The sequence below is a fragment of the Miniopterus schreibersii genome, assembly GCF_964146895.1.
Source record: "Miniopterus schreibersii genome assembly, chromosome: 2".
In the NCBI taxonomy this organism is placed as follows: domain Eukaryota; kingdom Metazoa; phylum Chordata; class Mammalia; order Chiroptera; family Miniopteridae; genus Miniopterus; species Miniopterus schreibersii.
Genome location: NC_138102.1, coordinates 50,542,146 through 50,664,041, shown reverse-complemented (window position 1 = coordinate 50,664,041; position 121,896 = coordinate 50,542,146). Strand labels below are relative to the sequence as shown.

Below are 121,896 nucleotides of genomic sequence, written 5' to 3'. Positions count from 1 at the left end.
TGCAGTTTTTTGCAAGGGAGTTTTATAAAAGCTCTTGAAATGATCAAAGAAAATCCTTTTGAATTGAAGAAAGAAAACTCTACCACATTAACATTTATGATAAAACATTTGAGGAAACCAAGAAAATAGATTGTTCTAAATCCAAATACTTCCAAAAGCTCTAGAGTAGACACTAAGTGTGATGGTAGTTTAAATTACCAGATTTTTTCTCTTTGAAGAAATTAAAAAAAAATGCTTTGAAATATGAAGTTACTCTTCAAAGTTTAAGTAATCCTACATGCTTATTGATCAAAAATGTCTATCTGTTTTGGGTGAAAAAGTTTAAGATATTGAAATAAGTTTCTGAATTTATTACATTTAAAAATTTTAAAATACCTCCAAAACCATTTGGGGATCTGTTCAGGCCTGACGGGCTGTGAGAGAGGTTATTGGCATTTGAAGAATCCAAATGGCTAGAAATGCAAAATAAAGTGGTGGTGGTTTATGCTCTTTTGTCATCTGAGCAAAAATAAGTATTGAGTGAATAGCCATTGTAATATTGTACCAGCCCTGGCAACTTTGTTGATCTTAGAAAGCTACTGTTTTCTAATCTGTGCTTGGTGACTTTTAAAGTTTCAATAATATTTGCTTGCTAATGAATCAGACTTTGTTCCAGGCATTCCTGACTACTGATTTTGCATTAGTCACTAGTCTTTTTTGTGTATGTGTGTGTTTTTAAATATGTCTTTATTGATTTCTAAGAGAGGAAGGGAGAGGGAGAGAGAGAGAGAGAGAGAGAGAGAGAGAGAGAGAGAAACATCAATGATGAGAGTCATTGATCAGCTGCCTCCTGCACGCCCCCTACTGGGGATGGAGCCTGGAACCCGGGCATGTGCCCTCACCAGGAATTGAACCACGATCTCCTGGATTATACGTCGATGCTCAACTCCTGAGCCACACCGGCCAGGCATAGTCGCTAGTTTTTATTGATAAACCACTAAGACCAGAGCAGGGTATTTTGCTGCCTAAGACCAAAAAAGAGATATTGCAATTTGTGAGCTTGAACACTGAATCCAGATGGCCTGGCTTCAAATCCTGACTCTGCCACTTACTGGCTGGGTAACTTTGAGCAGATTGTTTGACCCCTCTCTGCCTCAGTTTCTTCATTTATAAAATCAGAATAACAATACAAACTACCTCAAAGGGTTGATTGAAGATTAAATGAGTTAATACAAGTAAAGGGCTTAGAATCGTTGCTGGCATTTACTAAGCACCAATAGCTAGTATTAAGATAAATTGTATTTTAATGGGAGTAGTAGATATGTGAGCTATTAATAAAAACAAAATGAACTGACCACAGAGGAAATAATATTAACTAGGAATTAGAGCTGGGTGCTGGGCCCTCGACCTGTCCTTGCTGTAATACATTTGATAGCCGGTCTAATAGTGACTATCACACCTGCCCCAAGCCTCGAAGCTTGGTAAGGAGATCCACATGAACCAATGCAGCTTTCTACATGAAGTCTTCCCCAAATTTTTACCCCAAATTAATTGCTCCTTCTTTGGCACTCCCTATGCCGTTGACTTGTATTTTCTTTTTAACTTATCTTTTTTAAAAAAATTGAATTTTGACATTGTTTAACAAAACCATGCATGTGTCAAGTGCACAACTCTATAACACATCACCTGCAGCGTGCACTCATCACCCAAACTCCAGTCTCTTTTCACCCCCACTTATCTCCCCTTTGTGCTCTTCCACTTCCTCCTACCCCCTTCCCCTCTGGCAATCGCCATACTGCTTGTGTCTGGGTTGTTTTTTTTTTTTTTGTGTGTTTTTTTTGCTTAATCCCATCACCTTTTTCACCCAGTCCCCCCAGCCCCCCCAACCCCATCCCCTCTGACAACTGTCAGTCTGTTCTATGTTATTTTCATAATGACACTTATCTCGCTAAGACTTGTACTGTAGTTAGCCTTTTATGTGCTTCTTGTCTCCAACTAGATAAGGTCTTGGTGGCAGAGACACTGTTTTAGTCACTTTGAAAATAGCATCTAGCACTGTGACTTGAACATAATAGACATATAATAACTGTTTATTATAAAGGGCTCTGACAAGTATAACTTGCCAAATAAACAGGATTATTATTATTATTACTATTATTGTTATTATAACCAGCACTACATGTGACTTTTCAGGGCATAATTACATGGGCTGTTGGCATGAATTAGAGTAGCAGAGTTGGGTGGCGACAGAATGGAGCAAACCACACAAAGATTAGAGGCGTACCCCGGAGATGTTGTGGGTTCAGTTCCAGATCACAGCAATGAAGCGAAATGTAACCTTCTTGCTGGTAGGGTCTTGCCTTCAGCTGTGAAAAAAAGCAACATTTGTGGAGTGCAATAAAGCGAAGCACATGAAATGAGGTATGCCTGTATTTACATAAATTCTGGCTCCATGTATTTTTTTCTCTCTGCAGTATCCCCTTAGATGAAAATACACACATTAGATGCAAATGTTTCTCTAGCTTTTAAATGGGTGAGATGAGAAATAATTATTAGGGTGTCTGCAAAAAGCCTTCTGAGCCTCCCGCGTTGTTACCATTTGATAAATGAGGTTTATGGAAATAATTAGGCTCTTGTCTAAATTTCAGCTAGAACCTGGAGATTTATTTACGTATTCATCTATTCTTTAAAAACCTATTTCAATGTTTCTTTGCTATGTGCTAGACACTGTGCTAGGCACTGCACAAAGACAGTGGGGGCCCACACTAGTTAAGCCTATTCTGTGTGGATAAACGGGAATCTCCATTTAGATGCCGAAGAAAAGCAATCACTAGTCTGGGCTGAATCAACGTGAAAACAGTTGGGGATCTTTGATCTTAGTTTAACAGGTTAGGTGATTTTCTCTTACTGTAATTGGATCTATCAACTGGAATGAATGTAGTGCTCACGTTAAGGTATGTCCACTGCACTGATTGAAAACATATTTCAAACATATGCACTTACTCTTAGAGGAATTGTACTCCAAGACAAAGGTATAAGGAAAGGAGTGGCTAGACCACTAGAAACTGCTGGGAACTGTCATTTTCATGACTGAACTTGGGCGAGTAATCTAACCTTGTTAGGTCATCTGTAAAACTGGGATAATAACCAGCTGTTCCTAGATTCCCTCGAAGAATTAGATTTACACATTCAAGAAGAAACTATGCTGCTTTGCAATTCTGTGGCTGCATCAATTTGATGTCTGTAGGTCTATGAGAGGTATATGTGAAAGCTACAAATCAAAATAAGTTTACTTTCTCTCTAAAAAGAATGTGTGGTATATGGATGTTTCTCATCGACCTATGGTGTTTCAAATGCATCCGTAAAGCATGAAGTTTTTAATGGGAAATGTATTTACATTTTTCCTATCTTCCTTGTAATAGTCTGGAGTCATGTTGCGTATTTCATTAAAAATTAAAAAAAAAAATAAAATTGAGCAACTACGTATGGAATTTCTTTCAAAACACAAAGCCTACAAATTTGCATCAAAATAAAAAATCAAGACTGCTTAATTAAAACCTTGACACCATCAACCTCATTAATTATGTGTTAAAGAGACTGGCATCCTGGGGATACCAACTTAAAATCAGAGTGCATTTTGCGTGTCTCTGGTGTGTGTACATGAGTAATTCACAGAAGGGGTAAAGAAGAGGTGCTTTAACGGGAAGGAAAGAAGTGATTTAAAATTTCCCTGGACATGAATCACTTCGCACTTTTAAAACAGTTAGGAAGAGGGCAAATCTGTCTTTTCAGAAGAAGGAGGCAGAATAGAAATTTAGGCCAGAATGTTTCATCTCCCTTTTATGTCTAAATTTCAATGGATGCTTTCTTGTTAAGAAACAAAGATTTGTTTTATTTTATTTTATAATAAGTTTTACTCAGAAAGCACAGTTCTAGAGCTTGACTACTGTAGGTTGCTTGGATGTATTCTGCAGACCCTATGGGGTGAATGGGGGAGGAACCAACCGGCTGTTTATTCCTCTCCGTTTCCAGAGTGGACACATCTCGCAGCCGAGTGACTGCTTTTCTTTACACCTAAATTCTTGCTGTCTTCACCAGCCGGCGCCCGTTCCCAGTTTCTTTTCTCATGCGGAGCCCAGCAGCTCTTTGTTCTCATTGTGTCCGTCGTCTCCCTTTCTTTGTGTTGCAGGGATACTGCCACCCGCATCTGCCACTGAGCATGCGGAAAAATCCTTCCATAGATTCTTTACTTAGGACTTTTCGGTAGTCTCACTCCACTCCTCCGGGTTTTAGTAATAACCAGAGCATGCAGAAGATAAACCGAAACCGGAAAGGTGGTGGGTGATACAGGTGGTGGCGGTGGCGGGGCGGGAGGGAGTTCGCGTAGTTACCGCGCCGGCTCGTCCGAGGCATTGCAGCTCCCGCCGAGCAGGTTCGGTGCAGCACACCCCTCGACACGAGCTCGAGATACAGGCTGGCACTCAGCGGACACAAGTGCTTCTGAGCAGGGAGGCGCTGAGCCGCGTCTAAAATCAACTGATACAAGGTGTTTGCAGGGCCAGAGCCCTGAGCTACATTGTCGCCGGCACTGGGATGTCAAGTCGCAGAGCCTGAGCCGAGCCCTGCACGAGACAGCAGAGGGGACGGGAGCCAGGTGGGAGGACTTTCCTCGGAATAAAATCGATGACTTCCATCTGGTTGCGTTAAACATGTAAAATACTAAGTCAACAGCAATGGAAGAGAACTTGATTCAGTTCTTCTGCTTAAAAATTCCCCCCCCCATCTTAAAGCAGATTTGCTGATATTTTCCACAAGATGCAAGAAAGAGGTTTGCAGGTGAGATTAGGAGATTGGAGGCAGAGTTCTGAGGTTTTCTGTGTTTCTTTCGTCCCGCAGCGAGTCTGACCTTAACAGCTTGTAAATTACTTAACAGGTGGCGGGAGCGCTACAGCTTTACTCAGGCGTCTCCGTGATGACTCCGTCTGTGTTGTTCGCCGCTTGTGCGGCCACGTCTAAGAACCGTGTCAAGCGCGGAGCTTGGCGCTCAGTCTTTTGTTTAATGAGTATATGAGTATGTATATAGTAGGGAAAACGATCGTTTTACTTTTGAATGAACTGAAGTGAACACTTGGCTGTTCAGCAGCCGGCCACCCTCCCTCCCATAATGAGGGGGTGTCTCCGTTCCCCTGGCCTCCCCTCTCCCACCATCTTGTTCCTGCACCACCAGCTAGCGGGCCGAAGGCATCCAAGTCCTTCTGTTCCCTGCATTTACTTTTTGGTCCTTAGGATAACGTTCCCTTGCCTGTTGGTTTCCCATGGGTTTCAGTAACTAGCGGCTCGCGGACAACGTCAGGTCTAACAGCGCTCTCGGAAGGAAACGAGCCAGCGGGGAGCAGGGCGCCCCCCCCCCCCCAAGGCTCAACCTGCGGCGGCCGCCACTCGGGAAACGCGCCCGCGGCTCGGAGGTGCCAGCGGTTCGCACCCCCGCGGGCGCCGCGGCCGCGCCTCTGGCGGGAAAGTTCGGGCGGGGTCCAATCAGGCACCTGGGATTAGGTGGCGTGGGCGGGGCGCAGGCTCCGCCCCTTTGAAGCCCCGCTCTCCTCGGGCCCCCTCCCACCCAGGCCCCGCCCACCCGGCGCCCGCGCCCCGCCCCGCCCTGGGGCCGCGGCTAAAACCCGGAGCCGCCTCGGCGCCCAGGGGACTGGAGAGGCGCTCTGAGCATGTGCAGAGCTGCTCGGCGGCGGCTGCCTCGGCCGGAGGCTGGGCCCCGGTGCTGATGCGAGCATCCGACGCAGCCTCAGCCCCAGCGAGGTCGGCCCTCCGGGCCCCGGACGCAGGGAAGCAGCTGTAGCCTCCCCGCGGGCAGAGGAGCCGGCACGACGGTCCGCAGCCCCGGGCGACCGCGGCGCCCCCGGGGCCCACGATGATGGCGGAGCAGGTGAAATGCGCCTCGGCGGGGGGCGGCTCCGGCGCGGGCTCCGGGGCGGTGGTGAACGCGGAGCTGGAGGTGAAGAAGCTGCAGGAGCTGGTGCGCAAGCTGGAGAAGCAGAACGAGCAGCTGCGGAGCCGGGCGGCCAGCGCGGCCGCCGCCCCGCACCTGCTGCTGCTGTCGCCGCCGCAGCCCGCCGCGCCGCCCCCCGCCGGGGCCTGCAGCCCGCTGGGTCCGCGGAGCCCCCCGGCCGCCGCCGCCGCCCCGGGGGGCCTGGGGCTCGGGCTGGCGCTGGGCGGCAGCGGCAGCGGCGGCGGCGGCACCAGCCCAGCGTTCCCGGGGACCTTCTGCCTGCCCAGCCCGGCGCCCTCCCTGCTCTGCAGCCTGGCGCAGCCCCCCGAGGCGCCCTTCGTCTACTTCAAGCCGGCCGCGGGCTTCTTCGGCGCGGGCGGCGGCGCGCCGGAGCCGGGGGGCGCGGGAACGCCTCCGGCGGGACCCCCCGCGCCGCCCTCGCCGCCCCCCACGCTGCTGGACGAGGTGGAGCCGCTGGACCTGGAGAGCCTGGCTGCCTGGCGGGACGCGGACGACTGCACCTGGTACTGCCGAGCTCCGCTCCCCGCCCCGGGACCCGGGTCGGGGAGGCCCCGGGGGACGGGGGGGGGGCGTGGGCAGGAAGGGGGCCTCGCGGGGCCCGGGACGTGGTGGCCTGGCAGGTGCCGAGTTGGGCGATGAGCGGAGGCTCCGCGTGAGGGCGGAAACCTGCTCCCAGGAGCTTAGAACGGCCCGGGCGGGGACGACCCGGTCCCCTCCGTCTCCACGCGTCCTGCTCTCCGCTGACTATCGGGTCCCCAGCTCCCTCGTTCGCATTGACTGAAGAGCCCGCGCTGTGTTCTTTGTTACTCAGTCTCGCTTTCCCCCGGTCTCTTTTTGGCGGTGACGGGGGATGGGTAGGGGGTGGCCTCCGCCTGCGACTGTTGCTGCGCTTTCCCCCCAGCGCGCGCCGGCTCCTCCGCGCTGCGCCTCCCGCGGCGACCCGCGCAGCCTGGCGGCGGAGCTCCCCTTGGAGATTCCTTCTTGCGCTTCGGGGTGTGCAGTCCTACGGCCCCATTTCCCTGCGTTTTCATTGATAGCTTCTCATTTCAGACACTGGCTTTTTTTTTTTTTTTTTTAATGTGCTGACCTCACTGGCTTTCCTATCGATAATGTTGTCAGAAATGGGTGCTCTTCAGGGAATGGAGTGGGCAGCTTGAAGGCACTCGATTGCCCAGGAACCAAGGAACTTTCGTTAATTTTTAAAATTAAATTGGTGGTTGGAGAAAAGTGAGATTAGGGGAACTTTTTGTTTTTCAGAAACTTTATCGGAAAATTCGAGGCTGTCAGCATTTATTCGGTTGAAATCTGTTTAGCTCTTTCTACTTTCCATCAACGAGCAACTTTGGAGGGGGTTCTTCTTTTATTACTTATTTTTCATGCTTCTTGCTCGTGGAGTAATAATATGCTTTCTTCGGTCACTGGAGGTGGTGGAATTATGGTCAGGTGAGTAGCAGCTTCAGATAGGTTGGAACTTAGGTTGATGCCAGGGAAATGAACAGCACTGTCCACATAGCAGTGACAAGAATAGTTGTCCCTCTTTCATCTTGGGTTCTTTTATTTAAGACTCTTCCTATTTTTGCAAGCTGGGTTTACCTTACTTCCTTTGTGTTCCTGTTGCATGGTTGCACAGGAGGGAGTGGGAAATGAGAACCTTACTGGTTACCTTCTGGGAACTGGGCTGCTCTTCTTCCCTTACTCTTGAGAGAACTCGGAAAAGCACATTAACTCACTGGTTTGATTCTGAGAATCAAAATGTATGGAGCATATTCATGTATAAGACATCCCTCTTCCTTGTTAGTACTTTACTTTTCGGAGGTGGCTGAAGATGTAAAAATCAAAACAACTTCTTTCTGGAACTTGAAGCCATTCTTTTTAGAATCTGTAGCTTTATTTTTGTGGAGCCCAGGCTGTGTTGTAATCTCAGTTTCAGCCTGACTATGGTACTGGATGGAAAATGCTCTCTTGGTGGTTCTTAGGTCATCACTAACTATAAGCCCACATGCCGCTCTCATATTATTTTAGATAGATTTAGTCTCCATAAGTATAGATTGCTGATAGTATATGCATAGCTAATGTACTTCTAATATTTTCTGTTTTGAACGGACTTCTGCCATGTTTAGTTATCATCTAACTATTGTATTTGATATCGAGTCTTTACTTTTGTAGTTTATTTTTTAATTCATGTGGCATTGAAATAACTTTTTAAAAAATCACCTACTTAGTTCGGATTAGCCTATTAACACTTCAGATGGTTTGAAGTAAATCTAAATTCTAGCAGTTTCTACTAATTTTACTCAGCATATAGGTGAATAAATAAATCATACCTTGACACTTTACAAATGGTTTTACAGACAAATGGTGTAGTATTTATAGAGCACTGTATCTTCCTGAAAACAAACCTGGGAATAGAATCCCAGGTGGAAAAACAGGGAGGGATCATTAATCTTAGTGGGCTGGATGTAAACATCTTTTTTAAGGTCACCCAATTTATAGACTTTCTATCATTAGCATTTTATGCATTGGGATATTTTTGTATTGCAATATTTTGGCCTGTTGATGAGCAGATAATCACCAGATTTAACCCACTTATTAATGCTTGCAGAGCTCTCTGAAGTTCCTTCATCACTGCAAACTGGTCTCATAAACCAGGTACTTTTCGTTGCTATTCCCTGGTATGTTTGCAGGAAGACAACTTATTTTTATTTTTCCTGTTTATTAAGAAACAGCTGTAGTGGATAATATGTACCTGATTGTTTAAAAAATACTTAAAAATAAATTTTACATTTTTATTGTTAAAAAGACAAAACACAGGAGTATAAAGTTGAGCTTTTCCTCTTATCCTCAATTTACTGCCATGACTCAGAGTTAACCCTGTTAACATTCTGTTGATCCTTCAAGATAAAAACATAATTATACAAACCAATATGCAAATATATACACATCATTTTACTTCTATACTTACCTTTTATTGAACTGTCTGGGATACTTTGTGTCCCTGTAACAATCACATTATTGTTAGAGTAAAAATATTAAGGACCAAGTTACTGTTAACTATCACCAACAATTTTTCATATGTTTTTACCATGATTTCATCCTAACGAGTTAAACAAAATTGCTGTTTGATAATTTATTTACAATAGTACTTTCTGCTAAGATGTCCTCTCTTTGGGGGAAAAAAGTTCACAAATGTAGTTTAATCATTGAACATTTTAGAAGTTCTTTCATGTAAATTTATTTTTTCTAATAAAATCTTAATAGTATAACTTCACTGTTTAGTAACAACCTGGACAACACTTGGTTAAGGAAAATGTGTAGAAGGAAAAGAGTGAATTTGTAGAGTCAGTATTTGCTTGATGATACTTCATTGGTTAATGAATGATCTATCAAGTCTCTTAGGTTTTTTCCCAAACAATTATTTAACCTATAAGTATCTTCTGTCTATAACAAAACAAAACAAAATTTTAATGTAAGAAGAATGATGTGTTTTGCTTTTCATTTTGATGAAAAGCTTTGAAACAAAATAGTCTTATTTCTTCAAATGTTTTATCTCAGTTGTATTTAAAGTATTTAATTTTGCCATAATATTACCTGGTTATCTTAGCACAGTGCTGCTAGAATTAAATGTCTCAGAAAATTCAAGTTAATTGCGGTTCCAGAACCTTAATTCTTAGATCCAGTTGTTATAGTCCTGCAGTATTTCAGCTTTCTTTTTTCACTGTTAAGAGACGGAAGTTCTTAAGTGAAATGACTTATGTAAGCTCCTCCAGTTTCAGAAAGAATTAAGACCAAAATCCAGATTGTTTACACAGATTCAGAAGTGTTTACACCATTGATATTTCCCTTCAGCTTTGATGGGACCCATTAGTGGGCTATAAAATCAGTTTAGTGGATTGATCAGCTTTTTTTTTTTTTTTTTTTTTAAATGAAGTGCAGTAGAATATAAAATCAGAGTGCTTTATATCTTACAATACAAACTTGTCTTGGGTAAACTTATTTTAGTTTTACATGTGTGTGACCTGGGTTGAAATAGTAAATGTATTTGTGCACTATAGTCAGCATTAGAAAAACTCCAGTTTATACTGTTTGAAAACAAAATGGGCTTGGGGAAAACAGGTTGGAAAGCACAGCTGCCTCAAGATAGTGTAGCACTGGGGAACATCAGGTCTTGCATGCCTCAACCAGGAAGACAAGTCTATATTCAGAAAATGCCAGGATAAAAAAAACATACCAGCTAGTATATAAAATACAGTCATATAAGGAGACCTTTATTTTAATGGAGTGGCAGTTAGCAGAATATTGAGACTTGTGTAAAGGGATGTGGCAGGGATTTTAAACTTGTCCAAATGGAAAGGACAGGAGGAAAGTTCATAATTGTATAAGGAAAAATTGTGATGTATACAAATTAAAGAAAATTTAATGAATGAATATTCATCTTCCATGTGTAACACCAAGACCCCAGACAGCTGGCTAAAATCCTTGCCAATTCTTCATCAAAGCTGTTGAACACCTTGTACTATACATATGGTACAGCTAAATTAGACCACCTAAACTGTTTTTTTGCATAATTGATTTTCAGTGAAAAGACCAGAGGGTGCTTCACTTTCTGACAATGCTAATTGAAAACAGCAGTGTTTTTTTTCTAGGCACCAAAGGAGTTTGACTGAAGTATGTGCTGATGTGTCTTTAAAATGAGTACCTTTGAAGCACTGCAGGGAGGCACTGAAATGGAAGTTTAGACCTAACTGTGGAGGGAGAGGGGGGAGTCTGCTATAGGATAGTTCAATAACTAAAATTTGGATTTCATATATTCTTCTAATAGCTTAGCGGTGGTTTCTTTGGCAATGGCTGACCAGTTTGACCCTTGCCAGGTGCTTCTTAATTGAACACTTTAATTTGACTAGAGACTGGTTGATTTTGCTTATTAGTGCTGATGTTTTAACTTTCCTTAAAATAAAACATGTGGTGATTGAAGTATCTTAAAATTACTTTGAAAATTGCTACATATTACATTTTAGTGACAGGTGTGTGTGTTATAATTATAGATATAGATAGACATTGCTGAATGATTTGTTTTTGTATTATCTGTAGAAGGATGACTTTAGACCCAAACATTTACTTGAGGATAATTGAGATCTTCTTCTGGACAGTTGTAATACTTCATTGGGAGCATTCAGTGCAGTTATGGTGGACTTTGTATTGCTTCTGACCTCTCAGTGTTAGCACATGCATCACATCAAGGGGCTCAGAATAGGAAATACATCGGGAAGAGGAGACTCTATGAGAAGGATATGTTTCTAGTCGTGTTTTTGGAAGTTACTGAAGAAAAGTTAAAATGATAGTGTGATGTTTCAGATATTCTTGCCAGACTCAAATACACCATCAAGTAAACTCTAGAAGCTGAAAGAGTAGTTTGTAAGTCACTGGGAAGGTGTTGTATTAATGATGGCAAAGTAGGATATTGCAAAAGTTGCTGGAATTGTAATGACAATGAATAAGGTAATTTTTAAAATGACTTTTAAGAAGATTAGAACCATTTAGGAGAAGAAATACAGGTTTTTTCTTTGCTTATCCAATTTTAGAGATACGTTGTATTCAGGGAGTTTGTAGCTACATGATCTCTCTAACTGCCCTTTTTCTTCTTTATTTAAGTTCAGCTGTAGGCCTTAGCCATAGAAATAGTAGGCTCAAGGCTGCCTGGGGTACACTGTTTGGAGACTGACTCTGAAAATAATCACTTTTCTTAATATCATATATGCATAGTGCTTCAAATGTTTTATCAAAGTAATACAATAAATAGGATGTACGTAGTTCGAAGCTCATCTGTAGCAAGGCTTGTTACAGAAAGCGGCAGTCCTCTGCTCTCTCCTACCTCTGAGCCCTCCACATAGGCATTGCTTTATGCTCCTCTACCTGTTTCTTTTGTTCTTTATTTCTCAGTAGTCTTTAAGCAATATGAACATAGACATTTGTAGACTTGTTTTGGAAGGTGAAGACTAAGCTCTCTTCCCCTCAACCCCAAACCACATATCTCCTTTCCTTCCTCATGTTTTTCATAATTTTTGTATTAAATCATTATAATGCTTGTATTATGATTATAACTGTTATTAGCTGAACCCTGTATGTTACATCTATTTTCTCTAATCCCTTTGTTCCTCCAAGAGTTAATAATGGCCTCTCTTTTCCCCCTTAACTTTCTTTCATCTGTTATTACTGATTATTTATTGAAACACTACTGGAGTCATGAAATTCCTCAATAAGGCCAAACACATTTGATAATCTTTTTTTGTTGCTGCTGTTAATCTTCACTTGAGGATATTTTTTTCCATTGGTTTTTAGAAAGAGTAGGAGGGAGGGAGGGAAAGAAAGAGAAACATCGATGTGAGAGAGACACATCTATTTGTTGCTTCCTGCAAGTGCTCCAGCTGGGGCCGGGGATCGAACCTGCAACCCAGGTACGTGCCCTTGACTTGGAATCAATTTCACAATCCTTCAGGTGCAAGGGTTGGTGCTCTAACCACTGAATCACATGGACCAGGGCTGATAATCTTTTAACCTTTTAAAAAGTATCTTGTAGTGCCATTCCTTCTGGAACTCTTAAGTCCATTGCTCCACTCTTCACTGTTTGCTCCTTAGTCTGGATGCCCTGTGCTATTGTCATGGTAATTCCTTAGGTTTCTTGCCTATGTAGGATATCTTATTTTTAAAATTATTTGTCTTCCAATTTCATTTATTCTTGTAGGTGGGGCACAGCCTTCATTAGCTTTCTGAGAAAGGGCACATGTATGAGAAGTACAATTTGAAATCCTGCAGATTTGAAAATGTCTTTATTCTCTCCTCATAGAAGATTCATAGTTGGGCTGGGTATAAAAGATAAGTCAATCGTTTCCCCCTTATCTTTGAAGGCGTTGTTCCATTTTGTTCTAATTTGTAATATTTTCTAGATATTGAAGTGCACTGTGGTTTGGATATATAATCCTTCCTGACTTTTCTTTAGCTTTCTTTATCCCTTGTGTTCTGCAATGTCTTATTGTACCTTGGTATGCCTCTCTGTTCATTTATTGTACTGGACATTTGTGGGTGCCTTCATCCTAGAACTCAATGACCTGACTTTAACCTTTAACTCAGAAAATTTCTGCCTTTTTTTGTTTTTTAACATATCCTTCGTGTGTGTGTGTGTGTGTGTGTGTGTGTGTGTTTCTGTTTGTTTTAGAACTTGTAATCAGATCTAGACCCACCTGGTGCAGCCATTTAATATTCTTATCTCCCATTGTAAATCTGCATCTTTGTTTCGCTTCTGGGAGATTTCTTCAGCTTGATTTTCCAAACTCACTTACTGAATATTTTGTTTCTGCATTTTCCAAAAATGAAGAAACTTTCTTTTTTAATATCCTGTTTTTGTTTTATGAATGCAACATTTTCTCTCAGATAATTTTTTATAATTGCTTGGAGTTTTTGTCTGTTCTCTGCTTTGCTTGTTTCATTTCTTCCCCCTGCCCTCTATTTTTAGTTTCAGGGTTTTATTTAAAAGGAATATTCCAAATATCTGGTATCATCGGTTGTCTGTTAATAGCTAAAGGAAGTATTAAAGTTGATCTAAAATTCTGCATGGGTGGAGTTTTTTGACTGGTACACTTTACTAAGTGATTGTGTGGGTAGCAGTTCAAGTTTCAATTTCTTTGGGTCGTCTCTTGAGTTCGTCTATTTTTCCAGGCCTAAACCTCCTATACCTCCTGGAAGATATAAGTAAGGTGATCAACCATTCTAGGAATGTAAAGGCTGACACGGGGCTAGGGTTCTAACCAGTCAGCAGGTAGACTTTTATTTAGTTTCTCTGGTTCAGTAAGGTTCTTCATTCCTCCTTGAACTAAATTTGGTGTGCCTGAAGTCAGGGCTTCTCTGGATCAGTCTATCCACATAGTAAACCTCTGGTCTTAGGCTGCAATGGGGAAGGGGTGGTGGGACTGGCTGTTATGGGGTAGAGGAGGGCCTGTGGGGTTCCAGTTGTTCCTTATGCAGACTTTCAACTGAATTCCCTGCTTTCAGTCGCATGATCATCCCCATGTTCTATGAACTTCACAGTGGGGGTGAGACATAAGTACCAAATAGCAAGGATGGACATGGAGTATGAAAGAGAGAAGTTCCCATACATAAATACGTCAGAGTGTAACTAAGTAATTAGGTTACTTAGTAATCAATTATGCCTGTGGGAAGTGAGCATTGCTTTTGAATATGCTGTGAGGCTGTGGGGTCAAACGAAAGAACGATATTACATAGGCTCTGAGAGATTGACGGAACCTTCCTGTGAAGTTCCCCTACAAGCAAAAATAAAAAACTCTACCCCCCCAAAATGGTGTGAGTATCTGAAATCCTGAGGCAAGCTGGCTGGTGAAAGCTTACTAGTAGCAGAAGATATGAGCAGGTGTCCCTCATGATGCTAGAGGTAATGGGCAGAAAGTGCTTCAGATGGTAGCTGCAAGTGCAGCTGAGACAGTGACGTGATTTGTATGTGTATGAAACAGTGAGGAAATTTTATTAACTTAAAGTCTAAAGAGAAGGATGTTTCTCACTTGACAGATTTTGTGGCTCATTTGTGTCAGGGCTGTGGCACCTGCTTCTGTCTGATTCACCTGTGTGGTTGATGGCAACTCGAGTCTCAAGTTGTAAGAACATTGAGGGACGGTTCCTGTCTTGTGACTTTTATTTTACAACTTTCTTAAGGTATAAGTGAAATATAAACTGCGTATATTTGAAACGAACCGTGTGATAGGTTTTGACATGTGGACCCACTCATAAAACCATCACCACAATTAAGATAATGGGTCTATCCCGCCTCTTCAAGTTTCCTTGTGGCCCTTTGTATCCCTCTCCTGATCCTGCCTCCAACCCAGGCAACCAGTGATCTGTTTTCTTTCATTCTGGGTTAGTTTGCATTTTCTCTGCTTTTAGTGCAATGAAACCATATAGTATGTACACTTTTTCATGTAGCTGTTTTGGTCTGGCTTCTTACAATCAAGATAATTATTTTGAAATTCATCGGTGTTGTTATGTGAATCAATAGTTCGTTCAATTGTGTGGACATGGACATAACAATGGCTTACCTAGTTATCTTTTACTGAATATTGGGTTATTTTCAATTTTTGGCTATTACAAGTAAGTCTTTGTTATGGACACATGCATTCATGTCTTCAGGCTAACTACTTAATGACTTTCGAATGCTGGAACAGGGAGCAGGTGTATGTTAACTTTCTAAGAAGCTGCCATAACCTTTTCCAAAGTGGTTATGCTGTTTTACGTTTCTACCAGCACTATGTCAGTTCGGTTGGTCCACATCATCACGGGCATTTGCCGTGGCTGGTCTTTTTCATTCTGGCCACTCTGATAGATGTGTAGCAGTATCTCATTGCTGTTTTAGTTTGCATTTCCCTTATGACTAATGATGAGCGTATTTTCTGTATGCTGTTTGTCACCCATAGATTTTCTTTGGTGAAATGTTTGCTCAGTTCTTCTGTCCATTTTTTAAAATTGGGTTGCTTATTATTGAGTTTGCAGAGTTTTTAGATATAATCTACATACAAGTTCTTTTATCAGATATGTGATTTGCAAATATTTTCTTCCAATCTGTGATTCATTGTTCATTCTCTTAATAGTGTCTTTCAAAGAGCAATGTTTTAACTTTGATGTTCAATTGATAATTTTTTTCTTTTATGGATTATGCTTTCAGTATAAGAAACTGTATCTAAGAAATATTTGCCAACCAAAGGATACAAAGACTTTTGCCTGTGGTTTCTTCTAAAAATTTTGTAGTTTCAGGTTTTACATTTTTGCCTGTCATCTGTTTTGTGTTAACTATGGATATTGTGTGAAGTATGGATCAAAGTTTACTTTTTGCAGATGGATATCCATTTGTTCCAGCACCATTTGTTCAAAAGATTATCTTTTCTTCATTGAATTGTCTTTGTAATTTTCCAAGAATCAGTATTCCATATATGTGTAGTTCTGTTTCTGGATCATCTCTTTTTGCCCATTGATATACGTATTTATCTTTGTGCCATATTGAAACACTTTATTACTATAGCTTTGTAATGAGTCTCAGTCAGCAGTAGTTCTCCAACTTCATTGTTTTCTAAAGGTTATTTTGGCTGTTCTAGGATCTTTGCATTTCCATGTAAATTGTAGAATCAGCTGTTACATTTCTGCAAAAACCCTTCTGAAATTGTGTGTATATATATCTTACTGATTTCAGAGAGAGGAAGGGAGAGGGAGAGAGAGAGAGAAACATCAATGATGAGAGAGGCATCCATCAGCTGCCTCCTGCACGCCCCCAGCTAGGGATCGAACCCCCAACCCAGGCATGTGCCCTGACCGGGAATTGAACCACGATCTCCTGGATCATAGGTTGAAGCTCAACTGCTGAGCCACACCAGCTGGACGCCTTCTGAGATTTTGATTGGGATTTTGTCCATTGAGATTATTATATGGTTTTTCTATCTTAGTACATACGGTAAGTTATGCTGATGTTTGAATGGTAAGCTAACCTTTCATTCCTGGGATAAACCCCACTTGGTAACGATGAAGTATACCTTTTATATATGGTTGGACTCAGTTTGCTAAAATATTTAGAATTTTTGCTTCTATGTTTACAAGGGATATTGATCTTTAATTTCCTTCCTTATAAAGTCCGTGTATGGTTTTGGTATCAGTAACCCTGGCATCATAGGATGTGTTAGGATGTGTTTCTTCCTCTTCTGATTTTTTGGGAAGAGTTTTTGAAGAATTGGTATTCTTCTTTAAATATTTGGTAGAATCCAGTGGTGAAAACTTCTGGATCTGGACTTTTCTTTGTGGGTAGTTTATTTTTTTTGTAATTTTCCATCCTTTTAACCTGTGTGTTTATATTTAAAGTGTATATGTTGTAGGCAGCATATAATTGGGTCTTTTGTGACCCCTTTGAAAATGAGGAGAAACTTTTCCACATAACTGTCAGAATATTTCCCCTTAGTTTTTAATTGGTTAGGACTGTGTCTAGGGCTTGTGCCTAAACCGGTCACTGGGCAAACAGGAATAATGGATTACAATAATTGGCTTAGCCCAGTGCATCCATCCTCAGGCGTCGTTCCACACAGCAATATCAGCATCACCTGGGAGCTTGTGAGACATTCAGATTCTTTGACCCCACCCCAAACCGACCGAATCAGGTAGGTTAGACCTGCCTGCAATCAGGTGTTAGCATTTTTTGTTTCAACAAGCCCTTTAAGAGATTTAGATGCACCAATGATTGAGAACAACTGGCCTAGACTAACCTTTACTTGGGGGTCTAGAGAGCTTCCTAGTACTGCACCGTTCAGGCTGGGTCCTTCAGCAGGGAATGGTCAATGGGGTGGGTTTACATAGGTAGGTAATTATCTTGTTCTAATGGACTGAGGTGGGGCCCAGGAATATAAATTTTTACTAATCAATATAATCTTGATGAAGAAAGGACCATGTCCACATTCTCAGGGAATGATGATATATTACAATTACTGTTAAATAAATTAAAACAGTTATTTCAGAATCTTTATCTGTAATAGGAGTTAGCAAATGGTATCCTATGGGTACATTGGGATTGCTGCCTGGTTTGTATGCTGGTCAGCTAGATTTTTATATTAGTATTACTTTTATATTGCCTACAAGAGACTCACTTTATTTTTTTTTAATTTAAATTTTTTATTTTTATGGATAATAAAATAATGCAGATGTCCTTCACTTCTCCCCTCTTTGCCCACCTCCACCCAGACCCTGCTAGCCCCTCCCTGGCCCTTCTTCTCACACTGTCATCTGTGTCCATGGGCTAGGCATATATGTTCTTTAGCTAATCCCCTCACCTTCCTTTATCTGGTTCCTCCCACCCCCCTCCCCTCTGACATTTGTCAGTCTGTTCCATGTATCCATGCCTCTGGTTCTATTTTGTTTGTCAGTTTATTTTGTTCATTAGATTCTACATATTAGTGAGATCATATGGTATTTGTCTTTCCCTGACTGGCTTATTTTGCTTAGCATAATCTCCAGGTCGATCCTTCCTGGATACGAGAAAGGGTACGAGATCCTTCCTCTTTACAGCTGTGTAGTATTCCATGGTGTAAATGTCCCACAGCTTTTTTATCCACTCATCTACTGATGGGCACTTGGGCTGTTTCCAGATCTTGGCTATTGTGAATAACGCTGCTATGAACATAGGGGTGCATAAATTCTTTCTGATTAGTGTTTCAGGATTCTTAGGCTATATTCCTCGAAGTGGGATCACTGTGTCAAAAGCCAGTTCCATTTTTAGTTTTTTTGAAGAAACTCACTACTGTTTTCCATACTGACTGCACCAGTCTACATTCCCACCAGCAGCGTACTAGGGTTCCCTTTTCCTCCACATCCTTGTCAATATTTGTTTGTTACATTATCAAATGATTGAAAAAAATCAGAAGAATACTATTCCATGACATGTGAAAGTTATGGGAAATGCAACTTTTAATGTCTATAGGTAAAGTTTATAGGAACTCACTCATTTATATATCATCTGTGATATTTTGGGGCTGCAATAGTCGAGCTGAGTGTTTGCTACAGACTGTGGCCTATAAAGCCTAAATGCTTACTAGCTGGCCCTTTATAGAAAAAGTTTGCCAACCCCTGACTTAAAAGAATAATTTACCAAAGAATAGTACATTTCCCAACCATCTTGGATAAATGATAAATTAATAGGTGGGAGTCCTGACTATAAGCAGTAAAAGAGTGAGTAACGAAGTATTATTTTAAGAAAGTGCACTCATTAGGATTATGGTAACTTTGTTTGAAAAGTATTACTTTAATGAGATTCGTAATTAGAATACAGCTTTATAAAGTAAGGCCAATTATTAGAGTCAGTGATCATAATTTTCTTTTTTCCTTTTTTTAGTTAACTATTGGTTAATTCTTAAGATAAACCTTTTTATATAACCCTATCACTGAAATTCTAAAATTTACCTTAGCACAGTATATAAATGAGAGGAAATCTTTGTTTTAACTTACAGTGCCTCATTATTTTCAATCCTACCCATTGTTATGTAATGGTATAGATGCTAGAAGTGAACTCTTCCTAAAATGCACCTTTGAAAGCTGCTTGTTTGGCTTTAATGAGAAAGGAGCAATTACCAAATTTAGTATAGACTTCGACTGGAGAAATACCTGATTATTTGAAAGTTGAGAAAATCAACAAACAACTGACATTCACTTTTAAAAAGCGCATAAGATTTGCTTTGTTGACTGTCATGTTTACATACGTTAGCCCAAGTTCATATAAGATTCTGTTGCCAAGAAAGAGATGAACATGTTCATTTCTAGAAATAGAAGTAAGGTAGTCAGATCATCGTGGCATCTGTTCAAGTTTAGTTCAATAACAGATGCCTCCAGTCTCTGACTCTCAGGCATCCTTTCACAGTTTTTTGGAGTCCTTCCCACCAAGTTACGGAAAGTGTCATAGTCTGTTTGGGGATGTTTGCCTGTTAGAAAGTAATTTTGGCATTTGAACTAATCAAATGTGAGTTCTGTTTTGGTAGAAATTGTTAAATACATGTTATTTCCTTTAGAAGACAGGTAATCTCTATATATCTCTATAATACCTATAATGTAGATTTCTCTTTTTAAGGTTATACGTTGGCTCTTCAAAGACATTCTCGTCATCAGAGAAATCCCTGAGCCCTTTGCAGTGGTGTAGACACGTCCTCGATAATCCGACTCCGGAGATGGAAGCAGCAAGGCGCTCCCTGTGCCACAGGCTGGAGCAAGGTAATTGCAAACCTTAGCATTTACATTCACAGACTCTTGCCACTGCCCACGCTGTTTTTTGCTGGTTTTAGATTAGACACTTAAATGGAAAAACGTTACCCTGCAGTGTGGCTATTGCATGCAACTCACTTCACATGTATTATACATCAGGAATTCTTAATATAGAATATATTTTAGTTTCCTCCTTGTTTTTTGCCAGATTTTTAGTTTGTTTTAGTTTGTATTGTAAAGTAGGAATACATAATATTTTTGGTTTTTTTCTTTCTGTTTGTAAATATACTATAAGTGAAATGGGTCAGTCTTAAATTCTCTGGGGATGGTAACAAGGTCGTGTGGCTGAATTCCAAGGTAAAAAAACTGAGGTTCCCATGGGGCCTGAGTACTCACCAGTTTGAGTTCCTTAAATATTTAGTTGGTTGTATAACTGGAAGTCCTAACCTTTATAAACTGGAAAATAATCTTGTATTGTATGTACCATTAGTTAACTTATGGAGCCCAACACAACTTTAAATTTAAAAAAATTAGGACTGTTATAAAAGAAAACATGGCAAAAGGGATGAGTAGTGCTCAGCTTCTTGCTATTTTGATTAAGTAGACTAATTAAAACTGTGATTATTTAGGCTTTTGCTTGTCTCTTAACCTCTTGGTATCTAATTCTTTATCTAGGAACATTATTTCTATTCCTGAATCCAAATGTCACTTGAGTTTGAAAATGCAGAATCCTGCCCCTTCCAGATTAAATAATCAGTGTAGCTGGGATCAGGGCCAAGAGAGTCTGCATAGACAAGTTCGCCGGTGTGGCTCTTGTGGGCACTGAAGTTTGAGAACACTGCCTATGAAGCTCTTCATAGACAGGGATTGTGGATGATTATAAAATATTTGGACACAAGACAAAGTATAATAGGTAACATTTGAGCTTTTAATTCTGTGGCAATCAGTACATTAAATTTTTGGTGTCCTTTATTTTATTCAGTGTCACCACACTCGTCTGAGATAGGTACTACACTCACTTTAGAGGTGAGAAAAAAGTGAAGTTTAGAGAAATTCAGAGGATTATGAGGCCAGAGTGATACCCTGGGGGTAGAGCCAAGAGCCTGGGTCTCCCCAGTGCCAAAGACTGTTGTTCTTAACCGGCATTCTGCAGTGCTTTTTTGGCATAGTCATAGTAAATTTCAAGAGAAATCTGTTAACTACTTGGGGAAGATCAAATTTAAAAAGCATGCTTTATTCACATTTAAACTAAAATGAAATAAGTTATTTAGTATTAGAAAGTTGAAGAGTGGAATTAGGAACAAAGGAGTATTCGGGTTAAAACGATGGCCACAGATGGTTATCTAAGAGAACAGCTATCTCAGAGTCAGGAGACTCTAGTCTTGATTCTGTTCCCTTTTACCTGGATGACCCTAAGCAGCCATTTAATCCCTCTGGACTTTTCTCTTTCAAGGTCGTTTAGACCATTGCTAAGTTTCTTTCTCCTTGTTTCAAGTATATGAGTTTGTCTTAATTTTATTTAAAATAAAATTCAAATGAAATTCAGAAGTAGGGTTCTTTAGCTCAGGGGTCACACATTTTTCTGAAAGGGACTGGGTAATAATATGTTAGGCTTTGCAGGCCGTACAATCTCTGCCATCACCAGAAAGCAGCCATACATGCAGACATTAATGAACATGGTTGTGTTCCAATAAATTTTTATCTGCAGACATTGATTTGAGTTTCATGTGATTTTTTTTTTTTTTTTCCCCCCATGTGTCACAAAATAGTATTCTTTTTATTTGTTTAAAGCACTAAAAATGTAAAAACCCTTTTTAGCTGGTGGGTATTACAAAAATGGTAGGTTGGATTTGGGACACTCAGGCCACAGTTTGCTTACTGCCACTTTAGTTCATTTGCATACAGGGTACATTGACATAGAAGGTGGGTCTAAAAAAAAAATAGCAGAGAGGCTTTTGTTCATTTGACTTAAATAGTCCTAATTGCTGGTGGCTTTTAAGATTTTAGACTAAATGCGTAATTATCTGATTTTCCTTTCATTGACAAGGGGCTAAAGCAGAATTATGAGGTCAGGAGGAAATGAATTGACAAGTGCAATTTTATTCATGATGTAATTTATTTAATATCATATAAGAGAGGTTAAGCAGAGAACTAGCATTTCAAAACCAAAATTAGTCTTTTGCTAAATTTGTATATAAATCTAAATCCTCTTGCTGTGAGAATAGATACTTTTGTTCCAAAGATCCTATCATTCCAATGTGAGATAAGAAGTAACCCAGTAGAATATTCCCTGGATGAATTTTTGTTTTGAAATTTAAATTTTATAAAGCAATATGTCTGTAGTTTAGAAAGTATTAGTCTTATGGGTACTATAAGAAAAATAGCAAATTTCTACTCTATCCCCCCATGCCCATTTTATTACCTAGATATAGTTACTTAACAAAAGCTCCTTATTTTGGTTTTGTTGTTTGCCTCTATTTATAAATTCCATGCCCATCTGGCTGTTGCTTGAGTTGACAATTGGCTTTCTGCTTTGGGTGGTGAAGATTTACTTTTTTTTTAACACTCCGCCCTTATACTTTTTTTTTTTTTTTTTTTACCTCTCCTCCCATGTAGCTTTTTATTAATTTTGGGATACATCAGTTGATTATAATAGACATAGTCATATCTAAGCCACACAGTATTTTATCATCATGTTTCTTTTCTCATCTGACTTTTTGTTTTTCCTATAGTTAATTGTAAAAAGGCACTTACTTGATTTTTTTGGTCTTTGTCATTAACTTATCCCCAGACTCCCCATATGAACCATCCTTTGTATGGTTAGACATATAAAGCCACTAAGGTTGTTTTTTTTTTTTTTAAACTATTCCTCCTGCTTGTGTCCTCTGTTGTCCCACTCCGGACGGAACTGGCTCTCTGCAGGCCTCTGCGTAGCTCTCGCGGTGGATGACTTCTGCTCTCATCCTGGGAATTCTCCTGTCCTCTCTTCAGTGCTGTGCCACTTGTTTCCTTGATGGGGAGACTTCCTTATATTCCCTCTTTTAGTAGAATACATTCTCCTGTTTTGGGGGGAACAGGAGAGGATAGAGGTCACATGGGAGGTAAACTTGGAGAACCTCGTATGTCTGGAAGTGCCTATATTGTACCCTCACTCTTACACTTGATTGTTATTTGGGCTTGGTATGGAATTCTAGGTTGGAAACCCTTTCCAACAGAGTTCAGAAGGAATTATTCTGTTATATTTTAGGTCAGGATTGCTTTTGAGTCCTGTTCCATTCTCGTTTGATTCTTGTGACCTTCCTACTTAAAATACCCCAGGTATTTTAGAATCTTTTTTTCCTGGTATTTGAAATTTCATTTTTGTGCTAGATAGTCAATGGGCAGCTCAACCTGGAAACTTAAGCTTTGCAAAATTTCAAGCATTATTTCTTTGTAATTCTTCCCTCCCCTCCAGTTTTCTTTGTTCTTTCTTTCCAGTTACTCCTTTTAGTCAGATGTCGAATCTCCTGGATTCTTTTTCCCATTTTTTAATGTTCTTTCCTGTTTTGTTTTTTATCCTTGATTTTTAATTTTTTTTTGATGTTCTGCTTTCTTGGAGATTAAAAAAAAAAAAAAGCCATCCTCTAAACTCCTTTGCTGCATATTTATTCAGGACCTTCTATGTGCCAGGCACCATTGTAGTTGATGAGGATACAGCAGTGATCAAAACAGATGTTAAGTCCCTGCCCTCTCTGAGTTTACCTTCTAGTATTATTGACTTTTCACTTACTCCTGTTTTTGTGTAAAGTACCCTTATTTGTGTAAAGTATCTTAAATCTAGCAGCTTTGTTTCAGTTTACGTAATAAAACCTGCCTTTGAGAAAAGCAGGAGAGGGGCGGGGGAGGGAGCCCGAAGTCCTATAGATTTTGGGACAGTCATCCTGTTTTGTCTTCACCATAGAATCCCTACCCTCTGTGGTACCTTGCACCTTCCATTCTAGAGCCCTTCTGGGTCCTTGTTGGCTTACCCCTCACTATGGGCCCTTAAAGCAGTGAGTGCTGAAACCAAAGTCTGTTACTTAATCTTCATCTGTTTTTTTCATTTCCTAATGAAATGACTTTGTCCTGGTTGGTGTGGCTCAGTTGATTGAGCATTGTCCCATGCACCAAAAAGGTGGCAGTTTCGATTCCTGGTCAGAGCACATACCCAGGTTGTGGGTTCAATCCCCAGCTGGGGTGCATACGGGAGGCAACCAATTGATGTTTCTCTCTCCCTCTCCTTGCTTTTTTCTCTGAAAAGAAAATGAGTAAAAACATATTTAAAAAAATTTGAATGAAATGACTTTACTTAGTTTGATAGGTTCTCCTGTCCTATTCAGTCTTCCATCTGCCATTCTAGTGTGGGTTTGTAAGAGAATAACAGGTAGGAATTCATGTTTAGTGCTCCATGTCAAAGAATTCTTACTGGCTCTCACTTAAGGTGGTCCTTTGTCAATGATAGCTAATTAACATCAGAAATTACAGTTTTAACTTAACCTTTATTCATAATATAGCATAAATATTCAATTGAAATAATGTAAACATTCTGTATTTTAGAAATTTCAAGTAACTCTCTGATAAAGCATTTTCTTTTTTATTTAGATTTCATTTCTCTCTTCAACAATCAGCATTTTCAAGGAACAGATATTATTGAGCATCTTCTCTGAGACCAGGACTATTTCCCTTCATTTGAGTATAAATTGCTCACAAGGACAGGGTCTTCGTTTTCTTGATCATACCAGCTAGAAGGGAACCTGACCTATCATATATGCTGTTGCTAAAATAAATGAATTTTTATTTCTTTTTGAACCCAGTGTCACAATGACTACTGTTATACTTTCAGTTTTGGTTTTGACTGTTTTAAGATGGGGTGGAGTCTGCACCACTTTCCTTACTAGCCATCTCTTTCTTCCAGAAGAGAGACTGGCGTCACTGGAACTATCAGCTTGTGGCATTGTTTTCCCATTCACAGGCATGCTTAATTTAAAATAATCCGTTTTTACTTACTTTACTGCATTTTTTTGCAAAATGATCAGTGGTTGTATAAATTCCCATGAATTTAAAGACTGTTTGGTAGGACCATCCACTGCCATGACAAGGAGTAGTTAGGGATTCAGTCTGAAGAAGGTGAAGTCATCCTCTCCATCTCTGTCTCTCTGTACACACACTCTCTCTTTTACCAAAGGGTAGGTAAATCTTCTTTAGTGTTAGCTTGGGGCTTCACATAAGATGCTGCTTCTTAGCATATATTTCAGATATTTGGTTTCTATTTCTTGACCCTGATGTTTTGGGGGAGAAAATTACTCACGAATTAAAGATTAATTCCCTGTAGAACATGTTGAGGGGGCCATAGCTATGAGGAGCCAAAGGGTATCTGGTGGGTGGACCTTATTATAATACCCTCTGGTTCCTTGGTTTTACATCCCATCCCCTTCTTTTCTTTTTAAAAAAATATTTTTATTGATTTTTAGAGAGAGAGGAGGGGAGGTGGAGAGAGAGAGAAACATTGGGGTGAGAGTGGAACATCACATCAAACGGCTGCCTCCTGCACACCCCCTTATGGGCATAGAGCCCGCAACCCAGGCATCGCCCTGACCAGGAAGCCAACCGGCGACTTTTCGGTGCCCTGGCCGACACCCACCCCCTGAGCCACACCAGCCAGGGCAGTCCCATTCTTTTCTTGCTCCCTCTGAACCCTAGGAACTTAGCCTCTGCTGTTTTCTTGCTTGCAAATTAGCTGTCTTTTCTGCTTAAGGAAGATTCTCCAGGAACTCACCTGAGTAAGGGTTTGTCAGGCTCAGTTTCTGCAGGTACCTTAGGCACCATTTCTCCCAGGGTTTTCTCTAATTGTGTAATTGCTGATGAGCTCATTTGGATTGCAACTTCTTGAAGGACCTCTAGGTCTCTTTGCTGCCTATGTTTTTCATTTGGGAAATCTTCGGTAGCTTTCGTGTGGTATCTGACTACTTTGTGACTGTGGATCTGTTTTGGGAGAATGTAAGGGAAGTAGTCAAGGTTTGTCTTGAGGTTGTGAGAACAGGCTTATTAAAATCTTGTCCTTCTGGAAGTTTGTTTTTCTGAAGAAAGTGATGTGTAGTAAGATTTAATTTTATAGGGAGATAGCACGGGTATTATGGCTATTTTAAGATATTATTAAGAGAAGTGCTTTGTCTTAGCTACAGTTTTGCGGATTGGTTAAATGTGTGGGTGTATATAAAGGTATATATATATTCTTACAGATGACTGATATGTATTCAATACCCTTAAGTTCTCATAGGGAAAATTAATTGAATATTAATTAAATTGAAACTTTTATTGTGGATCCCAAACTTATTTTCCCTTTTCCAAACCAGTGTTTTAATGCCAAAATTTCATAATTTATAAAGTCTTATGTATCAAATAGTCAGAATGGTCAGCTTCCTTAAGCTTTCTCTGCCTCTTGTACATTTATATTTTATAGAGTTGTAAGGGATTAAATAAAGATGTTTGTAAGGCAGACATAGTAAAGGCTTAAATTTTAGGTCTCTTTCCTAATATATTTGAACAATGTAAATGGCTTTTTTGGATAATGTAGAGAAAGTAATGTTAGAAGTAAATTAACCAATTGTTGAAAGTTAAATCTTTTGGTACTTCTAAGTCTGCATTCCACTGGTATAAAATTAGATAAGAAAGACTAGAATGATATATTACCCCTTCCCCCCCAAAAAACCACTGAACCCTGATTTGAATATGCAATATTAGACAAAACTCAGTATCTTGCTTGTTTTTTTCTCTTTTGAAAATGGCCCTAACAAAGTTTGTTGTTTTGTTTGGAAGCATCTGAGGATAGGGGCCTATTCCTCCATTTTATTCTAAATTGCCAGTGTTTAATAACTTCTCAAACAAGTTTAAGTTCTGAATGTTTGGTTTTTGTGATTTATTAATTTGACTACATTTAAGTTCCTTAGATGAGCAAAGAAAGTAATTGAACATTTGGTGGTGTAAATGGTATGCGAGTAGCTGAGCCAAGAAAAAAAATCACATGGTGGTGCTCATTCAAATTTTAGTTCTGAGGGTGGAGATTTGAGTCTGATTTGTTCATCACTCTCCCCCTTTCAGTGGCTGGAGTAGTTCCTATCATATTGTAGGTGCTGAATGCTAATTATTGAATGAACGGATATGGCGGAGAGTTTTTGACCTAGTAGTTAGACTTAGTGCCCATAACGCCTCATCTCTACTGAGCTGCGTGATTACGAGCCTGCCACTTGCTTCTTGTGTTTTACTTAGTAAGTGGGGACATGAGTAGACTTCACAGAGCTATTAGAAAGGTTTCAGGAAATGTCAAATGTGAAATTACTTGAAAAAATGTGAAGTGCTATATAAATATAGAGACACATTCCTAATATACAGTTCTTTATTCAGAAACTGAACCAAAATATACAGGGAGTCCTCTTCATTTAGCTATTTATACTTTATAGAAAACTAATAGCATTTTTGTCTTTGGGTGGTGGGTGGTGTCTGTTTTCTGTACCTATAAATAAAAATAGAGTGAGGAATCTCAAATGGAAAATTTTATGAGTGTAGTTTATCTAAGAATAGTAGAAAATTCAAGACAACCTCGTTAATCTATTTCTTCTTAGGTCTATATGTATTTTCTGACATGCTTTTCTATATTCTTCCCCACTTCCTCTACCCCTTTAGAACATAAGTAACAAACACCCGTAGAACTTCCATGAATAGCATTAACTCACTTGATATTGTAAATTGGAATAAGACTAACCTAGAGTCTGCTAAGTCCAGGTCATGAGGCTGGGATGTTAACCAAATAATGATCCAAAAGCTTATCTAAGTAATTTGAAACACCCAATATGTGGCTCAGTTAATTTGGGGCCAGTTAATAAAAGCTTATCTTGCCTTAAGATACTTGAATGTCCATAACTATTGAATCAGGACAGGTCACGTTTGAGAAGTGTGGGTATAGTTTTCACAAAAAGTGTCACCCTGCACAATTACTATCGTGGGTCATGTTTCCCTATGACTGTCTCTCATCTCCTCTGGGATTACGCTAAGCAAGGGTGAATAGATATTACTTCGTTATTGAGTTTTTCTGTTTATCTTCCCATGATACCTGTTCCCATTCTTGTCTCGGTTATTATGATGGGGTATTTCTCTCTAAATTTAGCCAATGAAGAAGAAAGTTGTTGACTAATCCAGTGCTCCGAAGGTGGCCTTTTCATTTGTAAAAGCCACATAGATTAAACTGAGACATTAAGAAGCTTGTTAAGTGTCTGTCTCCTGGAACCTGTCCAGCCTCTCCTTGCGTGGCCCAAGATACTATCTCCATCAGTTCATGTTTCTAGTCTTGAGGTACTCTGTCAAATTTGGAACACAAAATTAAAACTTAGTCTGTGCAGTTCATTTTAGGTAAGCTTTGTAAAGGATTCCCTTTCTCATTGGAAAAGTAATCTGGAACCACACTAAAATTTTTGTGTAGAGACAGGGTCTCTTGACATTTGCTATTATTCCCATGTTCTGGAAATGGAAGACACATTTTCATGGCTGTTAGATTCTGTCACACATTTTCTTTGTTCTTATGTTCAGAATAGCCCCAGTGCATTTGCTTCACTATTGGAAATGTTAGTTAGTGCAGATAGTAACAAATAATTGAGATTGTCCTCCTATGAAATTTGCAGTTTCCGTCTCGTGTTTCTGTGTAGTTTTTGTTTTGCCTTTCTACTGTGATTTGGAAGGTGTTTATTAAAATAAGCAATGACTTGCCTTGGCCGATGTGGCTCAGTTGGTTGGGCATCGTCCCATGCACCAAAAGGTTGGTTCGATTCCTGGTCAGGGCATGTGCCCAGGTTGCTGGCTTGATCCCTGGTTAGAGGGCTTGCAGGAGGCAGCTGATTGATGTTCTGCTCTCACATCAGTGTTTCTCTTTCTCTCTAAAAATCTACAAAAAATCTTTTTTAAAAATGCAATAACTTATGGGAGTACACATAAGAATATATATAATTGATATGCTATTTTGTTATCTGCCTCAATAAGGAAAAAAAAAACAATAGAGAATCTCTCAAAGTAGTTGTTTACTGTTTTCATACTACTCTGATAATTGATCAAATTAGCCTTCATGGCAGTGAATTTATTTTGGTAGCTGTTCATGCCTATTATTTGGGACCCCTACAAAATAAATTAGTTTATGCAAGAATTTGTACTCCTTTTCTGAAACATTGGGCCTTGATCAGAGAGATGATTCGAATGCTACATCATGAAATAAATGCATTGAGTACTTGCTGGTGCAAGCACAGTGCTAGATACTAAGGGTACAGTGGCAAGACAAACTCAATGCCTGGTTTTTGGAGCATACAGTCTAGTACAGGAAACATTATAAATATAGCAGCGCTTGCTCTTTTTTTCTTCATTTCCTTTAAAACAAGTATGATGATGCTAACAGACCCGAGTCTGAGGGGTATGGCCAGGAAATGCTTTCTCAAGGTTATGACATGTTGAGGAGTCATCAAAAGATAAGCAGGCACCTCTATAAGAGGGGCAGGGAGCGGAACAGCTCAGAGCACAGAAACAGCATGTGCAAAGGCCCTGAGCTGGGATGAGACTCATGATGTGAGAGGAACTGGCAGACCATTGTGATGGGAGTTTAATGGAGGGAAATGAAGACGGAGAAAACGAGCTGAGCGGCTCTACATGAAAGTAGAGAAGTACACAGGATTTTCAGGGCAGTTAAGGATTCTGGACTTTACCTTAAGATGGTTGAGAGTCCCCTAAATAGTTTTAAGCAAGGAAGTGACATGATTCTGGATAGGAAAGGTACATGGTATTGTCTGAATTTTATGTGGCTAAACCTTTTTTGAAATCTGCAAAGATGTGGGGAGTGAAATAGTGATTTTAGAATTTTTTTGGAATGTGAGTAAAGTTAGGCTTCAGCATTTTTAAAAGGGGGATTCTTTAATTTAGATAAACTTGGAAATTCTTTGTTTTTATCACTAGTATTCTGAATTTCTTGCATGATTTCATGTGAGAAGTGGTGGTTTAAAATATGGCCAAACTCTGCATGATACTTAATTTACTTTGAAAACATAAGGCTTTGATATTCTCATTTATTTATAATACATTTATTTATAATACATGGAGCTTTAAACTTTTATTTAGTAACAAGTTTCATGTATTTGAGTTTTGGAGCTCTTGTGAGTTTAATTTTTTTCTGCTGTCATAGCTGTAAGATTGTAGTTCAAGGAATGCTGTGTGTGTGTGTGTGTGTGTGTGTGTGTGTGTATAAAAGTATGTCTTTTCAAATTCAGATTTATAGTCATGTGTGCATTCATATGTTTGTGTGTGTATACAGTACATGCTGTGTGGTTGTGTGTGATCTGCCATTTTTATAACATTTTAAGATAAGGAATGTTGGGTCAGTAACAGGCTTTTCTAGCAGTAGGAATTGTTAGCATGTGCTACAGATCATGACTGCAAGTGGCGGGGCTCTCCAGTCTTCAGGATGAAATGAGAGATACCTGTTTTCAAAGAAGGTAGAGAGATCTAAGTGTGGGATTTCTACCACTGCTTGAGAAGCAGTGCTCGAGCTAACTTCAGATGCCCACATTAGACTGAGCAGGGTCTGGGAGAAGTAGTAGATGGATGTCTAAAGCAGCCCAACCCCTAGGGTAAAGCCCTCCCTACTTTATATTCTGGGGATCTTCAGCCACGCTGGTGTTGCATGTCCAGCATCATATGGAAAGTTTGCTGTGGAATAACCCACCCTTTACATTGTGCCCGTTGCCAGTTTTCTAAGTTAGAGGCCCATTGGGGTAATACCTGTATTGGTGCAGAAGAAACTCATGCTAGTTTAACGCTAAGATGAACTTAGTCTTTATTCATAAATATAAACCAGTAACCGGTCTTACTTCCTTTTTGGGAAAACTAACAGCAAGAAAAATTAATCAGAGCCACTGACTTTGTAGGAAATGAGCACCTTAGGAGTGCAGAGTAATTAGTGTGCTCAGATTTAAGACAGTAATACCCTTTTTTAAAAAAAATATGTATCTTTATTGATTTCAGAGACAGGAAAGGAGAGGGAGAGAGAGAGATAAACATCAATGATGAGAGTCATTGATCAGCTGCCTCCTGCACGCCCCCTACTGGGGATTGAGCCCCCAACCCAGGCATGTGCCCTGACTGGGAATCGAACCGCAATAGCCTGGATTGTAGGCCGATGCTCAACCTCTGGGCCATGGCCAGCTGGGTGACAGTAATACACTTTTAAAACAAGAACATATTGCTGGGAAAATAAGCAGTCAAATCATTTTGAAGTCATTTTTAATTTCTAGGAAATATTAAAAGAATGAACAGGACTAAAAACCAACCTGCTCACCTGAATTAGTCAAAGTGATCTCCCAAAAAGAGAGGGGGAAAAAGTAGAGAAGTTAGGGGACATGAGGACAGATGCAGAACCTCTAATTTTAAATAGGTTTAGAAGCAGGAACAGATAATTGAGAGGAAGAAAGTAGCAATAAATAAAATTTCTTTGAGCTGAAGAAAGGCAAGTCCTCAGCATGAACTAGGATAGATGAAGAAAAACCTGCACCTAGACATCCTGGTTGAATTTCAGATTTTCTAAAGTTAAAGAGAAAACCTATTTCTTCCTTTGAACATTTTTAGGATTATCTACATTTTTAGGATAAGAGACCTCAGACATTTCATTAGCAACACTGGATGCTAGACAAAAAATGAATATTTTCTCTGAAAGTTTTGAAAGGAAGTTACTTTCAAACTATAATTCTATACCCAGGCAAAGCATAAATTGTGCAGCAAATGGAAGGGGTTTTTGGTTCTGCAGAGACTTAGAAAATTTTACTTTGTGTACTCTATTGGTGCAGAAGAAACTCATGATGGTGGAAGGGTACAAGGAAAAAGATCCTGAGATCTAGAGAACAGTGGCCACCGAGATGACCTAGGAGGCGCCAAAAGATGAAATAAGGAAAGCGTTGTCTGTAGCCTTGTGATGTTCTCCACCTAGCGGTGAGGGTCTAGTGCCAAACAGTTGCTTTTCTTCCCCTTGGTCCTTTTGCAATATTAAGTTCCTCAGGGAATGATACTTACTACCTCAAAACACTGAAAAGCCACGTTTATGTGGTTCACCATCGAATGATCACTTTACAGCTGTCCTAATCACAACTATAGAATGGACTGAGAATGCAGTAATCCGCGACCATGCGAAAGTAGAACTGTCAGATCTGGAGGTGGAAGGGGCAGGTAAGAGTGTGTGTGTACCAAGTGTCTAACCTTTGCACTGTGGGGAGTCAGCTACCAGCAACGTGGTATTGGTTTTTCTCCTTAAAGTTACACTTCTAGACACTAACTATATAATTGCCCCCCAGTTCTAAGACAAAATTCCTGGAAAGTAAGTCTGGCTGTTTTAGACTTTTATGTATATTTTAATGTTCTTCTATGTGCAGATATTGTAATAAAATCATGAAAGTGGTTAGTTGTAGGGCCCCCCCCCAAAGGCGTCTTTTTGTGTGTGTCAAAACTCTTTAATTTATTTTTACTTTCTACCACCTCTCAAGATTAGTGGATCAGAGGCCTTTTCTGCCACTGTAATATAAGCCTCATACATGCATTGTGTCCCCCACCGCCCAGGAGGTGCTGAATAGAAAGGATTGTCCAAATTTCTCTTCTATTCAGGAACTTCTAGTGCATCCTGATAGCCTACAGGGCTTGGGTTTCCTACCACACTGTGCATGGTCAAGATCAGGAGACTCTTACTGGTTATCTGGTTTATCCTTAATTTTGAGGGGAAGGGAGACCTACTACTATGAGACATGAGATAATCTAGCTTGTTTCTTCATAGAAGTAGATTCTGTAGCATCTTTCTTAACTCATCATTGCACTGTAGAGCCTGGATGTTGTTCTAGCTGGGTGTCACAGCTGGCGCTGTGGCCATAGTCCAATGGAAAGCAGCTGCCTAGAATCTGCATGACAACATCACATCACTGTAAGATAATTAGGTCACTCTTCCCGTGTTCTTTTCAGGGTAAGTTACTACTTTCTCACATACCCCCTTGTCACATTCTGTGACTGTTTTCACTGTCCTTAAATTTGATATAAGCCTTAGCAGTCAGCCTAAGGGGAAAATGGCTTCTGTAAAAGGGAGTGTTTAAACATGCCTTTGAAGTGTAATTACTACTAAAGTTAGATTTTTTTTAAAAAGTCTCCCTTATTAACTGCAGGTGGGAAGTCTGGTGGTGACCTGTGAAGCAGTAGAGATCACTCTGGTCCTGGACGCCACTGTGTTTGGTCCGTGTGTGCTTAAAGCTCTTCTTCAGTTTGACCAGCAACTAAGTGAAAACAAGTGGACAGTCCATAGGGTTTCCCCTTTCCAGCCTGCACTTTTCAGCTTTACTCTTAGACCATGTCCCTGTTGGAGAGGACCCACCAAAGGATCCAGTAGTGGTAGTGAGAGAAGAGCATTCGGCAGGTGGTCTTGGGACTGGTTAAGGTCTGAGAAGTAGAGGAGATTTAATGCTTTAATTATGATGACTACATACTTTAATCAGTAAGATTACTTTAACTGTGAAGACCTAGGAAACATTTGACCTATTAAATTCAGATTAAGAACTATTATAAAACTCTGATCCCTGTGGAATAAATCTTATTAAGCAATACTCTTTGTGGTGAAATTTTGTAATTCTCATTGAATAAATATTTATTAAGCATTTATCTGCCCATTATTGGAAGTATATAATCCCTTAGTTACTTTCAAACTTAGTATGTTTTAAAACTTAATCCTAATGTTTAAAGTGACTTTCTTGATTAGCTGTAGGTATTATTTAAATGGATATGTGAATGCTTTTACTAGATGTTTCTTAAAGGTGGTATGAAGTCATATTTTTGTAAATTATTACACTTTGAAACTGGACATTGAAAAAATATAGAGTAAGTGTTTTGGGGTTATACATGAATATATATCGTGGTTACTAATTTTAAGTCATTACATTTGTCATCATAGGTCGAATGAACTAGAACTGTGGGAAAAGATTCAAATTAACCCATTAGATTTTTCTAGCTATAATTTGAAGATTGAGAGACTCAGGGATTATGACCAATTTACCCTGATTAAATACTCCTCAGTATACCAATTAGGAGCATCGTTTACTAGTTCCTTAGCCCTTCTCTTTATATGAATACACTGGCGAATGCATACCAGTTAAATCTTTACTTTGTGTATGCCTGGGAAAGAACACTATGAACACCTGCTTTAAAGTAGTAGTGGGATGGGCGTCCTAGATCCCATATGCTTATTTATCAGGTCCTGGGGAGCTGTGGAGAAACTAATGCTGCTCAAGTTTACCCAAGAAAAATAGTGGATCAGATAAGCTGCAAGCCATATGCTACCGCTCCAGGGGGCTTGCTCAGGTGGGAGCCGAGTCAGCCGTGCTTGCTTAATGTACACTTGTAGTCTCTCCAGAAAACTTATACCTGTCTGTGCAGAGTTTATAAGAGTGAACCAGGAAAATACTGTCTTGCCTGAGGTCCTTAATTCCCTTGTCGAAGGTTAGCCCAAACATCTGAGTGCATCTATGAGCCAAGCATTTCTGTAGACCTACGTAGGTAAAGATGTCGTAGTGTGCTCACCTAGGAAGTTTATGTTAGAAAGCCTGGCTGTGAAAGTTAAGGTCTTCCCGCCCTGGTGGTTTGTGGGTTTAGGTAAAAATGCTGTGTCTGGGTTAAACTTCCTGCCTGTATAAGGGAGAAAAAGAAGTATTAAAAGATTAGCTGATGTCTCCTGTCCCTTCACTGATCTCTGTAACCATTGTTAGTAAAGGGCCATGTAGTTGAACTCCTCTAATTGCTTGACTTAGAACTGAGGGCTGTCTACCTGTTGTGTAAAGAAAGAACAAAAGGATTGAAAGTTTGTTACTCTCTCCTTGCTTCCTTTCCCCCTACTTTCCAGGACTCTGGTAAAGACGCAAAGATATGACCTTAGGCTGTGGTTTTGAAGAAGCCATATTTCTGAAAAATGTGGCAATTGGGACATTTGTTTCCTCTGAGATAGTCTTTGGATAAATAAGTGACAACAGTTGACCTAATCTGATCAGTTGTTGAAAATCCAAGGTTCAGTTCTTTGCCTCTGAGTTGGTAACATTGCAGGAAAGACTAAGTCTGTGCAATTGTCTAGATAAGATATATGCACCCCTATGTTCATGGAAACATTATTTACAGTAGCCAAGATATGGAAGCAACCTAAGTGTCCATCAGTACACGAGTGGATAAAGGATGTGGTACCTGTGTAACAATGGAATATTACTCGGCCATAAAAAGAATGAAATCTTACCATTTGTGACCACATGGATGGACCTAGAGGGTATTATTCTAAGTAAAATTAAGTCAGTCAGACAAAGGCAAATACCATATGATTTCACTTGTATGTGGAATGTAAAAAAACAAACATAAAACAAATAGATTCATAGATACAGGGAACAAACTTATGGTTGCCAGATGGGAGGGGGTTGAAGGGCTGGGTGAAAGGTGAAAGAATTAAGAAGTACAAATTAGTAGTTATAAAATAGTCATGGGGATATAAAGTATAGCATAGGGAATATAGTCAGTGATATTGTAATAATTATGTATGGTGCCAGGTTGGTAGTTAGACTTATTGGGGGATTCACTTCATATTTTACATAAACGTCTAACCACTATGTTGTATACCTGAAACTAATATTGCAGGTCACCTAGCTTCTAGAACATTTCTTCAGAATTTATAGAATATTTTTGCTACAACTTACTGTAACTTTTCAGTGGTTTTTAAGAACTGCTTCATAGTTTGAGGATGCATGTAGCACATTTTTGTGTAATATTTACTGCAGCCCTGCTTATCACCCTGTGGCAAACATCTTTTTTCAAGTGAGAACACTGCAACACTCCGATGTTAGCCTGTCAGGCTCCAACTCTGAGCACCAGCATATGGCAGGATGGAGACTGGAGCGCTGGTATCTGGATTCTTAGTCCAATGTCCTTTTAGTCTCTTCTTGGTCTTTATTACAATACGTTATGAGAAATTGCAGTGCTGAAGTATGCTATCAGCCATCATTGTGACGTCCCAACACCTGACATGCCCTTGCAATAAAATTCTAATCCTGTGCATGTTTCAGAGTGAATGTTATAAAACTGGCCAGGGGTTGGCAAACTACAACCATATTTGGCCTCTGCCTGTTCTTGTATGGCCCCTTTCACATTAAGTGGTTGAAAATAAAATCAAAAGAATAATATTCATGACTCATCATTTTTATGAAATTCAACTCTCATTATACATAAAGTTTTATTGGAGCATAGCCATGTTCATTCATTTCTGTATTGTCTGCGGTTGCGTTAATGCTGTGATGGCAGAGTTGAGTAGTTGCAACAGCGACGGTACAGCCGACCAGCAAATCTGAAATACTAACTGGCTGCCCCTTTACAGAAAACATTTGCTGACTCTTGTTTTAGCCTGTTGCCCTGATCTTTAATTTTCATTGGCATTGAATACAGCCATCTAACCCCTACAGACCCCTATCTCACTCTTTTGACCAAGATCTCATCTTAGATTTCTAAATTTCCCTAGTGGCAAAATACCTTCAGTCACGATGGTTTTTAAAAAAATTATGACCAAGCTGTTCATTCGCTTTGACATCTCTGTAAACAATACGCCCACCACAGCTCAACAATCTCATAAACTCATAAGACATAAGTTCCCTTTGCAGAATTATAAAACAGACACTTGCTAACATCTTCAAATTTTTTGTTCAGGCTTAGTATCGTTAGAGGCATGCTCTCCAGACTCACCTAGGCAATCACTGCTACTTGTCCCAGTGGTGGCCAGGCCAGTCCTACTCACAGGTTCTTTATTCCAGCCCCTGTCTTCACAGCATACTTACTGCCTGCTAATTTACAGATAAGAGGCCATAAAACCCACCTCCATCTCCTGCATTCTCTGTATCCCTACTGTTTTTGCTTGTTTCAGAGAAGAAATAACCCTCCCTTTCCCAAGGTGTCCCCTCTGCCTTCCCTCTCCCCTCCGCCCCATCGCTCTGTCCCGTTCCTTCTGAGCTCCGGGCCGTACACTTCCCCTTTCCTCATTCTAAAAATATGCAGGCATCCTTTATCCTTAAAACTCTCCCCCCTTCAGTGTCATGCGCCTCAAGCTACAACCCTGTTCTGTTCTTCTAGCCAAATCTCTCTAAAGAGTCATTTCTTTTTCCTCGTGTGTCTGTTTGACCTGCTAACTCTGCTTCCTGCTGTAACTCTGTTGAATCTGCGCTCAACTGCCCCCATCCTATAGGATGTCTCTGCAGTAATTCCCCCTACTGTCACTTTCACATCAAAACTCTTCATTATCTTTTTTCTTATTGGGCTCCACCCACCCTTGGGCCTCCTGAATTCTCTGTCTGTGACCCGGCTCAGTCTTATCTGCTGGTTTTCCCTTCATCCGCGCTTGCAGGTTTCTTCCTTATGGCCCTCCTCTCTCCTTTACTTTCTCCCTGGGTGACTTCATTGATGCCTGTGGCGTCATTTGACATCTTTTTGTTGATGTGCCCTGATCTCCTCTCTAGCCCCCTTCCCTGAACTCTTAACTCCTTGCTGGACACCAGCACATAGGCATGCTTTGTAACTATCTTGATGCAACTATTTTTTTCTTTCATTTAAACATGTTTATCTTATGCTCCTGCTCTGGGTGGATGGCATCAGTGTCTTAGAGACCGTGGTGTTAGCTTTGGAATCCTCCTTTTCTCCGCTCCCTGTATTCATTGGGTCACCAGATGTCTCCACGTTAGCTCAGATGTGGCTTAACATGTTCTCACCCAATGTCCTGCCAACACTTTAGTTCAGTATCTTGTGATGTCCCATCAGCTCTGCTCTGAAGCCTTCTAACTAGTCTCCCAGTCATCAGTCTCTGCCCAATTAGTTTATTGTCTACATGGCTGTTTATGTTGTCTTCATAAAATACTTATCTGGTCAAGCCTTTCTCCGTCTCAAGATCAAAACACAGATTGGATATTAAAGCTTATACTGTAAGTGACAGTACAGAGATTGAGCCTCCCAGGCTCTCCGGCCCTCACCCTCTCACGTGTGCCCTGTGCTCCAGTCCTAACTACCTTTGCTTGTCCCTGACCCGGCACTGCTCTTGCATGCCTCCGTGGCTTCACACGTGTTACTCCTGTCTAGGATGGTGGTGTACCCTGCGGGATAGACTCCTCGGCCTTCAAGAACCATGTTAGACATGTCTTCTGGTGAAGTCTTTGGATTCCCTCAAAATGAATCGTCTTCACTCTGGGAGTACTTCATGGGGCTTTCTCTGCGCTTACCATATGACATCACACATATCTTCCTTGCCTGTCTGCACTAGCTGGTCTTTAGAAATCGGAATGGGAAGAAGGGGAGAAGAGCACCATATTTTACACATCTCAGTTATCTGCAGCACCTGCTACTTTGTAGGCACCTTGGTGGGTGCTTAGTCAGATGAATAGAGAAATGAATTTTAAGGAGCAGGTGGGAGCATAGGGCTAGGCAGGTTTCCCAGAGTGACCGAGGAGCAGGGAAATAACTGTGTGCCGTGTGCATCTATGAAAGGGATTTGGATAACTACTGGAGACTGACTTTAATTTTTTTTGTGTGTTTTGGTATCTGTTGGTAAATGTGGAATGAAGGCATGACTCTGCATGTGTCTGTAAATGATGGGTTTCCAAATCATTCTGGAATACACCGCTCTTTTTTGGCTCTGGTACACACACAAGGTTTTGCTTTTGAAGATTTAAATGATGGTTGGCTAGTTCCTCAACGCACAGCCTGGGGTAGGGAATGGTGAAGGAGAATGTGAATTTGGGTAGCCAAGGGGAGAGACATGAGCAAGGCGATACAAAACTGACTTATTTAGAAACTTCTGTGAAGTTTAGTAAAACAAATCTAAAATTTGCTGTTAATGAGTTTCATCAGGCTTAGAAAGGAAACATTTATAGGGCTGCTTCACACTAATTTTTTCTCACTGCTGGGATCACTCCACCCCTCTGGAGGGGTGACTGCAGATCACCCGCTTTGCGTGAGACAGGTGATAGGATGTGGCAGATCAGAGCGAGCCATAGTCTCTGTGAGCTGCAGCTTTGCCTTTTAGAGTCTTATTCTTAAGTAGAAAGGAGAAAAAGGGTAGAAGTAAAGTAGGGCTTGTTTTCTACAATAACTTCCCTGTGTCTTAGGCTGGTTTGGCTGCTATAACAAAATACCACAGACTGGTTGGCTTATAAACAGCAGAAATTTAGTTTGCAGTTTTGGAGGCTGGAAGTCCGAAATCGGTGCCACCATGGCCTGGTGAGCACCATATTTTACACATCTCAGTTATCTGCAGCACCTGGTACTTTGTAGGCACCTTGGTGGGTGCTTACTCAGATGAATAGAGAAATGAATTTTAAGGAGCAGGTGGGAGTAGACTTCTTGTCATATCCTCACGTGGAGGAAGGGCCTTTTGGTCACTGTGAAGCCTCTTTTATAAGGGCACTAATCCCATTCATGAGGGTTCCACCATCGTCTTTGGGCAATAGGATTTTAACATACAAATTTGGGGTGGGGCTCAAACATTCAAACCTTCCCACCCTGATTAGAAATATGGCTGTAGTGTTTGGAGCCTCAAGAAAGAGTAAGAGTGCTGCCCTCCAGGACGTCCTCACTCAACTCAGACCAACTTGGATGCTACATTATTAACAGGTTTATGGAAATTTCGCTAAACACACTTTCAGCTGTTTTGTGAACAGTTTCTTTGATTGTAAGAAATGTTGACATTTCAAGACTTTGTTGCCTTCCTGCATGGATTACTGCCAACTAGTGTTCTTGGCACAGCCCTTTAACTGTGCAACCCAGCGTAGTAGGCACTAGCTCATCCTAGATGGTGACTCCTGTTTAATCTTGATGCCTCAGTTACACCAATCACAGGTCCTAGCCATTAATAATATAAAATCATTTAGCCAGAATTCAGAAGATTCACACACATAAAGGTCAACAATTTTGTAGTTACTAGAGGTTTTTTCTTCATTGAGCCTCTAGCTGGCCTGAAATGTCTCAACTAACCTTTGCCTTCAAAGATATTAAATTATAGTTATCGTAAGTTTAAGAAATTGGGCAAAATTATTTAGATGTAAAGGTAGGAATTGGTGGAATGGTTTGAAGTAAGAAAATGTTAGTGAAGTTGTTGAGACTTTGACCACAATGAACATTTGTTGATTGCGCACTGTGTGCGCCAGACATTGTGTCTATTAGGTACTGAACTGGCTGTTTCTATAGTGATAAGAGTGAAAATGATTGTTTCCAAAATATGTTAATGTTGCTTTATTTTTAAACTTTTAGCTGATCCAGTACTGACCTTTGGATAAGGTTTTCACTAGATCAGTTATTTTTCCTTCTATGTGAATGATCATATACTGCTTTCTTAAGTTTGATTTTGTTGACCTATGCAACAAGAATTTGAATACTTATTGTATTTACTATGAATCTAGGCAGAGATGATCAAGACATGGTAGGAATCTCGTTGTGGTCTTGGAACTTTTTTTTGTGGCCAAAAGAATAATTTTCAGTGTGGGGAATGAAAGAAATTTAGATTCTTTGTTAAACCTATCATGTCACCTGTCCTTTGTGATTTTTCATCACTTGATATTATCATCACTGGAGTGTCTATCAAATCCATTTTGGAGGGTAATAGCTTGCTTAATGATGTACAAAAATAACTACATAGATATGTTATTTTTCAGGTGAGGCAACTTTGAAGATGTACAATTATAAATTAATGACTTTTAGACACTCTCAAATTATTTTTTGCAGAAAATTGCACAATTTAGTAATTTATAACATTTATCTTAATAGAAAATGCTCATTAGGCAAGGGAGGCAAAGTAGGAAGTTTAACCAATATGAGGATAATTCTTAACCCAGAAGTTTTGGAAACATTCTAGAGGTGGGCATGGGATACACAGCAGTGCTTACCGGTGCTAGTGAGATGATCTGCAGCACCTTTCAGATCTTGTATTTGTTGAAAAGCCACTGTAGTGCTTAAATGGAAGAAAGTAATAGAATTAAAATAATGTATGACTAACACAGCTTTGGTAGTAATGTTCAAAACAGGCGTGGTGAGGGCAGTGCTGTGGCTGGGAGTCCACTGAGAAACCGAGTGTCTTCGGGAAGCTCCGGTAGAACTACAGACAGAAAGCCGTGTTCTGGGCGGTAGATTAACTTCAGGCATTTGGGAAAGAAAACCTTGCCGAGTGTGGTATGAAGTTTAAGCAATGTACCGTTATGTTTGGCCCCAACTCTCTCCTATTCTAGGGGTCACAATTAAATGAAAAGTACATAGTCCATCCACCTCCAAGTGCAAGAAGGCCTTTACAAAGCCAGAACTTTGGGTTAGGAGTCTGGGAAACCATCACAGTTGTTCAGAAGTTTATCACCCGTTTTCCCCTTTAGCAGAGTTGTCTTCCTTCTTAGGGTCATTTTGGTCATCATTGAGCCTCTCAAAAAATTTAACATCCTTACATAAAAAAACCAACCTTTAAATTCATTGATCAGAAAACATAAAATCGCCCTATGAAAAGTTCTTTTTGTTTTATTCTTTGTAAAAATGCTCCCTGTTACAGGTCTTCAGCTACATAGCGAAAGTGAGTGGGATGCCCGGCTCCCGCTCCCTCCTCTCCTCCAGGGCCACCTTGGGCACTAATGTAGCATCCTTGTGTTGTTAGTTTGCCTGCACAATGACCCTCCTCCCTCTTCCTAAAAGCCTCCAAGGCAAAGGACAATGCAGAGCATTCTCCCTGGCAATAGGCACTAATTGTGCCTTCGCTGGGATCTTGCTTCATGGCCAGGATCACTGTCATTGTGCCCAGAGGCTGGGGCACAGTGGTTATTGTGCTGAGCAGTGAATGCTGTTTACTCGGGATGCGACGTTGCCTGCATCTGGGGGTGAGAACACGCAGTCACTGTAATTTGCCTGGCAAATGATCAGACTGGTATAAAATAACAGTATCTGTTAAGCAAGTTAGCAGTCACAAAGCACCATTGATTTCTTTTGACATAGAATTTTTAATGAGAAACTTCTAGTAATAGAGATTGAAGATGTGAGAACAGCTACCAAGTATTTGTTACATATTAACCCCTATTTTTCCGTGCATTTCGGGATCGGGTTACGTATCCAGAAGTTAAGGAGCTGGGGGCCCCCCTGCTCCGCACACCTCTGCTCTGGCTCAGACTGAGAAGAGCGGCTTAACCACAGTTAATTACATGTTGGATAAGTGACATGACATGTCGACTAGGAACTAGGCTTCACGGCAGTGTCCCCTCCATGACACGTATGAATTCTGAAAGCGTAATCATTGCGAATGTAGATGCTTCCTTGCGTACAGTAGTTCTTTCACCTATGTGAGGAAAAGACATTTTGTTTAAATGTAGTTGTTGTAAAGGGATGGTACTTAAACCTCAAGAATCTTGCTGAAATGAAAGGAAACATTTTGCTCTTTTAAATAACCTTGGTGACCTTTTGCAAGGATCTTAAAAATCCCAGTTTTGGAACTGATTATTTTCCTGACAAACCACATCCTGTGGTTTCTATCTTTCCACCCCACTGCCCATTTTTAAACACGTTTCAACTGTTTGCTCATTAGCAGTGCTCATTAAAAGCGATTTGGGAAATGCATTTCAAAGCAACCCTTTTTGTAAGTTTTTCTTCAAGTTTTGTCAAATTTCCAGCAAATATAAACCTATTTATTGCTTAAAGGTGAAGTTAAATATAACCTAATTTATATATTTTATTTATTCTCAACCTGCTGAGTACATGACTAAATGATTGCTTTCTAGGAAAGTGGATTTTGACTAGTGCAGTAACTTGTATCCCTTGAAGGGAGAGGAAGTGATGTTTGGTGTGACTAACTCAGGTTTTGACAGTTTGGGGTCTTTTTCATGATCCTGAGAACTTTGCAGTAGCAAGGGTGTGGTAATTTTGGAGGAGGGAAGTGCATTAATTAGCCAGATGAAATAATGTAAGAATTAGATTACCTGCCCATTGCAGGTAAAATTAGTTTTTGTTCCTTATAGTATTAAAGTAATAATATGTATAATCCCACCTTTAAATGTTATAGGAATAGTTATATTCAATATGGAAATTTGGAAAATATTTCTATAAAAAGAAAGAATCCAGTAGATCACCACTTAGTGTCTATACTTGCTATCAAGAATAGCTGTCAGTGCCCGGCCGGGTGTGACTCAGCGGTTGAGCATTGACCTAGGATCCAGGCGATCAGGGTTCGATTCCCATTCAGGGCACATGCCTGGGTTGTGGGCTAGGCAGCCGATCAATGACTCTCATCACTGATGTTTCTTTCTCTCCCCCCCCTCCTTTCCTCTCTCTGAAATCAATAAAGATATGTTAAAAAAAAAAAAAAAAAAAGAATAGCTGTCAGTGAATTTCGCTGTATATGCCCTTCTGTAACCTTGTATCATTTTGCATAAGTCATGTTTTGGACTCAAGGCCATTCAGAAACACACTAGTCACTTTAAGTTTCTTCCATAATTTAAGAACAGTTTCTATAAAAATTTTTATCAACATTTTCTGAAATTAAATGGGTTGAAAGTAAACCTTAGGAAAAATATAGGACTGTATATAGTTAATATTAAGAACATTTCCCACAGTATCTAAAGAGGATAAGTTCCTTTGAGTTTTTAAAATTTTCATTGTTATACAGGAATGTTGGTTTATTCAAGGTGAGACGTTTACTTTTTCTTAAAGGAGGTATAAATATGACCATAATTCACAAATTGCCTTTTTTTTTAAAACATACTTTTCCCTTAGGTAAGTGGAAGTCAGTTAAGATAGTCATGAAAAGTTGCTTTGTGTTTTCATTTTCTTAACCTCTTTCCTCTCCCTCTGGCCTGCTGGCATATCGCTAACCGCTGCTGTTTGTTTCTGCTTCTGTGACAGCTAGCCGATGGCGGAGTCTCTTCTCTTCAAATGTCTCAATGGCTTTTCCTTATAGTCCTGTTGCAAGACTCAGCCCTTATAGCAATGGCATTAATACTCCCAGCTTCTCTAAAACCTCAAATAAAGCAATACTAACACCTGAAAGAACAGGTAATATTTCAGCTTCTTCAGTAGCTGCTTGCTTTGCCATTTAGTTACCAAACCCAGCTTAAATATCCATCTTTCATTGAAAAGCCTGAGGGTAGGTAGTCTTATCACAGTTTGTGCTGCACACTTACTTTGGGTGCAAAAAAGGCTAATGTTAATTTGTACCTGAGCACCATTAATCTGCTCTCCTTTGGGTGGAAGGCGGTCGGTCTTCCCTAGTTAGCAAAAATATATGTGTATAGTTAAAACGTTGCCAAGTGCTGAATGTGCTTTTAAAGTGAAATGTTAAGTACAATTCAAGTATTTTTAATTATGATTCAAGAATATAAGGATTTTATATTTTGTTCATTTAAATTTTATTTTCCTGGTAGTTTTTTTTGCAGCCCGGGCTACCTGGAAAATAGATGTTGTAGCTTTTTATGAGATGAAGATCTCACCGTTTCCTTATTTGTCTCAGTATTGGCTCAGTTCCATTCCTGCAATTTTCCCCCTTTGGGTCCTCTCTTCCTCCGTTCTCTTATCTCGAGCCACTGCATTTTCACTTTCATGAGTGACTACAAGTCACCTGACTGCTCTACTCTCAATTTCGAAGGTTGTGTAGATGCTTCTGTGTGTATGTATGTTTGCCTTTTATATGTCATATTCTTACTCATTTGTAGCACTATTGATGGTAGCACTGTTTAAAAAATGGACCAGATTAAAATTTAATTTTAAAATATATAATAATTACTGACGAGACAAGTATATCTGCTTATTAATTAAAGTGAATATGGATATGTATTCTTATACAATGCCTTCAGATATATGCAGATTTTAGCATTAATGATTTTCTTTCTTATTGTGGTTAAAAAAACCCCCCACCATAACGAGATCTATCTTCGTTATAGTTTGTGTTGGTCGCTTTTTGGTGACATTATGGAAACAGGACAAAAACTGCTGATTGTTGATAACATGAATTATAAAGCATAAAGATATTAGTTCTCTAGACTAAATAATAAATATATGTCCTTTGTTTTTTAGGTTACACCTCCAGGGGCTCCCCTCTCAGTCCCCAGTCTTCTATAGACAGTGAGCTGAGCACTTCAGAACTGGAAGACGATTCCATCTCCATGGGATATAAGTTACAGGACCTCACTGATGTGCAGATCATGGCTCGTCTGCAAGAAGAAAGTACGTTTTTTAGACCAGAAAAAATTTTAAACTAGAGGCTTCTACTTGAAACATAAGGGTGTGGGGAGTTTTCAGGTATTTCTTCCCAGGTAATGGGCAAACAGATTCTTTCTTGCATTCTGTCCTACTCTGTAGGTGGAGCAGTTAATGCTTCTCACATTCTCATGAGCATCGTGTTAGGACATGTTCTGATCAAAATGCATCAATACAAAGACCATTGCTGGAAATAGTTTGTCAGTTTCTTCAAAACCAAACATGCAGTTTCCACAAGGCCCAGCACGTTTCACTCTTGGGCATTTTTCACAGAGCAGTGAGAATCTGTGTTCATACAAAAACCTATACTGAATGTTCATAGCATTTTATTTGTAATAGTCAAAACACGAAATGAATTCTGATGTCTCAGTAGGGGAGTAAACAAACGGTGGTACCTCCATATCGTGGAGCACCGCTCACCAATAAAAAGGAACGAATCATTGATTCATGTGACGTCTTGGATGAATCTCCGAGGAATTATGCTCAGTGAAAAAAGATCATCCCAAGAGATTGTTTACTATATATTTTCATTTATATAACAGTTTGGAATGACAAAATCTTAGAAATGGGCAGATTAGTGGTTGCTTAGGGTCAGGGATAGGGTGTGGGATCCCAGGAGGGACATGACTGTGATTGTAAAAGGGCAACACAAGGGATTTCTGTGGGTTTTTGGAACTGTTTAGTATTTTCACACGGGGGGGGGGGGGGGAGAGGCACTTAAAACTGTATAAAACTTAATACTAACACATAGACACACACATGAGTGTGTGTCTGGAAACACCTAAGATGGGTTTGTGTCAATTCTGGTTGCATGTTCTATAATTTTGCAAAATGTAACCATTGGGGGAAACTGGGCAAAGCACACAGGGAACTCCCTCTGTATTTCTTAGAACTGCCTGTGAGTCTCTAGTTATCTTGATAAAAATTCAATTAAAATGCATTGATATACTTCTCAGAATAATTATGGAAGAGAAGATAATTGGAAGTGGAACAATTTATTCCTGGTTCTGCAATAAAGTTATAATAAATCTGAGAGTGAACACTTCAAGGATATTTATGGCATAAAAAGGCACAATGTGATGTAGATCACAGAACGGGGCTAGGTCTGTTTTGCAGCTATCTTTTCAGGTCAACATAAGTAGAAACACCAAGTATCATTTATGCCTAACAATTTCCTGCTTTCAGAATTAGTCAAGGCTACTATGAGAGACATGGATTTAATAAGATACATTTTGAGGGCAAAAGTGATTATTTTTGGTCATTATTTAGTAACAGTAAACAGCAACTCTTTCTACATCTATATGGCTAAAAGATTGGATATCAGTTTTCAGAAGTAGTCAGAGAGAGGCTACTTTTAAAAAAATTGTGCAATGAGGTGAATAACTAGAAACTTATAGTTTGACTATTTTTAGACAGTTATCATTTAGGATGACCCAAAACTATTGCAGTATTGATGTGTCAGTATGCTTTGAAAAAGATAATATTAGTAACAAAAAGAACAAAAGAGAGGTGACCTTGTTAGAAAATACTTGCACCACACATGTTGAACTTTGCTTTGACCTTGAGAGTTGGGGTTGGGAGCAAGAGTTCCTACCTGGGCAGAGATCTGATTAATTGTCTAATTCATAGCAAATGATTTATAATGATGATGAATAGTATTTCCTAAGCAGTCTTCCTATGTATCTCTCTCGAGTTCAGAAGGGATCATTTGGGGAAACTGATTGATGAATTATAACAGTATATAATATATTTAATCTTCAGTGCAATTGGGGCAATCTTTTTGTAAAACAGAATGGTTTAATATTAGACACCTGTTTGGTAGGTAAGTGTTTCCACTTTCTTAGGATTTAATAAACTAAGAACAAGATAATGGGTCTCTGTTTGAATCACTGAGCACAAATTTTCCTCTACTATTTGAACTTAATTTTTGCTAGATTGAAAACATCTCTAAGATAATACTATTTCTTGCCCAGCTGGTGTGACTCAGCGGTTGAGCATCGACCTGTGATCCAGGAGATCCTGAGTCGATTCCCGGTCAGGGCACATGCCCAGGTTGTGAGCTCGATCCCCACTAGGAGACGTGCCGGAGGCAGCCGATCGATGATTCTCTCTCATTGTCGATGTTTCTATCTCTCCTTTTCCCTTCTTTTCTCTGAAACCAATAGAAACATTTTTAAAAAAGATAATACCATTTATTATTACTTTGTAGGTCTCAGGCAAGATTATGCTTCCACGTCAGCATCCGTGTCAAGACACAGTTCCAGTGTGTCACTGAGTTCAGGAAAAAAAGGGACATGTAGTGATCAAGAATATGATCGGTTCAGTCTAGAGGATGAAGAAGAATTTGATCACCTGCCGCCACCTCAGCCGCGTCTTCCGAGATGTTCGCCTTTCCAAAGAGGAATTCCCCACTCACAGACTTTCTCCAGCATCCGGGAGTGCAGGCGGAGCCCCAGTTCCCAGTATTTCCCCTCAAATAATTACCAGCAGCCACAGTGCTACTCACCTCAAGCCCAAACTCCAGATCAGCAACCAAATAGGACCAATGGAGGTAAGTTATGGTGCCCTTTTGGTATTTGATGTGCTCAAGAAATGGTGGTCAGCCCGGCCGGGCGTGGCTCCGGGGTTGAGCATCGACCTAGGATCCAGGCGACTGGGGTTCGACTCCCGGTCAGGGCACATGCCCGGGTTGCGGGCTGCAGCCGATCAATGACTCTCTCATCACTGATGTTTCTCTCTCTCCCCCTCCTTTCCTCTCTCTGAAATCAATAAAGATACATTTTTATTTTGTTTTGTTTTTTAAATGGTTTTAAGGTCAATGTAAATAGTCGGTAAACATTTCCCGGATTTATTCAGTACACTCTCAAGAGCCTATCCGTTTGGTCTAAATTTAAATTTATAATCTACCGACTTCTGATTGTATGTCCCAGATTTGTAGACGTAGAGCTTCAAGGACGCCATGTGCTGGAGCTGGCGCAGAATGAGCCATACACAGGGCGGCTTTACGTTGTTGCCAGTTCGCCTGTGGGACGGGCAGGCTGTGCGTCTCCGCAGAGCCGAGGCCGAGCTGCCTCCCCTCGCTTCTCCAGCCTCCAGCCTCTCACTGCCCGCTCCTTAGCACAGTGGGGGTGCTTAGCGTGGACGGTGGGCCGACGGTGCGTGGAGAGGACACTGCCTGTCACGTCAGGTGTAGGGGGAGCTGGGACGTGTCTTTCCCTCGATCCTCACGTCTAGAATTAAGATCCGTGTAACAGCAGGGAAATGGGGGCCAGTGTTTGGGGTGTTAACGGGAAGTCGATCTGCCCTAATGTCAGCAGGGTGGGTTGGAATGTGTGTCTTTCTCTTGTGCATTTGTCTGTCTGTCTCCTCATTTGTCTTCCTTCTCCACTCGTGGGAGTTACACTCCTTGACTTCCAGCAAACTATAGGGAGAGCAGCGGTAACATTCTAAGGCTGGTATGTTTTTGTACTAATGACCAGTCACACGCAAATCCATGTAATACGGAGAAACCAACCAGATTTACACAGGTAACAGCTTTTAAATTACATGGCACCATTTCTCCAAGCAGGAGGAAAAAAGTGCGCTCGAGCAGGTAATTTTATAATATTGCAAAGACAAGTATAAATTATATTTGTGGTCATCTGTTTTTAGTTTCTACCTTTTCTTTCTGTGTACCTGTATCATGAGTGCTAATTGAGAGATGATTTTAAATACTGAAAATTTTAGTCATAATTTCTTTTTGTACCTTTAGATTGCAAATTTAGAAGAAAACAGTGGCAGCTAAAGTATGTCATACTAATTTATAAAGGCTCTTAATATCAGAAGACAACATATGCCATATGCTTAATGAAAGCCATAGCCGTCTTTTTCAGTTGAGGGAGAGGGCACCGAGCACTGCTTCTCCAAAGGTTTGTTGTCAGGTGTCTGAGGACGTCGTAGCCTAGCTGTCAGGCAGGTGCCAGCCTGCATCTTGACTAGTGCTGCCGAATGGGATCATTGTCTCACCTTAGGAAAGGGGTTTTAACTTAGGTGAAACACCGTTATGAACAGGATTAGATTTCCCTGAACCTGTGCTGTGATGATTCCTGTTAGGAAAGTGGAGCCATATCACATCTTAGCGTCCAACTGTGCTGGTTTATGGTTCCTAAAAGGTCTGGTTTCCTACAAAGGAAAATGGGATGCCGTCGTAATTTTCTGCATTAACTTCTGACTGGTTCACCTAGTGGTCGAAAGCACAGGCTCTGAAGTACAACAGACGCTGAGTTCTAGTCCTGCCCACCACTCAAAGCTTTTACAGGTTTCTCCTGGCTCTAACTGATGATTTTCCTGGCTATAAATTGTGAAGAAAATATTTCTTTCTTATATACCACCTGGTATATATATTCTCCCAACCTAAGGGAAATGATGACTGTTACATTGCCAGGAATAAAAGTGCTGAAGAAAGGGAATAAATGTTGTCTCTCCCCCTTCTCATTTCTCTCTCTCTCTCCCCCTCTCGCATTTCTCTCTCCCCAGCCTCTTAAAAAAAAACTTTTATTAACATATGACTCAGATATCAGAGCCTTCCTTTGTTACCATGGAGTATTACTTGAACAGAATTGTGAAATAGGAATGGTAACTTTGAAACTAAGCTATCAAATATTTTTCTAAAGTAATATAGACAGAAAATAATTGTTAAATCATTGATGCATTTTAAAATAATTAAAAGTAAATGCGTGATTTATATTTATTGCTTCTATAGCTCCTATATGGTCTAGGTTCAAAAGAGATGGATCTTAAAAGTTGTTGGAATATTTCTAGGGGTCATATAATTAAAAGAAGCATATTGGGAGTAATTTTCCAGGTATGAAAAATTACTAAGTCTTGCAGAATGTTTACTAATTTTTAGGGCATGGGAGGGGTTATTGGTGGCATGATATAATAATCACTATTAGTCCGAGGATCTCTCTGGACCCTATATTGACTGGAAGGCTAGATCTGTTTGACGGGTAACTGAGTATTTTCTTATTCGCTAAGATTCTTTAGTCTTTATTTCAGAGTGGTGGGTCTTGCTGCTACTTTCCTGTGAGAAAAGTCATTTGAAAGCTTTCGTTGGTCTGTTCCTCCAGTTTCCTGCTGCATCTCAGTCTTTGAGGATAAATTGCTGGTTTCTTGTGAAGATAGAACATTATTTTTAATTCCTTGAATATTATAGTGTAACCTTGCAGGAACCTTATTTCCTTTCATCTGCCGTTTATTTTGATTTTTTTCCCTTTGACTCAAACTGGCCTCACCCAGCACCCTGACTCACCCACCTCCCTCTCCCTTGCTTAATCATTAAGCCTTCAGGACAGTGAGATTCTGGTCAGCATGCAGTAGTCTTCAGAAACAAAGCCTTGGGCCTGTTGACCACAGTTTCCTTCAAACTAGAGGGTAACATCTACGCCTCAGTTGTATTTCAGCTCCAGAAAGACCCCACTGACCACATCCTTGTGAAACCAGATGAAGCAATGCCATGGCTGATATCAGGACCAGATGCAGTGATCCACTACCCCCATCCTAGCACCGATCAATCAGTAGAGACCACGATACTAACTCCATTAGTCACCATGACTAATGATATTTTCCCCTATATAATCCATTTCCTGGCTCCTGGAAGCCATTAGGAGCCTGGTCTTCAAGCATGAGCTACCTATGACTCTGGGCATGGCACGATCTCCTTAATAAATCCTTATTTTTAAAAAATTGAGAGAGGGTGGGGAAGAGGGAAAGAGAGAGAGACAGACATCGATTTGTTGTTCCACTTATTTATGCATTCATTGGCTGATTCTTGTATGTGCCCTGACTGGGTATCAAACCTGCAACCGTGGTGTATGGGGACAGCACTCGAACCAACTGAGCTACCGGGCCAGGGCAAATCCTTACCGTCTTGGCTGCAAACTCCAGTTTGTGTCTTACGGGCTTTGATGCATGCATGCAAGCAGACCCGTTCAGTCCAAGAACAAAAGTAAATGTGGACACTAAAATATTCCAGATTATTTAACAGGAAGAGGTAACCTCATTTCCAGATGGTCCCTCACACAACTTGGAGATCACAGCTTAGCTCCCAGGGGAGTAGTGTTTTACATATTTACACTTAGAAGCCTTTATTTTTAAGAGCGTATTTCAGATTCAAATCTTTGTGAAACTGACTTGATGCTTAAATATGAGCAAAGATAGGTGTTAAAGGTGGATACATCTGGATTAACAGAGATTAGAGGCATAAGGACCAAGTCTAACCTGTGAAACTTGATTGGATTGTGGTTTAGGACGAAGGTTATGAAAGACACTCTTGAGATGTCTGGAAAATTTTCTGTATGGATTATTAAAAGGTATTGTCAATTTGTTTACATTTTGTGACAGTATTGTGATTCTATAGAATTCTTATTAGGAGATACCTAAGATTTCAAATTTAAAAGAAAACAGTTGCAGCTAAATGTCGTAGCGACTGGTTTATTAAAGCTCATAATATTCCATGTGCTTAATGAAAGTCAGTGTCATGAAAACAGGGAGAGGACATTCAGGGTTAAAGTGTCAAGAAGTATGCAGCTTTCATGTTGCTTAACAATAGCAGACACGTATCTACATAGTATACGGAGATAAATGTGGCAAAATGAAAACTAGTATATCTAGGTGGAAAACATACAATGCTTTTGATGCTACTGTACAGCGTTTCTCTATATATGAAAACTTGTATAGTAAAGAGTTTGGAAATTAATAAAAATAGAAACTCAATTCATTTTCTAAATAATAGCACATAATTATTTCCCTGTGCCTCCCTGCTGCTTAAACAGTCAAAGTAATTTAGTCTCGTACTGTACTGATAGAGGCTCCCTTTTTCATGCCAGTCCTTACGACGTTCAGAAGACCTAGATGTGGGCGCTGAGACTGTTCCCCCTCCCTCCTTCTCCCTTCCTCCCTCCCCCCGACCACACGCCTTCTACCATGGGTAATATTTGCTGGATGTATTAAACGCTGCTGCTGGAGGCTAGGAACCTGAATAGGAATGTAGGAATACAAGGCATATGGTTGTTAAAATAGGCCTCAAGGAGACAAGGAAAATGGCCAAGAAATATAATAGTCATTAGCAGTATTTGAGCATTTTTACACTAGAAATACGCACAAGGAAGTGAGGAAATGTGTGAGGGGGAGCTACCTCAGCTAGGCGGTATTTGGAAAATCTTTTCCAATTCTTAAATAATAATTAGTTGGATATAATACTCTTTTTCTGGTCTTCTATTGTAGTGCTCTTTCCAGTTTATTATACTTTTATACTTATGTAAGTATATTCTTGTTTAATTTTCTGTCTTTTCCCTAGACCACCCAAGGAGGCAGAGTTGCTGGGCAGGGGCTGTGGTGAATGGTGTCAGCAGCCTGCCACAAGCAGAGTGCGAAAGGGGGCAAAGAAGAGTTTAGTGTTGCCCTTGAGCACATTCTGGATTACTGTTCATGGGTGTCATTTGTTTTCTGATTTAGCTTGAAAGAAAATGACCACAAACTTGAGTGTCCCGAGTAGTGTTTTTAAGGTATTAATAAAGATAAAAATATCTAATAGAGATGTAGGAAAAACATGAGATAATTGTCTGTGGTTCTCCAGAATTCAACCCCATCTTTCAAAATGGTGTTTTTAAATTATTTAATTTCTTATTTTGGAGAAACTAAATTTAATGATAAATGTATTTTAGTTTTCCTCCTTAGGATCTATATTAGAAAAATAGATTGAGAGACACTGGTCTAGACAATAAAGTCAGTGCAAATTGGGACTGTATCTGTCTAATACACTGTGGTATCCCCAACATCTGGAGTTCCTGGCATGTAGTATATGCACAATAAGTACTTGTTCGTTCGTTCGTTCGTTCATTCATTCATTCAAAGTGGGGAAGGGTGTCCAAGTGGAGGGACCAGCACGCTCACAGGCACAAGAGTGTGTGGAGTGTTTGGGAGCTTCCTTCACCCACTGTGGTTGGACAGTGGGCTGAGACAGGAGTAACAGGAGATAAGGCTGGAGAAATATGTATGTAGAGTTGATACCTTATAGAGTCTCTTCTAGACCGTGCCTAGGAGCTTGGACTTGCAGATGAAGGTGAGGGAGAGGAAGAGGAAGAGGAAGAATGGAAGTGGCCATATGGGAGACAGGTCGGAGGAACAAGACAGGGTCCATGGAAACGAGAGGGTTTTGTGAAAATGTGAGTGATAAGTGCTGGCCCTGGGTGGCTCCGTTGATTGGGCCGTCATCCTGTACACCAAAAGGTTGCTCGGATTTGATTCCTGGTCAGGACACATACCTAGGTTGCGGGTTCGATCCCAGGTGGGGATGGGTACGGGAGGACACCAATGGATGTCCCCCCCCCCCTTTCCATTCTCTCTCAAATCAATATAAATAAATCCTCCGGTGAGGATTTAAAAAAAAAAAGTGAGTGATAAATAATGAGGCCCAAACTAGGTGGCAGTAATGGAAGACTCATTAAATATTTATGAGGCAGAACTATGAGGACTTGGTGGAGAAAGGAGGCCATCTCCAGATTTCTGGATTAAGCGACTCCGAACAGGGCTACAATCAACAGACCTAAGTAATGTAGAAGGACCTGTGTGCGAAACACAGAGAAATAAATCCGGTTTTGTACTTGAGTGGGTTTTGGCTTAGTATTTAAATATAGCCTTTTATCTGAGCTTGAGTGACCTGATATATGTATTTGTGTTTTTTGGGGGGAGGGGAGGAGTCTGTTAATAAAGAGAAGACTATCTTGTAGCATTGCAGTCTTGTGGCTCATCTCAGCAACACTGAAATCTCTGCATGAGCCTCTGCTGCCCCTAAGTGGCAGAAGATGTACTTAGCAAGGAGAAAGAAATGGAAGCCTTTTCTTTTTCAAGCCTCCAAAGGTTTGGTGGCGTATTCATGATAATTAACTTTTCATAAGATATATAGTTATATTGATGTGATCAGTGGATTTCTCAAAATATCTCGTTTGAATTTTAATAATTTCTTCTATTTTATATGCTAGCAAAAGATCCAGTGTTGGTTTTCACCCTTTTAGGTTTTTATTAACATGTAACAATTGCTAGTGTTTTCAGAAAACAAATGGCTTTAAGATTTTGTAACCTCACTTAGATACAATTTTATTCACTTATTGTATATGAACAAATAGGTAATTGATTAATCCCTACCTGTTTTTATAGAACTCATGTTTCTTTTAACAGTCTGTTTGGTTGAACCTTTCTGGAGATATTGTTTTCCTATACAGAAGGTTAATTCCACTAGCTTTTTATAATTTATAATGTACATAATTTTGTTAGAGAAAAATATATATTTGTATTTACTTTTGAAAACTGGTATTTTAGTGGGCATAAAGTTTATTTTTAACTCAGTAAAATTTTTCTCCCTTCTAGACAAGCTCCGAAGAAGTATGCCTAACCTAGCTCGGATGCCAAGTACCACGGCTGTTAGTAGCAATGTTAGTTCTCCAGTCACCGTGCGAAATAGTCAGAGCTTCGACTCAAGCTTGCATGGAGCTGGAAATGGGATTTCAAGAATACAGTCTTGTAGTAAGTAGAACAATTCTTTTTTATAATTTTAAATTAGTTGTAACACCATGAAGCAAAAATCTTTTCCATTTATTTTTTCTCTCTCGGAAACGCTCCAGGAAACTTCTTTTCTTGTGACCTTTCCCCCCATCATTAAAATTGAGTTGTATTTTTATCAGCGCCTGTGTTACCAATTAAAAATTAGTAAATTATATGTAATCCTTTATATCCAAGAGTAGCAGTAGAAGCACTAAATTGTGATTAATTTGCCTTATACAAAATCTGTTTTCTTTATAGGTCTGCCTCTTTCTATTTGATATCTTTTCTCTGAAGAAAGCACGCCTCTTCAGTCCAGCTGTTACTTTGGTGTTTTTCATGTCCACAGCTTTTTTCCCCTCTAAAATGAAGTTCTATTTTAGTGTGTCTAAAGTAGTATTTATCTACTCTATTTCAGCTTACCACAGTCTGACATTCATTTTCTATGTTTTACCCAGCAACAAACAGAGCAGTGAGCATTCAGTCTAGGGTTCATGTTGTCTAGATGGGTAGTTGTGGTTAAGTCTGAGCCTGGCTCCTGGGAAGCGACTTGGCCAGGGTATTGATATGCCCAAACCTGGGAGGCCTGGAGTGTCTTCAGGGTGTGCTGGTCAGGAGTCACCAACCAGGGTGTTTCATAGCCCTTTTCCCTCACATCCAGTTTTGGGGCTCAAGTGGTATTTCCCCAACACATGCTGGTCTTTCATTTCTTTGGATTAATTCCTAAAGACAAAATGACATTTACTGTGCACCAGGAACTGTGCTTAACTGGTTTATAGTCATCATTTTATTTAGTCCTGCCAACTAGATGAGGTAGTTTCTGTTGTTCCCATTTTTGCAGATGAGGTTCAGTAAGTTTTCCCAAGGCCATGCAGGTGAAGGAGCAGAGATGGAAGCAGTGTCGATTACCCCCAAGTTTATGCTTTGACTACTCTATTATTCTGACTCCCACATGCTGTTCTTCTCTCCCCTTCAACTAGTTTGCTCCTCTTTGCCTTTATAATACAGCCCGAATGCCACTCACTTTGAAAAGGTCCCACTGAGGACCCTAATAGACTGTCCCATGTGCCCCCGCAACATATCTAGATTGGAGATGTTTGGTGCTTGCCCCTATTATTTAGTGAGTCGTACTTTACTGTCATTATTTTTATCTTTCATTCTGATCATCACCTCCCTCTGAGCTTGGACTGTAGTTTACCTGATTTTCTGTCCCCAGGGCCTGGTATATAATGAGCTCTTAGTAAATGTTTGAATGAATGAATAAATGAACGATATTGGGTTTTATCTTCTGGCTTGATTTAGTATTTGAACTAATGACTTGTGTGAAGACACTGAAGAGAATCTGTGAAATTTGCTAATGGTGGGAAACAGAAAGGACTGCTAACGAACGTTATGGCAGGAGGTTAGGACCGTGGGCCAGGTAGACCATGATGGTATAAATATACAGCCCTATACTTAAGTGCATCAGTAAATTGTATAAATGTAGAATGGGGAAATATGGTTTGACAGTAGCAAATATGGTAATGAGTAGGAATTCTTGTTAACTCTCACTCAGTGTGGGCTAATGGCACGATTGGAGTGCCAGGAAAATGTATGTAACCCAAAATAGAATAGAATGTGCACCACAAAGAATGGCCAGTTTTGATGGAAGTGATCAAATGAGAAAATGTCAAAAGGATGTAGGAAACCACCTGAAGAAGCTCCCAATGACAGAACCTGGGACAATTGGAGCGTAGAATGACTACATTAAAGGATTATAACCCACAGCTTAAAATAATAACCATGGGTCTATATTTAATTAAATAAATGGAGAATAGGAGAAATTCTTTACAATTCCAATTAATAAAGGTTAAAAAAAAATGAAAATAGGAAAGTCATTGTTTGTAAGCCAAGTATCATAATGAGAGGGGAAAATACCAAAAAGTATTAATATATAATAGGAGGTCAGTCATAAACTTGATTCAGATCTTAGGATTCTGCTCTCGTTTACTTTTATTCCTAAGCATCCAAAGCAAATATTCTTTACACATTCTGAGTTTACAGAATAAAGATTCCTAGTTCTGGACCATTTTACCTCCTGGAAAGAAGGGAGTAGGACAGAAAGGTTGGAAAGGAAGCATGATACAGAAGGAATAACGCTGGGTTGTAGTGTTCGACATTTGAGCTTTGAGCTTAATCAGAAGCTCCTGGGCAAGTTATGTATTCTTTCTGATTCTTGTTTTCACACTTGTAAAATTAGGATTATCTCTATTAATTTAACTAGTTTATATAGTTTCAGATGTATAACATAGTGATTAGACATTTAAATAACTGATGAAGTGATTCCCTCGACAAATCTGGTACCCATCTGACATCACACATAGTTATTACAATATTGACTATATTCCCATGCTGTTTTACATCCCCATGACTATTTTTATAATTGGCCATTGTATTTCTTAATCCCTTCATGTTTGTCACGCATCCCCCACCCCCTCCCATCTTGCCACCATCAATTTGTTCTCTGTATAAGTTGTGTGTTTTTTGATGTTTGATTGTTCATTTATTTTTTTAGATTCCACAAATAAGTGGAATCATGTGGTATTTGTTTTTCCTCTGTCTTACTTCACTTAGCATAATATCCTCTAGGTCCACCCATGTTGTCTCAAATGGCAAGATTTCATTCTTTTTTATGGCTAAGTAATATTCCATTGTATATATGTACCATCTTCTTTATCCACTTGTCTATTGGACGTTCAGGTTGCTTCCATATCTTTGTTGTTGTAAATAATGCCGTAAAGAACAGAGCGGGGCACCTATCTTTTCGAATTAGCGTGTTGGATTTAAAAAAAATAAATACCCAGAAGTGGAATTGCTGGGTCATAAGGTAGTTCTAGGTTTAATTTTTTGAGGAACTTTCGTGCTGTTTTCCATTGTGGCTGCACCAGTTTACAGTCCCACCGACAGTGCATGAGGGCTCCGTTTTCCCCACATTCTCACCAGTACTTGGTTTTCTGATGGTGGCCATTCTGACAGGTGTGAGGTGATATCTCATTGTGGTTTTAATTTGCATCTCCCTGATTATTAGTGAAGTTGAGCATCTTTTCAGATGTCTGTTTGTCATTTGTATGTCCTCTTTGGAGAAATGTCTATTCAGGTCCTCTGCCCAGTTTTAAAATCAGATTGTTCGTTTTTTTGATGTTCAGTTGTATAAGTTCTTTATATATTTTGGATATTTTATCAGATATGTCATTGGTGAATATCTTCTCCTATTCAGTATGTTATCTTTCTGTTTTCTTGGTTTCCTTTGCTGTGCAAAAACTCTTTAGTTTGATGTAGTCCCAGTTACTTATTTGTTTCCCTTGCCTGAGACGACATATAAAATGTGGTACCCGGGTGTGGCTCAGCAGTTGAGCATCGACTTAGGATCCAGGCGATCAGGGTTCAATTCCCGGTCGGGGCACATGCCCGGGTTGCGGGCTCGATCCCCAGTGGGGGGTGTGCAGGAGGCAGCCGATTAATGACTCTCTCATCATTGATGTTTTTCCCTCTCCCTTCCTCTCTCTGAAATCAATAAAGATATATTTAAAAAAAAAAAATGTGAGGGGTGGCGGGCAGGTGTGGGGAAATAAAGGGGACATCTGTAATACTTTCAACAATAAAGATAAATTTTTTAAAAATTGCTAAAAGCAATATCACACAGTTTACTGCCTATGTTTTCTTCTAGGAGTTTTATGGTTTTGAGTCTTCAATCCATTTTGAGTTTATTCTTGTATGTGGTGTAAGAAAGTGATCAGTTTTGTTCTTTTGCATATATCTGTCCGGTTTTTCCAGCACCATTTATTAAAGAGACTGTCCTTATTCCATTGTATATTCTTTCCTCCCGAGGCATGCATTTATTTCTAGGCTTTGTTCTGCTCAACTGATCTATGGATCTTTTTATTCCAGTACTATGCTGTTTTGATTATGATAGCCTTTTAGTGTAGTTTAATATCAGGTAGGGTGATCCCGCCAACTTTATCAAGATTGCTTTAGCTCTTTGGCGTCTTTTGTGGTTCCATTTAAATTTTAGGCTTATTCTAGGTATGTGAAAAATGCCCTTGGTATTTTCATAGGGATTGCATTGAAAATAGATTTCTTTGGGTAGTATGGACATCATAATGATGTTAATTCTTCCTATTCATGAACATGTTATAGCCTTCCATTTATTTGTATCTTCAGTTTCAGTACTGGTTATTATGTATTGGAGAATTAATAGGACTTGTAATGAATAACTTGTAATATTTCAAATGATACCTATTGGGATTTTTTAAATGTTTTTATTGATTTTTATTTTAGAGGAGAGAGAGAGAGAAACATCAATATTGATCACTGCCTCCTGCATTCTCCCTGCTGGGGATCAAGCTCAAAACTCGGCCATTTGCCCTGACAGGGAATCAAACTGGTGACCTCTTGGTGCATGGGTCATTGCTCAACCACTGAGCCACACCAACTGGGCACTGATTGGGATTTCATTGACTCTGTAGATAAATTTCAGTAGAACTGGTATCTTAACAATATTAAGTCTTGTAGGATACCATCATTTATTTCTATTTTCTTTCATGTCTCTTAGCAAAGTCTTGTGGCTTTTTGTATAGAGGTTTTATAAATCTATAGTTAAATTTATTCCTAAGTATTTGATTTTTCAAATTTTTTTCAAATTCTAGTTTCTACTAGTTCGCTGGTATTTAGAAGTACAGTTGCTTTATGCATTTGTTGTTGTATTTGTTGTAGCAAATGACTTTGCTAACTTCATTTATCCTGACAGTTATCAAATTTGAAATATATAATGAATGCATATAAACACCAATACATATTCACAGATGTTCATAAAACTACAAACTAGAAATAACCCAGCTTTCATCATCAGAAAAATAGATTGTAACATTCATGTAATAGACTAGTACAGAGCAATGCAACAGCATGGGTGAATCTCAAAAACATATTGAGTGAGAGAAGCCAGAGACAAAAGAGAACATACTATATAATTCCATTTATGAGGTTCAAAATAGGAAAATCCCATCTGTGGTGACTAAAGTGACAATAATAGTTACCTTTGGGGGGAAGTAGTAAATGGGCATGAGAGCGCCTCTGAGGTGCTGGTAACGTTTTATATCTTGACGTGGTTAGTGGTTACATTAGTGTGTTCACTTTGAAATTTCATTGTACTTAACATTTACGTACTTTATATTTTGTTTTATAAGAGACAGGGACAAATTCATATATTGAATTTAAAAAAAATTAAAACTATTTTTTGAGCTGTTTTAGGTTTACGGAAAAATTGAGCAAGAAGTATAGAGTTCCCACATATCTTCACATGCCCCCTTACCTACCTTGCCAGTTTCCCATTAATATCTTGCATTAGTGTTATGTTTATTACAATAATAAGCCAGTGTATTGAAATATTCATGGTTAGAAGCTACTAAATTGAGGAATTGTAGAATTGGTTGGAAAGGATCTTAGAGATGATTTGTCAACCAACACAGGATTACTGCCCCCAAAACTTGATGGGAACAGAACTACAGCAGAATCTTACAGACCTTTTTTATTGAATTTGACTACTATACACGACATCAGCATTCCTAGATGTAGATTTCACTTACTATGTTCTTGAGCAAAACTAATTTAATATTTTCAAGAGGTATTAAATAAAATTATAGACATTCCCATTTTTATTTCAAAAATATTTATTGTATATTCTATGCTTAACTTCAAAATCAGCTAAACTCTTTTAGAAAACAGAGTCATGTCCCTGTTTAACTGAATGGCAAGTACTAGGCAGCAAGGGCTGGTGCAGTTACAAACAACAGGCAGAGTTGTGTGCATAAGTTTCCGTTAAATTTATGATTCGGTTTTTCCTTGGAGGAAAGGATTGTAAAATTTAAAACTTTCTGCCAAAGAGTTTGTTGTTTCTTAATGTGAAATGATACACAGTGTTGGGCCAGTCCATTGGTGCAGTTTGAGTCTCCCCAGAGAGGCCCCTTCATTTTATAGATTTTGCTGTCATTATCAAAGTAATGATAATCAGCGCCTGCTGCGTGGCTATGACATGCCAGGTGCCACTGTAAGGCTTCATGCAGATTAAGTCATGATGAAAACTAGGAAGAATGCCCGGCTGGAGTGGCTCAGCGGTTGAGCACTGACCTAGGATCTAGGAGATTGCAGTTCGATTCCCGGTCAGGGCACATGTCTGGGTTGTGGGCTCGATCTCCAGTGGGGGGACATGCAGGAGGTAGCCAATCACTGACTCTCTCATCATTGATGTTTCTATCTCCCCCCCCTTCCTCTCTGAAATCAATAAAAATATATTAAAACAAACAAGTATATCTGTAATTAGCTGTACTTTGTACTTACTGATGTCAACTTCTGTCTTCCTTTCTATAATTACAGCTAAATTGTTTTATTTTCATGAAATCATCCCCAAAGTAACCATGTAGAAATCCTAATGTCTTCCAAGCAAGCAAGGAAGAAATTGTCCTGTGAGAACTCAGATTGTTAAAGTAATGGAGGTTCTTAGAATATATTATAATAATATAATTAGACACTCAAAAATGTTGCCAATTGACAGAATAGAAGACTCTCTTGTCAAGAATTAGAATTTTCTGGCCTTTATCTGGTAGCTCAGTTGGTTAGAGCATCATCCGCATACACCAAGGTTGTGGGTTCAATCCCCAGTCAAGGCACATATAAGAATCAACCACTTAAAGCATAAATAAGTGGAACAACAAATCAATGTTTCTCTCACAAAATCAATCAATAAAAATTAGGTTTTCCAATAGTAATAGTCATCTATTCTGTCAATAGGCAACACTGTATAATGAAATACAATTATATATATTATATATTAAAATTTTCATTTTATATATACAAATGTCAGACAACATAGGCTTTTTAAAAAAATATAACATGTCCTAAGTTGGATAGGAAATGGAAATTTTCTCACATGATCACCATTTTCTCTCCTAGTTCCATCACCAGGACAGCTCCAGCACAGAATCCACAGCGTGGGGCATTTCCCTGTGTCTGTCCGACAGCCCCTCAAAGCGACAGCCTACGTGAGCCCGACCGTCCAAGGCAGCAGTAACATGCCTCTCTCCAACGGCTTGCAGCTGTATTCCAACACTGGGATCCCCACGCCAAACAAAGCTCCCGCTTCTGGGATAATGGGCCGCAGTGCACTTCCAAGACCTTCACTGGCAATAAATGGGAGTAACCTGCCTCGAAGCAAAATTGCACAGCCGGTTAGAAGGTAAGAATCTTTGTTCCTTGGTCTACGTGACTTCATTTGCAGTTTGAAATTAGAAACTGCTCCTGGCACCATCTTGCCTTTTCTTTGGTCTCAGCCTAACCCTAATAGTAGGTCACAGTGCCCTCGATGGCCTGACTTGTGTCCGCTTTCTCTGGAAAGTGATGGGTGTGGGTGTCCCTGTGTGGTCAGGTCCCCCTCTCTGATCTCATCTTCTTCCCTCCCCCCTCGTCACTTCACTCCCGGTGCCGTTTGCTTTCGCTTTAATTTACCAGGAAAGCCCCACCTCCAGAACCCTTTTGTTTTCCTTCCCCCAAGTTACTTGCATGGCCTGCAGCCTCCCTCACCCTCCTTCTGCTTCTCCACTTCTCCTGAGAGCAGCTGTCGTCATCTGTTGGACTAGACAGCCTACTTTAGTTCATGGGCTCTGCCTCTCCACCAGAATGCAGGCGTCCTGAAGTGGGGTAGTTGATCTTTGACTCATTGCTCTGTGTCCCTAATGCCAAGAGTTGTGTTCAGCACAGAGTAGGACTGTAAATGTGTTTAGAACCTATAATTTTTCTATCAAAATGAGCTCAACTATGTTAGGCACAGGTGCACACATTCACCTTCCCCTCACATTGACGGTTAAAAAGCATCTTAGTGATACTCAGCTGGGTGTTGGAAAGTTCGCTATGGTCCAGGTGACATTTTTATTTCCCCCTGCAAAGTTCTAGGTTACTCGCAGGGCACATTTTAGATGAGCTTATGGTCATGAGGTACCATGCTTGAACCTAGATATCCTAGAGTGTTTCATGGTTAAAAAAAAAAAAAATCTGTAAAAGTGGGTTGGGGAGAGTTTGGAAGATGAGACAGTGGAGGCAGAAAATATAGACAACTCTTACAAGAAATGGAGATATGAAGGAGGGAATCAAAAATTTGAAAGGGATGTGGGAACAAGCAATTTTTCTTTATGCATTGGTATGTATAAATCGTTTTTTTTAATTTTCTGATTAGAATAGTTGCTCAGTGCTCAGATCAGAAATTCAGAAACTATTGAAACACCCAGACACTGGGAAATACTCTTTTAAAATTCTTTGCCGATCTGATAGGCAAATCTTTGAATATTCATAAGGTTTAAAATTTCTTCATGTTACCCTGGCCGGTGTGGCTCGGTTGGTTGGATAGTCGTCCTGTACAGCAAAAGATCCCCGGTTTGATTCCCAATCAGGGCACATGCCCAGGTTCAGTCCCCAGTGGGGGTGCAGACGGGAGGCAGCCAGTTAATGTTCCTCTCTCTAAAAAATCAGTAAAAACATTTTTTAAAAGATCAAGTTAATTTGTTGTTTATAGTCAATGAAGTAACTGTTTGGGGGCCATTTTTATATTGAGTTTACCTTTTTCTTTCTGATTAAAAATATTTTTTATACTTTAAGGGTATTGATCACTTTTCACTTACCCCACACTGCATGGCGCTGTGCTGAGCACTGGGTGTCTAGCCGATGAGCATGTTGCAAAGCTCCAGAGTGTGGGTCACCTGGGGAAATGCCAACCACTGGAGTGGGGGAGAAGGAAGGAAGTGATGTGACCCATAAGGTTCTTAACAGTTTCCTTTCTCTTACCTTTCTAGTTTCCTTCAGCCTCCAAAGCCTCTGTCTTCACTCAGCACCCTGAGGGATGGAAACTGGAGAGATGGTTGCTACTGACGCAGTTTTATGTACCCTGGGAGAATGGGAAAGAGTGGAAATGAGGGTTGTATTACCCAGCTGGCTGGGTAACAGTGGATGTCAGGATATTCTTTCCCTTGCATTTTAACACACTTACTGCATTGTTTTTCAGCGGACCAATCACCAGAGACTAATTATTGCACTTAAATATTTGCCTGGGATACTGCAGCATTCTCAAATTCATGGTTGCAGTATTGTGACACTTAGATCTAGGAAGTTTTTGTAGAACTGCTACGTACCTGAACCCTTTTTGAGAGAACTGAGATATACCAATAATGCTTTCTTTGCCATATGAGTTTTTAAAGTAACTTGTTCAATTTACTTATGTGTTCTAAACATCTTCCCGTTACATGGTCTGTATTTTAATACATTACACACTTACAAATATGTTCGATCAATGTATTCTTTGAAATTTACTTTTTTTATAGTTTACAGGAATTTTATTTTTTGTGCCTATTTCTTTATACACCTATGTGAACCACTATGGAACAACTTAAATTTTGTGCCATAAAAATATTTTTGTGGTAAGGTACTATTTTTTTAGCTCTAGGGATATATCAGCAAAAATCCACCATACAATTTCAGAGACATAATTTTGTGTTGAATGAGCACAGCGTAATCTGAAGCATTGCAAGGAGGTAGCCAGACAGCAAGTTAAATGGTCTCGTCTTTTTCATTGTTAATTTATTGTCATACATGGGTTTCATATTTACAAAGGCGTCACAAGCTCATTGCACTTACTACCGGCAATGTTTGCTACTGTACCACCACTGATTTTCAGTACTTTATTACAGAGGATGAAACTGTAATGTTTTATTAACAATGCTTCTGGAGATGAATGCATTTTAAAGCAAATAAATCTTTTTGATAGACCTTTTACAAAACCCATTTGCACTAATGAATGCTTTTCTTATGGTATATGACTTAATATTTGTTACTGTGTACACTGCTGTTTTGGAATGTTCAGAAATAAAGACTATTTCAGCAATATCAGGTCATGCATGAATGTGCAGCATAAATGTATGAACACCCTGTATATGTCTCGCTACAGTCGTGGAAGTGGTCATTGTTGCTACGTTCTCACGCAGGCATTTACAGCTAAAGCAGGAAGACAGAATATCCACATTTGTGAAAAAAAAATTTTTCTTTAAAATACTTGGAAGGTTTAGTTTTAGTCCCATTTAGAAGGGCTACTAGGACTCAAGTAGCATGTTGCCCAGAAACACATTTGTGGATGAACACTGACAGGGGAGATTTTAACATTTTGTGGGGGTTGAACTTGAAATACTTTCTCAGTTTCAATAAAATAGCAAAATATTATCTGTTGGAAAACTTTTCACCTAAAAGTATAATCATGGAAAGGTTATGCAGAGGTTTTAGTGTAAAGTTTAAAAAGAGTTCTACCTAAAGTCATTGGAGATTTTCATTTTTTTAAAAATGTGCCTTTATATATAATCCTATCTAAAACTAAAAGACTGGGTTTAAAGTAGCTTGTACTTTAAATGAAATGTGAGCTAGAAAAGGAGAGATATCACAGAGAAAGTATTTATGAAGCACTTCTTTAGTGACAAGACTGTGCTAGATATTTTGTATACATTTGTCTAATTCTAACAATCATCTATGTTATCACCAGTTTAAAAGTAAAGACAGTGAGCCCGAGAGATGTGACATTAACCTGTGAACATACTAGGTAGGGAATAGTGAAGCTGACTTCAGAACCCAGGTTTACCTGATCTCAAAAGTCTGTTTTTCCCACTACTATGCTTTCTTCCAATGAACACGTGTAGTTAATACATTTTTTAAAAAAACGTTTATATCCTACTGAGGAAATTAAAGGATTCAACTCATTTTCAATTCACATGTTTCATTTATATTTAAAAATGTCTGTTCAGTCTTTAAAATGCAGGGATTTTTGCTTTTTGTTCAAGATTTTACAGTCTAATTAGGGGGAGAGACAATAAACCATAATCAAGTAAGTAAATCACAGTATGTTAGGCCCTAAGTGCTATGGGAGGAAAAAGAGAAAAGTAAGAAAACGAGAAAATGGAGATGAGCAGATCACACCAATAAATGGGGTCATCTGGGCAGATCTCACAAAGGAGTTGACACTTGAACAAAGAGAGAATGAGTCCTGAAGCTCTTTCACAGCTTTTACCTGAAGTTCCACAGAACACAAAATGGTGATAGTAAATATTTTCACAATTCTCCCTAGGATGGTGGATAACAATTCTAGATGCGTAAGAGATCATATAAAATGTTGCATACACCACATGCCCTAGGGTGGTGGTTCTCAAAGTGTGGTCCCCACATCAGCAGCATGCCTTCGGAACTTACTAGAAATGCAGATTTTTAGGCCCTCCCCAGACCCACTAAACCAGCCCTCTAGGTGATTTGCAGGACTTCCTTGGAGAAAGCTGCTGGGAAGGAGGGAAGAGCCGATGCAAAGGCTTAAAGCAAAGCACGCCTGGTGTGTCTGAGGAAGAGCAGAGGCCAGTGTGGTGCAGGCGGAGGGGATAGGGAAGCAGAAGAGAGGTCAGAATAGGACAGGTCACGCAGGGCGTTGTGGGTCACAGTGAGAACTCACTTTCCTCTGGGACGGGAGCCGTTCATGGTTTTGAACAGCAGAGTTCATGATTAGACTTGTTTTTAAAAGCATCACCCTGGAATTTGGTGAGAAGAGATAAGATGGCAAATGTGGATTAAACTAAGTCATCCAGGCAAAAGATGAATTAGGACAGAAGGATAGCAATGGAGGTGGTAAATGGTCAGCTTCAGGATATATTCTAAAGATTCCTTAATTGGATATACTGTTCAAAATCAAAAGAAAGAACGGCCAGTGTTTTGGGCGGGCAGCTCGGAGGATGGCGTTCCTGCAACAGGTGGGGAGGCTGCGGCGGAGGTCCCCAAAGTGAGCTCAGAGGTGCAAGGACTAAGGACAGCCCCGGGGCGCTTTCTCCTCCTAGCTGGTGTCAGGCCCTTTTCTGGGTAACAACTGGGACCCACGCAGAACCCAGATCCCGAGCGGCTTGGTTCTCAGCCTCGGAAGGGCGCTGTGTGCTGGGTCAACAGGCCCCCTGGTGTGGTCTACGTTTGTATTAGCTGTTAGTACACAACCACACCACAAAACTTAGTGGCTTCAAACAATACCACCTCACAGTTGCTGTGGGCCTAGAATCTGGCCACAGCCTAGCTGGGTCCCCTTGCTCAGAGTCTCCCACAAGCTACAGTCGCTGCGTTGGCCAGGACAGCAGAGACTCGCCCGGGGAAGAATCTGTTTCCAAGCTCAGCCACGTGGATGTTGGCAGGACTTATTTCCTTGCGTGCTACCGACCCGAAGCTGCCCTCAACAGACCTCTCCTTGAGCACTTACATCGTGACTTGTTCATCAGGATGAGCAAACGAGAAGAGAGCCAGCAAGGTGGAAAGCAGTCTCACTAATCTACATCCCATCACTTTTGCCATACTCTCTTTGTGGGAAGTAATCTGTTAGGTCCAGCTCTTGCTCAAGGTGGGTATTACACAAGAATATTAATAGGAAAAAGGATCATTGGGGCCATCATCTTAGAAGCTGCCTGCAAAACACTGCCATCCATTTTACAGGATAATGCAAACCGAATTTCCAAAATGGTTGCATCCCTGGACATGCCTGCGAGCGGTGTACGAGAATTCCTACTGCTACATGCTCTTGGGTGTGTAGTAGCGTCTTGTTTTAATTTGCATTTCTTTCCTTGCTAGTGGGATTGAATAGCTTTTCATTGGTTTAACTGAACATTTGCATACCCTTTCATGGATTCCTATTCAGGTCTTTATGTTTTCTTATTGAGGTTTTCTTACTAATATGTAGTAGTTTTTTATGTAGTCTGCTATAAGGCTTTTGTCAGTTATATGTGTTATAAATATATCTTCACATTGTATAGGTTGCCTTTTTTAAAAAAATTAAATTTATTGGGGTAGCATTGGCTAATATAATTTTCAGGTGTACAAGATTATAATTTGACATCTGTGTGTATGGGTGTTTTGATAAATTGTACTTTACTAAAATTAGTAATTCTATTATTTTTCAAGGTCATTTTATATCTTTAAAGGATGTTTCCCTAACCTGGAATCAAAGTTTTATTTGCTTTTCACATAAGTTCATTATCCATATGGATTTGACTTTTGTGTATAGTATAGTATGAGGTAGGGTTATAAGTGTATTTTATGTTGTCTGGATCTCTAGTTGTCTTAGAGATCTTATTGATTTGTCTTAGTAACACTCATTGAAAACTTCCTTACCCTACTTCTGTCATAAAGCGAATGTCTTTGTGTCTGTGTCTGTTTCAGAACTGTTTTCATACTGCTTTAATTACTGTAGCCTTATCAGTTTTGCCAGATAGCAGTCCTGCTATCTTGTTTTCCCAGAAGAGTGTCTTGGCTATTCTTGTCTCTGTGCATTTCCACATACATTTTTGAACAAGGTGGTTGAGTTCCAGAAAAACATTCTGTTGAGTCTTATAATCATCCATGGACATTGGGTACTTATTCTCTTGATTGAGATATTCTTTAATCTCAATAAATTATGCAGGTTCTCCATAGAGGACTTGCATACCTTTTGCCAGATTAATTTCTAGGTATTTGATATTTAAAAAAAATTTATTTCCAGTGGTCAGTTTGTTTTCTTCAGCAACCTTAAATTTATATTAGTTACACTAATTTATCTTTAGTCTTTACAAACTCAGTCAAATGTCTGAGTGTTAGTTTTATATCTTCCTTTCCTATTCTTACATCTTTTTTTTCTTGCCTATGCTCTTCAATGCAATATTAATTATAAAGATGATACTAGGTAACTTTCTCTCTTTGCTAATTTCAAAAGGAAAGCTTTCTGTCTTGCCATTAAGTTTCAAGTTTGTAAGAGTAATATTGTAAGAATGTGAATTTTAAACTTTTTTGCATTTATTAAAATAAGATGATCTCATTTAATCTGTTAATATGTTGACTCACTGGTAGATTTTTCTAATGTTGATTCAACCTTGAATTATTGAGATATATCCAGATTAGTCAAGATGTGCTATTCTTTTTAAAGACAGATGGGTTTGGCTTATTAATATTTCATTTAGTTTCTTTGGTCCAAGTTTTGGAAAAAATTGGTCTGTGATTTTTCTATCTTAAACTGTCCCTATTATTGTTGGAATGAAGATAGTCTTAGACTCATGAAATGAGTTGGGGGTATGGCTTCTGATCAAGTAGGAAGATTCTGGGTTCACCCACCATGACACACCAAAACTACAGATACATATAAAGCAACCGTCTCTGAGGGCAATCTGAAGACTAGTGGAACAGATCCTCTACAACTGAGGATGTAAAGGAAAAGCCACATTGAGGTGGGTAGGAGGGGCAGCTCAGGACCTACACTCAGTGCAGGATCCCATGGGTGGGAGGACTATTACGGCTGAAGAGGTTCCCCCTGAGGAGTGGGATCTGAGACCCACATGAGCCTTCCCAGCGCAGGGGACCAGGACCAAGAAGAGGAACCCATATAACATCTGGTTTTGAGGAGCAAGAAGACATCTGCCAGAGCCATGGAGCTTCAGGAAACCAAGTCTCTGCTCTTTAAGGGCCCATGCACAGATTCACTCACTGAGTTCCAGAGCAGAGGCAGCTGCTTGAAAAGTGTCTGGGCCATACGTGAAACATACATACTGGCTGACTTGGGGATGCATGCCGAGGGCAGGAATTTGTTGGAGCTTTCTCTTGGAATGGAGGCACGGGGGGGGGGGGGGGGGGCGGGGGTGCCATTTTCTTTTGATTTATTTTGCTTTCCTTCCACCTAGCAGGTCCCATGATGGCAGATGCAATTTCTGGCACTCAACATTCACTTACTAACGGTTTGCCCCACCCTGGCCTTTCTCTGAGGACCCACACAACCCAGCCTGTCCCTCCTGGCCAGCAAACCCCTAGCCAGTCCAAGGTTGCACCCCACCCCACAACACCCAGCAGGGGTCCCAGAGCCATTCCAAGGCAGCACCCACCCCGCCCTAGCACCTGGAAGAAAGCCCTGAGGTAGCCTCTCCAGAGCTTTGCTCTGCTCCGGGGGACCAGTCCCCCCACACCAACCTGTCCCCAACAATAGAGGTCAAGCCTCACAGCCAGTCAACCTGAGGATCAAGCTACACTTGGAGGCCAGGTCTGCAAACCAGCATGCTTGTACAACTATAGCTTGTCCACTGTAGTCATGGCCAGCCCTCACAACAAGTCAGCCTGAGGGTCAGTCCCACCCACTGACATGCCAACAACAATCAAGGAAGCACACACAACCCCCACGGGGGCACTTCTGGAATCCCAGCTCAGGTGAACAGGGAGGCTGCACCATGTACTATATAAGGTCACTCTGCCAAGACTGAGAGACTTAGCAAATCTACCTCATACACAGAAACATATACAGAGAGGAAGCCAAAATATGGAGACAAAAATCATGCCCCAAATCAAAGAATAGGACCAAACTCCAGAAAAACTAAACAAAATGGAGACAAGCAATCTATCAGATACAGAGTTTGAAACAATGGTTATAAGGATGCTCAATGAACTTAAAGGAAGAATAGATGACTCAGTGAGAATTTAAAGAGATAGAAACCATAAATAGGAAGCAGAAGTGAAGAATGCAATAACTGAAATGAATACATTAGGTGGAATCAACAGCAGATTAGATGAATCAGAGGATCAAATCAGCAATTGGGAAAACAAAGAAATAAAGAATGCCCAACTGGAAGACAAAAAAAAAGGGATAGTTTAAGGCATCTCTGAGACATCAAGCATAACAACATTTGCATTATTGGGGTACCAGAAGGAGAAGGGGGAGACCAAGGGACTGAAAAGATATTTGAAGAAATAATGACAGAAAATTTTCCTAACCTGGTGAAGAAAATACACATACAAGCCCAGGAAGTGTAAAGAGTCCCAAGAAAGATAAACCCAAAGAGGCCCACACCAAGATACATTATAATTAAAGTGCCAAAAGAGAGAGATTCTTAAAAGTGGCAAGAGAAAAGCAGTTGGTTACCTACAAGGGTGCTCCCATAAGACTGTCAGATGACTTTTTAAATTGATTTTATTGTTGAGAGTATTACAAATGTCCCACATTTTCACCCTTTTGCTCCCCTCCGCCTATTTCCCACCCTACTTCAGGCCTTCACATGCCAATTGTCTGTGTCCATGGGCTATGCATACATGCTTGTAAGTCCTTTGGTTAAACTCTTCCTGTCATCCTTCCTGCCTTCCCTCTGAGATCTGTCAGTCTGTTTCATGCTTCCATGTCTATGGTCCTATCTTGTTCGTCACTTTATTTTGTTCCTCAGATTCCACATATAAGTGAAATCACGTGATATTTGTCTTTCTCTCACTGGCTTATTTCACTTAGCATAATATTCTCTAGGTCCATTCATGCTTTCTCAAAGGGTAAGAGATCTTTCTTTTTTACAGCTGCATAGTGTTCTATTGTGTAAATGTACCACAGCTTTTTTTATCCACTCATCTACCGATGGGTACTTGGGCTGTTTCCAGATCTTAGCTATTGTAAATAGTGCTGCTATGAACATAGGGGAGCATATATTCTTTCTGACTGGTGATTTGGAATTTTTAGGATACTTCTAGGAATATGTCAGCTGACTTTTAAACAGGAACCTCTCAGACCAGAAGGGATTGGCATGAAATATTCAGTGTTGAAAAGTAAGGACCTATAACCAAGATTACTCTACCCAGCAAGGCTCTCATTTAGAATCAAAGGAAAAATACTGTGTTTTCCAGACCAGAAAAAGCTAAACAAGTTCATCACTACTAAACCAGTATTACAACTGTTAAAGGGATTTCTTTAAGTAGAAAAAAAAGAGAGACAAAATATGAGTAAGAAAATAGGAAAGAAAAAAACCTCTCACTGACAAAGGCAAACAGTAAAAGAAATGAATCAAGCAAATATAAAGCTAGTACAAAGGTTGCTAGCCAAAAGTAGGAAGATCATGTGTAATCACAGTGATAAACTAAGGCATACACAAAAACACACACAAAATATGTAAAAAATAATGGCAATAACATAAATTGGAAGAGGTGAGTAAAAATTGTAGTGATTTTAGAATGTGTTTGAACTTAAGTAACTATCAATTTAAAATAGACTGCTATAAAAATAGCTGAGTATATAGCAAGTACATGGTAACCACAAACCAGTAATCTATAAGAGATACGAGAAACAAAGAGAAAGGAATCCAAACATAAAACTATAGAAAATCATCAATATATAAGAGAAGAGAGCAAGAGAATAAGAAACAGAGAACTACAAAAACAATCAATCAATTAATGAATTGGCAATAACTACATACCTATTAATAATTACTTTAGATATAAATGGACTAAATGCTCCAATCAAAAGACACAAGGTGTCTGAATGGACAATCAAAACAAGACCTGTACATATGCCGCCTACAAGAACCCACTTCAGATTGAAAGATACATGCAGACTAAAAGTAAAGAAATGGAAAAAGATATTTAATGCAAATGGGGGAGGGAGCTGGGTAGCAATAGTTATAGCAGACAAATAGACTTTATTTTATTTTTTATTAAATATATTGTGGTGACATTAACAGGATCGTATAGGTTTAAGGTGTAGATTTCTATGCTACAAGATCTGTATATTGCACTGTGTGCTCACCACCCAAAGTCAAATCATCATCTGTCACCATATATTAGGACCCAGAATAAATTTTAAAATAAGGCCTATAGCCTGGCTGGTGTTGGCTCGGTGGTTGAGCCTCTACCCATGGACCAGGGAGTCACAGTTTGATTCCTGGTCAGGGCACATGCCTGGATTGTGGACTTGATCCCCAGTAGGGGGCGTGCAAGAGGCAGCTGATTGATGATTCTCTCTCATCATTGATGTTTCTATCTCTCTCTTTCCTTCTCCCTTCCTCTCTCTGAAATCAATAAAACATATTTAAAACTTATAAAAACAAACACACACACACAAAAACAAGGGCTATAATAAGAAACAGAGATGGGTAATTTATGATTAAGCGATCAATCCATCAAGAGGATATAACTCTCCTTTACATCTATGAACCCGACATAGGAGCACTTAAATATATAAAGCAAATTCTGACAGACATAATAGGAGAGATTGACAGTAATATGGTCACAGTAGGGAACTTTAACAACCTGTTGATATCAATGACTAGATCATCCAGATAGGAAATCAAAAGGGGAACAATGGTCTTAAATGACACATTAGACCAGATGAACTTAATTGATAATTTAAGAACATTCACCCCAAAGCAGCAGAATATACTTTCCTTTCAATTATATTCAACATAGAAAATTTTGTGGCCCACATGTTAGGCCACAAAACAAGGCTCAATAAATTTAAGAAGATTGAAATCATATAAAGTGTCTTCTCCGATCACAATGGTATGGAAGTAGAAATCACAAGAAGAAAACCGAACATAAAAACTTTCAGGCTATATAACATGCTAAACTCTGAGATCAAGAAAGACATCAAAAGATATGCTGAGACACATAAAAATGAAAACATAATGCCCCCAAATCTATGGTACACAAACAAGGCAGTTCTAGGAGGGAAATATGAAGCAATACAGGCCTACCTCTAGAAACAAGAAAAATCTAAAATAAATGATCTAACCTGACACCTAAAGGAACGATTAAAAAAAGAACAAAGACAGTCCGAAGTGAGGAGAAGGAAGGGAAAAATAAAGATTAGAGAAAAATAAATGAAACAGAGTCTTAGAAAACAGTGGAAAAGATCAATGAAACTAAGAGCTGGTTCTTTGATAAGAAACAAATTGATAAACCTTTAGCCAGATCCATCAAGAAAAAAAGAGAGAGGGTCCAAGTAAATAAAACTAAAAGTGAAATAGAAATGACAGCAGACACCACAGAAATACAAAGGATTATAAGAAAATACTACGAACTCAATAAACTGCACAACCCAAAATAAAAGGTAAATTCCTAGAAACGTACAATCTTCCAAGCTTCAATGAGGAAGAAAGAGAAAATCTGAACATGCTAATAACTACTAAAGAACTTGAATCCATGATCAAAGCACTCACAACAAAAAAAGCCCTGAACCAGAGGACTTTACAGGTGAATTTTACCAAACATTCAAAGAATTAATAACCTATTCTTCTCAAACTATTCCAAAATATTAAAGAAGAGGGAAGGCTCCCAAACTCATTTTATGAGGCCAGTATTACCCTGATACCAAAACTGGACAAAGACACCACAATAAATGGAAAATATAGGCCAATATCCCTGATGAACATAGATGCAAAAATCCTCAACAAAATACTAGCAAACTGAATTCATCAATGCATTAAGAAGAGCATCTACCATGGCCAAGGAGCATTTATTTCTGAGATGCAAGGCTGGTCGAATATCCAAAAATCAATTAATATGATACATCACATAAAATGAGGGATAAAAATTATATGATAATATCAATATGCAGAAAAAGACATTTAACAGAGTCCAACATCCATTCATGATAAAAACTCTTAGTAATGTGGGGTTAGAGGGAAGATGTTTTAACATAATAAAGGCCATATATGACAAACCCATAGCTAACATCTTAATGGTGAAAAAGCTGAAAGCTTTGCCTTTAAGGTCAGGAACAAGACAAGGATGTCACCACTTTTATCCAATAGTAATGGAAGTCCTGACCACAGTAATTAGACAAGAAAGATAAATAAAAGGCATTCAATTTGGATAAAAAGGAGTAAAACTGTATTTGCAGATCATATGACACTAGATAGAGAGAACCCTAAAGAATCCACTAAAAACCTACTAGAACTAAAAAACGAATAAAGTATCAAGATACAAAATTAATATTAAGAAGTTGGTTGCATTTATACACTCAAAACCATTGAAATATAAATAGATTTTTCTGATATTAAGTAGCTACATCAGATTTCTTTTAGTGTTTATGATACACGTTTTAAAACTACTTTCACAACTTTATCATTTTGATGTTCAACAGTTTATAGTTCAATTTCTTTAACCTCGTATGGGAAGTTTTGCCCTTCAACTTGAGCTGATAAGCCATTGGTATACAAAATAATTACTGACATATTTAGCTATAAATCTATCACCTTCTCATGAGCTTTCTGTTTATTACATCTGTTCCTTTTCTGCCCATTTCTGTCTTTCTTTAGATTGTTTTATCAGTCTACATTTTCCCCCCATCACTTTGAAAGTATACCCGAATCCTATTTTGCTATTCTTTTAGTGGTTCTCCAAGTAATTGCAATTTACATTCTTAACCTATTAAGAATAATATTTTTATCTCTACCATCCTTCTAGGCAACGTAAGGACCCCTAATCTCTTTATATCTAATCTGTGTATGTGCAATTCAAGTCTCAGCCTGGGATTAGGGACAGAGATCATACATATATAGACTTTTGGGCTCTCTGAAGTTCAGAGAAAACAGAGTTAGCCTTATAAACAATACAACACTGTGTGATAAAAGATATTCAGGGAAAGGTACACAGAGTAGTGATGGGACCAATGGAATGATCAGCTTCTGTGAGGTCAGCACGTTTCCCAGGTGGTGTAATTAATTGTTTTATCATAAACCAGGCCTCGAATTTCCTCACCCAACAAATTTTTGTTGAGAGCCTATTTGTCAGGCTTTGTGCTAGCTAGATGCTGAAAATAATATCACAGTTGATAAGTAAGATATGGTCCCTACCCTCATGGAAGTTACATTTATGATTCTAGTGAGAAAGACAGGTTCAAATAAATGAAAACACTAAGTACTTCCTATAAAGAAATAAGCAAGGGGCTAAGATATAGAACAGTAATGGGCAAGAGGAGGGGGCAAGGAAGCTCCAGGAAGGCCTCTGTGAGAAGAGAATGTTTAAGCTGAGAAGTTAAGTATAGGAGTTTAGTATAGGAGTTTATCAAATGAAGAGAAAAGGGAAGATGATTCCAGGCAGAGATGGGCAAGAATTTGAACATCACGGGCCAGCAGAAGGCTGCTGGGGCTAAACCTTAGTGTGCCAGTGGCAGGACTGGCTACATGGTTTGTGGGGCCCAGGACAAAATAAAAATGCAAAACGAAAATTCATTATTAAAATGAAAATGGAAAATGCAATAAGAATATCTGAATGGCAACAGTAGAGCATTAAACCAGTCTTGGGGCCCTTCTGAGCATGGGACCAGCCCTGGCTAGAGGGACAGTAGTGAGAGCTGAGTTGGAAGAAGCAGCACAGCAATGATCCTGTAGAACCTCAAGTAAGGATGGGCTCTGAATTTTATTCCAAGTTCAATGGGAAGCTATTTATTAATAGTAATAATAGCACTCATAATCCTTTCCTGTGTGCCAGACACTGCTAAATTCTTTAGATTTTATTAATTTAATCCTCACACAACTTCGTTGTTCTAAAATTATACCCGTGGGATTTTAATTTATGGAGGTGACCTAGAGAGATCAAGGCCATTGGAAGATTTTTATCACTTACACTTCCTGGGGGAAGAGGCAGGTTCAGCGTGCAGGGCCTCGTGAGAAGCATCAGGTTTTGGGTAGGAGGCAGAAGAGAGAGTGAGGGGAAAGTCAAGGTTGGAGCCTTTCTTGGGGTTTCTGCAGGCAAGGCAAAGAAAGGCAGAGTAAATCCCCAGTTTAGGACTGGTTAGTTTGAAAAATTCTGGCAGGCTTCAGGCTACAGGAATGGTCTTTAGTTGCCTGGTCCTTGGCCCTAGCATGATTTAAGGCAGAGGAAATACTGGTTGGATATCTGCGAGTTGGATAAGAAGGTGGGTGGGGCCTCAGTCTTGGATCAACTGGTCCTTTCAGGAGAGAGATGAACACTTTAGTTGATAGTTTGGCCCTGTGGTAAATAGATACCAAATACACATAACAAATCTAAGAAATCATGGTTAGAACACCTACTGAGGAAACTATTATTATTACCCCCATTTCATTTCATTTTTTATATTCCCATGACTTATTTTATAAACCATACATTTGTATTGTTTCACCCCTTTTACAATATTGCCCATCCCCACCCTCTACCTCTGGTAACTACCAATCTCTTCTATGTATCTATGAGCTCATGGGTTTGTTGCGTGTTTTTTTTTTTATTCTACATAGATGTGAGATCATATGATATTTATCTTTAAATTATCCCCATTTAATTACTTATTTTTAAATTTTGAATTTTTCATTGTAATATTGATTTATAACAAATGTGTCAGTTGTGCAACATTATAATTTGACATCTGTACATACTATATTGTGCTCACCACCAGAAGTCTAGCTTCTACCTATCACCATACAATTGAGCGCTTTACCGATTTTGCTTTCCCTCAACCCCCATTCCCCTCTGGTAACCACAGATCTGTTCTTTGGCTCTATAAGTCTATTTTGCTGTTGTTGCTGTTTGGTTGGTTTTGTTTCTATATTATGCATATAAGTGAAATCATACAGTGTTTGTCTTTTTCTCTATTATCCCTATTTTAAAGATGAGGAAACTCAGGTACAGAGAGGTTAAACAATTTGCCCAAGGTCACAGAGCTATTAAGTGCCAGAGCCTGGAATTGAACTCAGGCTTTTACCCAAAAAGCAGTAACTTGAACAAATGTGAATTTAAAATACCCTTTACACGGAGAATGGCTTAAAGAAAGTCGAGGGCGGAAGCAAGCACATGGTGGGTGAGTTTCCTTGCAGAGGGAGTACATGCAAGGAAACAGTAAGTGCAAAGGACAGGAGTTCAATTGCTCCGTGAATTCAGGATTGTTTCATGCAGCGCACTGCAGGGTGTGGGGGGGGCTACAAGAAAGCAAGCCGAGTCCTGGCCAGGGGGCTCAGTCAGTTAGAGCATCGTCCAGCACACCAAAAGGGTGCAGGTTCAATTCCCAGCCAGGGCCCATACCTAGGTTGCAGGTTTCATCCCTGGGGGGGTATGGGAGGCAACCGATCGGCATTTTTCTTTCATATCAATGTTTCTTTCTCTTTAAAATCAGTAAGAACATATCCTCAGGTGAGGGCTAAGAAAGAGGCAGAAGAATGAACGGGATTTAATTTTGAAGAGGCCTTGTTTTGAAGGAGGAAGAACTGAATGGAGGGAAGGAGTGCCTGCAAGGTCACTGGAAGGACATGTGGGCCGGGCTGGGCCTCCGAGAACAGCTCCTCCAGCCTCCTGGCCGACCGGGCGGCCTGCCCACGTTGCCAGAGCAAGGCAGTGGAAGACCCTGGAGCTGGCTCCACTGACATGCTGCCCTAGCTGCGCTCCAGGGATCAGGAGCCTGCCTCCAGGCTGTGTCACCATGCCCTCCAGATCGACAACTAAAAGTAGACAGGCCACAGGTCGCATGTGTCTCACCACTGAATGTAGCAACCAGAGGAGGGGATCTCTGCTGACTGCACGGCATAAAACCCACGCCTCCGTGGCTGTGCTCGCCGAGAAAACTCTGACGCCCCAGAGCTGTCATCTTTCACCGTCAGAACATCTGATCTGACCAGTGGGCCCTCAGTCACATTTGGAATTCTTGCAGCGAGGAAAATGATAGATGAGGTTTTTAGCTTTCTACCCTCTGCCGTGTGGGGAGACATACCCAGAAGAGGAGATGATTGTATTCGCCCCATGGACAGTGGACAGACGGGAAGGAAAAGATATGAGAGACATAGAGAGGGTAAAATACATAGGGCTTGGTGGCTTCTTAGACTTGGGTTTAAAGTCCGAGCAAATTTAGCAGCTTGTGCTCTGCAGATTTGTCTTAGTAACATCACTTCCAGTGATTAGAGGTGAGCGAGGGCTGTGGTTGCTCTCCCACAACCTCCCAGCCAGAGAAGTCATCACTGGCAAGAGCCTAATCAGATTTTTTGCCATGGCATAACATGGGCCACCCTTTTTCCAGCTCTGAAGCCATTTTCCTAATCTCTCAATGGTATACCTTTTATTTTTATTTTTATTTTATTTTTTTAAATACACCTTTATTGATTTCAGAGAGAGGAAAGGAGAGGGAGAGAGAGAGAAAGAAACATCAATGATGAGAGTCATTGATCAGCTGCAGCCCGCAACCCGGGCATGTGCCCTGACCGGGAATCGAACCCCGATCTCCTGGATCCTAGGTCAATGCTCAACCACTGAGCCACTCCCGGCCGGGCTTAATGGTACACCTTTAAAATTTTAGTCACAGAAGTACTCCAATTCCTGCACTAATGGCTATATTGTAAGGATACATATATGAGTTTGGTTTTCCCCAGAAACAGGTTCTGATACAAGGGTAAAAGGGTTAACCAGGAGGGGAAGGAAATGCTATAGGCGAGTGAGGAACTGAGAGAACCAGGAAAGCAGGCAATAAATGGGATTTATTAGGTGAGTTACCATTGTGTGCATCTGGAGCTTAAGCCCACATGGAAATTCTGGGTAATAGCATGAACACACCCCTCAGCATCTCTGACTCAAGAGCCAAGGTACATATTCACCAGCTCCCATCAGCCAGCGGGTGAGGGATATATCTGAAGGTGTTATGTTCCCAGACCTCCTGGCCTTCTGTGTTGAAGAATTTGTCTTCCCCAACTTTGGAAACTGAAGTCAGCCCACTGACAGTGTCTGCTACAGTTCTCCAAATCAGGGTCTGCAAACTATGACCCATGGGCCAACTCTAGCCTACTCCTGTCTTCATATAGTTCATGAACTAAGAATGGTTTGTATAGTTTTTAAAAAAGAGAGAGAGAAGCATTATGACAGAGACTACATGTGGTCTGCAACACCTAAAATATTCACTTTGTGACCCTTTACAGAAAAGGTTTTCCAGCTCCTTGTGTAGATTATTTTATAACAACAAATAATTCCCAAATCTCAGATTCAAAACAACCATTTCTCACGTGTGCCCTAGGTCCAGTGGTGGTGAGAGGAGGGTTTTGCTCCATGCGGTCATTCACTCCCTCCCATTCATGGCCGATTCACAGGAGGGGCCAGGTTCATCAGCAGGGAGGCAGGACATGCGAATCAGACGCCAGCCCTTCACAGTGCTCCAGGCTGAAAGTGACAGAGTGACACGTGCCACTTCCTATCACTGTCTGTTATGAGGACTCACATTACTCACAGTCTTTCTTGGTTGCAGAGAAAGCAGGAAACAGAATATTCTGTGTCCAGGAAGCGGACGAGACTTGGAAATACGGGTGAGCACTGCGCATGTCTGCCATAGCGCTTTCACATCTTCCCTGTTTCCCCAATATATTGTACAAGCTTTTGGTCAAAACAGTATTTACTGACTACATGTTTTCCTGGAGTTAATAATGGCTTCATTTAAAAGACTTTTAAAAATTTCTTGGAACCTATAGCTACATTTTTAATTATTATATTATTATATTATATTATTAATTATATTATATTGTATTATTATATTATATATTATATTATAACTATATATTATTATATTATATTATTATGTTATATTATAGATTATATTTATTAATTATACATATATTATTATATTATATTATAATTATATTAATTATATTATATATTAATTATATATTATATATTAATTATATATTATATATTAATTATATATTATATATTAATTATATATTAATTATATTTATTATATTATATTATATTATATTATATTATATTATATTATATTATATTATATTATATTATATATTATATTATATATTATCCTTGTGGCTCTGTAAAATGCTTTTCTTCCACATAGCCTAAAGTCATCAGCAATCTATTAGTCCAATTTTTCGTCCCTGAAAACATTCCTTCTAGAGCCTCCCCTACCTCTGTGACTCGCTGGGCCTACTGCACAGCTGTCATTGAGTAATTCCCTTTGCTTCCCCTACACTGGACCTCCCATTTCCTGAATTCCAGATCCCTCTCTGTTAGTTTATTCCCATGTTTTAGTGGGAATATTTAGTGAAGCATATTTATTAGTACCTTCCCTGAAAAACTGTACACAGAAGGTAAATCTGGGGCAAAGACTAATGTTTAAATATGCTTTTATGGGAGTCCTACACTTGATTGGTCATATAGAATTCCAGGTGGGAAATGATTTTCACTTAGAATTTTGAAGGCATCACCTTATTGTCTGCCAGGTTCCGATGTTATCCAGAAACGCTGTTGTTCTTCTTGGTTCTCTGTATGTCATTTATTGCCCTTCTGCTTTCCTGGTAGCTGGTGTCCCAAGTTCATTTGTACTTGGTGCTTGAAGGGGCTTGGACTGAAGATTCATGCCCTTTATTTTTTCTTTTATAATTTCCCTCCCTTGTCCCAAATTTTTCTGCCTTCCTTTTCTAAAACTCTATTAATACTACTGCTTTTCTTATCTTCCTTCTTCCATTACCCATCCTTCTGAATTCCTCTCTTCTACGAGATTTCCTCGGTTATACATTTCAAACACTTCTGATTTTTCATTTTGACCATCTTTCATCCCCAAGACCTCTTTTTAGTTTTCTATTATTCCTTTTCCATAGCATTCTTGTCTTTTTTCATGGAACAAATATGTTCTTTTCTCTGAGGAAACTGATGAGAGTTTAAAACTTTCTTTCATTTATTTTCTTGGTTTCTTCAGAGCTTCTTTTTGTCTAGTTGGTCTTTCGCTAGCATGATGGAGACTGACTTTTAGTACTTAGCAGTGAGCCACTTAGGAAGCTGACAGGGAGATTTGTATGTGTGGATGGGGCTGATTGATCGGTGGGTTCTCTGAAAGGCCAGTGGTAGGCCAGGGGCTTTTTGTTTGGTGACCTCCAAGTGTCCAAACTCTAGGATGGTTTGGTATCTCCATAGAGGCACCCTCTAATCTCTTGCCTTGGGGACATAAACTTGATGGAGGGTCCTCCATTGAGCTCGAGAAGGATACTGAGTCTTGCTGAATCCTTGGGCTTCAGGAAAACTTCTCACCACCTACCTCCTCTGGGTCTGGTGGCCCTGAACACTAATCATTCATTTTCTCAAAAACTAAACCTCCTCTCTCTTAGTTCATGTGATGGTTAATCCCTTGACTGCATATGCTGAGGGCAGGACCTGGGGTTCTAACTGCTTCTTCTATTACATTTTAAATAATCTTCCCGTTTTCAGACTCTGCTCCTTCCTCACCCTGACCTCTGTGGCACAGGATTCTGCAGGCTGAGTCTTCTTGCTGGTGTGTCTGTAGGACGCTTAAACCTTCTCCCAGTCAGCTAGGTCCTGACATTTGTCTGTAAATTTTCTGTTTTCAAATCCTGTGATTTGGATTATGGATGTCTCCTAATTTTATTAAAGATGGAGTGTTGTTGTTTTCCTGTTTCTGTCCTCTCTGCTGATTTGGGGAGATTTTTGAGAAGAGAAAGGGGTGAAAATGTCTTTATAATAAAGAAACAAAAGTCCTATTTTGATCATTTCTTCTGACTAAAAAGTTATACTACTACAAATAACATTTATACAACAGATTGTTACAAACTTACAATGGACTGTTATAAATATAAGTTAATATATATAAGCATCATGGTAATCACAAAGTGAAAACCTATAATGAATACACAAAAGATAAAGAGAAAGGAATCTACACATACTACTACAGAAAAATCACTGAATCACAAAGGAAGAGAGCAAAAAGTAGACTGTTTGAAGAAAAAAAAAATACAAAGTACAAAACAGCCAGAAAATAATGAACAAAATGGCAGTAAGTACATAACTACCAATAATTACTTTATATGTAAATGAAATAAAGGCTCCAATCAGAAGACAATGATTAAATAGGTTAAAAAAACACCACCCACCACCTATCTATATGTTGCCTACAAGAGATACACTTCAGACGTAAGGACACACACAGATTGAAAGCAAAGGGCTAGAAAAATATATTCCATGCAAATGGAAACCAAAAGAAGCTGGGATGGCTGTACTCATAGCAGACAAAATAGACTTTAAAACAAGACTGTAGGTGATGCCAGCATCATAGTGTTATGAGATATTCCCTTTTTTCCTCTCTCCTTCAATTTTCAACTAATCAGACATCAATAATAATTTTAAAAAGTGCCTCTGCACGGCACGCCAGGACACCCGAGAGATCCATCCATTTGCACATCTAAAAGTGAATGGATTGGACTTTAGAGGAGGTTACAGGGCCGAGGGAGCTGTGGTCGGCTGGCAGAGTAGCAGCCTCTGGAACAGAGGAGCTGGAAAGTTAAAGTGGTGAGTGAAACAGCACCTCTATGGCTGGGGGAAGGGGAAGGAAAGGGAAGAAGCAGACAAAGAGAACTGAAGAACCATGCTTCCTTCCCTCTGCCCTGGGATTTCAACAAGAGGTCTGCCAACCTCTGGAACTCCTCCCACTTGAGGATCCCTCTACTCGGCTGTGGGCGCACTCAAAACTTCAGGTGCTAAGCCCACACCTCCCTCTGCTGCCAGCTTTTTTTTTTTTTTTTTTTAAATGCCAACACACAAACTCTTACCTTCAGCAGCCAGTCAGCTCTGGTACACAGCCAAAAACTTGTTCTATAGTGTCACATTCTGGAAATCAAAAGAAAGGTTTCTAATTGCCAACCTGATGAAATGTTAGAATCAAACAAAGCCACCTCTAAAAAAGAATGTTGTTTGCTGCTTCAGATGCAACAGCAGAACACATTTCATCAAAAACTATGAAAAAACCAGGGTACTCAAATATTTCAAAGAGAAAAAGACAAATCTTCAGCCACAGAACTCAAAGGCATGAAATATTACAATCTAACAGAGAAGTCAAAATGACCATTATGAAGAAGTTAAGGGAGCTACAAGAAACTCCAAAAGGCAACTCAGTGAACTCAGGAATAAAGTGAATAAACAGAAGAAGTACATTACCAAAGAGACTGGAATTATTAAAAAGAACTAAAGAGAAATTCTTGAGTTGAATAATTTAATGAACGAGATGAAGCATGCATTAGGAAGTATTGAAAATGGAGATCAGAAGAGAGAATAAGTGAGCTGGAGGATAGGAATATAGGAGTGATTTAGGTGAAAGAAGAGAGAGAATTGAGATTTTTAAAAAGTGAAGAAACCACAGGAGTTATCAGACTCCATTAGGAAAGCCAACATAAGAATAATGAATATACCAGAAGGAGAAGGGAAGGGGAAGAGGGAAGAGAGTTTTCTTAAGTAAAGCTGAGAACTTTCAAAACCTGGGAAAGGAACTCTACATACAAATCCACAAAGCTAATAAAACACTTTATTATCTCAATGCAAAAAGATTTTCTCCAATGCAACCGTCAAAATCAATGATAAAAAAAAAAAATTTAAAGGCAGCCAGGGAAAAAAAAGAAAGTACCTGACAAAGGAACCCCCATTAGGCTATCAACCAATTTCTAAGCAGAAACTTTACAGGCTAGGAGAGAGTGGAATAATATATTCAAAGTATTGAGAGATAAAAATTGCCATTCAAGAATACACTGTCTGGAAAAGTTATCCTTAAAATATGAAGGAGAAGTAAAGAACAAACAAAAGCTGAGGGAATTAACCACAAATAGACCAGCCTTCAGAAAAAGTTAAAAGGAGCTATTCAAGCTGAAAAAAACAAAACAAAACAAAACAAAACAAAAACAAAACAACAAGCACACACAATAATTAGAGAAACATAAAAGTAAAAATGAAAGTACATAAAACTCTCATAAAGGTAATAGTCAGAATAAGAAAACTGACTATTTTAGAAGTATGTCAGCAATTATAAAATTTAAATAAAGGGAGCATTAAAAATAACTACTACAATTTGTTAAAATTCACAGCATAAAAGATAATTTAGGACATCAAAAGTATAAAAGTGAAGGAGTAAAAGAGTAGAATCTTATAGGAGAAAGAAGATATGTTGCTATGAACAAACAAACAACAAACAAAACTTTCATCCATGAGATATTGAGTAAGCCTCATGGCAATCACAAAACAAAAACCTACAGTAGAAATACAAGACACAGAAAAGGGGATACTGAACAAATCACCAGGGAAAACCACCAATATAAAAGGTAGACAGAAACAGAAGGAAAAAAACAACAAAGGAAATATGAAATAATTAGAAGGCAAAAGATAAAATGGCAGTAGCAAGTCCTTACATGTCAATAGCCACTCTAAATGTAAATGAGTGGAACTCATCAAAAGGCATAGTAAATGGATGAATAAAAAAGTAAGGCCCAACTATATGCTGCTGACAGGAGAATCATTTCAGCGCTGAAGATGCACATAGGCTAAAAGTCATAGAGAATGATATTTCAAGCAAGCAGAAACCAAAGAGAGTGGGCATAGTCATACTTATATCAGATAAAATAGACTTCAAGCTAAAACAATAAACTGTTATTATATATTGATAAAGAGGTCAATACATAAAGAAAATATAACAATCATAAATATATATGCACCCAATATCAGAGTACCTAAATATATTAAGCAAATACTAACAGATCTAAAGGGAGAAATAGACAACATTACAATCATAGTAGGGGGCTTCAGTGATTATCCATTATCAGCAATGGATAGGTTGTCTAGATAGAAAAGCAACAAGAAAATGAAATTGATCCATACTTTGGAACAAATGGACTAAAAGACACATATAAAACATTACATCCAATAGCATTAGAATATACATTCTTTTGAAATGTACATGAAACATTTTCTAGGATAGATAATATGATAGGACATAAAACAAATCTTAGCAAATTAAGAAGATTGAAATTATACCAGTTATCTTTTACCATGATGGTATGAAACTAGAAATCAACAAAAGGAAAGTGAGAAGATCTGCAAATATGTAGAAACAACTTGTAGTTTCTGAATAACTACTAGTAAGAGAACAGATTAAATCCAAAGTTAATTGAAGAAAGGAAATAATAAAGATCAGAGCAGAAATAAATAAAATAGCAGAAAATAATACAAAGGGTCAATGAAACTAAAAGCTGGTTATTCAAAAAGATAAACAAATTGACAAACTTTTAGTTAAATTAAGAAAAGGGAGAAGTCTCTAATAAAATTAGAAATGAAAGAAGAGAAATTACAACTGATACTACAGTAATACATAGAAACACATGAGACTCCTGTGACAATTAAAATGCCAACAAATTACAATTACAAAAATTAGAAGAAATGGGTACATTTCTAAAAACACACAACCTACCAAAACTGAAGAAAGAGGAAGAAATAGACAATTGAAATACACAAATAATGAATAAAGAGACGGAATTGGTAATTAGAAACCTCCCACCACAGAAATTCCAGGACTAAATGGTTTCCCTGGTGATTCCATCATATATTTAAAGAAGAATTAACACCAGTCCTCCTCAAACTCTTTCAAATTACTGGAAAGGAGAAAATACTTCCAAATTCATTCTATGAGGCTACAATTACCCTTATACCAAACCAGGTAAAGATACTATAAGAATAGACATTATAGACCAATATCCCTGATATAGATGCAAAAATTCTCAACAAAATATTAGCAAACCAAATTCAAGAACCTATTAAAAGTATTATACATTAGGACTAAATGGGATTTACCCTTGGAATGTAATATATCACATCAATGAAATGAAAGATAAAGATGATCTCAATAGACATAGAAAAACATCTGACAAAATACAACATCCCTTCATGATAAAAATCCTTAACAGACTGGGTATAGAAGAAACATAACTCACATACTAAAGGCCATATACAACAAACCACAGCAAATATTACTCAATGGAGAAAAACAAAGCTTTTCCGTTAAGATCAGGAAAAAGATGAGATGCCCACTCTCAGTACTATTGCTATTCAATAACTATATTGAATAACCAGAACTCCTAATTAGAGGAATTAAGCAAGACAAAGAAATAAAAGGCATCAAAATTGGAAAAGAATAAATAACATGTCATAATTTGCTGATGACATAATTTTATTTATAGAAAATCCTACAGAATCAACCAAAAAACTGTTGGAACTAATAAATGATTTCAGTAAAGTTACGGGCAAAAACAGTCAACATACAAAAATCAATTGTATTTCTTTTCTTTTCTTTCTTTAATATGTCTTTATTGATTCCAGAGAGAGGAAGTGAGACGGAGAGAGAAAAACATCAATGATGAGAGAGAGTCATTGATCGGCTGCCTCCTGCACGCCCCCTACTGGGGATGGAGTCTGCAACCTGGGCATGTGCCCTGACCAGGAATCAAACCACAATCTCCTGGATCATAGGTCTGTGCTCAACCGCTGATGCCGGCCAAGCATCAGTTGTATTTCTTTACACTAATGATAAAACATCTGGAGGAAAAAAAGGAAAAAAAAGCTATCCCTTTTACAGTAGCACCAAAAATAATAAAATATCCAGAAATAAATTTAAACAAGGCTAAAAAATTTTGCTAAAAGAAATTAAGACAAAAACAAATGGAAAGACACCTCATGTTCATGGACCAAAAGAATTAATGTGTTTAAAATGTCAATACTACCCAAAGCAACCTACAGATGTAATGCAGCTTCTATCAAGATACCAATGGCATTTTCTACAGAACTAGAACAAGTAATCCTAAAATTTACAAACCCTGAACCACAAAAGACCAAAACTTGCCAAAGCAATCTCGAGAAAGAATAAAATTGGAGGTATCACACTTCATGATTTCAAATTATACTATAAAGCAATGACAATAAAAACAGTATGGTACTGACACAAAAATAGACACATAGACCAGTGGAAAAGAATGGAGAGCCCAGAATTAAATCTCAGCATATATATTCAACTAATATTTGAAAAGGAAGCCAAGAACACCCAACAGAAAAGGCTATTCTCCTCGACAAATGGTGTTGGGTAATGTGGAGAAACCTCATGAAGAACAATGAAATTGGACCTCTGTCTCACACCACTCAAAAAATGAACTCAAAATGGATCAAAGATTTATACATAAGACCTGATACCATAAAACTGTAAGAAAATGTAGGAAAGAAGATCCTTGACATTGATCAAGGGAACAATTTTTGGAAATGACACCAGAAGCACAAATAATAAAAACAAAAATCAATAAAGCAAACTACATCAAACTCAAAGGCTTCTGCACAACAGAGGAGACAGTTAACAGAATCAAAAGACAACCTACAGAACTGGAGAAAAATTTTGCAAACCATATATTGAATAAGGGGTTAATATCTAAAATATATAAAGGACTCATACAACTTAATAACAAAAAGACACTCCAATTAAAAGATGGGCAGAACTAAATAGATATTTTTCCAAAGAGAAAATCAAAATGGCCAATGGGTACATAAAAAGATGTTCAACATCAATAATCATCAGGGAAATGCAAATCAAAATCACAATAAGATTTCACCTCAGAGCAAAAATAAATAAAATAACATCAAGAAGAGGCAACAGGTGCTGATAAGGATGTGGTGAAAAGGCAACACTTGTGCACTGCTGGTAGGAAAGTAAATTGGTCCAACCACTATAGAAAACATTTTGGAGGTTCCTCAGAAAATTAAAAATAGATCTACCATGTGATCTGACAATTCCACTCCTGGGTATATAACCAAAAGAAATGAAAACAGGATTTCATAAGAGATATATGCACTCCCATGTTTATTATAGCACTATTGATAAGAGCCAAGATAGGAAAACAACTTAAATGCCCATATCAACAAATTAATTGATAAAAATATGTGGCATATAAATGCAATGGGATATTAAGCCATGAGAAAGGAGGATATCATGCTATTTACAACAACACGAATGGATCTTGAGCACATTATGCTAAGTGAGACACATTAGAGAAAGGAAAGTATTATATGATATGTTTTATATGTGGAATCTTAACAACAACCCCCAAACCAAAGAGTAAAATGGTGGTTGCCAGAGGATGGGGAGTGGGAAGGATAAGATTGATGTTACTTAACAGTAACAAACTTGCAACGAATAGTGGGTAAGCCATAGATATCTAATGCATAGCATAATAAATATATATAACTATACAATTTAGAGACTAAAACTTCATTATCCTAAGCACTAAAAAAGGATAATACGTAACTTGATAGAGATACTGCTAGAATGGCAATCATATTATAATATGTCAAATATATTAAATGCAACGTTGTATGTCAAATATATTAAAAAAAAATTTTTAAAAAGTCAGTAATCAAAAACAAAGAAGGAATTACATAATGATAAAGAGGTCAATCCAACAAGAGGATATAACATTTGTAAATATTTCTGCACCCATCATAGAAGCACCTAAATATACATAAAGCACATATTAACAGACCTAACGGGAGAAACAGGGAACAATAGCAAGGGACTTTAATACCCCACTTTCATCAATGGATAGATCATCCAGACAGAAAATCAATAAGGAAGCATTGGCCTTAAATAACACATTAGATGAATTTAACAACTATATACAGAATACTTCATCCCAAATGAACAAAATACACATTCTTCTCAAGGGCACATGGAAAATTTTCCAGTATAGATCATTTGTTAAGACACAAAATAAATCTTCATAATATAAGAAGACTGAAATAATATCAAGTATCTTTTCTGATCACAATGGTATAAAACTAGAAATCAATTACTTGAAGAAAACTGGAAAATTCACAAATATGCAGAGGTTAAACAAAATGCTACAAAACAACCAATGGGTAAAAGAAGGAATCAAAAGAGAAATAAAAAAAAATATCTTGAGACAAATAAAGTGAAAATACAACATACCAAAACTTATGGGATGCAGCAAAAGCGGTTCTAAGAAGGAAGCTCACAGAAATAAATACTTACATTAAGAAATAGGGAAAGTCTCTAGGCTTATATGCATAACCCATGGACACGGACAATGGTGTGGTGGAGGCCTGGGGTGGGGAGCGGGTGCCGGCTGGAAGGGGGTAATGGGGAAGAAAGGGGGCATCTGTAATATTTTTAACAAATTAAAAAAAAAAAAGAATGTTTGAAATAATATTTCCTAACATCAAAAAAAAAAAAAGAAAAAAGAAAAAGAAAAAGAAATAAGGAAAGTCTTAAATAAAAAACCCTAAAATTACACAGCAAGGAACTAGGAAAGTAACAAATAAAACCCAAAGTTAGAAGGAAAAAAACAAAGATCAGAGCAAAAATAAATAAAATTAAGACTAAAAAGACAACAGGAAAAAAAAAAGTCAATGAAATAAGGGCTGGTTCTCTGAAAAGATAAAATTACAAAGCTTTAGAATAGACTCACCAAGAAAACAAGAGTTCTCAGAATCAAAATGAAAGAAGAACCATTTCAACTGATGCCACAGAAATGCATGGGATCATAAGAGACTACTATGAACAATTATGCAATAAAAAGTCAGACAAATAGAAGAAATGGATAAATTCCTAGAAAAATACAACCTAACAAGACTGAAACATGAAGAAATAGAAAACCTGAACAGGCCAGTTACTAGTGAGGAGACTGAAGCAGTAATCAAATACCTCCCCACAAACAAAAGCCCCGAACCCCGGATGGCATCACTGGTGAATTCTACCAAACATTTAAAGAAGAATTAATACCAATCCTTCTAAAAAATAGAAGGAGAAACACTTTCAAACACATTTTATGAGGCCAGCATTCTCCGGATACCCAAAACAGACAAGAATACTCCAAGGAAAGAAAATTATAGGTCCATATCCCTGATGAACATAAATGCCAAAATTCTCAACAAAATATTAGCAAACCAAATTTAGCCATACATTAAAAGGATAACACATGATAAGAAAGTGGGGTTTATCTCAGAGCTGCAAGAATGGTTCAAGATTTGCAAATCGGTCGATTGGACATACCATATTAACAAAGAAAATGATAAAGGTCATATGATCATCCTAACACCTTATACTTGGACCGGTCACGAGTATACACATGTTTCTGTGTCTGAGTGTTGCTGACCAGTCACAAGATAAATTAATGTAAGTGCAGACATGAGTTAAGTAATTTTAAACACATGTATTTAAGCGTGGAAAGTAGCCGGCCGCAGGGCAAGTTCTGGCTCGAAATAGCCAGTCAGCAAGGTTAAGAGATGAAGAAAAGCATTTGACAAAATTTATCATCCATTTGTGATAAAAAACTCTCAACTCTAAGTAGATATAGAGGGAACGTACCATAACATAATACAGTCATACATGATAAACCCACAGCTAACATACACACAATGCTAAAAAGCTGAAACGTTTTCCTCCAAGATCAGAAACAATGCACAGATACCTGCTCTTGCCATTTTTATTCTGCACAATATTGGAAGTGTTAGCCAGAGTAATGAGGAAAAAAAAAAAAGGCATTCAAACTGGAAAGTAAAACTGTCACCATTTGCAGATGACATGCTATTATATATAGAAAACCCTAAAGACTATGTCAAGAACTGTTAGAATGAACTGCAGCATACAAAATCAATATAGAAAAATCTGTTGCGTTTTCATATAATAGTGAACTATCAGTAAGAGAAATTAAGAAACCAATCCCATTTACAAGTGCTTCAAAAATAATACCCGTTAAACTAATAAAACGCTAGTGAAATAAATTGAAGAAGCACAAATAAATGAAAAGATATTCCAGGGTCATGGATTGGAAGAACTAATATTATTAAAATGTCCATACTACCCAAAGCAATCTACAGGTTCAATGCAGATTCTATTAAAATTGCATAGCATTTTTCTCAGAACTAGAACAATCCTAAAATTTGTATGGAACCAGAAAAGACCCAAAACAGTCAAAGCAACCTTGAGAAGAATGAAGCTGGAGACATCCCACTCCCTGATTTAAACTATTTATAGCCCTGGCCAGATGGCTCAGTTGGTTAGAGGTTGTCCCATACACCAGAACGCTGCTGGTTTGATCCCTGCTAGGGGCGCATACAGGAGGCAACCAATGGATGCTTCTCTCTCTCCCTCTCCCTTCCTCTCTCTCTAAAATCAATGCAAAGATATTTTAAAAACGTAATACAAGAATAGCCCTGGCTGGTTTGTTCAGTGGTTAGAGCGTAAGTGTGTGGACCGAAGAGTCCCAGGTTTGATCCAGCCAAGGGCATGTCCCTAGGTCGCAGGCTCATTCCCCGGCCTCATTGAGGGTGCTTGCTGGAGGCAACCAATTGATGTTTCTCTCTCTCCCCCCTTTCCACTCTCTCTGAAAGGCAATGGAAAAAGTATCCTCAGGTGAGGATTAAAAGAAAGAAAAAAAAGAATAAACTGTTTCATGAACTCACAGCTGTAAACCTACTTTTGCCCCACCCTTTAATGCAATGGGACAAAACTCTGCGTTTAACAGTGCTGAGAAAACTGGACAGCCACATCAGAAGAATGAAACTTGAGTTCAGTCTTACACAGTACAGAAAAATTAACTCAAAAAATGGATTAAAGACTTGACTGTAAGATCTGAAACCATAAAACTCTTGGAAGAAAGCTTAGGTGGCAAGCCCCTTGACATCAGTCTTGGCAATCAAAAGCAAAGGGAACAATAGCAAAAAAATCCCCCAAAAAACAATCAAGTGGGGCTACATCAAACTAAAAACTTCTGCACAGCAAAGAAAACCATCCACAAAACGGAAATGCAACCAACTGAATGGGAGAAAATTCTGCAAATCATATATATGATAAGGGTTACTATTCAAATACAGTATTTAAAGAACTCTTACAACTCAATGGCAAAAACAAAAAACAAAAACAAAACAACAAACGATGATCTGACAAAAAAACAGGCAGTGGATCTGAACATTTTTTTTCCCCAAAGAAGATATACAAATGACCAACATGTACATGAAAAGATGCTTAACATCACTAATCATCAGGGAAATGTAAATCAAAACCACCATGAGATATCACTTCACACTGTTAAAATGGCTGTTATCAAAAGACAAGAAATAACAAGTGTTGGAAAGAATGTGGAGAAGAGGGAACCCTTGTGCACTGCAGGTGGGAATGTAAATTGGTGCAACCACCATGAAGAGCAGTATAGAAGTTTTTCAAGAAATTTAGAAATAGAACTACCATATGATCCACAATTCCACTTCTGTGTATTTATCCAAAGAAAAAGAAAACATTCATTCTAAAAGATATATGCACCCCTATGTTCATTACAGAGCTATTTACAATAGCCAAGATATAGAAATAGCCAAAGTGTCCATCAACAGGCGAAAGGATGAATGGATGATGAAAATATGACGTGTGTATACATAATGGGATTTTATTCAGTCATAAAAAGGTAATGAAATCCTGCTATTTGCAACAACATGGACCTTGAGGGCATTATGCTAAGTGAAATAAGTCAGAAAAAGATAAATATCATATGATCTTCCTTATATATGGAATCTGAAAAACAAACAAAACCATAACAATAACAAAAAACTGAGCTCACGGATACAGAGTACAGATTGATGGCTGCCAGAGGTGGGGTTTGGTATGTGGGTGAAATGAATAAAGGGGGCCAAAGGTACAAAATTCCAGTTATAAATAAGTCATGGGGATGTAATGGAGAGCATGATGGCCATTGTTAATATTATATTGCATGTCTGAATACTGCTAAGAGAGTAGATCTTAAAAGTTCTCATCACAAGATAAAAATTTTGTAACTATGTGTGGTGATGGATGTTAACTAGTCTTATTGTGGAAATTATTTCACAATACAGCATGTTCAAATATTAAATCATTACGCTGTATGCCTAAAACTGATTTAATGTTACATGTCAATTATACCCCAATAAAAAATAAGCATAAAATTAGCCAATATAATAAATTAGGAAATCTTTGATGTAATGGCAAGAACTGACTTTAAAAATCCATTCAAACCCACTCACACTAAGCTTGTTTTTTTCTTTATAATCAGGTAGTCATAGTATAGTGTTGTTTGTTTTTGTGTGTGTTTTTTTTAAGTATAGTTGGTAATAGTCTTTTTTGATTTTAGCAATAAAACTTCCCCCTTATTCTTAACTTAAAATGATAAACTTACGTTATGATAATTATGATATACTTAATATACAGTATAAATAAATAACCTAGGAAAAATTATCTGACACAACTATCTTTGGTTTGAACCATCTCTTTGAGAATTAAAAATGTCTCCTTTTTCCCTTAAAATCAACAGGTATTAATTGTGGAATCAGAAAATAAAAGGAAGTAGAAATTGTTAGACAGACATGAGCAGAGCAAGGACTATGGGCCAGGTATAGAAACTCACCAGGGCAGAAAGCCCTGGATGCCTAGCAAGGGGCAAAACCGGGAAAACAAGAACCTTGTCTCCAGGGTAAACTATCCTCCCCCAGCATATTGCTGGTCATATGATTTAGACCCCCTGAGGGTTTCCTCCCTAAAGATAACATCTAGGTCTCAGTTGTATTTCAGCTCCAGGCCCTGAAAAGCAGCAAAATCAGACAAGTGGCTCCTTGGCTGCCTCAGGACCAGCTGCACTGACTAATGATCCCTTGCCCTGGCACCTATGAATCAGTGGAGACCAGGACCCTGAAAGAGCACATCTGGAAAGCTGATGAATATTCTATTGAGACCCTCCCCTGAGACCTCCCCTAAGATTTCCACCTGCAAGAGAGAGAAATACACTCAGGACAAAGGACCCAATGCACACTTTGCACTAGGGGAGCACGCCAGAGCCATCTCCTTCCCCCTTCTTCTAAGGGACCCCACGAGACTTGCAACCAGGGGAGCAGTGGGCAGTAGCAGCTCGTCCCAGGCTTACTCTCGAACCTGTCTCCAAGGCCCCTTCTCTCTCTGACTTCTGTGAGCTAAAGCAGCCCAGCCTAGGCTCTCCTGTTGCTTCTTTTATGCATCTTCCTTGTTTCACCACCTTAAGTATATTTTTGTTGCCATCATGGACCAAATACCCTTTAATTCAGTGCTGGGTAGCCCTTCCCTTTGGATATCCCCATCCCCGATTCCCTTTCCTTAAATCAATTCAATTTTTCTTTATTTTCCATTTGAGATGGCTATTTTTAGCCTGCCTGCACACCACCAACCTTAACATTTCAGAAATCAGAAAGAAGAAAGAAAAAAGATGTGCAGAAGAATTAAGAGAAAGTAAGCTGCAGTGATTTATTTCCTTTGGGAAAATTCAATTCAATTCAATAATTGATTTCAGATTTTGAAAAGTAAAATGAATTTTTATCTTAATATTATTTATTTTCAGATTTCTGGAAAGTAATGAATAAAAGTTTGAGACTAAGAAGTGAGATGTAACATTTTCTCATTATATTTTGGCCAACTTGTCTTCATTAATAATATTCTCATGAGTATGTTGCAATAATGTGGAGGAGTATCGTAACTTAGGCAATTATTTTGTAAGTCTTGCTTGACAGAATAAAGTCCTTTGGAGCCACTGAATATGTTAGACATTTTTCTGTCATAATCTGAAATTTTATTCATTAAAAATGTTGAAAACATCAAAAATGTCTACTCTGTTACCCAAATATTTTGCTTTTCAATGAAAAAAAAGTACATCCTATATCAAGTTCATATGTTTTGCTGTACCTTATGACAACCAAAAAAAATCTTTGATGTGATGAAGTGATTATGGTTAGTTTCAATCTCTGAATAAAAGGGGAAAGAAGGCTATGCAGTGGATCTCTTTTAATAAAATTAGCAAATTTCACTGGCTTTTAATATACTGTGACAATCAGAAGAACTCTTTTAGATGCTAAAGACTAATAATGTGATTTCAAATGACATTTATTAACAGCTTAGAATAATTTTTAATGTTTTTATTGATTTTAGAGAGAGGAAAGGAGGGGGGGGGAAACATCAATGGTGAGAGACTGGTTGATTGGCTGCCTCCTGCATGCCCCCTACTGGAGATTCAGCCTGCAACCCAGGCATGCGCCCTGACCAAGAATCAAACCGTTACCTCCTAGTTCATGGGTTGATGCTCAACCACTGGCCACACCAACCAGGCTAGAATAATTTTTAAATACTTCTGTACTATTTCTGATTGTGTTGTGAGTGGCAGCAGGAAAAGCACCAGGCTGTAGACTGGTGGAGTCAGACTGGACCTGGGTTCAGCAACCTCAGCACTTGAGCTCTGGTTAGGAAAGAATTCAGAGCCAAGACACAAACTATAAGAGAACATTTGGAAAATCACAGAGGTAGAAGAAGTAATTCATAGAAGAAATGGGTTTAGGAAGGGCCAGCCCTTGGAGCTTAGGAGGAGGAAGGTCAAGGTGATTCATCAGCAGGGATGGGGAGTGGGAGTGGGAAGGGAAAGGAGCAGGTGTGCTCCCTAGAAGGAGAGTGAGCTGGGTCCTCCGTCCTAAGGGTTATAAAGGTGGAGAGTTTAGGGGTAGTCCCAGGGGAAGGTCTTAATAGACTATTAATCAGCTTTCCAGGTGTCCTTTCAGGGTGGAGTCTACACTGATTGATTGGTCAGTGCCAGGGCAGGGGGTCATTATTCAATGCAGCTGGCCTTGAAGCTGAGCTTTGATGTTCTGTCTGGTTTTGCTGCTTTTCTGGGCCTGGAGTTGAAATACCACTAAGGCCTACATGTTATTCTTAGAGAGGAAAGGTCAGAGGGTCCAAACTGCATGACCAGCAATATGCTAGAGGAGGAAAGGTCATCCTGGGAGCAAGGTCCCACCCTATAATTGTCCTTTGCTAGGCACAGGGGGCTTTCTGCCCCAGTGACCTCCTGTACCTAGCCCATGGTCCTGGCTCTGCTCAGGTCTAACTTCCTACCCTGCCTATAACTATATATACTGCTCTATAAGTTGATATAAACAAAACCAAAACCAAAAAAACCCACCAAGCTCATGGATAGAAATACAGAGAACAGATTGGTGGTTGCCAGAGGCAGGGACTGGGGGATTGGAGAAATGGGTAAAGGTGGTCAAAAGGTAAAATAAATAAGATAAAATAAAATAAAATGAGATGTGGCTTTTCATATATTAGTTTACTTAGCGTGAGAACTAATATAAAATATATCTACACATATCAGAAGAACTTCTATTTTGCTAGCTGCTCTTTCTTCTTTTACTACATGATGTACTTACAAATACAATGAATTTGAGGCTAATTAATGGTTGTAGAATTGCTAAAAAATAGTTCCAATAGCTTTGTTTTCTTTTTAAAAATAATATACAAGGGACTTATTAATAAGTTTACATTTTGTGTTTCCAGGTGTCTGGTTAATTTTGAAAAGGGTAAGTTTTCAGATTTAAGACTATTTTAAAGATTACACCTCCCGGTTTGTTATTTTCATTACACATTCAATAAAACAACTATGAGAGATTTTAAAATCCTTTTTTTGCTTTTTATAATGAGACTCAAAGTCGAAGTTTTCTGATTAGAGTCAACATTTTTCTTATACTACAAATGGTACATATTTAGAGCTAGCAGTGAAATCTGAACTTGATCATATTTCTGTATTTTGCATGACATTGTTCTTTATACCTTCTCATAACAAGCTATCAATTTGCAAGACAATTAGACCATTATCATGAAGAATTTACAATTGTCAAGAACTGAGGATGTGTGATAAGCACCCTGAAAGTTGTAACCAAACTCAGTGGAAAGTAAGTCCTGACTTTTTTTGTCTTTTTTTGGGTCTGTTTTTGCAGCCAGAGGATCAAGTTATGCTGCTCTTCACTTCACAATTAATTGTAAACTATATAATTAGATTGTGAAACATTCACTGCATTAATTTTCAATTGCTGCATAACAAATTGCTATAAACTTAGGGGCTTAGAAAACACAAATTTATTATCTTACCGTTTGCATAGGTCAGAAGTCAGGGTCCTCTGCTCAGGGTTTCTCAAGGCAGAAGTCCAGACGTCCGATGGTCAGCCCTCCTCCCTGAAACGTGGGGGTCTTCTATGCTCTGTCATGCTGGGGGCTGAACTCACATCCTTACAAGTGTAGGACTGGGGCCCCTATTCTACAGGCTGTCAGTTTGGGGTCCATCTCAGTTCCCAAACGTCCTACTTTGTCACGCGGCTTTCTCCTTACGCCTCAAATCTCTCTCAAGGGCGGCTCGAACGCTTTTAGGGGCTGGCTTAATTAGCTTCGGCTCACCTGCTGATCTTCCTCTTGGTTAGCTCAGAGCAACAGGTTAGGAGCCTAATCAGGGGAGGGGATATTCCATTTTATGCAGGTGTTCAGAGTGCACTCAACAGGGAATTACACATAGTGTGTGCACTAGGGGGCAGGCACCTTAGAGTTCTGCCTACCCCACTAGCCCACTATGTAGATAGTCAAATTCACTATCACAGGCCAGAAAATAAAGTGAGATACTAGTGAGAAAAGCATCGAAAGACCTTCCCTAGCTAAGACATGCCTTTATCACATTACTCTGCTCAGTTGGGTCTTCTGCACTTACACTTCCCAGTGGCCATTTCTTAGTGTGCAGGGGTCTTGCTAAGGGTCTGTGCAATCCTTTCTCATATTTTTTGTTTATTCTTTTCTGTCCTAGTTTATAACATTTTTAAAAGAAAGCTGATCACAACTCACAAAATGAATTTCACAAAATGGATTTCATAGTCCATGATTTAAAAAATAAGGTCGTCTCTCATCATTGATGTTTCTCTCTCTCTCCCTCCCCTTTCTCCTCTCTAAAATCAATATAAATAAATAAATAAATAAATAAATAAATAAATAAATAAACAAACATATATTTAAAAAATAAAAAACAAGATCTTAAGGGACAAATTTTATTTTAATTAGTAATCTGAAAACAATTTTCCTTACAGAAAATAATCACTCAGATATATTTATAAAAAAGCAATTATTTCAGAATAGATTAATATGAACTAAATTATAGGTGCAGATGTGATGGATCCCCAAATGCATAATCTACAAAAGTTTACTTAAAATCATTACAGGACAACTAACAATATCATTATTGTCCACAGGAGGGCAGCATCGGTTCTGGTATGTTTTAGGCTTAATTTAGAGGTGCTGTTTTCTAGTGAGTAGGAATTCTGGTAAGTAAATTACTTACCGTGTACTAATCATAGGCAAAAAAGTGTTTTTGCTTGATAATTGTGAATCAGTCTTGTCAAAACCAAAAAGGTACGATTTATTTTTTTGTCCCATCCAGAAGAATCAGCTGAATTCTTTTATTCCTTCCGTCTTTCCTTTTGCCTTTCTTTTCACTCTTTCTCTTTCCCTCTTTTTCTTTTTAATCCTCTGTCCATCGCAGGCCTCGTGCACCCACAGGTGGTCCAGGTAAGGCCAAATAGCCATGAGCCTGGGGGACTGGCAGTCATGAACCTTCAATTCACTGTAAAGCCACTCTCTTAGTTTCCACACGGAACTGACCTCCACCACCTCCCTTGCGGTCTATGCTAACCAGTGGCTTTTGCGGCGTCACTTTTGTGAACTGATACCACTCTCTTAACCAGTGTGAGAGGGGAGTCCTGCCTGGAGATGCATCAGGATGCCTAGTAAAGCACTCTTACACTATTAGGTTCTTCTGAGGCTGTCAGGTGTGTGGGATAAGGGCTGACAGGTCTCGGTGTCCCGTCCATGACCCTGACCATCCTGCACGTTCGAGTGATAATGACCTTATGTAATGATGATTCAGCAGAATGAACTGCGCCTGTGACATTAGTGCCCTGCTTGCTATAGTCTGTATAACCAGCACTGTACGGAGTAAAGGAAGGAATCGTTCTCTCCGTGTAGGCTCTGCGGGTCTTCATGCTGGGGATCTCGCCTCCGAAACACTCCCTCGGCACAGGCTTAAACCTAATTATGAACATAGAAGGAACGGTGCTCTTTTGAATCCCTTCTTCTCACCTTCACTCTGGACCCACTACAATCTCACCTTAAAGTCATGGTCTGATTTAACATCACCCTGTGACTCAATCAACAGGAAATGGGCGAAAGCGGTCAAATATTGAAGTTAGATAGGTAATGAACTCCCTGCCCTTTGTTTTCCTTAGACCATTATTGTTCCAGGTGATAACACTGACTCTTAGTGTGTATTTGTATCAGATGATTCTATTTTGGGAGGGGTTGTGTTAACCAGATTGTATTTCTACATTTCTAAAGGGCCTAAAGTATATTGAGCACAGCTACCTAAGCAAATTTCATGTTTTTTTCTACTTACCAATATGCCACTTAGGTTTTAAAATTAACCTGCTTTCTTTTGCCTTTGGGCTCTGCATTTGTTGCTTGCTCTGTTCAAAATATTCCTACACTTTCCTTGTCTTCACGCCCTGCCTCAGGAGTCACCTGAAATCAATCCTGGGAAGTCTGGTCTGGCTGGTGTGTCTTATAGCCCCTCATCATCTGGCATTGTAGGTCCCTATTGACCTGCCAGTCTTTCCCAAAAGACAGTAGCCCTTTAAAACCAGGACTGTGTTTTCTTCCTAGAACTGTCATGGTTCCTAGTAGGCGCACACAAACCTTTTTGTATAAACAAAATCAGAATAACTGCTGATGCTGTTGTTGACGAGTTGATAGACAAAGAGATTGACAGACAAGTTTGTAGACAAGGTCTTATAGATACAAGGAAGACAGCATGGCATAGGGACAGGGTAATAGATGGGTTTGGATGGGAGAAGTGTCCAAAATAAGGTGAGATGAGGTCAAGAAATTGTGTGGAATGAGAAATAAGCTGATGATGGACACGTCAAGGATCTGATGAGGTTTTGGGAAGTGTGGGTTGCAAATTCAGCTGAATGCTTTGGTTCTGGGAGGAACAGGCAACGAGTCTTCAGCTTAGCATCCTTCATTCTGGTGCTACAACCACTAGGAAGCACAAGAGGCCTGCTAGCTGCTTGGGGCAGGAGGTGCCGACTAGAAGGTGGGCCCTGGGAGAGCAGAGAGGACTCATGCTCTGGACCATGAGCGCTTGACCTGAACCCTGAGTAGAACTTGGAGAGGAGGCGCTTCATATTCTGGAGGAGTGAAGGAGTAACACATTGGTGGAAAAAAGCCCAAAGTACACGTTTGCTGGAGCTATGGTCTGCGTCTGAAGGAGAGCAGTTCAGGATCTGCCCCGAGAGGAACATAGAATGGCATCTGTTCCCATAGTCAGGGATCCCAGAATCAACCATTTTAAACCACAGTTTGAAAAAACTTGGAAAAAACTCTCTTATTACTGAAACCCAGAAATGAGTCATATTCTGGAAATTGGATAGTTTGTCTCCTGTGAATGCACACTCTCCCTTTGGTCGTGGAATAGCAAACCCTTAGAAAATAACACCCTTAGAAAGTTCGTTGATGAACACTGAGTTGCTATGCTGCCATTACAAGTGGTAGTGTAGTTGATGAAAAGAAATTACAAGCTTTTTGTAATTCAGAACAAGTGTTTGGGAAGCACAGAAAGTTTTTGTTGTAGATGCATATGTGAACATTAGGATGAGGGGTGAGCTGAACATTTCTCCTTTAAATTTCTTTTTTATTTTGTTTTTCATAACTATTCCTAAAAGGAGAAGACTGATAAGGTAAATATCTGAAGAGCAAGGCACATATTTTGTATGGTGAATAAAAAGTTCTAAGAAGAAGAACATTCGCTGAGATATTTTTTATAGTGGTGAAAAATAGGAAATAATATAGATGAGCAGCAGTAGGAATATGGGTAAAAAACCATGGGACAAACGCAGTGGAAACTGTATGACAATTAAAATGAATGAGCTAAATTATATGGAATACCATGGAAAATTTTTGAAGACATACTTTTTTTCAAATTTATTGAGACAAAACTGGCACAAATGAAAATATACTTTTGAATATAAAGAAAGCAAGTGAGAAAATGATAGCATTTATATAAGTGGTAATAATGAAACAAAATGATAAATTGTATACATTTATAACACAACTTGAACATACTTGCAAGGAAGGCTAAATCCCAAAATCGGGATATTGATTTTCTAGGGGGTGGGAGGAGAAGGAGATAGGGGATGGAGATTGTAGCTGAAACTATAATATCATATTTTTTAAAATACAATTCTGAAGACAATGTAGCAAAATATTAAAATTTATTAATTTTTTGTAATGGATACACAGATATCTGTTGTATTGTATTTTGTTCTTTATGATAGTTTTAAAATGTAAAGATACAATTAAGGAGACATACAGATGTAAGACTCTAAAAATTGACCTCAGAGAAGAGCTATTGTCAAAAGCCTCAGCTTACCAGCCTTTCCAAACAGAAACCCATTTCATTAAACGGTGCCTCACCAGCGCTGCAGCCCCTGTGAAGGATCAGGGGAAAGACAGGCTGCGAGAGGGAGAGGGAGATGGAATGCAAACAAACACAAGTCCTTGGCTACCAGGAGGTTTTTATTTCCCCTGAATGGGGGCTCTTTGAAGGGAAGGGTAGGCTTTGATCTTCCTGTACCAATCCAGCACACCCAGCCAAGCAGGAGGAACACAAAAGCAGCTGAAAATATCCATACCGAAACTTTTAGTCTTCTGAACAGCACAAAGCAGGTTCACACGGATTCCCTCCTGTCGCTTGGCTGGGGTCCTGGGAATCTGATTCAGATCACATTACCAGCGCCACTCTGCCTAATCGCAATGGCCTTGTCCTGTTTAATATCGAACCAGAAGGGCTTTGTTTTAGGAAAGATGACCTGCGAAGTCCTGCCCAGATAGGTTAGTCTGGATTGCCTTTGGCTCATCTCATTACTGGCTTGATAAACGTCGGGAACAAGGACAATGTGTTTCTGTGCTGGATTTTATTGAAAGGAACTTGCATTCGATGCTTCTGACCCTGACAGAGCCTTAGCATATTTTCTCTCAGTGCCTGCCATGAAATTCTGGCTGGTTTTCGTGGTTTCTGTCTATAGGTCATCGTTTTGAGGGTTCTCTGTGTGAAAGGTGAGATAAGAGTGGTATCAAGGTGATTCAGGTAAACTAGGAATCTGTGCTTATTGGGTCCGAGTTAGTCATTCTCTCTAGGCAAGAGAAGAAAAAAAAACAAAAACAACTTTAGCACTATCCTATTAGAGTTCATTATTTATATCAAGGGTTAGTGATTAAAGCACAGTCAAAGAGCACAGCACTGCTCTTTGTTTTGTTTAGTCTGCAGATCTTTCTTCCATTACCATCTGAATTTCTGATAACTATCTTTCACTCTCAGCCAATGGCTTGTTTCCAAATGACAAAGAAAACACCCTGGATATTATAATGCAAGTTTTGCAGCTCCTTCAGGCAGGTGAGGGTGGTCCAGTGGATGTGGGTTCCACCCTACACCCAGCTACCTCACCCAGCAAAACAATTCTAAAGAATGCAGAGAAATTATAGCGGAAAAGACTCAGGCCGTACACCGGAGGAGGTGAAGGGAGACCTTTATTAACGCCTGCGGGCCCAGAGGAGTCATCTCCAAATTCTGGGCCCCGAACAAAGGGCTTGGGGCAGCTTTATAGGGTCGGAGGTCGGGCCTGCTTTTTGGCGCGAAATAGTGGGCGGGGCTACAGAGGTTAGATAAGGTTACATATACTTTCAGGCAGGGAATCTGATACCTGAGATGGGGAATCTTCCTGAAATGGGGGCGGTTCCTGCCTCAAAACGAAAGACGTCAGTCTCAGTGAGTAGACAGCAAATTATGATGCAAGGAATTATCTCTGTGGGGAGCAGAGTGGTGACTAAGGAGGCAGAAATGAAGAGTGGACCCCAGATCCCTTGGAGTGGAGGCTCTGCAGTGTGGCTTCTACACAAGGGGTGAGGTCAGGTAGCCTGGTGGGCAGTGACTGGGAAGGAAAAAGAGAAAATTTGGAAGAAGAGGGTCAGAAAGTTCTGCTGTTGCTCACGGCCACGTATATGACATTTCAGTCAGACATGTCTTTTGATTTTGGTGAAAAGACTTACTTTTTGAGCTCCTACTATTGTCTAGGCACTTCATTGAGGGTTTAAAAATAAGTGTTAAATCCACTTGTCAGACATGTAGTTGTGTACTATTACGTTAATTTTTTAGAGGAGAAAATCATGCTTGAAATTTATTTCCTCAAGGTCACAGGTCTAGCAAGTGGAGGAAGAAGAATTAAATTTACATTTGTACTTGACTACAGGGCTATTTTTATTTTAGTATTCAAGATTTGGACCATGAAGTGGATTATAATGCAAATGAGAACATCCATGTGCACAAACACAATACACACATTCACTCACATGCTTTCATTGTGTTAACATAAGGGGTTTCCACAGTGGGGTGCATGTCCCCCATTGTGTATACAGGCTGATTAATTGAGAACTTTCATTTATAGTATTATCTCAGCTTTTAAAAATTACTTTGTGTACATGTTGTAATATATATATATACACTATATTACATACATTATTTATATCAGATATAATATATGTATGTGTATATACATGTGTGTTTGTGTGATGTTTGTATGTATATATAAGATACGTGACCAAAAAAGTTTGTAGTGTCTGATATAGACTAGCAGTAAAGATAAACAGCCCATGAATCAAATCTGGGCCATCACCTGATTTTGTAGATAAAGTTTTAATGGAACACAGCCATGCTCATTTGTTTACATATTGTCTACAGCTGAGTCAAGCTGCGACAGAGACCGTATGGCCAACAAGGCCTAACACGTTTCCCACATGGCCTTTTACAGAAAAAGTTTCCTAACCTCTGACTTGGACCATGAAGTAGAAGTAGTCAAATAAGTTTTGAAGCAAAAGCTTTTACTTTAAACATAAATTGATATTTAATCACCATTCTGCCTAGAAATGGATAGAGCCCACTATCTCATCTCAATGATCATAAATCAGCTTTTTAGTAGTGCCTGATATCTCATTACGTGAAATCCTGCATCTTCTCAGCCTGTTTTGTGTAAAATAAGTTATGATGAGCAGGCAAAAGAGTTAGCACAGAAAAATTAAAGGAAAATATGAAATAAGGAACAAAAAGGGATACTTTTGCCCTGGCTGGGTGGCTCAGTTGGTTAGAGCATCGTCCTGATACACCAAGGTTGTGGGTTCTATCCTTGGTCAGGGCACATATAAGAATCAACCAATGAATGTATGAATAAGTGAAAGAACAAATCTCTCTCTTTCAAATCAATCAATAAAATTTTTAAAAAAGGATACTTTCTAAAACAGCCAGCACTAAACTATCTGCCTGTGACTCTGAGGCTCTGAGACATGCCTCCTCTAATTTTACTCAGCTGCAGGAACTGCAGAATTTAAGCTGTAAACTCAGTCTTGCTTAGTGCCTTAGTCAATCCAGATTAGCTTGGCTCAACCCCACAAGCAGGTGGTTTCTGGAGTAACTCTAGGACTTGGTCTACCTGGTATCCAGATTTGCCCTCTATTGTCCCTTTGGGATAAAGTTCTAACCACAGGGTAGTCAGCTAAGGCTGTGATAACTTTCTTTTTTTAATACTCACCCCGAGGACTTTTTTCTATTGCTTTTTAATAGTGTGGAAGGGAGGGAGGGAGGGAGAGGGAGTGGGGAGAGAGAGAACCATCAATGTGTGAGAGGCACATGCTGTGAGAATGAACCTGCAACCCAGTACGTGCCCTTGACTGGGAATTAAAACCACCAACACTGGGTGTGTGAGCCTACTCTCTAACCACAGAGCCAGACTGGCCAGGGCAGGTTGTGATGACTTTTTAACCTCTACCTGCCCTTATACCTGGAAATCTCCTGTTCTGATTGTGCAGTTTTCTTTCCTTCCTCACTCCGAACTCTCCAGGACCATGATTCCACCACTTGGGGATCTGAAACAGTACCCTCCTTAACCCAGCAGCTCAGAAATCTTAGCAGTTAAAACTGCCTGGATGGATTACAACTGTGTTTCTACTTGCTCTCAGACACTGCGCTTTGGGCTGCTGGCCATTCTGGAAAGAACTAATCCCATAGCTAGGTTAGACTCACATTCTCTGCAGATCCACACTCTCTCCCCTTTCTCTGACAGCTCATTTTGAGGCCCCAGCATGCCTTGCAAAGAAAACCATAAGGGTTTTGTCTGAGGTCTTCCTAAGCAGTAAAACTTGAGCTTCTAGTATTTGAAACAAACAGGATAAAAAAACAAGCTACTTATGAGATAAATCAGTCACAACTAAGATATTTCTCAAATGATTAAGTATCCTGCCTACAAACCCAGTTCTTCATGTGAGTTCTTAACAGCTTTCTCAACCCCATTCAGGACAGAGGATTTCCTTAGAGGTCTGAACCCTCCTATCATACAGTGATCAGAGATTAAGAATTCCCTCCAGCAGTGACTCCTACACACAGTGACCTGTGGCCTTGCAATGCCTCTCCAGGCCTCACAGGCTCTTGCTAGCATCCCCAGTCCCCAAACAGGGGAATACCCACTTATACTGGCCACTCAGTTCAGTGAAACACAGCACTGGTTCCTGATTGCTACGTGATGTTATGTGGCAGTAGGACTGGCTTCGTAGCCCTAGTTGTTAAAGGATGCCCAAGGATTGTTACCTTGCTTTTTGTCTGGATAGCCTTGAGGGAAACTATCCTTTGGGATCTGGTCCTTTCTAATTGTAAAGATTCAACACATCATGGAGAATGCCTTCAAGAAGAGGCCTGATTTTTGTACCTGGTTTTACTCCTTCAGCTCTTGTTTCTCTAGCAGGCAGATTCTTCAGCACATAAATCAGATTAGATTTCTGATTATAATCTCTCACAGTTTCCCATAGCAATAATTAGGGCTCATAAGGCTCTGCATGGTCTGTCTGGGCCTGCCTCTTCACACTCTGCCTTCTCCATGCCTTAGGCACATTGAACTTCTATGCTCATTTCTACCTCAGGGCCTTTGCAGTTGCTGGTTCCTCTGCCTGGAATGCTTTTCTCCATGATATTTGTGTGACTGGCTCAATCTTACCCATGTCTTAGTACAAATGTTAGCTCCTCGGAGAAGTCTTCTCTGACCACTCGATAAAATAGATACCCCCCAACCCCCCAAGGCCCAATCACTCTCTTCTGCCATTACCCTATTTTATTGTTTTCATAGCACTTATTACTCTTTGTATTTATGTTATTTATACTACTTATGTCATTTTGTTTATTTATCATTTATTTATTTATTCATTCATGTCCACATTCCAACAAGAAGAAATTCCATGCAGGCAGGATTTCCTTTGTCTTGTTCAATACTTTATATTCAGAGAATAGTGGTATGTTTTCAATAAATATCTATGGACAAAGGATTGAAAAATAAATGAGGTAATGACTAGTTTTGCCCCTACTTCTTCCATCATTTATTCATCTTCCAAGAAGTATTTCATCTCCATGAGACTTTTAGGCACATCCTCTCAACCAGGCCTCACGTTTCACATATACCAAAGAGAAAATCCTTAAATTAACTTTTAAGTAAAGATGTGCTATGTTACTGTAAAAAAACAGAAAACTCAACTGAACAGTCCCACTAAAGTGCTAACAAAATAGTTTTTCTAACTTCAATTAAGTTTTCACAATGATTAATGAGAAGCTACCAATATGTCCTCTGCAAAATACCTACATATTTTTACAAATTTATAAAATTAAATAATGGAGGTGAGCAAGCTATGAAAAGTTTAAAGTATTGTACAAATTAAAATTACATGTATATTTCAGAGATGTTTTATGATTTTTGAGAAATGTGCTATCTTAAAAGACACTATTTTGATAAAACATGGTAGTCAATAACAATTTTCAAATGTGTCTAAACCATACATTATTAATTGATTTTAGTGCAGTTGGGTTCAACCAGAACCACACTGAGTAATAAAAGGAATTGATTATAGTGATTTGACTTTCTGCAGTTATGGGAGCTGTTTTAGAGTTACATCAGTATGTTGCCCCAATGGCTACTGCTGGCCCTACGTCAGCTGGAAGAGGTTGGAAAGGGAAAAAGGGCATAAAGGTGATAGGTCAATGACAAAGTGAAACCATGAGGAGGGACTGGAACTTGTGTCTGTCTCTCACTGGAACTCACACTGGCCTTTGCCTCTAAGCTTCCTACTTTGATGACATGGGTGACTGCAGAAGAGCTGCTGCACTTCGCTGTGGAGGAGCTGGAGAAGGAGATCTGGGAGTTGCTGGAAGAACTGAGGCCTGCATATTGTCCGGTTACAGCAAGCTGGTCCAGCAAATCTGTGACAGTGTGCATGCATGATGTGAGCTGCAACAGTGCCTGGCTCTCCCCTGACCTTCCCTGTGTAAACCTAGCTGCTGCTTGCCTTCTACCTTGTATATCTTGAGCAAACTTCTCTTTTGGCCAATCCTAACTCAAACCAGGCAAGGAAACAGTCCCCACTTAGGTGATTTTACACAATACCAAGTCATCATAGTAGGTAGCAGATTTTACTAAGCTCTACAATCCATACAGCCCTACACTGAAGCTCATGGATTCAAGATAAGCCTGGGTACTACTCTAGACTTTACCTCCAACTAGCACCTCACGTTTTGGAGGTCACTTAAACACCCTGACCTTAAGATATTGCATTGGTTAATTAAGAGCATTTAGACAATATCTCTAAATGGCTTTCTAACACCATGATATCCTAACTCTAGGATTTATCTTCTTCCTATTATTATTTTTAATTTAAAAGAAATGAGTTTAAAAAACTCAACCAATGAACATGTTCTTTGATAAATGTGTATTCCTATATGCTAATTTTAAACCTGTGAGGTTTTAAAATATTTATAATTTTTTGGAGAAGCACACTGACCTCTTTGTGGATGAAATGACATGATGAGTGAGATTTGCTTCAAAATAATAAGAGATAAAAAGAAGTGCCAGAGAAGGAAGGGAGTAAACATGAAACACAATAGGCTGTAAGTTAATAATTGCTGAAGTTCATAATTGTTGAATGTGGATAATGGGTCTATTACACTATTCTTTTTACTTTTATATATGTTTGAATTGTTTATTAAAAGATTGCATGCAAAGAAGTTTTCGTTGTGCCATTTCTCCCCTCATTTTAATTAATTTTTGACTAAGAATAATGAGGTGTGATTGCTCCATTGTAAGATTCTTTGGAAGACAGAGCCCTCGTCCCCTATGATAATTTATATCTACTGGTCCCTATAAATTATTCTCCTCCCACCTCCTCCGGCTGCAGCCCCAGACCTGGGATCTTTTGTTCACTCACACAGCAGAACATTAAAACATTCAACATGTAAGATATACAATCCCTGTTTTCAGTGAGGTGCTTCACCCTTGCCCAAGGAGAGCTTTTTTGGTCCAACTTCACTGGAGAATAAGCCTCCTGCCTCATGTCTGTGTTGGAGGGTACAGTCACCCAGATAAAAGAATTGGGGATTGGATTTGGAAGTCTACTTGTTTCATATAATGACTCAAATGAATCCTGTTTTTTCAGCCCCTTCCTGCACCCCAGCCTGACTGGCTGGTACCTGAGGTGGAAATTGACTTAGGCAGATGGGACCCTGCTTTTTGGACTCCATTGAGTCAGTTGGAACTAGTCTTTGGGATTTCCATCTTCTAAAATGTTATTGCCAAATCATCTCATCTACTATTCTTTTTATTCTTATTAATTGCTATTATTTTTATCCTTTATTCTAACTTTTAGAGCTTAGTGGGTGCTAGAGATAAATGCATTTATTTAATCCAGCCCCTTTAGCTGGAAATCCCTGCTTAAATATGTCAGTCAAGATTATTGTATCCCCTTGTTTTTGTAGAAATCGTTTCAGGTGTCTTACGTGTGTCTGTGTTCCATCCTTTCTTCCTCATAAGGTAACTGGCCGCGTATCTTGAACAATGCCTGCCTGGACTTGCAGTACTTGTTAGGCTCACCTGCTGAACCAGATTCCTGGTTATCAGTACTCTCTCTGGACACAGGTAATGCTACTTTGGATAGAATGATTATTTTAGCTTAACCAAGTTATTATTTTTATTTTATTTTTTTAAACACTTTTTAAAAAATATATATCTTTATTGATTTCAGAGAGAGGAAGGGAGAGGGAGAGAGAGAGAGACAGAAACATCAATGATGAGAGAGTCACTGATCGAGCCTGCAACCCGGGCATGTGCCCTGACCTGGAATTGAACCCTGATCGCCTGGATCCTAGGTCGATGCTCAACCACTGAGCCACGCCCGGCCGGGCCAAATTATTTTGATTTTTACCATCAAAAGCATCCAGATGTACTACGGAAGAGTACACTTACCTATGTTTAAAAGCAGAGGCTAGACTAATTCTACCATCTGGCAGGTTACAGTGCCAAATCCTGTTTAAGCAACACAGCTTCAGGGAGTTCAGTTGGGTACATTTGCAGGTCCAATGAAAGGAGACTGTCTTTTTCTTACGAGATCAGTAATTCCTCCTGGTCATTTTCTTAGCAGTATATACAGCATCTTTGGAATGAGTGAAATGCTTCCAGAGGTGATGGGGACAGCTGCCTTCTGTCCACCTTGCAGAGCTGTGATGGAGAGGGAAGGCCAGGAAAAGGAGGAGCCAGGGTATCAGTAGGGACCCCAGGAGGTTTCACAGGGCGCAACAGGATAGGACTCTTTTTCCCACCTCCTACCCCACCTAGGTCTTCACACTCAGACCACAGTCCCAATCCTGATGAGATCTGAAAGCAATTGTGATCCTGTACCAATTTGCAGAGCTGCATTTGGAATGCATACTTTAAAATATTTGTTTTGAGCCTGGCTGGGCGTGGCTCAGCGGTTGAGCATCGGCCTAGGATCCAGGCGATCAAGGGTTTGATTCCTGGTCAGGGCACATGCCCGGGTTGTGGGGTGCAGCCGATCAATGACTCTCTCATCATTGATGTTTCTCTCTCTCCCTCTCCTTTCCTCTCTCTGAAATCAATAAAGATATATTTTAAAATATATATATTTGTTTTGATTTAGACAGTTGTCTTCACTATAAAGGGAGTGATTTTGACTTAGCAACTTAGGTCAAATGTTTAAATAAAGAAAGCCCCCAAATTCTGTGGATGTATTTTTACCTGTTTACGTCTCATTGCAATATAAGGAAAAGGCCTCTGATGATAATGCAGACTGTTTTCCTTAACTTCTTCCTCCTTCTCGGCTCCTTCTTTTCTTCAGTTACTATTATTTAACATTCATTGATTTCCTGATATTTGAGATAAAAAAAGGGGTAAGGCATAGTTCCTGTCTTCGAGGAGCTTATAGTCAGTATAATAACATTTAACTTTGAGATTGTTACTCAGGTTGAGAAAATATTTTTTTAAAACCCATATTTTCATTTTCTATTTTCCTCCTTATTTAAAATTGTATTCTCCATTCTCTACTCCACACTGTCTCCATGCAAAATCATTGTCGTCGTCATATACAAGCCTTCCAAATTCATGTTTTATTACTCACATACTACCCACATTTGCTCAGCGCCCCCTTTGTTCCCCCCCACAGAGGGATGTGTCACCTTTGGTTTGGGCTTGCTAGTCCTTAATTAGGAAGTCTGCTTCAAACCCACCCGTACTTTTTGCGTGGGGGGTGTTACCCTTCCTTTTTCTTGACGTACAACTGGCTGTAAGTGAACTTCTCATCTGTTTCACATTTCTGTGTGCAAGACTCCTGGGGTTTGAGTTGGCTTCTTCCATTATCTTAATTGAATCCATCTTCTACATATAAACATTTTTAAAGGAAATGAATTGTGCAAGGGAAGGCAAGGACCTGGATTTTGAGGCCTCTTTTTATTATTAACTGGCTGGGTTTCCCATGCTACTAAGGAAAACCTTTGCCTCAGTTTCCCCATCCTGAGGATTCCCTTTAGAGTAACGGCTCTGTTTATTTCACAGATGTTGGAGATAAGAAAGGGGCTACACAAACAGGCATGGAATGTTGCTATTTCTGTTTAAGCCACTTTCAAGATTCTGGAATATCAGAAAATATGGCTCCCCATTGCCATGATGCAGAGCAACAACATGTAATGGTTTATATTTCTTCTGTGTACTTCAATGTTTGTTATGAATTTTTAATCAGCTGCATGCCTTTATTCTTATTCTGGAGGGAGTTATATTTTTCTTATGAGGAAAAAATAAGCTTAAATGAGTCTAGCTTGTGAAGGTAACTTCTTGGCCTTATAATTTTCTCTCTTGGTCTTTTTACACTATATTTTGCTTCTATATTTATATATTATTTTCCACCTGTTTGAGGTGAAAATAACTTTAGTAAGTCTGACAGTGAGGTAAAATTTTTCTCCTTGTTCATATAAATAATAAAAAGATCTAGGTTCATAAGTTTGCACGGAATAAAAATAAGGGGCAACTCTTCTTCCTCTATATTAATTTTTCCCCCCTTTTAAATATACTTAGTTCATAGGTGTAATTGTTTCTGCTCTTTTTCCACCTTATGAGGAAAATTTGTTCCCATAAAATAGCAGTGTCATTGACTATGGATTTTTTGTTGTTGTTCTTCTTCTTCTTGAAGGAAATATTTCAATCAAGAGACAAAGTGTAGAAAAGCAAGCAAGAATTTATAGTGACCACAGCAAAAACACACTTAGGGCAGTGAAACAAGGAAGGGCATAGAAGAAGCAACAGGAGAGCCCAGGCCAGGTGGCTTTGGCTCCCTGAGAAGTCAGAGAGAGAAGGGGGCCTTGGAGACAGGCTCAGGGGGTTAGCCTGGGAGGAGCTGCCTCTGCCCATTGCTCCCCTGGTTGCAAGTCTCCTGAGGTCCCTTGGAGTTTAGGAGATACTGCCTAAGGGGGGAGAAGAGGGGGAAGGGAATGACAGGGATATGCTCCCTGGAGAGAAAGTGTTGACCATGGATTCTTTATTTGATAAATTTGAGGATTACCATAATGTTTAAAGAATATTATTCAATGGCCAAAATCTTATTTGCGCACAGATTTTCAGGGTATTTCAAACAATCAAGTATGTCCTTCTCCACAGAGTAGTCATCTTTTAAAATGTTAATTAGATGATGTCTTATCTCTCCTTTAGATCCTATGTAGTTTTTTTTTTAATTGTATTTAGAGTAGAATCTAAACCACTTCTTGTGACCTTCAAGGCCCATGGACATTTGATCCTAGCTTACCTTTGCAATGTTACCTCTCACCAATTTTCTTTTGCTTACTCTAAGTTATTGATTTTTTTTTCATTTGACAAATATTGTAGGGGACCTAAGATGTATTAGGCACTGTTCTGTACACTGTAAATACCACTCACTGAGAACAAGTGCAGCAAAGTCTTTGCCCATGTGGAATTGGCATCCTAATGAGAAATAGATAATAAACAAAACAATATGGACTGTTAGGAATGCATCCAGTAAAATCAAATGCAGCCGGCACTGCAGGGCAAAGGAGATGACATTTTAGAAAAGACATTGTTGAAATAAGAGGATAAAACATGAGATGGGGGTAAGAGCATTCCAGGCAAAGGGAATAACAAATGCAAAGGCCTTGAGGTAGAAATGAGTTTGTGAACGTGAGGGACAGCAGGATGGGGAGTGGGGAGTGTTAGTGCAAGGGAAGGAGGGAGGAAGAACTGGGGATAAGATCATAAAGGTTGGCAGAACAAGATCATGTGAGAACTTGCAGGCAAGGAGCTGGGTTTTATTCTGTGTGTGTTAGAAACAGACTCTAAAAATGTAAGAGAAGAAGCTAGGAGGGGGGATGTGGAGATTGTTGCAGTTGTATACGTGAGAGACGGTGGTATCTGGGACTGGGAAAATGGCATTAGATTCTGGAGAAGTGTTTGGATTGTAGAACAAAATATTTTTTTTATATGTCTTTACTGATTTCAGAGAGAGGAAGGGAGAGGGAGAGAGAGAGATAGAAACATCAGTAATGAGAGAGTCATTGATCGGCAGGGCCCTACTGGGGATCAAATCCGCAACTTGGGCATGTGCCCTGACAGGGAATCGAACTGAGACCTTCTGGATCATAGGTTGGTGCTCAACCACTGAGCCACGCCGGCTGGTCTAGAACAAAATATGTTTAAGATTGAACCAAAAGTGTTACTACTGGATTCAATGTAGTGTGCAAGGGGAAAAATTAAGAATGACTACTAAATTTTTAGCTGGAGCAGCTGGATAAATGGAGGTTGCATTTACTAAAATTGGAAGGATTGATGGCAGATTGTGATTTGAGGGGAAAGCAAGGGTTTTGCTTGGAATATGTAGAGTTTGAGCTGCCTATTAGATGTCCATTGGAAGATGTCTTGGAAATTCAAAATGTAAATCTAGAACTTATGGGAGAATCTACTACTGGGTATCTAGATGGCGTTTCAAGTTGAAACAGTGGATAAAATCATGAGGGAGTTGATGTAGATAGAAAAGAGGGAAGAAGAGAAATTGCTTACAAAGGAGGCTACAGAGGATCATTAGCTGAGGCAGAAGGAAAATTGGGCAGTTTAATGCTCTAAAAATCAAGTGAATAAAGACTTTCAAAATGGAGAAAATAATTAATTGCCAAATGCTGTGAATCATGTCAAGTGAGGTGAGAACTGTCTTGACAACTGAATTTGGCAAGATGAAACCAGTGGTCACCTTGACAAGAGTAGCTGACATGTAGTGATGGGATTGAATTGAACAGATTGATGCTATTAGCAACTTAGCAGCTGGCTAAGAAATATGTTAAAGGCAAAATACCTCAATATTTTTGTGCTTAGCAATGTACTAGGATTAATATTAAAATAGCTGTGGTCGCCAGAGTTTAAGGTCTTTGTTAGGTTGCATGCAACTTGAGTTTATAAAATAACAGGAAATGGGTTCTTGAGATACAGGTGCTTAGGCTCATGAGAAGTGTGGGGTAAAGAGAGTGTACACAATCTCCAGAGCCACATGGTCTGAGTTCAAATCCTTGCTCTTCCAGCTGCGCAACCTTCTGAGTAAGCCTCTTGAATTTTTGTTTCTTTGCATAAAGTAGGAATAATATTGACTATGTCAATAAATTACTGCTAGACTTTACTGGAATAAAATATGCAAAGGGAGTTGTGGCACAGTCACTTAGCTTCCTTCTCTAAAGAGTTATCCAAAAGTCTCTCCAATGCTCCAACTATGTCATTTGTTCTGAAGCTCATGCCAAAGAGAAAGACTTAAGTGTCCCTGGATTTTTTTTAACCTAGAGAAATAAAAATAGTTTAATTAAAAAAATATCAACTTTAGCTTCATCCAAGTGTGAGTAAAGTTAACAGTTGCTGTGTGGGGAACTCTTTTCCTAGAAGGGGATTATGCTATTGTTTTCTTTTTAAAGAATCTCTCTGCATGCTCTCTCTCTCTCTCTCTCTCTCTCTCTCTCTCTCTCTCTCTCTCTCTCTCTCCCCTTTCTCTTAATCCATCTATACATTGCTCTTTTTTTCTTCTTGATTTCTACTTCCTTTAATTTTCTCATTTTACAAATAATACCAGTAGATTTCAGGGGGGGAAATGAATTTTTTAAAAAATTCTTAAAGAGATGGTTCAAACCAAAAAATATGGCAATATCGGGTAATTTTTCCTAGGAATTTCCCACCAAGTCACTTCTTGACTCTCCTCTGGCTGCTCCTGTTTCATATGGTTGAATGAAGGGAGAACTCATTCCTATTTTCATTTAGCAGATAGTGACTAAACATGATAAAAGACCTCTGTGGAAACTACTATGGACCTTAATTCTGTGATCTCTTTCAATCTCCTCCCTTTTCTGCACCACTTTTTTTCTTTTTGCATAGTACCTTTCTAGATGGGGAATTTGAGTAGTTAACTTGTGGAGCTACTGAGTTCCTACCCTTCTTACCTGATTTACTAGGGCCTCATTTAGCCCTGAGACTCCTCCATCCTGGCTCTGAGATGCTTTCTAGGAGCTGGCCCTGTGGCCTAGCACTGTTATTCCATAATTATAGCTCAAGAGGTAGAAGATTTCTGTGCCCGGTTACAAATGGTGACATTTCAGACAGCTGAGTCCTAGAGCACTTGGGGAAGTTATTACTCTCCTGAGAGAGTTGTGGGTTGTGCTGTCTCTTCTGCTTATTGTTTCCTGGAAGTCAATGAATCTTTAGGGATAAGATGTCCTTTGAACAAGGTTACAGACCCTGTTTTTGCCTAAATTGTGTTTGTCACACTTAGCTGCTGCTCTGTGAAGATGGAGGAGGCAGACTTTGCTTAAGACTGATGAGAGGTGCAGAAGGAAATGGAACCCACATACTCAAGGGAGCTGGGCTTTTTCTGCCTCTTGAAACCAGACAGGTTTTCTGTGCATGAGCTCTTGGGGAACCGTCAAGTGCTTACGTGAACTTCACAAATACCTGTGATTTATATTTTGAAACTTGCTCACGTTTGTGCAGTGAACTTTTGGTTTAGCCTGTGGGAGAGATTTTGAGCTTACTTGAGAAGGCTGCTTGAAGACCAAATGATGTAAGTTGATGTGCAATTGCTCTGATTTGTTTTATTTTCTTCTGAGTTGTTTTTAGATGCAGGAAATATGCAGTTGGAGAAACATGGGCTCAGAGCCAGTGTTGAAGTTCTTGGCTAGGGAGCTGATTGGGAGAAACTTATGAAATCTGAAGTCTTGTCTACCTGCATTTCATTTTTCACCTATGCCTTGAAAAGAATTATCTGTCACAAACTACAGAAACCTATCCACGATACTAGATCCTGGAGCTCATATCAGGTTGAGCAGCAAGGAAAAACCCAAATGGCAATGTTTGGTCTCATGATTTCAATTAAGTCCTATTAGAAAGACTCATCTCTACAAAGTAAGTTGTGTGTTTGAAAGAAATAACTTAATTTTTTATTCCCACAAGTTATAACTACAGGAAATACTTTGATTTTTTAAAATGTTACAGCCTTTTATAAACATAAAACTGCAGATGTTAACTTCTCAACATTTTATACAGGGTGGGGCAAAAATAGGTTTACAGTTGTTCATATGGAAAATAATAAAATAATTAATAAATAATAATACAATAAACTCTGTGCTTTCCATAATCACAACTATAAACCTAATTTTACCCCACTCTGCAAAAAAGCCAAATGAATGTATTTGTTGTTCAAGGAGAATCACTGGATTACATGACATTTTAAGGCTAGGTTTGGTCTTCTTTTTAAGGTAGTATCAATAGCTTTAAATAACCAAAGCAAATTCATCCAACTCTCTACAGAATGCTAATCAACAAAGGCTTGACTGTTTTCAGAACCCCATGATAAATCAACTTTATGGCTTCTCGTGAAAGTTCTGAAGTTTTAGAGGAGAATGTTAAAAGCAAGATCTCAAGGGCCACTCTGCCTGTTATTTGTCTACATAAAATGAACTATAACAACAACAAAACAACAGCATCAACAACAGAGAAACAAGACCCAAATCCCAAACTGAACTGACCAACTTCCAGATGGTTCTTGTCTCATAAAACCTCACATAGATATTTAGAAATCACATCAGGAGACGGACTTGTTGGTTTTTGTCTTTTGTCCTGTCTCTGTCACTTGGCTATACATTTTCCCTACAGTGGGAAATAATTAACATCCTTCCTTCCACATCTGTATCTACTCCTAGGAATTGAGAGGATTCCTGCCATATTTTCTCATGAGATTGTGAAGTGTGGTGGCTGGTGAAAAGCCCTCAGTTGCAGGGCATCAGATTCTGCTAAACACCAGCAGCAACAAATGCTTGTTTTGGCCTCTAGGTACTGCTGAGGGAACAGGATTTGAAGTGCCCTCTATGATGAAGTTCCTGGGCCTCTGAGGGAGATTCAAGCTTCTGTAGCCTGAAGGAGAACTGTATGTTAGCAGTGACACTTTAATTGTTGCTTTGTTTTTCTGGGTTGAGATCAGAAGTTTTCTAACACAGAGCATCTTCATCACTGGCAAAGCCCACCCCTGTTGATGGCAGAAAAAAAGAATTTGACCTAATTCTGGATACCTCTGATAAATAGTTCAGCTACACAGGTTTGACTACTAGACTTTTCTCATTTAACAGAGAAAAGCCACTTGAGAGTTTGAGCCTTTTCAAGATGCTGGCTATAGTTTAAATGGTTTAAAATAATCAAAAGGCTTCACGTTCTCCCAAAGCTCCCTTACAATTGTGTTAATTAATGTAACAAATAGCTATTGCTTTTCAAAAAGGATTATTTAATACAGAATTTCCAGACCTTTTCCCTGTATGCCTCATAGTTAGACTGTTAGTAAAACATGGCACACACTGCATACTATTATTCAACTTTTGCAGAAAGCAGTAATCATTCCCACAGCAATGTAGTAATTGTTCATTTTTCCCCCCTGTGCATATGTCTTGTCTTAGTAGTTATCAAGCATCTGAAAAGCAGAAGCTGTATTATTATGGTTCTCTTTTATTACCTTTACCAGAAAGGGGAAATGGAGTTCAGCTGGCTAGAGAATTGGTTATTACTGAAGGAGTGGGGCTGAGGACAAGCCCACTTCAGCTCTCAGGTCCTGCTTTGTGTCCTCAAGAGTCAGGACTTTGTGTGGACTCTGGAGGTATACTGATGACACCTTTAGGCACATTTACACAGCCCCTGCTTTATGCTCATGCTCAGGGAACAAACCCCACCTGCCTCTTTAGGAAGCCAACAATGCCCCACTTTCTCTCTCACCTTTCTTGTTTTTTGCTTTATGTCTTGGCTCATGGCAGAACTAAATGGAGTAATTATTTCTCCCCAAGGTGGCAAATAACTTTAAGCAATCTCTGTTTTCCTCTTTGCTTAAAAATGTTGCCTCACAGTAATTGACATTTACCATATAAGAAGATATGCCAAGGACAGAGAAAGTGCCCCATCCATCCCCTTTCCTTCTCACCCCTTCTGTCCCCACTCACCATGCTCAGCATGGCGAACTTCCTTTTGTTCTTTGATGGGAACAAATGTGTTTCCATCTCACAGCCTTTGAATTTGCTGATGCCTTTGCCTGAACTACTTTGAAATGTGCCTCCCTCTGCTTCATATAATTAGTGCTACCCATGGCTGGGGGCTGAGCTCAGTGTCACCTTTGGAAGAAGACGTGGATTACCAACATCTCTATCACAGCATTCATAGCAATTACTACCATCTGAAAGAAACCTTACCCCTCTTGTTTTCTGCTCTGTCTCAGCATGCAGAACAGTTTGCTGTGTGTGTGTATATATATATATGCCCTGAAAAAATGTATACACACTGTAATAGCTAATAGCTCAATTTTAAAAATGAAATGTATTTTAATAAATACTGCCTTTATAATTATTCAAAATGTGTGTATACATTTTTTGGGACACCATATATATGTATGTATGTATATGTATGTACATATATATATATGTACACCGTATATAGTATAGTAGCTACTGTACTGGTTGAATAAGTAAGTGAACTATCTCATCAAATATTCATAACAATTATATGGAATATTATGTTTCTCATTAAAAACATAAAGAAACAGAGACTCAGGGAAGTTAAGTAATTTCCTTAGTGATACAGAGCCAGCAAATAAAATTTTCTATATAACTGAATTTGCCAGTTTTCATGATTATCAATAACTGTGTCTTCATTTTCATCTTCATCCTTGTCATACTGTCACAAGAATCACCTTGGAGTGTGAACAACTGATGTGCTTAATCCTAATACATTTACTCATTCATTTATTTATACCCTGACATGCTCTTGCAAAAATTTCAGGTGTCTCAGAAACACACACCCTGAAGGTACATGCTATTCATGGTCAAATAAGTAAAAGAGGAAAAGCATCCCAAGAGCAGATGAGATTTAAAATATAGGATGAAGCAGAATGAGATCAGTATATAAAATGCTCACCAGAAACTCGGGTGCATGTGCTAAGGGTGATTTGTAACTTCGGTTTTACATTGTCTGGAAGGGAAAGAACAATTACATTTTTCACAATGTTTATAAGGCAAAAACTAACCAGTGACTCAAAAGAAGAATTCTGAGACCCCAGGGAAGTATCCTTGGCTTTTCTCACAATGAGGACACTGTATGTGGTGAGAAATAACATTGTCTACAGCATTTTCTACAGCATGGTCAGTACAGCTAAAATTTTCATGTTTTTTCCTCTTATAATATGACAGCACACCAAAGCCTAAGTGAGTGAGAAACAATTCTATGAGGAATCCAAAAGAAGTTCTATGAGGACACCTTAAAATAATGTTTTTTGGTTGTCAAGCTTGGTTCTGGGATGGCTTAACCTAAAGGATACAGTTTAAATGATTTTGGAAGGATCTGGCTAACATCAGGTCACAAATATTGGTCTCTCTAATCAAGCTGATCAGTGCCGATTAGCATTTGATACCAGGAGGGTGGGATACATACACACACACAAGCAGCCCCCCCCCCCCCAAAAACACACACACACACACACACACACACACGGGTAACTTCTGGTAACTATCTGGAGTGCAAAGACTCTGATACTGGTTATATGTAATCACAAATTTGACAGTTCTTGAAGCTCAGAATACGCTAGTAGCCCTGGCATATGTCATTGGATCTAGGGTAGAAAATCTTAAGGAATTGTACTTGAATTTAGAGAGTTATTAATGTGAATGTATTATTAACTTGTGCAATGGGAGTATTTTAGAGCAAGTTTTACTGGGGCCATCCACTTGGCACTCCATTTATGATTGTTTATTCTTGCAATAGTTTACAAAAGTGGAACATTTGATTGTGGGCTTGAACTGATACTTCATCCAAACTCATGTAAATTGTGATTTAATTTTGTCTAAATTTATTAAATCACCTGGATGGCTCAAAATATTAAATAGTTCTCATAAGATTTCCACCTACAAGTCATTTTCAACAGTGGATTGATTATACAAGATGGAAAATGTTTGGTGTGTCAAGTATATGTACAGTCGCTGGGAAATAAGTCAACGAAACACTAATCAGTTCATTAAGGAGCTAATAAGGCTACAAGAGCCATTCAGACTGGGCTTACTTCATGAGGAGCACATGGTCTCTCTGAACTGGTAGTACAGTGGATTTCATAAGATAAACTGTCAAATGCTTCATAGAACATGCCTTGGAGATTTAAGCTTCCACTGTTCATACAATTTTATCAGACACCAGCAAAGTAGATTTTCCAGTAAAACAGGAAATTGCCCTAAGGCCATGCTTTTGAACATTTATTCAAGATATACTTTAAATGCTGTTTCAGCTGTCATTTTTTGCTATCGGCAGAAATGTCTTTGCTTTTGTTGCAGATGAACAATTCTCTTTAATCACCAAAATCAACTAAAGTGCAGAGAAAACACCAACTGCAGAATGAGAAAGGATGAGGGTATTTATGTGTTTACGCAAGAAGGAATGAGGGTAGGTCCGTTTTGATGCAAAAGCAATTGGAGCTGATCTGAAACCATGATTGAGATCCTGAATTGGCAGCAAAGAAACTTATAAACTTCTTTTAAAAATAAGGTTAATAAGATATACTATATTATAATTTTTTGGAGGCAATACAGCAGAGTAATTTAATACGTAAATTCTGGAGCCAGACTGCCTAGTTTCAAATAGCAGTTCTAAGACTTCTAATTTTGGAACTTTGAACAAGTTATTTAACTACTTTATGCCTCAGTTACCTCATCTGTAAAATAGGAATAATCACCTAACACATGGGGCTATTGAGCAGATTAAGTATGATATTTAATAAACACTATGTAATTATTTGCTATTAATAATATAGCTCTCTATAAAATCAGTAAGGAGTCATATGAAAATTAGAATGCAAACATATTGCTTCTAGATAACAGTTTAAAGTATCAAAATTAATAACCTCTGAAAGGTATATCAATATAAGATTTTAGGAACCAATATAAAATTTCCAATTTAGGAAGAACAAGTGTGTGTATCGGTAATATGGGATGAACAGAAAACAAACGGAACACTCGATTTTCAAGGAGTAGAATGCAGAAAAATTAAAATCTTCATAACTTTCAGTAGGAAATAACCTCCTGGTAGATGGTAAATACGTATTTTATTACACAAGTATCCTTATCCTAGCAAATAAATGAAAAAAATACAGTGATTTCCTATTTTATTACTTATGAATCTAAGTCAGCATCTCAGGAAATGACTGGCTGGTCTCATGTGGCATTCATGTGGTCTCTACTTTCTTCCAATCTGAGAATAGAAAAGCCTTTATAATGTCTTTTGCCTTAAGTCATTTTTGAGGAGCATCAGTTCATTTCCTCAGTACAGTAAAGAAAAAGAAAAGTGAAGTTGCATCCTTGACACTTGTCTTAAAAAGCAAAATTAATATTAAACTATAGTCCAAATCTGTAAGTTCTTTACTGCTAAAGTAGCAAACTGCTTCAGGTCAATGCAACAGTCAGTATGGATAACACAGGCAACACTGCCTTGAACTACCAGCTATTTGTCTTGAAACAGTTCACCACAGGACCTGCTTACTTTATACGGAAATGTTGACTGTCACCCAACTACTGAACTTTTTCTAGAGCAGGGGTAGGGAATCTTTTTTCTGCCAAGAGCCATTTGGATATTTATAACATCATTCCCAGGCCATACAAGATTATCAACTTAAAAAATTAGCCTAC

General features: G+C 39.2%; 1 protein-coding gene across 2 annotated transcripts; it reads left to right on the top strand.

The window, feature by feature from the left end:
* The first annotated feature begins 5,686 nt into the window (after positions 1 to 5,686).
* Positions 5,687 to 65,516, top strand: SLAIN1 (SLAIN motif family member 1). Of its 2 annotated transcripts, XM_081128133.1 has the most exons (8): positions 5,687 to 6,504; positions 19,650 to 19,789; positions 43,769 to 43,918; positions 44,936 to 45,085; positions 47,328 to 47,669; positions 54,524 to 54,679; positions 61,679 to 61,961; positions 63,568 to 65,516. In XM_081128133.1, exons 1-8 carry the CDS (start codon positions 5,903 to 5,905, stop codon positions 63,641 to 63,643), a joined length of 1,899 nt encoding a protein of 632 aa, XP_080984259.1. In that variant the 5' UTR covers positions 5,687 to 5,902; the 3' UTR covers positions 63,644 to 65,516. The 2 variants fall into 2 exon arrangements, with proteins under 2 accessions (XP_080984259.1, XP_080984260.1); XM_081128134.1 differs by lacking the exon at positions 43,769 to 43,918.
* The last annotated feature ends 56,380 nt before the right edge of the window (positions 65,517 to 121,896 follow it).

What these genes read in the sequence shown, in the direction of transcription:
- SLAIN1 (XM_081128133.1), top strand. Translation starts at nt 5,903, where the DNA reads ATGATGGCGGAGCAGGTGAAATGCGCCTCGGCGGGGGGCGGCTCCGGC. An exon ending in GTGCCACAGGCTGGAGCAAG is followed by an intron (nt 19,790 to 43,768) that starts GTAATTGCAAAC and finishes CTTCTGTGACAG; the next exon opens with CTAGCCGATGGCGGAGTCTC. An exon ending in TTCAAGAATACAGTCTTGTA is followed by an intron (nt 54,680 to 61,678) that starts GTAAGTAGAACA and finishes TTTCTCTCCTAG; the next exon opens with TTCCATCACCAGGACAGCTC.